General features: G+C 37.4%; 1 protein-coding gene across 4 annotated transcripts; it reads right to left on the bottom strand.

Moving 5' to 3' along the window:
- Nucleotides 1-23,996: 23,996 nt before the first annotated feature.
- On the bottom strand, nt 23,997-119,666 carry STRN (striatin). 4 transcript variants are annotated; one of them, XM_045447152.1, is made up of 19 exons: nt 119,141-119,569; nt 87,694-87,797; nt 79,578-79,651; nt 71,105-71,183; nt 68,113-68,280; nt 66,102-66,237; nt 60,850-60,985; nt 57,970-58,080; nt 55,826-55,912; nt 55,218-55,361; nt 50,572-50,708; nt 45,005-45,180; nt 42,850-42,897; nt 41,929-42,071; nt 38,682-38,849; nt 36,352-36,492; nt 31,624-31,728; nt 29,911-29,997; nt 23,997-29,794 (listed from the first exon to the last, which is right to left on the bottom strand). In XM_045447152.1, the coding sequence occupies exons 1-19, from the start codon at nt 119,372-119,374 to the stop codon at nt 29,625-29,627; spliced, it is 2,448 nt and encodes an 815-aa protein (XP_045303108.1). In that variant the 5' UTR covers nt 119,375-119,569; the 3' UTR covers nt 23,997-29,624. The 4 variants fall into 4 exon arrangements, with proteins under 4 accessions (XP_045303108.1, XP_045303109.1, XP_045303110.1 ...); XM_045447153.1 differs by having other exon boundaries at nt 41,929-42,050; nt 119,141-119,490; XM_045447154.1 differs by lacking the exon at nt 55,826-55,912 and having other exon boundaries at nt 119,141-119,666.
- Between the last annotated feature and the right edge of the window lie 5,157 nt (nt 119,667-124,823).

The following is a 124,823-nucleotide window of genomic DNA, read 5'->3' as shown; positions in this document are numbered from 1 at the left end:
TTTAAATTTTTTGTCTTTTTAAAAAGAATGTTTATTTTTGAGAGAGAGCGCGCGTGTGCAAGAGAGCATGAGTGGGGGAGGGGCAGAGAGCGAGGAAGACAGAGGATCTGAAGCGGCCTCTGTGCTGAGAGCAGAGAGCCTGATGCAGGGCTGGAACTCACGAACCGTGAGATCATGACCCAAGCCGAAGTCAGACGCTTAACCAACTGAGCCACCCAGGCACCCAGTTATTTTTTTAATTTTTGAAGAAAAACTTACTTTGGGAAAATAGTTTTTGAATATAATTATTTCATAGGGGCCTTAATATAAAAGCCAATTTGTCATCAATACGTAAATATTTGCAAAAATAATATAATCTAAATCACTTTGGTGTCCTCTTTCATTCACAATACTGTCCCAGTTTGGAAAATAAATGATATGATCACTCTAGTCTAGGTATCATAGTTTTCAAGATAAATGAAACTTCTCCAAGTGGGCCCATTGTCTACATGTTGCCAACAAATATTTGAGTGTATGTGTGTGGAGGAAGGGAGCATCAGAGGTGAGGTCGTCGAGGAACCTGGAGACTATGGAGTTGCCAGAATCATCTGAGTGGATGTTCAAATCGCCAAATTTGGTGGCGTGAGTCAGGATGGAGAGACCAGTAGTGAGCCAAGCTTCACCATCTTCGGCGAATGAGAGGTGATCCAGTTGGGAGAAGACAGCAGTGATGAGGGTGGAGGGCTGAGGTCAGATCTCCAAGGGAGCTGGAGACATTGCAGAAGGAAGGAGGGAGACTGGAAGGGCAAAGGAGGTGAGGAGCAGGCCTCTCCCCACCCTAGGCGTGAAGATCAAGGGATGAGAGAGCACGAAGAGCCTCCCCTTAGGGTGCAGATGAGCAGGGGCAAGAAAGCCCTGAGGCTTCTGGGAGCTTGCTGGCAACAGAGAGGAGTGGCCCCATGATGCAGTGGGCAGGCTGGCGTGGGAGTGGGCTGGGTCAGGTCAGGGTTGCACAGAGCAGTTTGGAGGTAAGGGTCCTGGTGGTGATGGATGATGTGGGAAGCTCGGAAGTAAATGCTACCTTGCTCTACCCAGACTGTGCCCAACACTGCTGGGGCCAAGCCAGAATCTGAACACTGGGAACAGAACCTTACAGACAATTCACGTCAAACCCTCCAATGGCAAAAGAGAAAAACCAGTCTCGAGGAAGGTCTTGCAGATACAAAGGGAATTCAGATCTCTGTCTTCCAACTGACTTATTTGACTGCCTTCCTGAGTGGGGGAGGGTTAGAAGTTAGAACCCCCACCCTCACCTCCATCTATCTTTCTCTCTCGCTCTGTCTCTCTCTCTCTCTCTCTCTCTCTCTCTCTCTCACACACACACACACACACACACACACACACACAATCCGGGTCTGCCCTCTGGGCTATGGTCCAGGCTTTGCAGAGCTCCTGGGTCCTGCAGACTCAGAGCCAATCTCCTAAGGCAACTTTAACTTTCATTCCATGGTCTCGGCAGAAAAGCTTCTCTGTGCCCTTTCTCCTCCAAGGCAATCAAAACAAGCCAAGAAGGAGCATCAGGCCAGTTTCTCTGGGTGCATGTGATGTCTAAACTCCACTTAATTTTCCCACCTTTCAGGAGTTAGGGCCCTTTGAAAGAAGTTTCTTTGCTAAAAGTTTTATAACAAGGCTCTGCTAAAAATGTCCAGCCAAATGGACAAGGTTCAGGGTTCAGATATTTCTTATTTCTCTGGGCTCCTTAAACCCTTTTGAATAGGACAAAACCTCCATGAAGCAAGTTTTCCAGCAACAATCTCAAGGGGCTGGCCTGGGTTTATAAAGAAGACAATGCTTCTGTGTGCAAAGATTTTCCCGCCTCGCAAAGGAGTTTCCAACTAAGAATGTTATTTCCCCCTCACAATCCTAAGGAAAGTTCTCCCCTTAGATTACCAACACATAAATGTAGTAAGTAGGAAATATGCTTGAAAGCATGAATTCAATTACTTTGGAAAGAGACATTTATTCAGCTAATGCCTTTGAGGAATTCACAGTCCAGCGGGAAACACCACCAAATGAACAACTAAAACCATGTAATTACTATCATGGGATCATGCACTAAGTGCACGGTTGGTGATTGCAAACAACCTTATGAGAAATGAAATCATACTAGTGCCCGACAGTTTGTGAGTGTTTGCTGCGCACTGGGCACTATTCTGCGGGCTTCTCATGTATTAACTCACTCATCTTACCCCTATGACTTGCTGAGAGAGGTACTATTATGCTCGATTTACAGACCATGCAACCAAGGCATGGAGGCGTCAAATAACTTGCCCAAGGTCACAGAGCTGGTAGAGGCAGATCTGGGAATTAAAGCCAGACGATCTGACTCCAGGGTCTATATACTTAACCACTTTGCTTCTTGTTAATGGTGGCTGCATAGAAGGTTCTCTACCAAGCTTGACAGTTTAAAGTATATGTATAATTCTGCAAAGTGTGCTCCCAGGGTCTATTAAATGTACGAAGTGAAGAGTCTGTTAAATGTCCAAGGTACACTGCACTTCTCCCCATTCCTACACCTGATTCTCTGGCCGGCCACCTTGCCCTCACTTAAGATGAGTGATTTTTTTTTTTTTTTTTTTTTTGAGAGAGAGAGAGAGAGAGAGAGAGAGAGAGAGAGAGAGACAGGGGCGGGGGAGGGGCAGAGAGAGAGAGAGAGAGAGAGAGAGAGAGAGAGAGAGAATCTTAAGCAGTCTCCATGCTCAGCAAAAGCCCGACACAGGGCTCCATCCCACAACCCTGGGATTATGACCCGAGCAGAAAATCGAAAGTCAGATGTTCAACCAACTGAGCCACCCAGGAGACCTGAGATGAGTGATTTTAACCTATTATCCGCAGTCCCTGTAGCTCCCTGAACACACTGGGCTCGCCATCCTCTTGTTAAACTCCTCATTATGCCTCAAGTCTCAGGCCAAATGCCACCTCTTCTTTGGAGCCCTCTCCGATTTGCTCAGATAGATTTAGACTCTCTGGATACAAAATCCTGACCCACCCATTTTCCAGCAACCTCCTGAGTCCCTCTCTTTAGGGGTCACAATTCACACATGTCACTAGGGACATGGAACACTGGAAATGAGAACTTTGAATGTAAATCACCCAAACAGTGTCAACCCCTAATACAATGGCGCTGGTAGAATGGGAGGCAGAGATATTTCAGGAAGAGAGAAGCATGATACGATGGCAAGAGAAAAAGAGCATCTAATTCCGTCCAGTCTGCACCACTGTTTAGAACGCCCTTCCGACGTCTACTACTGTATGTTACAATCGCTCTTTTTCTAGGGCTAGGGCCAAAATCCTCTCCAGGGACCCACCCACAGGGTAACTCTTCTCCTCACCTTCTGTTCTCACTTCTGCAGAAACGGAAACCCTTTTTTTAGTTTACCCTCTTGAATCTCTTTCAACAAACATGTTTTCTTCCAACAAACACCTATCATGCACCAGGCATGGTAATAGACACCAGGGTACAGAGATGATGAATAAGATCTGGTCTCTGCCCAAGGAGCTTAGAGGCCAGTGTGGGAGACACAAAGATAAACAGCTAACATCTGACTGATAGGATAGTTGACAGGCACGCATGGGGAGGCTTCCCGAGCTGGGTTTGTCTGTTTTAGCCAGACAAAGATGGAAAAGATATCCCAGCAGAGGGAATGACAGGAGCAAAGGCAAGGAGGCAGGAAGCAGCAATGCACAGAGAGAGTGACAGCATGAAATGTGAGGTGTCCAGGAACAGAGCTGGGGAGCAAGGCAGGGGCCAGGCCACAGAAGGCTGCATTGGTTAACACTCTCTCAGTTGCAAGTAACAGGAACTCAATTCACAGTAGCTCAAGCAAAGGGGCAGTTTTTGGAAGGAAACTGGAGTAACTCATGAAGTCCAGGGTTAGGGAGGCAGCAGTCACAGAAAGGGGAGCAAGGTCAGGGGCAGAATAGGAGAACCAGGCAGCCCTCTCCCTCTGCTCTCCTCCAGAAAGAACTTCATCTGGAAAGTGTTGGGCAACCCTGCAGAGAGGGAACAGAGTGAAGCTTCCTGCCCATTAAGGATTGACCCCCTGCAGCAACCTTCTTCAGCAAGGCCACTCAGGAAACCACACCGATGTGGCTGGTTGGGGACAAGCATCCCCACTGTTCTATCTGATCACCTTACAGGTAGTAACCTCTTGAAGTTCCTTCATCAAGTTGTTTGGAATGCTAGTGACTGTGTGTCCACAAGTTCCTGCATTGGGAAAGAACCAACGACAGGCTGAATAAAAGCCTTCCAGCAGTGCAGTCTCCCTCTGTCTTGTTTAGAAGTTTTACCCCAGAGGGGTGCCTGGGTGGCTCAGTTGGCTAAGCATCTGATTTCAGCTCAGGTCGTGATCTCACGGTTCCTGGGGTTAAGCCCCACGTCAGGCTCTGTGCTGACAGCTCAGAGCCTGGAGCCTGCTTCAGATTCTGTGTCTCCCTCTCTCTCTCTCTCTCCCCATCCCTTGCTCATGCTCTGCCTCTCTGTCTCTCTCTCTCTCAAAAATGAATAAACACTAAAAAAAATAAAAAATAAAAAAAAAAGAAGTTTCACCCCAGAAAACCAATGACTGTCTTGCTAAGACTTTCACTTCCTTCTGCCTGGATGGCTACACTTACATTACTTGTTTACAGGCTGCAGCCTTCGAAGACTGCTAAGACTGTCAGAGAGGCACAGCACAGCTTCCGGGATCCACTTCTATTTTCAGTAGGAAGGCCTGACCAAGGAGAAATGTGCTGTTTAAATAACCATCTACATGGAAAACAAATCGGATTGAAAGACCACAGTTTCAGTGCAAGCTTTTCTTCCTTCTTTCCCTCTTTCTTCTTTCTTTCTTTTTTCTTTCTCTTTCTCCTTTCCTTCTTTCCTTCCTTCCCCCCTCTCTCCTTTCTTTTTTTTTCTTTTCTTTTCTTTTCTTTTCTTTTCTTTTCTTTTCTTTTCTTTTCTTTTCTTTTCTTTCTCCTGTAATTGAGAAATACTGAGCTTAGCTTTATTCCTGCCATCCCTTTTACACAAACGGGGCCTGCAGGCTAGAGGCTGCCCAAGTAAGCAAATCCTAAACTCGGCTTGGCAGCTGAGGCTTTCTCATAAAAAGTACAATCCCAGCTGAATGGCTTCTTTCTGTGCCTCCTCTACTTTCACACTCAGTTGAGGTGAGCAGGGTGTATTCAGGTTAATGGCAAATTTGAATCTGGGTTCTCAACAAAGAGCCTTTACATGGCTGCCCAGGGCACAGAAACAGGGAAGGTCTGGAAGCCATGGAAACTGCAAACACCAAAACCAGACCCCAAATCAATTTAATTGTTGTTAGCCTGACATCCCCAAGGCATCTGTAAACCTGTATCCTGATATTACAATATCGATTTTTTTTTTCAATTACCCTAATAGTCTGCAAGTTTCTCCTTGAAACCCCAGTGAAAGGGAGTTTCTTTCCAACCTCAATAGGCAGGGGTGTGTGTGGCATTTGAAAGCCAAAGAGGGAACAGGGGCAAGTCGAAGGCTACAAACCACTGTGGTAATAACTGTCTAAGATATGCACCAAGCAAAATAAATGAGCAGACAGAAATTTCTAAAGGGCAAAGTGGCAGTACAGTTTGGTTCTCTCCTAAGAGAATACCCTCATTGAACCAGGAGACAACCAGAGTGTGGAAACCACAGGGGACCCTTCCAGCTCCTATGACCTACATGCAAGGCCTGGAACACCCACAGGCCTGTTTCTCTCTGCAGAGAGGGGGCATTCTCCTGAAGTGAAAAATCAACCTTTTCATCTGGGAGCTGCTCCCATCCTGGACATCAAATGCTGGTGGAGCTGTGGCAGCCTCAGGGGGGAGGGAGGGATGCCCACAGGGGCAGCGGCCAAGAGTGTCCTGGCTGGACCACAGGCTTGCTCATGAGAAGATCTGAGACAACCCTCAAGACCCCAGAAATGCTTGGTCCTGCAGTATGCCCATGAGGATAAGCCAGTACTACGGAGCAGTTATGTTCCTATGATTGCCTTCATACCCACAGGCTGAGGAGGCCTAGGGATATTCCGGTGACAGAAGGAAAACCAACCATTAGACATCAATGACAAAGTCCCAACGTGCCACCAATTGTGCTAGCAGATTTATATTCACCACATCATGCCTAGGACTTACTTTCCAGCTGGGCCCTCCCTAGGGTTGAGCCATAGCTTATAAAGAGAATCCACTGCCCTCTGGTATTGGTGTCCTGCCATGCACGTTGATGTCCCGTGGGACAAGAGAGCCTATGTAGTAGGCTGTCTTAAGCCACTTGGGCCATTTGTGTCCTTACCTGCCAAACCTGTTGCAGTGTGGCAAGCCCACCTGGCCCTGGCAGTAATTTCAGCTGCCTGGGGCCTGCTGGCCACTTGACAGCTGCTGTTTTTTTCAAGTTGCCCTAGGAAGCCCTTCCTACCGCAGTATCACCCTCAAAGAGGTTTCTAGATGCCCCAGATCTTGCACACCCACAACAATGCCAAGGTCTACCCCAGTCACCTGTCCCAGTTGCAAATGCTCTGCCAGGGGTTGGGGAACTTTTTCTTCCTAAGAGCAAAGTACAGAACAAAGAGTTCTCTTTTCAGATATACACGTTTGCAACCACACCACCTTCACCACACTGGTTGATACCCTGAAAGCTTTGGGCTGGGATGGTACATAGGTTTCGTCTGGGTGTCTGGTAGGAGTGACTGCCTAACGGAGCATATGAAGAGAGATTCTGAGGCCAAAGGGCCCTTAAAGAAAGAGACACTAAAATCAATTCGTGGTATCTGTCACGGCAGTGGGATGGGGGAGTTGGGATCTATCCATCTCCATAGTTTAAAGAGCAAAGCTGCATCTTGAAAAGCACACTTGGGGAATTAAAAGGGAGCTGTTTTAGATTTTTGCTCCTAAATGTGGCATTGCCTATAAATTCTTTTGAATAAATCTCATCATTTTCTGGGGAAAATTAGGAATGGAGAAAATTAGTTTTATTTTAGTGTGACTCCTTTCCTAAGAAGGTTTCTAAATAAATCACCTGGAAAGATTCAGGTTACGAATGTTTTTAAACCAAGAGGTCTTTGTAATGTGTTGCTTTTGGTTACCAGGTCCAGAATTCTCCACAGCAAAGCTTCTTGCAGCAGGCTGGACACTGTGAGCAGCTACCCTAGGTTTGCTGGGGTGGGAATAGGAAAGAGCTGAGAATCTGGCCCTCCTGAGGGGCTTTCAGATGCCTGCTACTATCTTTGCAGGACTTAAGTGGGATAAGAGATGTGAAGCCACCATTTCTTAGACGGAAAAATAGACTCTCAGAGAATCTCTTGTCTGGGCCCACATATTGGATAAATGGCTGGTTTAAACACAAATCTGCCTCAAGAAAAAAAAAAATCATTTAAGTAAATACAACATACTTTAAGTAAATGCAATAAAATTATGCACCAATATTTTGGGGGGAAACAATTATTTAAGGTCTGCTACCTATAGAAGAAAACAGAAAGCCAATAAGCTAAAAAGCCATGGAACAAAATAAAGTGAAGATACGAAGAAAGCTCCAAGTTATAAATTCTGAATAAGAGGGAGGATGAGAGAAAGATGTCTAACATGAAGTCGGAAATACAGAATTATTTGAAGAAATATTGTTTTCAAACTTTCAGGCATATATAGAAACTTCTCAAATGACTAGATAAGAACAAGTTTCCTGGATGAAAAAAGAAATCCTGTGTTTTTCCCTCACTGAAGAACACAGATCTTACTTGATTTTAGAAGATCAGCCACCTGCAGAGATGGTAGTGGGTATTTCTCATTACCCAGAGACCTTTTTTGTCATCTTTCTTGGGTGTGAGAAGGCATTGCAAGTCCCTGCCTCCACCTATTCAGGTAGGAGCTCCCTGGAGAACCTGCCAGAATAACCATTTTATTCATCTTCTCAAAAATACAGCTTATGTTTTCATTGACTTTCTCTTCTGTTTTTCTGTTTTACATGTTACTGATTTCTGCTTTTATTTCCGTCATTCCCTTTGTTCAACTAACTTTGGGTTTATTTTACTCCTCTGTGTCTAGTGTCTTAATGTGAAAGCTGAGGTCATTTAATTGAAAGCTTTCTTCTTTTCTCATATAGGAGTTCAGTGCTATAAATTTCCCTCTGAGTACTCTTTATTTTGTATCTCACAAATGTTGTTGCATTTTCATTTTCATTCAGATCAAAATATTTGTTCACAATATTTTTTTTAATTTTTTTTTTTTAACGTTTATTCATTTTTGAGACAGAGAGAGACACAGCATGAACGGGGGAGGGGCAGAGAGAGAGGGAGACACAGAATCGGAAGCAGGCTCCAGGCTCTGAGCCATCAGCCCAGAGCCCGACGCGGGGCTCGAACTCACGGACCGCGAGATCGTGACCTGAGCTGAAGTCGGCCGCTTAACCGACTGAGCCACCCAGGCGCCCCATGTTCACAATATTTTTAATAGACTTTATTTTTTTTTAGAGCAGTTTTAGGCTCACAATAAAATTGAGCAGAAAGTATAGAAATTTCTTATATACTCCCTGCCCCCCACCCTCCACAGCCTCCCCCACTATCAAGATCTCATAGCCAGGTGGTACATTTATCAAAATAGATGAGCCTACTCTGACACATCGTTATTACCCAAAGCTCACAGTTTACCTCAGAGTTCACACATGTATAATGACATATATCCACCATTATAGTATCATACAAATAGTTTCACTGTCCTAAAATTTTTCTGGGCTGTCTATTCATCTCTCCCTCTCCCAAGTCCCTGAAAAACACTGATATTTTTACTATCTCTATAGTTTCCAGATTATCATATAATTGGAATCATATAGTAGGTAGCCTTTTCAGGTTCATTCTTTCACTTAGTAATATGCATTTAAGTTTCCACCATGTCTTTTCATGGCTTGACAATTCATTTCTTTTTTTAAATAAATTTTTAATGTTTATTTTTTTATTTTCTGATAGAAAGAAAGAGAGAGCAAGCCAGGGAGGGGCAGACAGAGAGGGAGAGAGGGAGAGAGATAATCCCAAGCAGGCTCCTCACTGTCAGTACTGAGCCCAATGCGGGCCTCAAACTCACAAACCATGAGATCATGACTTGAGCTGAAACCAAGAGCTGGACGCTTAACTGATTGAGCCACTCAGGCACCCCAACAATTCATTTCTTTTTAGTGCTGAATAATATTCCATTTTCTGGATGTACCACTATTTATTTATCCATTCACTTACCAAAGGACATCTTTTTTTTTTTTTTCAACGTTTATTTATTTTTGGGACAGAGAGAGACAGAGCATGAACGGGGGAGAGGCAGAGAGAGAGGGAGACACAGAATCGGAAACAGGCTCCAGGCTCTGAGCCGTCAGCCCAGAGCCCGACGCAGGGCTCGAACTCGCGGACCACGAGATCGTGACCTGGCTGAAGTCGGACGCTTAACCAACTGCGCCACCCAGGCGCCCCCCAAAGGACATCTTGATTGCTTCTAAGTTTTGGCAATTATGAGTAAAGCTTCTATAATATCCTTATTCAGGCTTTTGTGTGATTATAACCTGTCCACTCATTTGGGTAAACACCAAGGAGCATGACTGCTGAATTGTATACTAAGAGTAGGTCTAGTTTTATAAGAAACTGCCAAACTGTCTCCCAAAGTAGTGGTACCATTTGCATTCCCATCATCAGTGAATGAGATTTCTTGTTCCACATCCTCACCAGGCAAAATACTTTTTAATTTTCCTTTGACCCTTTGGTTATTTAGAAGTGTGTTATTTGGTTTCCAAATATTTGGAGATTTCCCAGACACCTTTCTTTTATTGGCTTCTAATTTAATTTTACTGTGGTCAGTGAACATACTTTGTATGATTTGGATCCTCTTCAATTTATCAAGACTTGTCTTATGGCTCCGAATATGGTCTATCTTAGTAAATGTTCTTGGCACTTGGGGAAAAAAAAAAAGGTGTTTTCTGCTGTTGTCGGGTAGAATGTTCCATAAAATGTTAATTAAGTTGGTACTGTTACCCAAGTCTTCCATATCCTGATTGCTTTTCTGTCTACTTGTTCTTAGTTATTGCAAGAAGACGTTTGAAATCCCCAACTATAATTGTAGATTTGTCTATTTCTCCCTTCATTCTATTAGCTTTTGCTCCACTTATTTTGAAGCTCTGCCATTAAGGGCATACACTTGCAGGACTGTTATGTTCTCTTGATGAATTAACCTCTTAATCATTATGAAATAAACCTCTTTATCCCTGGAAATATTCTTTTCTCTGAAATCTATGTTGTCTGATGTTAATATAGTCACTAAGCTTTCTTTTGGTATGGCATATCTTTTTCTATCCTTTTACTTGTAACCTATTTGAATCTTTATATTTAAAGTGGATTTCTTGTATGCAGCATTTCATGTAGGCAAGGTCTCATATTTGTATATAATCTGTCAGTTGTGCCTTTTAATTATGGTGTTTACACCATTTACATTTAATGTTACGTATGTGGTTGGGTGTAAATCTACCATCTTGATATTTGTTTTCTATTTGTCATATTTGTTCTTTGTTCCTCTTTTCCTTTTCCTGTCTTCTTTTGGATTAATTGAATTATTCTGTTATTCTATTTTGTCTCCTTTATTGGCTTTTTTAAAATGGTTGCCTTAGATTCAATGGTATACATCTATAATTTATATTATACTACTTCAGAAATAGTATAAGAACCTTGCAGTCTATTTCTATTACCCTCTTCTAGCCTTTGTGTTATTATTCTCATGTTTCCTTCTACATTTGTTTTATAACCCTCTGTATATTATTTTTTGCTTTACTTTTTAAAATATATATATAGAGAGAGGGGGCAAGTGAGCAAGGGCCAGAGAGAGAGAGAGAGAGAGGGAGGGAGAGAGAGAAAGAGAGAGAATCCCATGAGGGACAGAGAGAGAGAGAGAGAAGTGGGGCTCACCCAAAGCAGGACTCAAACTCACAAGCCATGAGATTATGACCTGAGCCTATGTCAGATGCTTAACGACTGAGCCACCCAGGCGCCTTCTTATTTTTTGCTTTAAACTGTCAATTGTCATTTAGCAATTTAAGAAGTAGAAAGAGTAATTTTTTCTGTTATTATCTTGCATCAATTACATTTGCTATCAATTTCCTCCTGCCTGAAGGACTTGCTTTAGTATATCTGCTAGTCATGAATACTTTTGGCACTTATGTGTCTTTGCCTTTGTTTTTCAAAGATATTCTTATTGGGTATAGAATTGAAAGTTTACAGAGTTTTTTCTTTTCAGTGTTTTAAAGATTCTTCTCTGTCTTCTAGCATATCAACATAGTTATAAAAACAATTAAATGCTATTGTTTACTAATTCTGTATGTGTTCATTCTGGGTTATTTTTAATTTATTACATTCCCTCCTCATTTGGGGTTGTGTTTTCCTGCTTCTTTGCATTCCAGATAATTGGATTCCAAACATTCTGAATTTTACCTTTTGGGGAACTAGATATTCAGGGTGTGTGTGTGTGTTTGAGCTTTCCAGATCTTACTTTTAAGCTTTAAGACAGAGTCAAAGCAACCTTAAGCCGAGGGCTGAGTTTTTCCACAGTGATAAGGCAATAATATCCTTCTGAGCCCTCTACCTAATGCCTCACATTTTATATTATTCCACTGTGCCTGGTGGAAACAAACTATTCCCAACCCTGTGTAACACCAGAGGATTGTTCTGCCTATATACTGGGTGACTCTTTCCTCAGCCTCTCATAGTTTCCTCACATGCTTGTACACACCAATAGTCAGCTGAAGAGTTGGAGAAGACCCAGTTCATATCTCCAGAGCGCTCCTGTAGTATTTTGTCCTGCAAACTCTAACTATCTTGGACTTGCCAAACTCCCAACTCTGTCTCTTCAACTCAGAGATCTCTAAGCTCTGCCTGGGTTGCCCCTCCTTGCACTGATCATGGACACTCTCTCTAGGCAAGAAGCCAGGTCAACAATTTGTTTTCCTCTCTCAGGGATTATTGCCTTGTGCTGGCTGTTGTTCAATGTCTGAAAACTACTGGGGTTTTTTTCCCCTCTATTGCTTAAAGGGGGACGGTAAATCTGATCTCTGTTACTTCACTTAGCCAGAAGCATAATTTGGTCTTCAATTTTAAAGAGCAAAGGACGGGTACACTTTTTATATCAGAAGGTTGAAATTTAGGGGTTTTTTTGGTACTGGTTGGCCCAAGAATTTATGTGTAAGGGTGTTTATTTTTTATGACATTTCTTAAGGGTTTGTTTGTTTTTTATAGCATCTTTAGGAAAACAAACCGACTTCTTCTAAGATGTAAAAGGTAATCCTCTTAAGCAGAAAGAATTCAAGAAGAGTTATGTATCAACTGATATGAAACTTAACCTTAGAGACAAACTCCAGGCTATATCTAAGACAACAGAGTTCTTCAGGATTTGTGTGAAAGGAAGCCTACTTATCAGGGTTTGTTTGATGGTTCTTCAGAGAGTGAATGAATTCAAAACAGGGAATGAACAAACAAGATTAGAATGACTGTAATATCCCATGGAGAAAGCAAATGTCTCATTTGGAAGGTGATTTGAGGCACTGTTCTCAAGAATTGGAAAATTAGGACTCAGCATCCATAAACCACATATATTTCTTTTCATAATCAGGGTGAGAGAGGAGAAATGAGGGCAAATGCAAAATAGAAATGAGTGATTAAAGAGGTTCCTGGCTAATGGGGTAGTTGTGAGAGGGAACATTTGTTGTCTAACCCAAAAGCCATTTGAAATTGACTTCTCACTGCCATCTCCTACTACAGAAGCTGAACAGTGAGATACTCACTTTCTCAACATCCATTAAAGGTAGAGAGGCAATGTTGTGGCCAGTGAGATACATGGAGAAATCTGCTGGAGGGCCACTGGGCAGATTTCCTTTGCTGTCAAAAAAAGAAAAGTCCTAATTAGTTCTGCCCTTCCCCTTTTTACCTTCTTCTTGCCTTGAACTTGGATAATATGACTGGTATTGTGGGCGCCATCTTGAGACCAAACAATAGATGAAAATCCAATACTCTCAGAAGGGGCAAAGAGAAATAAAAAGAGCCTGGGTCCTTCTTGACATTTTGAACAGTTGGACTAATGCCAACAACTCCCTTACACTGGGCTTCTTATAGGAGAGAAACAAACCCTATTTTTTAGGCCATTATTTGTTGGGTTTTCTCAAACTTAAAAGCTAATTCCATTTCTTGCTGATACAGAAGCAAAAGGCAAATTGGCAGGGCTGTACTTTGTACATTGACGGCAAATAGGCCCCAGTAACAATGACCAAACACAAAGGGAATAAGATAGGAAAGGTGGCTAATATCCATAGCTGATTCCTAATTATTCCTTGCCATTTGTTTCACATGTTCGTACCTAGAAAGACTGTTTACGTTAGTGGAAACAGACCACTGACTATAATATCAGAAGCCACACTACTCTTCCAACTGACACACAAAAAAGAGATGTTTGAGTAAAGCAATAGACTTGGGGAGAGGGGAAAAAAGAATTGGTGTCCTGTTTTTCCAGGAAAGGTAAGGGACATGGAGAAGCTCAGTAACACACCTCCTCTGATCCAGGAATCTTCAGATGGGATTCTGAGCAAATTCTTGATCCACCTTGATTGTTTCCTCCTCACCCTTCAACTTGCCGAGAGGAACTGAATGTGAAAAATTAGTACTGCTTTTCCTGAACTCCTTGAAAATTAAGAAACACAGATAGATAATCCTTGGATAAAAAGAATAAAAACCATAATACCACACACTGAAGAAATTACAAGAAACATAAAAACACAGATCTATAGAAAATGTGAAAACCTACAAAAAAATGAAGTATTTCCTACAAAATATAAATTATCAGAATTCAAGAAGTGAATATTTTGAACCAAAGGTATTAGAAAAGCAATGAAAAATCCTACCTCTAAACAAGAAGGCCTCAGGACCAAAAGTCTCTCAGCCAAGTTTCATCTAATCTTTAACATATAATTTCAAAGACCTCTTAAACAATTCTAAACTGTAGAAAAAGGTGAAATCTCCCCAATTCATTCTATGAAACAAGTATTGCTTTCTAAAAACATTTTATTCAAGTATAAAATACATACAGAAAAGTGTACATGTAAGTGTAAAGTAGATGAGTTTCCATGACCTAAACAATCGAACATAAACAGGCACCTAGACAAAGACACAAAATGTTACCAGCACTGCAGAATCCCCCTCAAACTCTTTCAGACACTACCTCCCCCTCTACTTATCTCTCACTGAAGATAACCACGTTCCTGTCTTCTAACAGTTAACAGATTAGTTTTGACTGTTTTTGCACTTATAAAAAGGCAAGCACACAGTATTCTTTTTATATCTGCCTTTTAAGGCTCGACATAACGTTTCTGAGATTCATCCATATATTGCATGTGCTTATAAACTGTTCATTCTTGGTGCTGTATAATATTCCACTGTATGAACACAAAAATATATTTATCCATGCTATAGTAGATGGACTTTTAGGTAGTTCCTGATTTGAAGCTATTGCTAATAATGTTGCTATAAACATTCTAGAACATGTCTTTTGGTAAACATATGTATGCATTTTATTGGGTGTTTGCCCAGAAGCAGAATTACTAGATTTTATATTTTCACGTCAGTAGATTCAGCCAAGTGGTTTTCTAACACATTTGAATAAATTTGCATTCTCACCCACAGTGGGTGAGCCTTCTGATTAGTCCCACATTTTGTCAACCTGCATAACTTTTTATACCTAATAAAAACAGACCACTAAAGAAACCTATAGACTAATCTCATGTATGAATATGCATGCTGAAATTCTAAATAAAATATTAGCAACTGGAATACTGATTTATAAAAAAAAAAAAAAAAAAAAAGAATAACACATTATGACCAAGTAGGTTTTATTCCAAGGAGACAAGAGTGGCTTAATATCAGCAGCTCCAATGTAATCTAAGTAGTCAACAGATTAAAGAAGACTAACACAAAACCACATCAAAAAAGGCTGAAAAGGCATTTGACAAAATTCAGCAGCATTTTCTGATAAAATGTCTTGGTAAAACAAGAATTTGTTTAGATAAGATTATTTACCAAATAGCAACATGAATATTCGAAACAGCTCAATAAACTACTTCAATTAAAATCTGTGACATAGATGCTGGCTATCACCATTACCATTCAACACTATAATAGAGTTTCTAGACAATAAAGATTCTAGAGAGGAAAAGAATATTTCAAATATTAAAAAAAATGAGTTACTTTTGTGATTTCGTGTATCATAATATTTGTATCATCATTATATTTCTAAAAGTCCCAAGAGACTAGTGAAAACTTCATGAGAAAATTTAGTAAGTATATATAATAAATTTGCTACATATAAGGTTTAAGCACACAGAAAAAAAAAATAGGCTTTTTATTTGTAATAAGCCTTTAGAAATGAAAATGGGAAAAAAAAATCTGTTCTTAATAATGACCAAAAAACTAAGGAATAAGACTACATTTAGTAAAAAAAAAGACACAGGACTTAAGTGAAGAAAACTCTCAAATCTTAATCATACTAATGATATAGACAAGATCTGAGCAAACAGAAAATGATATAATTTTGTTAGTTCTTAGAAGACAATATCATATGGCGGGGAGCCTGGTTGGCTCAGTCGGCTGAGCGTCCGACTTTGGCTCAGGTCATGATCTCACAATTTGTGGGTTCTGGCCCCGCATCAGGCTCTGTGCTGACAGCTCGGAGCCTGGAGCCTGCTTTGCATTCTGTGTCTCCTTCTCTCTCTGCCCCTCCCCCACTTGTGCTCTGTCTCTATCAAAAATAAATTAAATTTAGGGGCGCCTGGGTGGCGCAGTCGGTTAAGCGTCCGACTTCAGCCAGGTCACGATCTCGCGGTCCGTGAGTTCGAGCCCCGCGTCAGGCTCTGGGCTGATGGCTCAGAGCCTGGAGCCTGTTTCCGATTCTGTGTCTCCCTCTCTCTCTGCCCCTCCCCCGTTCATGCTCTGTCTCTCTCTGTCCCAAAAATAAATAAACGTTGAAAAAAAAAATTAAAAAAAAAAAAATAAATTAAATTTAAAAATAAAAATAAAAACAGAAGACAATATCATATGTCAAATTTCCCCAAATTAATTTTTAAATTTAATGGAATTTCAACCCCTAATTGGATAAAATGATCACAAACTTGAAATGCCTGATAATAGCCAAGAAAGGTAGTAAAAAGAACAGTATGCAGGACAGTGGGGTGGGAAAAAGTTCTGCTTGACCATTTTATAAAGCCACTGTGTGACTATACATTAAGCCACTGTAATTAAATCAGTGTGATATTGCCACATATAAAGAGTACTATAAGTGAAACAGCACAGTATATTGAGAAATCTCATTATATATGAAAATCTAATATATGACAAAGTTGGTATTTCATTTCATTGTTAAAGGATAATTTAATAAAAAGTGCTGGAACGACTGGCAACCCACGTGGAAGAAAGGAGAGTTGGGTCCATAGCTGGCGTTCTATACAAAACCAAATTCCAAATGGAGTAAAAACAATGTGAAAAAACACTAACAACAAAAATGAAATGTAGAAGACATTCTAGGAGACTACACACGTCACCCAGAAGTGAAGGCCTTAATCAATACAGAATACTTTGAAATTTTTATATATTTACAAGTGTTCACATTTCGTAAATTAATATACTTGAGTATATACTAATATAAAGTTAATGGGAAAATGTATTATAAATATGGTAAATGACGACAGATTTAGAGAAAATTTGCAAATAATATGATGAAGCATTTACATATGATTGAAAGAGTGCTTAAAATTTTTTTAAAAGAGTGCACATATGGGCAAAATGTTAATAAAAAATCGAGTAAATGAAAAAATGAGTAAAAATTTTAAATGTGAATTAAAAAATACAAATATGCAATTCACCTTAAGAGGGAAATCCAAATGGCTAAGTGTTCTATGGAAAAAGTACTTAATAATATTAGTGGTCAATAGACAACTTATAAATCAGTTGGTAAAACTATTTGCAACCAAGAGTAGGAAGGCTTAATATATGTAATATATAAAAACCTCCTACAAACTAAATAAAAAGGCAAACACAATAGAAACATGGACACAAATATAAAGATATACATAAAAATATGAAGATTTGTGGTAGGGCAGAATTCTAAGATGGCCCCCATAATCTTTCACCCTGATGTTCCTCCCATGATAATGCTACATTTACAGAGCAAAGGGAGTCTGTAGACTTAATTAAGGTTACTAGCCAGTAGACCTTAACATACAGAAATTATCTGGGTGGGTTCACCCTAGGCACATAAGTCCTTTAAAAGCAGAGTTTTCTCTGGCCTGCAGCAGAAGAAAAAACAGAGAAAGTCAAGCATGAGAAGGATCTTGATGAATCCTTGCTAACTTGGAAGATGGGAGGGGTCATGTACAAGGACTGGAGAGTAACGTCTAAAAGCTGAGATCAACCTCTGGCTGACAGCCTGCAAGAAAACAGAGCCCTCCATCTACAACCGTCCTACAGTTTTAAGGATTCAGATCTGCCAACAACATGAATGAGCTTGGAAGTGAATTTTTCCCCAGATCCTTCAGTTAAGAGCCCAGACTGGCACCCACCTTCATTTCAGCCTTATCAGACAGTAAACAAAGAGCCCAGTCAAGCCTGCTTGAAGTTCTAACCCATATAACTGTGAGATAATAAACGGGTATCACTTGAAGCTGCTAAATTGGTGCTAATCGGTTATACAGCAATAGAAAATACAAAAGGTAATTTAATTATGAGTGAAACCCAAATAACCAAAGAACATATGAAAAGTTATGCAGATTTACAATAATTAGGTAAAATGCAAATAAAGTAATACTGAGAAATCATTATACACACCACCAGTCTTTTTTTTTCTTCTATTTTTTAAAAATGATACAACATCCCTAGTGGGGATGAAGGGCATGGGTAATTTTTATACTGTACATTTACTGATGAAGATATAAATTGCTCCAGCCTTTTTGGGAAATAATCTGTCAATAGTTATTAAAAAAATTTAAATCTATGTAGCTGTCAACCAGCAATCCTACTGCAGGCAATCTACTCCACAGAAGTGACACCATCATGGTCATGAGTATGTGCACAGGCATAGTTACCATAATAGTGAAAATCCGGTAGCAAAGTAAATGTCCATTAATTAGAGAAGAAGTTTAAGTCATCATCAGAGTATTATACAGCATTCAGAAGAATGAAATAACAGCTATGAGACAGACTTGGAGGGATTTCCATCACACATTTTTGGATGAGAAAAGATGCAGAGGGTATGTGTTATCCCACTTATTTACAGCAAACAGACGCACCAAAAAAATCTCATTTCATTTACACGAGAGTGTGTATGTGTAGATTAAGGAATTTAAAAGAAGTCTATGTATGGACTTGAAGGTGCTCAAAATACACATTAAATTTTAAAAGCAAGTTGCAGAGAACATGTAGAGTAAGACAAAACCCTGTGTAGTATTTGTGTACACCTATCTGGATGAACAAAAATAGGGATACATAGATCGGGCTGTTACAAGATGGGGTGGGAGTGGAATGGTATGGTAGGATATGAGTTCTGCCATTATGTCTCTTCATTACTTCACTTGTTGCTTTTTTTTTTTTTTAATTAAGTAATCTCTACAGCCAACATGGGGCTCGAACTCATGGCCTCGAGATCAAGAGTCGCATTCTCTTCCAACTGAGCCAGCCACGTGCCCCTTGTGTTTCTCTTTTAGTTAATTGCAGTAATTTAAATTGTACCCCTATTTACATCTGTGAAACACCCATCTCCTTTCCTTTAGCACTTATCACCAATATTCGATATTTTTTACTGATATTATTTGTTCCTCCCAACTGGAACGTAAGCTGTATCAGGTAAAGGACTTTGTCTCCTGCTGAATGTCAGCACCTCGAACTGACTGACACACAGCAGGCACTCAAATATTGAGGAAGGTAATATTTTAGGAGTAACTTCCTCTTTAGGGCTACTCTTGACGTTCATTTTAACCTCATTTCTCCTAAAACTCTGATATTCTAGAAGTTACCAGGAGTGTGACAGAATTACATGGACAAGAAGTCTGAACTCAGGGTGTGAATAATTATTTGTTGGATGCTTATTAAGACTGCCCAACATTTTATCAGGTGTTTTTATCTCTTTTCTCAAACCAATCTATCAGGCAGATGTATAATCCCCTTTTCATAGATGAGAAACCAATTCATAAGAGTTAGTCTCACTAAAGTTTCACCGACAATGTCCTGTGTCCAGATCAAAATCCTGTTCTTTCCTTTGTCCTGGATTGATCTTAAAATAATCCTCTTTTAATAATTTGAAGAGCTAATAGTTCTTACATAATATATAGGTTTAACATTATTTTGAGATTTAATTGAACATTTCACACTCAATTTTATTTATAATAAGCCTTTAGAAATGGAAATGTGAAAAATTCAATTCACTACTCTTCTGATGATTCTCTTAATGATTTAAAAGTCATTTGTTAAAATATAGTCTGTCTCTAACTTGTTGACTATTTTGCTCCTGAAGCAATTCAGCTTTTCAGCTCAAGGCTGCAAGCCACTTGGGCCTTGGTGGAATGGTAGCTGCAAAGCAAGACAACACAGAGCTCGGTCCCAGGAGAGTTAATAAACGTTTAGATAATTACCATCAAATCTTCTAGGCAAAAAGCAGCCCTGAAAACATCCCGAGGGATTTGTCCTAGATTCTTCAAATCCAAGGCAAGTTCCCCCAGAGGAATGCCTTTCTTGACAATCTTCTACTGGGAGGTACTTCCTACTTCTTTGGGGAAAAAAACAGCCAGTTAGGAATAGCTGGACCGTCTGAGGGTTGCAAGGAAAGGGTGGTGGATCTGGCCTGGGCCCAAGACAGTCCCGGCAGGTTTAAGTTCCAGACTGGAGGAGCTGCCCCATAAGAGATCAAAGGCCAGTGGGTTGGTGCTAGAGAGGTTAGGGAAAGAAGATGCACCATTAACAGTGTTCAGACACATGTCCTTGTCCCCCACATGCTCTGCTTAATTCCCACGTAGGCAGGACTGGAAGTGTGCAGGAGGGTGGTGTCTTGGCCATTCTGCTGCCACCTTCCAGGTGAGATCCAAATTCCTCCTCAGTTAGGGTACAGACCTCAATCTTAGGATCAGCCTCACAGATCTAAACATATCTGCGATCGGCTAGGAACCTGCAGGGATGATTTTTTTGTCTTTGAAGATCTGGATAGATTTAGAGTTTTGAAAATGTGCTTTCTAATTTCTCACCCCACAGATAGTATTTGAGTACTTTTTATATGGGAAGGCACCAGGAGAGGTGCTAAGCAGAATATAAGAAAAACAAATGAGCTTATAAAGACTGAAGCAATCATATACCTGTTTTAGTTAGGTGACACTGAGCAATACATAATATGTAAAATGTGAGTTGAGGATGGGGTAGAAACAAGGCATTCATAATAAAATTCATTACTACATGCTTCCCATGCAACACAAAAAATCTAAGATTTTGAAAGACAGTATATAAAATAAACTTATCACATCTTCCTTGCTGATTTTTGTACTTCCAAAATAACTTTTAAAAATCATACAAAATAAAGTTTGTGTTTTTCTGCAGAGGCAAGCTGTACATAACTTGCATATATCAAGGAGACAAAACTGCATGGATCTCTCACCTTCATTTTCTGAAGTAAAATAATTTCTCCTTCAGAAAGCAATGATGTTCCTAAAGACGGGGACGGGGGGTGGGGGGAAGCCTGCTTGCAGGGTTTATTTTTTCTTAATTGGAATCATTAGATGTGTATTCCCAAGTATAGTAGGATATGAGAAATAGGAGTTTATTGTCTTGCTTATTTAAAAGGCTGACCAAAATGAATAAAAGAAAGCCTGAATGTTTTAGAGTTGGGAGAAAGCCTGATTTCTTCTGACCCTGAGATCTACAAGGAAACTGACTGAAAAATAAAGTTTCCATTTAAATGAATTAAGTGGTATTTTAGCTCAATGTGCATACTTTCAAAACTCCTGAATGGCAATTGGCAGAATCTAACCTTAATGTTGTTAGCTGAGGGGACACTGCTAATTAACATTATTTACATGATATTCACAATCATTTTGACATGTATCAAATATACAAGGCTCCATGTTTATTTATTTATTTTTTTTAAAAAAAGGCTCCATGTTTATCTGCAAACTATACAACATGCTGTTTTTCCAGGCAGCCAAAACATGGAGACATATGCTACTGGTCTACATACCAGTGAGTTCCAGCGGGGAGGGGAGGAAAAGGGGAGGGAGTGTCAGGAGTTTGATCATTAATAACTGTCAAAAGATGTGAGACCATTGAATTCTTTTTCTAAAATACACACTGAATAAAATTATTCCACCAACAGGATATTCTGAAATATATGGGCTCAAAAGTCTGTAGAGAAATATGCAAATATATTTTTAAATGGTTTTGAAAGCATAGTAAAATCACTCAAAACAACTCATCCTACAAAAATGACTTTCTGATCTTTTCATGGGATTATCACTTGGCCTCATGAGAACATTTTTACATTTCTGGTCGTCATTCTGACATACACAAGTGGCACAACATACTTGGGTCTATGTTAATATGGCTTCCTAAAATATAATAAAAGCTATGCTGACACTTTACCTGGGAGCTCTAGAATACTTTTTTTTTTTCTTAATTTTTTTCAACGTTTATTTATTTTTGGGACAGAGAGAGACAGAGCATGAACGGGGGAGGGGCAGAGAGAGAGGGAGACACAGAATCGGAAACAGGCTCCAGGCTCTGAGCCATCAGCCCAGAGCCTGACGCGGGGCTCGAACTCACGGACCGCGAGATCGTGACCTGGCTGAAGTCGGGCGCTTAACCGACTGCGCCACCCAGGCGCCCCTCTAGAATACTTTTGATGTACTTCCTAAAAATCTTTCATTTAGGTAACAGGGAGCAATGACAAGGCAGAATTGGAACCATTCACTTTTAGAGGTCAAAAGATCTCAGAGGTCATCGTTCCAAATCATTTAAAGAAAAAAGGGAGCCAATGGGTGGTGGGTCCAGATGGCAGGGCTAGTGGCTTTTCCTTCTTGGTACAGTAGTTTTTCCCCACACTCTCACCCAAGTTAGCCAGCACCCAAAGTAAACTTTCTAATGAGATTTCTTTTGCTCTAAGTAAGTTAACCTTACTTATGAAAAAGTACTGCCTTGGTCCATTTCACTCAGAAAATAGCTAGATGTCAGTGTACTTTAACATTTCAGCACATCTTACACAAGTCACAAACTCCTTGTTTTTACAACTCATACTAAACATAAAATTTTTGCATTCCATGCAGTGTTTAATTAAAGAAAGTTTTTCAGTTTGGGAAATTTCATTTGTAAATGATGGGTTTCCCTTACCATTACCCTTAACTTGGTGCTGCTATTATATGAGGTAATTCAAAAATATCTGTGGTTTCAGGTTAGAGATTGGGAACCTGGTATATATACCCAGTTTATGAGAGCACAGAAAACTTTGGCATATGAATTAGCCATACTCATTCCAGTGCTCCAAGTGCTATGTAACAGATGTTTTATGGTAGGTTCTCCTTTACATTACTGGATTAATTATATCTTTAAAGAGGCACACAGGGAAAGTCAATGCGGAGTTAGCATCTGGACCAGCCTGCAATGTAAGGTGAATGGCTAAATCATCGAGGACAAGGGAATTTTCTACAAAATAGGCCCTTCCTGTTAGCAGGATATTGCAGATTTTGTTCACTCAAATAGATCCTTCTTCAAGTCTGACTAAAACCACCATTACCCTTAATTAAACCACTAGGATGGAGAAAGGACTTGGGGTTGTAGGATCTAAGTGAAATGCAAAGTGAGTCATTTTGTGGTTGGTGAACTTTGAATTCTGTGGTTTTGAAAGTATACAAACTATACTAAGTTAGTGTTCCAGAAGACAGGGTTTCCAATTTTTAGAGGTGCATACCAGTGATTCCCCATAAAATCAGAGTATCCCGATCACTGTCAGCAACAGGTGTTAACTAATAAGGAACAAGTGGAGGGGCACCTCATAGCCACAGTGTTTGAGTTACATGGCGCTGCCAGATTCCTAGGTGTTCCTGGGGACTATCCTAAGTGCCAGAACATCTCTGGGGCCCCTCAAAACCTCGGTGATGGTCTTGGGGAACCCAATGCAGGTCAGAGGAACACTCTGGGGCACCCCAGAGGGCCCATTAATCCATGAAAAAACTTTTGGCATCTTCCTAGCCTTCTGTACTAGATTACTCAAAAATTACTCCAGCAATGTCTCAGTTCTCATTAAAAGGCACAAAAAGGGGTATTTCTGACACTGCTGAAGAATGTGTACGTGCTAAAGGATATAAACTCATCACTACAGCAGAATACAAAAACATCAGAGAACGGCAGATAGTTTCAAGGACACTTTCAGATTCCACATAGTATGGTGGCTTCAGATAGGAACAAAGAGACTGAGCTGTGGGCAGAGAGAGCTCTTGAAAACTAATGTTGATCTGAAAAGGCAAGGGGGAGGGGAGGGCTTATGTTTGTTAAGTAGCCAAACAAAAAATTAAAGAAAAATAAAAACACATTAAATTTATATATGTGTGTATAATTTTTTAAAAATATATAACTAAACACTTGAAAAATATATGTGTGTCCCTGAAAGTATCAATTATCCAATCGCATGGGGTATTTTAATTTTACTGGCTTTCCAAAGGTTCACACTCTATAATGATAAATTTCTCTATCTTCCTCACAATCAATAATTAAGACTGGCTTATTACTTTGGACTCACATCTACTTTGTCTAATACTCCTTCATTCCTCTGCATGCTTCTTCTGCCCCACCCCCACTGGAAAAAACAAAATCAAATTGTATTCAAGTATTTTATAATAAACTGCAAATCCACTAGATTCCAAAATATTTCAATTCATGAGACACCTATAGCACATTATCTATATTTGTACACTTTATTTAAAAACAAATAATACACTTAGAGCCACCAAATAAAGATATCTTAATTAGCTTATCCATACCCTGAATTTACAAAAGAAACTTCTTGCACCACAAAAATTAGCATTTGGATTAATTTACATTAATTGATATTATAACTAAATTTAAAAATACCTGAAGATCAAACAATCTGGTCCAGGGCCCACCAGTTGCGGGGAGGGGGTGGGGGGGGGAGTGGAGAAAAGAAGTTAGTAGGAATCTAAACTGATGATGCCCTGGAGTCAGCTCTAGTAAACTGAAGTTAAGAAGGACGTAAAGTAACCAGTAGATTTCAGGATTACAAAGAAGTGGTTCCTCCTAAAAACAGATATTAGATCATACAGTTGGAATGCATGTAGGGAATACCTCTTAATCTGGATTGAAAAAAGTGTGTGGAGAGGGGGGTCGAATTTGTTTCTCACAAGAGGCAAACTTCAGCCAAACAATGAGAAGAAAGTAGGGAGGGAGGTACATGGTAGACTGAAGGCTTTCTGACTGCTGATAATACCGAATTTAGCAGATCTGTACAAGTCAACTAAAATACCATTCTCTGAGACATTTTCAGAAAGGAGCTAACAACCAGGGAAAATCATTCTACATTAACAAGGCACTCACTGGTTCACAGCCTGTTAAAAATCCAGGCAGACATTAAAGTTAATCTAAATTAAAATGAACTTTCTAATTTGCATCACAGGGACGGCAACCATGTGGTCCCAGTTAAATCAAAGCTAAAGCTTAACTAGCAAAGATCCAGAAAATTCTGACCCCTAAGCACCACTTCAGGAATACTGCTAGAATAAATAAGTGGAATCTAGGGATCTCTGTTTGGCCTAGATTAGTTTTTTGGTTTTTGTTTTTTTGTGTTTTTTTTTTTCCGATCAAGAAAAAAAACGAAAACAGAAAAACAAAAACAAAACTGATGCAACCTGCTAAATACTTTGTCAATCTGGTGTCCCTTACACTGACATGGAGGTCCAGCTAGATGATGGATACGGCCAATTAAAAAGCTTCCAGTGCTGAAAGTAAAAATGATTCAAATCATTTACCAATGACCTGTCCTTTGTTTTTAAAGATGGACATGTTTTCTGGACCTTCCCCTAAAAGGAACTTCTGGAATTGATACATTTCACAAAAATATACATATAATTTTCGGTCAGCTACTACTTTTATACAACCTGAATCCCAGTGTCAAACACATAAAGTACTGCAATTATATAAATAACTAGACAAGTAACAGTAACAAAGGCAACTTCTGAGTACATAAAATTAATGATTATGTACTTAATAGCCTTGAAATAGCTTTCAAAGAATAAAGTAAGCTGAAGAAAACTGTACTTAGAGCTCTTTTTCCATGTAAATTCAGTAACAGTTTGGCTCTTGGTTGAAAATATCACAGACGTATACTAACCAGAGTTGAACTATATCCACTCACTATCAACACTGATGATAAATTTTAAGCAGTTCTTTCAAAAGAAAACCAAAACTCTGAGTCTTTCAATCTGATTTGTGACATCTTAGTTCAATATAACTTAAATGACAAAGCCTGAGAAAAGCACCAACAGAGAAATTGCATCCAGTCATTTCTGATGTCATAAAGATTTGCTTTCATTAAAATGGCAGCAATGACAACGAGGTAGATATGAAAGATGCCATTTAAACCCTATTCTTAGGTGGTATTTTAACTAGTTCAGGTGTTTAATCTAAAAATAATTTTTACTAGTTGGATCTTCATCACAGAAGAATTTCATGGCATGCTCTTGTGTAAGAGGGAAATATATGAAGTACTAAAAAAGTAAGCCTTTAAAAATTACATTTTTAAAAAATTACCTAGCCAACATTAGAAGATCCCACAATTTTGGTGGATCAATAATTTCTCCTTTTACCTGAACTTAACTATCATGAAAGAATAGTTATTTTCCTGTCTACTGAAATTTCTAGGAATTCACATTCAAAATCCTTGGAAAGTACACGTGGTGCTCAGAAGAGCACGAAGACAGTGCATGAAATGTCCCTTGAAATCCTAGAAGTTGAGCAGATACACTGAAAAGACATTGATGGTCACAAATCAGGATCTTCACAGACTGGCAAACACACACGCACACGCGCGCACACACATTCACTCTCTCTCTGTCTCTCAATCTCTCTCTGCCATAGCCCCCCCCCCCCCCCCCCCAGCTCAATCCTCATCCTCACTGTAAGGCTGCATTTGTATTTTATTTTAAAGGCACCTCTCATTCTCTAGCTATTGCCTTCTTGATGATATCTGTTTTGTTAAAAAAATCCTGAATGTTCAATGGAAATAGTTCAGTACTGAGAATGGAATATTTTTCAATTCACATTTGAATAGCCAGGTTTTCTTACATTCAGATTTTAATAAACTAGAATGACAGTCTTTAAAACAAGCATGCTAGCCTATAATGAATATAGTATATACAGTAATTGAAACATTTAGAACTATATATTATACTGCAAAAGCAAACAGCACAACACTCATCATACTCATCATTACCTGTGGTGTACACGACCTCTAAGAATGAAAATACAAAACAGTAAAATGCACCTATGGTTTATATATATATATATATATATAATATATATATAATATATATAGTCTATATATATTATATATATTCCTACAATATATATAATATATATTTATAAAATATACATACATTTTAGACATTTTCAAATAAATCTTTATCATTATCTCCAAAAGAAATTTATAGCAAGAATACTGAAGGAATGAAAGTCAGATAAACAAAAATTTTTCACAAAGTTCATTATCAGTGATGCAGCATAATTTCCCCCCTTTTAGTCATAACTAAAATGATTATAAAAGCTAAATACTTTGCATAACTAATTATCTGTTTAATGGCAAAAATCGCTAAACTTGTTCAATAGAAAAATACTGAAGGTCATTATATCACTTATGTTAAATACCTGTCTAGGGTTCGAGTAGCAAATGAGCTCCACATGACATCTGGGTTTTGAGAAGGGTGCTGCAAGTCCCAGAGATGTATTCGTAGCATATGAAAATAAGGCAGGGACCATGTCTCCTGCTGATTTTCATATTCTCCCAATACATTTCACCCAAAATATTTACAAACCAAGCACTATGAAAGCATTTCAATGACTGTGTGAATCTTGAATTTGTTTAATTGGGGGATTAAATTTCTGATAGGCTGGCGGGGAAAGCAGATACATGTCTATGCTTCTCTCTGGCTGGAAGACAGCTTTGGCTCATTTCTAGGCTGTGATCACACAGTGCTAGTGGAGAGGAATCTGTTTCTGTCTAGGGTCTCCAATGGCCCGGCACTGGCTGGCTAAAGAACTTCCAAAGCTCCATCATCTGCACCACAGTTTACCTATCTCATGGTCATTTTCCACTCACGAAGAGAGAAATTTCAACCAGGAGGTATAAAACGTAAGGGAAGAGACTTTCTTGGTTTTGAGAATTTCAGTGATGTAAGTAAAGCAGGCACTGGAGACCTTGCGAGGTAATTTAAGCAGTAAGTGGTAAAACAATAGCTTAGTCCATCATAAACATGCCAAGTAAGGGCACCCGACTGGATTTTCCAGTATACTTATATAAATGTTAGGTTAGCAACACCATTTTTTTTTACTCACTGAAGAACCAAAAAGAGGAATGAACCAAACACAATGTGGACTTCTATATCTGCATGGGAATATAAACATTCACCTGGGAGTTCAAGTCCAGGTCAATTCATTCGAGTATAGAAAGGAGTCCCTTGAGCCCACTGTGAACCAAAGCACAGATGAAATGACAAGGTAGCTGTGTCAAAATATTAAAGTATATCTGTCTATCAACCAGGCAAATCTAGCTTGTATGCTGCAAAACTCTAGAGGCAGAAAAGCAGAAATTTTAAAGAAAAATTGTCAATTACTATCCATATCACCACCAGAATACTTTTTCAGAGTAAATATACATATCATCAGAAGTGTCATTGTTATGACAATGGAATATGTTGGGAGAGGAATGTAGGAATTATATTAAAAGATTAAAACATTTATGGATATGGATTTTAAATATGAAAACTACTATATATACATTTTGCTGAAAAGTTGGGCATTAATAATTTATTCCTAATTTCTACACTGGTCTCTGACATTTGGGGCAAACAAAAGAATGTGAAGACACTAGGTCCAAAGAGTGGGGTCATGGGAATCTTAAGAGCTGGTCACATGTGGGTCACAGGCTAGGTGAGCTAGGAACCTAGGTGAGCTCAAGGAACCCTGGTCCTTTATGACAGTTTTCCACAGAAACAATACTGACACACTGCCCATTAAAACACGCTGTGTACTCCAATTAAAGAATGGAGGGGTAGGGGAAGGGAAAGAGAAAACTCTCTAACCAAGGGATGCACTGAACTCTTCCATCCAGATTTCCAGCAGGCTCTTCTTGGATAGATTAATGGAAGACTTCTGGGGCACAAACCAGGTGCTTTATTTAGTACTGCAAAAGCAGCTGCCTGACATTAACCATACCCTTTGGGCTGTCAAAACATAATTATAAACTGTTTTTGGTAGGTGTCAGATAATTTGAATATGAGAGACAAAGAAAAAGCAAGAGGTCATCCGAAGCATGGTTAATGTGGATTTTGAAAAACAAGTACTCACAGATAACTTCCGTCTTTTCAACCACTAAAAGGTAAGATTTCATCAATATGAGATAACCACTCTGGTACTAGAAATATCACATGAATAAAGTGAATTTTAAAATTAATAGAAATTATCAAGATATGCCCTGCTTGCCCTTAAAAATAAACAGAATCTTGAACCTGAATAAGTTAAATTCTTTAGTAAAAGCAGACTCTACTGACTATTGATAATGGTGACTGTTTTTGACAGCTTAACTTTACAATGGTACCAAATCTATTTTCAAAAAGGTAATACAATATAGAAATCTGCTTACAAACTAAATATTTGTTTAGCATTTTTGAATAATAATATATTTAACATATTATTGCATTTCTTTTTTTCCCCTAATGGTAAAATGCTTTGCCAGGTGCTTTTATGTGCACAGATGAAAGGAGAGCTAAATTAAAAACTCATTTGAACACTGCCTGCTCATTATGCACATCGGGGTTAGTACAGCAGATATGGTAAAGATTACTGTTTTGACTACCTAATGTGGTTAACAAGATTTCTCAGGGGAGAACTGGGTCTAAATTTCTGTTCTTCCTCTATCATTCCCAGTCATCAAGCTTTTTAATTATCCCTTATAGCATGCCCTATTTACTCAATAGGGACAGGCTAAACCTATGTTCGCTCAGGCCTGCCTAGCGAATTAGAACCACCTCAGAAATAATAACTCCTATTGGGGGAAATTTTGAAACAGTTTTCAGGCTCACAGATTCAGCTGAGCTTGCAGCAACCAGAACAAACCTTAGTTTTAGAAAACAGTATACGAATTGCAAAACTATACTTTAACAAATGTTCTCTGTGCTCCTTCGGCAGAACAAAAGGGCAGGACAGGTTGATTCTTGCCCTGGTCTTCTGTATCTCTTTTGTGCAGTTGATTATTTATAAAGAGCTAGAAGGTGAAGATGATGCATTGTGTCATACAAAGACTTTGGCCAGTGCATCAGCCCCAGCACTGGCTATATAGCATTTGGATGGGTGGAAAGCTACATCGTGAATTGATTCTTCAAACTTTTTCCGATGAGCTGTAAACTCTTGGATACACGTCTTACTTTCTAGGTTCCATAAACGTATTGAACAGTCATGACCTGTATCAAAAGAAAAGAAAAAAAAGAAGAAGAAAAGAAAAAGAAATTGAAAGGAAAAATTACATTAACATGAAAATAGTAAGGATAAATAAATAATCCATAGTTGATGTACTTACTCCCAGACATCAAGTACAGGCCATTGGGATCAACTGCTAAACTTGTAACAGCTTCTAGATGGGCTACCATGGAGTGGATGAGTTTGCCTTTGGGAAAACGAGATTGTTACTCTTTATTAACAGCTTTCCTCATCCTGAACATACGCCAGTTACCATGTTACCCATGTTACACTGATTTCTCCAGTCACCCCTCTCTGTGTACTTACTGCATCAATAGCTTTTTCCATCACAGCTAAAACAATGTGTCTCCCTCCTGCTCTAGCCATGGTAATGAGAAACAAAAGCTTAAATTTCAGATTATACTTCTGTCTTTCAAATAGCAATATAAAAGTCAGTCATTTATACCCAAATATTCCCTTAAGCCATATTCATTAAGACTAAGACATGAATCACCTACTTTGCATCCTTCAGCTACAGGCAAATTATATGGGTTGTGAGAACAGAAGAGACGGAAAGACAAAGGAACGGAGGGAAAACCTGGCCACAATATTGGTGGAAACAACATATAGAAAGGGATTAAAATATTAAATTACTCATTACTCACAGCTAAGCAAAGTCAGCAAAAGTTAATATATCTACAAAGCTAATAGCAGATATTCAGGTAAATATGGCTGCCAATATGGAGTGTTTTCCTCCGAACACAGCTCTTCAGGAAGGAATTTCCTTCTGACTAGTGAATGAAAGCTAATAAAAAATGGGAAAGTCCACATATCCTCCCCACCTTACATATAGTAATTCAAATCAATCAGGACCAGATAGTCAATATTATAATACAGAAAAGAGTAGTCTATGGAAAACTGAATCAAAAAAACAAATGACTTAGGGGTTTCTATCTCCAACACTAAGGCTCTCCAACATTGGACAATTTTAAAGTTTATTTATTTACAGAGAAACTGTGAGGTGGGGAGGGGCAGAGAGAAAGAGAGAGAGAGAGGGAGGGAGACAGTGAGGATCCCAAGCAGGCTCTGCAGTGTCAGTGTGGAGCCTGACACGGGGCTCAAACTCATGAACCGAGGCACAAACTCAAGAACTGTGAAATCATGACCAGAGCTGAAATCAAGAGTCAGATGCTTAACTGACTGAGCCACCCAGGTACCCCAAACTTGAACAATTTTAAACAAAATATAATGATCATATGCCTCTTACTTCTAACATGTTTCTACTTTTCCCCAACATATTCACAGCAAGAGATCAATTTTATTGGTATCTGAATGACCTTTTCAATTGTGTCCCTAGTGATAACCTTGGTGCTAGGGCCAAAACATAGTATCTACTTATTACTAAATAAACTAAGATGAGAGGCGCCTGGATGGCTCAGTTGGTTAAGCATCCAACTGTGGCTCAGGTCGTGAATCTCACTGTTCGTGGGTTCAAGCCCTACATCGGGCTCTGTGCTGACACTCAGAGCCTGGAGCCTTCTTTGGATTCTGTGTGTCCCTCTGTCTCTGCCCCTCCCCCGTTTGTACTCTGTCTCTCAAAAATAAATAAAACATTAAGTAAATGACTTAAATAACCTAAGATGATTTTATATGCTATCATGAAGACTAGTTCTTAGCAGATTTGGACAGAATGAACAGAAACTGAGCTGGAAGAGTATTTGTTTCCATGCTTATTCCTAGACTATATAGCCACTAACAGACACCCAAGTCAGCCTACTTACAGTGGGTTTTATTTATTTATTTTGACACTGATCACTCTGTAATAAACACTTACCTGTGTTGTTATCATAGAATTTGATGTGCCTGTCTTCATGAGCAGTGATGCTGATGGGAAGAGTAGGATGGCTGATGACTCTATTTATTTGACAGGAAGAGGTGGCTGCGAAAAAGAAAAAAAAAAGAGCAACGAAGTTAGTTAACGCTAGTATTTCTTCATATAAGAGGACTGAATGCTCACCTATGAGACTTTGTGACTTTAATATGTCTTTAGCTAATTTATTCTGTGACTGTATTCTCAATATCAATGTTAGGAAAGAAGAAGTGCCTGAACAATACCATACTGACAAATGTAGAGGTACTTTACAAATGAGAATTTTCTTTTCCACCACCTGCAATCAATGGGTGCCACCTAGCGCTGAGCGTGGGGCCACAGACATTTCTCATTCTCTGATGATCTATATTTCTGCAGCTTTAATAAAGTTCCATCATTGCTTACAAGTAGATGATAACCAAATTTAAATCTCCACTCTTTCTAGATATTCTTTATCACATGGTTATCATCTGAAGACAAATATGACAAAGAGAGCTTCTGAAATGTATAATCTTCTCTTTCTCATCATAATAGAAATGGTTATCATTTGACAGTCTACCGTGTTTGGAATCTTCAAATAGTCAGCATCCTAACAGTATTTTTTGTGCCCTACACAGTAACTTTCAAAGAATTTCAATTCTATGCACAATGAGAGAAGCAGGCCACATGTCATTAAGCCCGTATCACAGTACATGAACTGTTTCATGGTAGAAACTGATGAATCCGTGTGAAATGTAACTAGTTCTCGTACTATTTTTGAAACTCTGCATATTTAAAATTATTTCAAAAAGAGTTAAACTTTTCTGGGGCGCCTGGGTGGCGCAGTCGGTTAAGCGTCCAACTTCAGCCAGGTCACGATCTCGCGGTCGGTGAGTTCGAGCCCCACGTCAGGCTCTGGGCTGATGGCTCGGAGCCTGGAGCCTGTTTCGGATTCTCTGTCTCCCTCTCTCTCTGCCCCTCCCCCGTTCATGCTCTGTCTCTCTCTGTCCCAAAAATAAATAAACGTTGAAAAAAAAAAAAAAAAGAGTTAAACTTTTTTAAATCTTAGTAAAGTTATTATGAATTTACATTCACATAATAGAAAATATAGCTAAATATAGATAAAAATAATGGTAATATTAGGGTACTCTATTGGATTTTCTTGTGGTCCCTAAAAATATGACATCTTAAAAACTGAAGGTAATCTTTTTCCAGTACTAACAGCCTGTTATCTAAGAATAAAAGAAAAAGTCACTTGACCACGTGGAGTAAGCTCAGTCAGTTATACTCAATTTAAATGGTCCTTAACAAAGACTTTAGTTTCAAAGCTCAGCCTGTAGTTGTTTTTTTTTTTTTCTTTCCTCCAGAGATAACATACCACTGAGCATTATCCTCTGTAGGATCTAGCAGGAGAGTAACAAAAGAAAAGAAATACTTTAAGTAAAATATCCCATGTATTCTGAGAGAGAGGTTTCTGAGAATAGCTTCAATTATGCTGAGACCTAGAAAATAATTATGATAGAAATCAAATGATGGAAGGAAGCAAAAGAGTTTTTACTTAGTAATACTTTTAAGGAAGTTTCTCCACTTAATAGTAAATCAGACATGTAAGCAAAATGCAAAGAACACTAGGAATAAATTGAACAATGAATCTAAAAAACTCCTGCAAGTATTTGTATTCAGCTTGTAATGTAGAAATGGCTTACTTTTCACTGGACTGACAAGACCTCAATTACCTGCTTCAAATACCTTTGACTTTATCACAAATCACCACTGACATTAATAAACAGAAAGTGAGTCTATTCTGATTTTTAAAACAAAAACCTCCATCCTTTTTATTCTATAAGAAATTTACTTTTACCTTGAAACATGTTTTTGGTCTGAACTTTAATTTTTTAAAAATCTGCTAAATTACAGAAAAGAACAATGTAGTAAAAAAATAAATAAGCAGGGGTAGTCACAGTAGAAAAGAATAAAAGTACAGCTCTGAAGTAATAAAACTGATAATTTATACAACTCTAAAGTAATCAAACTGATAATTTAGGAAATGTCAGGACAGGGGCGCCTGGGGTGGCTCAGTCAGTTAAGCGTCCGACTTAGGCTCAGGTCATGATCTTGCGGTTCGTGGATTCGAGCCCCATGTCGGGATTTGTGCTGACAGCTCGGAGCCTGGAGCCTGCTTCGGATTCTGTGTGTGTCTCTCTCTCATTTCTCTCTGCCCCTCCCCTGCCTGTGTTCTCACACTCACTCACTCTCTCTCAAAAGTAAATAAACATTTAAAAAAAAAAAAGGATATATTTAAAAAAGAAAATGTCAGGACATATTATTATTATAACTCAAAGTAATTATCACTTATTCCAATAATGTTGCCTTTGTTCAAAACATTTTTGGCAGTTTTCTTCAGAAAATGTTTCTAGTATCAGGCAAAAAGTCATATGACTTTATTGTCACACACTTAAAGAGAAAATTGGGATTGCCGAGTTTAGTTCATCCATCTCATCCACCAGACTTGACATCTTATTAATTTGTAGCAGTCATTAAAGTCAGTATTTACCACTCAGGACATTCTAAGAATTGACTACAATTTCTGAAGGTAATTCCAAAAATGTTCACATCCTTCTTAGTTTCATATTGTTATCTGTATGTTACTACTGTAGCTTTATGTCATATATTTAAATTGATTTTAAATTTATTGAGAGTCTAAAACCTATTATTTCTTGACAAAAAAAAAGTTTCTCCTTTTCTTATTCCATAATATCAGTTTTTATTTTTTCACCCCTCTCTTTTACATCCAAATAGTTCAAAACTCTATTCGTGTGTATTTCCCCAAACAATTCTCCTAAGACCTCAGAAAAAAACAAAGGCCAACAGATCGGGAAGAGAAAATGAAGAAAGCCAAAATGGAATGAGGGAAATTTTTGCAAGGAAAAGAGTGGGGGGAGGGAGGGAGGGAGAGGGAGAGACAGACACACACACACACACACACACAAACACACCACGGTAATTATTTTTAAAGCTAGTTCTCAGATTAAAACAACAATATATATGTACACAGCTTCCTTTGCCAACTGCAACCTAAAATGTAATTGTCTGGATTAAGCCTAAAGACAGAAAGCAGTGGTTAAAAAGCCAAAAATCAAAAAGATTCTATAGTATCTTTTTCACAATCTGAGAAATTATTTCCTGACTTTCTGTATCCAATGAGAAGCTTCATATTTGAGATTTTAAGAGACACAACTTGATTTACAGTCTAATCAGTAGTGAGCTGTGTCAAATAATATTATTAATACAAAACTAAATTGATTTAAAAAATGAAATTATGAGAAATGAAAAACAGATTTATTTTATATTCAGAATAAATATTACTTTCTTCAAACAGAATTGAAAACTAATCATTTGGTATAAACCTTGACTCCTCTTTGTTTTTTTATCCCCATATTATTTTTTAATATGAAATTTATTATCCAATTGGTTACCATACAACACCCAGTGCTCATCCCTCCCTGCCTTCCCACCCCCCATCAACCCTCAGTTTATTCTCAGTTTTTAAGAGTCTCTTATGTTTTGGCTCTCTCCCTCTCTAACCTTTTTTTTTTTTCTTCCTCCCCCCCCCCACCCTTTGGTCTTCTGTTAAGTTTCTCAGGATCCACATAAGTGTGAAAACATATGGTATCTGTCTTTCTCTGTATGACTTATTTCACTTAGCATAAAACTCTCCAGTTCCATCCACGTTGCTACAAAAGGCCATATTTCATTCTTTCTCATTGCCACGTAGTATTCCATTGTGTATATAAACCACAACTTCTTTATCCATTCATCAGTTGATGGACAGTGAGGCTCTTTCCATAATTTGGCTATTGTTGAGAGTGCTGCTATAAACATTGGAGTACAAGTGCCCCTATGCATCAGTACTCCTGTATCCCTTGGGTAAATTCCTAGCAGTGCTATTGCCGGGTCATAGGGTAGATCTATTTTTAATATTTTGAGGAACCTCCACACTGTTTTCCAGAGCGGCTGCACTAGTTTGCATTCCCACCAACAGTGCAAGAGGGTTTTCATTTCTCCACATCCTCACCAGCATCTATACATAGTCTCCTGATTTGTTCATTTTAGCCACTCTGACTGGAGTGAGGTGATATCTGAGTGTGCTTTTGATTTGTATTTCCCTGATGAGCATCTTTTCATGTGCCTGTTGGCCATCTGGATGTCTTCTTTAGAGAAGTGTCTATTCATGTTTTCTGCCCATTTCTTCACTGGATTATTTGTTTTTCAGGTGTGGAGTTTGGTGAGTTCTTTATAGATTTTGGATACTAGCCCTTTGTCCGATATGTCATTTGCAAATATCTTTTGCCATTCTGTCGGTTGCCTTTTAGTTTTGTTGATTGTTTCCTTTGCAGTGCAGAAGCTTTTTATCTTCATGAGGTCCCAACAGTTCATTTTTGCTTTTAATTCCTTTGCCTTTGGGGATGTGACTTGACTCCTCTTTGGAATAGCTCAAATGCTATTCCAAATAGTATTGTTATAAATGTGCATAAATTTAAAGTCTTAAAATCAATTGTAAATCATTTTATCCAAGTAACTGTGTTCTGTGATTTAAAAGGCAGAACTCTTTATAATAACAAGTATTTTTTGTAGTTGACTCTACTAATTATAATTTTGAGAAAGTTTAAAAATTTGACCCAAACAAAGAATACTTAAAATTGGTATACATACTTGTATCTAGGTTGGATTCTAAAGTGAGAATGCGCTGTTGCGTTTCCATGTTAAAGATGCTTGTATATCCTTTGCTGAACGATGCTACCATATGGCTCGGGTCACTGCTCACTAGATCCACAGACGCAGGGATTCCCAATTCTAAGAGAGTCAGAACATATTCAGAGAATGGCGATCAGAGGGTCTAGTTGAAAATGTCCTTATTATATAGCAAAACAAATAGTCACAAGATTTCCTTAAGAAGTAAAGAAGGCTCGGGGCGCCTGGGTGGTGCAGTCGGTTAAGCGTCCGACTTCAGCCAGGTCACGATCTCGCGGTCCGCGAGTTCGAGCCCCGCGTCAGGCTCTGTGCTGATGGCTCAGAGCCTGGAGCCTGTTTCCGATTCTGTGTCTCCCTCTCTCTGACCCTCCCCCATTCATGCTCTGTCTCTCTCTGTCCCAAAAATAAATAAACGTTGAAAAAAAAAAAAATCATTTAAAAAAAAAAGAAGTTTATAAAGAAGGCTCAACATTAGAATAACAATTAGCTCATTAGCCATTCAATAGAGATTATTTCTTTTTTTACTGTTAGCCCTAGCCTATTTTATTATCTTTACCTGTTCAGCAAGTCTTCTACCTGTTACTCAGCTAATATATTCACAGAATGCAGGCCTTTACTCAGAAATAAATGGAAAACATTTCTGGACTACAAGTTTTGTTGGTTCCACTTTTACCTGAGGCTTAGACTGGCATTGTGGGAATTCTTTAAGAGACCATCTCTTATGAGGAATTCTAACTCATCGAAAATACAGAATTAAAAAAATAAAATTTCAAATTATTATTTACTGGTAGAGTCATGCAAATATCAAATGCAGGCAACTCATCAAAACCCAGACACAAGTTAAAACAGCTCAAGAATAAAGAAGGTACTTTATTTATCATCTAGAATAGGATAAAACTTGGTTAAACTTACAGTGTACTTACAAACATAAAAGAACAGAATGATATGTATACATATCATATATACATATACATGAATATAATCTGATTTTTTTATATGGTTGAAAATCTAAAGCAAGCAAGCAGTTAAAAAATCTGTATATTATAGGGGCGCCTGGGTGGCGCAGTCGGTTGAGCGTCCGACTTCAGCCGGGTCACGATCTCGCGGTCCGTGAGTTCGAGCCCCGCGTCGGGCTCTGGGCTGATGGCTCAGAGCCTGGAACCTGTTTCCGATTCTATGTCTCCCTCTCTCTGCCCCTCCCCCGTTCATGCTCTGTCTCTCTCTGTCCCAAAAATAAACGTTGAAAAAAAAAAAATTAAAAAAAAAATCTGTATATTATAGAAGAAGATACATTAATAGCTAATAAGCACACACACACGAAAGTGCTCACAATAATTAGCCACCAAAGCGATGCAAATTAAAACCACAATGAAACACTGCTACACACCCGCCAGACTGGCTAAAACTAAATGAACTGATAACACCAAATGCTAATTAATTAAGAATGAAGCACAGCTGGAATTCTCATACATGCTGTCAGTGGTATAACATGGCACAACCACTCTGGATAAGTTTGGCAATTTCACATAAAGTTGAATACACAAAACCACTTCTAACTCCCAGCAATTCTACTTCTAGCTCTTTACTAGCTCAATAAATAAATAAATAAATAAATAAATAAATAAATAAATAAAAAATGAACGTTCATAGTAGTTTTGTTCATAATACTCAAAAACTGGAAACAACCCACATGTCCATCAAAAGGTAAATAAATAAACACACTGGTTTAATGAAATACTGTTAAACATAAAAATAAATAAGTTGATATGTAGAACATGGATGAATCACAAAAACATTAGAGAGTAAAAAGCCAGATACAAAAAGAGTACATATTATATGATTTCACTTCTATGAAATTTTAGAACAGATAAAACTTATTTGTAATGAAAGAAATCACATTTCGCTGGTTGGAAATGGGAAGAGGGGCTGGGAAGGACCCAAAGACACTTTGAAGAGGTGAAGGAAAGGTTCTAGATCTTGAGAGGTATAAGAGTTATATATTTGTCAAACCCAGTAAGACATGTCTTCAATATCCATTTTTACTGTAGATGTTATATTTTGATTTAAAAAACATTTTTTAATGTGTGTTCTTTCACTGAATACTATGCTTTTAAAAATCATAAGTTGGAAATTCAAACAAATATGCTTTCATTACTTAAAAAAAAAACCCTTTAAATTAAATTTAAACTCTAAGAGTTTATAGAATCGTTTACTTATTTATTTGCTTGTTGTTAGAATTAGACACTTTATAAAAGATTCAGTTGAATGATAAAAAAAAAAAAAGCATATACCTTGATTATCATTAAATACACTTAGGGCTGGAGCAGCCTCGGCTGTATTCCATAATCGGAGAGTGCCATCTGCTGAACAGGACAACAGGCGCTGATGGGCAGCACTGTAAGCCAAGCCCCAGACAGCATCGGTGTGGCCCAGCAGAGGGCCCCTTAAAACAGAAGGATCTACACAAAATAGCAAGAATGCAAAATCAGGAGAAAAAAACAAATCATAAAGGTAACTCAGATTCCAGAGAAAGAAAATACAAATAAAAGCGTCTAATAACAGCACAAAATATGCTTCCTAGTTTCTATTATTCTTCTGAAATGTTGCAGTAACTAAAAACAGGCTTGGAAATACGCACATGCAGAGTCTAGGACTTATAAATTAAAATTTTAAAGTACATATTTCTCTCCTTAAAAAAACCAGGTATTTCCTTCTCCTTCCCTTCTTTCCATTTGTCTAGATTTTTTAAAAAGCACATTAACACACATCATTTGAATTTAATCTGCGTTCAGAGAAGTCACAACTATTCCTCGAGGAAATGAACAGAGATCCTTTCCTCGTTGAGCTCTGTCAACACTTTGGACACGCTTCTTCAGACCAGCCTCCTGTACCTCCGCACTACGAATGGCAGTTATTCCTGGGAGCAACAGGTCCCTGGAATTCACGGTGGACACGAACTGAGACATACAGGTATTCCCCTCTAACAGCACTAACCGACATGTGAATGATGTGCATGAAGGGAAGGAGGCTCACTTAGCACGGTTTCGTGACAAAAGTCAAACTGGAAACTGTAATTATCAATCCTCACAGTGACTCTATGAAGCAGTACTTTCAAGATGGCTCACACATGTTAAGTTTAAAATGTCAATGTTATCTGTCCTCTACTCTCTGTCATATCATAAAATATTTATTGAAGACACGGTGTGTTAGGCACTATGCTAGATGCTGGGGCCACACAGATAACTAAGACACAGTGCTATCCTGATCTCAAAAGATGTTGTGATAAGTATAATAACAGTGACTGACATCGTATCCATGGAGAGTAACAGGGTTGAGTGAAAGCTTCCTGGAGAGAATGACACCTAGAGTATACGGGGGCTGGCCAGTCAAAACTAGAGGGAAGCCACTGCTGGCAAAGGAGGCGGCACCTGCAAAATCACAAAGGAAGGAAAGCATGACATGTGAGGAAATTTACAAGCAATTCAGCACCACTGAAGTGTGAAGTTGGAGACAGAAAGATGAGAGGAGAGTGGCTACTTTAAGGTAGGATTTCTACAGCATATCAAGGTAGTTGGGAGTTATTCTGAAAGCAAAATGAACCACTACGGGGTTTTCCAGGAGCAGTAGGATGAAGTACGGATTTAATAAGGTAGCCTTCACTGTAGTGCAGAAGACAGACTGGACAGAATCCAGATGACGGCAAGGGAACTGTTCCAGCAGTCTGGGGGGGGGGTGATGATGAACACCTAGGGGAGGGCATTGGGAAAGGGGGCAAAGCAGAAGGGCTATATTCAAGGAATATTTAGGTAATTAATATTAGGTAAATATTAATTACTAGGAAATTAATAAGGTGCAGATAGCAAACAGAACAAGGCAACAAGGATAACTGTTAGGTTTCTAGCTTGGGTAACTGTGGTGGTGCCACCATCTCATAAAGAATATATGGGAGAAGAAACACAGCACTTGCGGGGATTTATGGACAATGAGATGGTGACTTTGAAATGTTCTGTAGGCAGTCTGAGGCTTACAGAAGATATTTATGAGTCAACAGCATATAAAACCGTAGAGGTGGATTCAGTCTACCAAAGAATATGCATACAAAGGAAGGAATGAATAGGGTGTGGGCCTTGATAAATGCCAGTATCTAAGGTGAGAAAAATAAAAGTTTATGAAGGATAGGAAACAAATTGTCACAGAAGCCAATAGTGGACAAATTTCAACAAGGATGGAATGTTCTACAGTTTCAGATAGCCAATACGTCTAGAAAAACAAGGACTGGAAAATACCCCTTGGATCAGCCAATCAGGTAGTCACTGATAATCTTGGTATATTTAAGGGGAATGACCACAAGACAGACTGCAGAGGGATGATGCCTGGGGAAAGGACATGAAATTAGTAACTCCAAATTGTGTATTCTAGTCACAACCACCAAAGAGACACACACACAGATGATGAGGGAAACAGAGACTAAACAGAAGCCAGGGAGGGAAATGAAGTCAAGAAAAGGCTTCCCCTTGCCCAGGAGAGAAGCTACCTGGATTTACTTATATGTGGAGGGGGTGGAAAGAGAGAAAAGAGGGCAAGGCTTAAGATGAGAGCAAGAGAGACAGCAAGAACGAATCAAGTGCAGTCTCAAAAGAAACAAGAGAGAATGAGGTCAAGAGCCAAAGGAGAAGGGCTGGTTGCCTTGGGACAGAACAACTGATCCTCTCATAGAGAGATAAAGGAAGTAAGGAAAAATATGGAACAGATCAATTTGTAAGAGACCCGGGGAGAGAGAGGGGGTTTACCTTTCACAAAATACATGTTAAATGTTTATTAAATATATGTTGGGAAAATTTTTTGTTTATCGAATTTATCTTTACTTAGGTTTGGTGGTAAAATTAATCTAAAGTGAAGAGGAAAATATGGTTTTAGGACAAATATGACACTTCATACCATTCTAAAATCTGAGAATATAAGAGGAAACCAAAAGAGTCAATTCCTAAACAGTTTTTGCAAAAGAATTTATGGTAAAATCTAGTGATAGATTATCATGTGGATTTATGTTTCACAGTACTGTTCCCAAGACTAAAGGCACTTCTTAATTTTTAAGGCCTTTCAAGTATTTTGGTGTCATGGAGCTTAAAAATCATTACCCTCTACACACTCCAGTAACTGATCAAGAAGATGATGCCAACATTAATTTTCCTTAGGCTGTTTGTCAACAACAGTAATGAAATGTGTAATAATGTCTCAAATAATGTACAGATACCCAAAATGAAGAAAACGATGGTCAGTCATAGCCACCATTTCCAATCAACAAAACTCTGGGAGGGTGGGAACTGTTTTTTGCAGGAATAACCCATTTTGTTTCTTTTTTCTTTTAACATCATATATCAAATTGATTCCTAAATACAAGAGTCCTTTTCAACCATATAAAGACCTTGTTGTCTTTTACCAATTTATTAACATATCTCATTTTATCCTTATATATGCTATGTAAAATGTGTAAAAGGAAGACAAGTTATTCTTGCATATCCTGGGGGAAACACCTACCGTAGGAGTCATAGGGATCGACGTTGGGGTTGGTGGTATTCCAGCCTTGGATCAGTCCGTCGGCACCCCCACTGTAGCACTGCTCGCCGCTGCTGCTCAGCACCACACAGAGCACTGGTCCTCTGGGAGATAAAAAGCAATTTCTATTCCCCCAAATCAATCTGATAATAGGACTTGTTAGAAATAAGAGTGCTTAATTGCTTAATTATTCATATGGTTTCTATGTTTCAGCTTTTTACGATGAATAAAAATACTATGGAAGCATCGCACATCTCTCTTCTGCTGCTAAACCAGAGGTTGGCAAACTATGGCCTGTGGGCCAAATCCAGCCAGTGGTCTGTTTTTGTACAGTCCTCAAGCTAAAAATGGTTTTTACATTTTTTTTTAAAGGGTTGTAAAACAAACTGAACTAAAAACAAAAATATACAACAGAAAATATATGGCCTACAAAGCTGAAAAAGTATTTACTATCCGACCCTTTCTATAAAAAATGCCAATCTCTGTGTTAAATCAAGTGAATAAGTGTAACCCTTAAGCTTATGTGGAAATATGAGCAGCATGCAATATGTGTTCATAATTTTAAAATTCTTGGGTTTTTTTTAATCTATATTATCTTTAAGGAAAACAAAGGTCAGGATTTATAATATTTAACCCTTACTGCATCAACTTATTTTAAGCAAGAGAGATACCATATTTAAACATTATCCAAATAAAATCTAATTTTAGCAAGGATCTCTGGTAGTGATAAACTTGTTTTTAACACTGTATTATCTGCCAGTTTCTTTTACATTTACAAAAGAAAAAAGCTACTAAATACAAAAAATATATAACACAAATATTTAAGGGAAAGAAAATAAAATACTCTAATCAGGCTGATGTACAGTGATGCTGACTTAAAACAAAGAAAAAGCACATACTTACTTATGAGCCCTGAATGTATAGATAGGCTCCACATCAAGAGATGTACTCCTAAATCCAAGAGAGAGAGGACTTTTACCACTCTAAGTTTCAGTAGTAAACAGTAGCCCTGAATATATGCCACAAAATTGCCTTTAGAAATACCAACACTGTGGTAATATACCATTCTCAACCTAGGACACCTAAGACAGCTTATCTGATATCAATCACATATTTTTGTGCCCTCAAGAAACACTTGTTTAGTAGGAGTTTAGTAATAATACCTGATTGTAGTGTTCTCAGCATTATCATAGTCTATTTGACTAAAGGAAGAGAGAGTCACACTCAAAGAGCATCATAGGCTTTGAGGAGATAAATTTCTGGATTCAATTAGCTGGCTAACTTCAGGCAAATTATTTATTCTTTTGGAACTTCAGATTCCTCTACATATTTAAAACAAAACTGAAAAATCAGGATAATACCAAATACTCACAGGATTAAATAAAAGTCTACATGTAAAACAGACTAGGCTAGAAACAGGCATTAGCAGGATTTCAGCACATGGCACTTTAATTTCTTTGCATTTCCATAAAGGTTAAGATATCTGTCCTCGATACTTGTAAAAGTTGTCCAAGTCATCAGTTTATTCATTAATCAGAACACTGAATGTATAGATACTCTACACTAATACTGGCCATGACTGTTAATGGAAACTGGATGTAAAGTCAATTACTTACCATTTCTTATACTGTATTACAGTTTTTTATGATTCTCTCCTCAAGCATTTCCAAAATTTTATGCTCAAAGATAAACAGGTCACTGTTATTTACATGTGGAGATATTGTTCCTAAGCTATCACCAGCTAAGAAACTTGTTTCAATATTTTTCTAAGTTTTAGTCAAGAATATATGAGACATTGACATTCTTTGGTCGAATGAGACGCCCATTGTGGCCAGAGAACTAAAAAGACAAAAGGCATGATTTATAACAAAGAAATAATTACTCTCTGCCGAAGATACCTGATCCTTATGAGAAGTCACTTGGTTTTAGCAAGATCTGGTTGAACTGGTTGATGAAGACTGATAAATCAAGTATTTTATCAAGTTTATGTAGGACTCATAGCAGGAATGTTCACTGATCTCGTTTAAACTTGGCAATAGATATCCTCTATCAGTAGTAAAACTTCTATAATCTTTGCCAGTTCACGTTTATTTCTCCTTCCAATAACAGAAGTGCCTGACACCAGAGAAGGGCCATTACTGGCACATGCTAGGTTTGGACCATCTGATTCAAGGACACAGGAGAGCGACCTCCAGTAAGTACCCTACCAAGTGGGACCCGGACTAGCTTGGTCACTGATAAAAGAGATTATAACAACTCATGTCTGTTCATGCTTAAGAGAGGAACCGAGGGGCTGAGGGAAGAAATAGCAGTTAAGTGACAGGAATAACAGTGCCTTTCAGTCTATACATGCTGGTAGGTATGGAAAGTACCTAAAAGGTCAAGGCCAAAAGACAATACCAAAGAACAGTCCTTCACCCCTCAATCAGCCTCCCTTCCACATCATTAAGTCCAAACCTAATAAATAATATGGCAAGGTTGTGCTGGGGAATGATGCCTACACCTCTTTACAACAACAGTAGAAACCTTCAATATAGACAAGGGAATCCACAAATATGACAACCATTTAAAATACTGTGTAAGGATTGTAAACAGCATTCACAAGCTCTGGGAAACTATCAGATAATACTATTTCTCCCTCAGTGTCAGTTTTCCAACCTGATATCAGCTTGTGAGTAAGAAGGGAAAAATTCTAATTATGTGACATGGTAAAGAAGAAAAAGCTGGAAGGTATACTTGAGAAATTTAATAGCAAATAATTAAGTACTTTTCTGCTGAAAACTGATAATTAAAATACTCATAAACAGGGCGTCTGGGTGGCTCAGCTGGTTGAGCATCTGACTCTTGATTTCGGCTCAGATCATGATCTCACCTTTTGTGGGTTCGAGCCCTGTGTTGGGCTCTGTGCTGACAGTGTGGAGCCTACTAGGGATTCTCTCTCTCCCTCTCTCTCTCTCTGCCCCTCCCATGAACGCTCTCTCTCTCTCTCTCAAAATAAATAAATAAACTGAAAAAAAAAAAAAAACCCTCAAATACAGTTAAAGTAGAATATTCTCACTTTTTGGCTGGGGCTGTTTTCTGCAAATTCCACATTTTTAATGTGTGATCCTCTGATGCTGTTATCAAAACGGGCTCAGTGGGGTGGAAAGCAAGGGCTCGAATGCCATCGAAGTGACTTCGTAATGTAAACTTAGGGTTCCATGTCTTCCTCAATGCATCTTTATTGTTTGCTATCTATTAAGAAAACAAAAGAAAGATACCCGGACATCTGGTTCAGGACATGAAAAAAATTATATTTCAACATTAATTCTTGCTGATTTGTCATTAAATCATCACAATGTGCAATTGTTAAAACAATCTAATTTCTAAATGCAAATAATCAAATCAAAAGGCAAAATTAACAGTACGTCAACAGTGGTTTTCTTTGAAGAAATATGAATGAATACACAACAAAAAAACAAGTAACATAATTCAAAATTGAAAGAAGACTAAATAACAAGAATGGGTCTTTACTAGGATGACTTAAAAAAACAACAGACAAGTAATTTCAACCTAAATTATAGTATAGAAACTAATTTGGGATAAAACCTGAAAACTAAGTTACCTTTAATAACCTATTAACATTATAGAATATGATCCTACTTCTAGATTTTCAGTACTTTCTATGAAAAGCTAAATTTTCTTTGTCAAATTGGTAACAACGTTTATAAACTGGAAACATAAAATGTTAACCCTGGAAGAGACAATCAGATGTTACAAAACAATAAATTCCATTTGCAAAACACAACATTATCTTGCTTTTCTCCACACAGACTCCATCTCAACTTAAAAAATGCAGTTTTTCATTCCAAGAATATTCCAACTTTTTTTTTCATTTCCAACTAACAGCAAAGCCAAAGAGGTTCATGTTTAACTTTACACTAGCACCACATATCCTATCACATATTACTTTACGCTCCATGACTAATAAGCATTCTAGATTTAAGCACGAGTAGGGCACGTATTGGTTAACACACTGAAGAAATACTGCCATACTTACAATGACAAAAAAAACCAATACTAATAATAACTGCTATTTTGAGCATTATTCATTACTTTATACATTTTTCAAAAACTTAACACGCATTAACTCACTTAAGTGTCACAACAGCTCTATGAAGGAATCAACATTATCCCCACTTTAAGGACCAGACATGTAAAGAAAAGAGAAGCTGAATGAGTTCCCTCTAGTAAGTGGAAGACTCAGGATTCAAAACCAAATAGCCTGACTTAAGAGGCTACACTCGTAATACAAACTGTAACTTAGGACCCAGAAGTTTAAAAGTCTGCAGAAAAATTTGGATAGAGCGGGTCACAATTGGAGCAGTAAGAAGACAGAACACACGATGCAAGGAACTACTATAAGATCTGGGGCTGGTTATCTTTGCATGGGGGCTGGGGGTGCGTGGAGCAGGGGGAGAAGCAGAACAACTAAGTTGACTCTTGTCTGCTCTTATTGAAGAGCTGAAAGATTTTCATATACAAAAGCAATTAGATTCCTTCTGAATGTCTTAATGTGGTAGACAGCCACTAAGATGGTTCCTGATCAGCCCTACGTCCTCATATTTACACCTTGTGAAGTCCCCTGCCACAATACAGGGTTGCTCTGTGTGACCAATAACATATAGCAAAAGTGGTGGCAAATTACTTCCAAAATCAGGTCATAAAACCGTGCATCTTGGGTGTTCTTGCTCACTCTCTTTTCAAGTACACCCACACTGGGAGAAGCCAGCTGCTCCACCGAGAACGCCACACAGAGGCTCCTGGGTAAGAAACTAGTCCCCAGCCAATAGCCAGCAAGGAACCAAGGCTTTTGAACAACTGCATGAGTGAGCCTGGAAGGAGATCTTCCCAAGTCTTCATTTAAGACTGCAACCCCTGCTACATGCTTACTATAACCACATGACAGACCAGAACCACACAGCTATGCTGCCCCAGATTGCTGGCCTCCAAAAACTATAACAAATGTTGTTTTAAGCTGTGTCGTGTGCAATTTGTTACACAGCGGTAGGTTACTAATATATTTATTAGAACTAGAGACTTCTTTTAGAAACACAGACATAACACTAAGTTTTTAACAACTAACAGCTAAAAAAAAAAAAAAAAAAGAATGACATTTGTCTAGAGACATGACTGAATTCTGTAACATATGGGACAAAATCTTTGTGAGGTACGTATAGAGAGGACAAAAGTATCTCATGGGAACTTCTGCTTTTAGCCATGATGTAGACTAGACCATTAGGATCAAGTCTGTACTGAGGACAAGTAGAAAAGCAGAGCTAATAATTTTTAAATGGAGAACCAGAAAAATAGTGAAGAAAAAGGAGGCCAGGATTTAGGGGAAGACAAATCTAAAAAGGTGAGCCTGATATTTGGAGTTGTTTCTCCCCAGAGGGTATTTACTGATTCCAGAGGGGATGGTTGAGAGGTCAGGCTGTGCTTTTGACGCTTGGGCAGTGCAAGGAGATACAGACTGGTGTCCAGGGCCTGCCAAGAAGGTGGGGCTTGGTGAACCACTGTGCTTTGGGTTTTAAGTCCAAAGGGTTGCATCCTAGACAGAAGCGTGAACTAGAACAAAAGCCCTTGCAGAGACTGCAGATCAGCTTTAAATCATCTGAAAAACTGAAACTGAAATGAGGTGATCCAGATTTCTACTGGCTACAGACATCTGAGAGAAGCAAATTAAAATATACTCCCTGGGGGAAGGTATCATCCTAGGCCTAAAGTTATTTCTATAGACATTTTTTCAAGTATGGTTATTTGGACACAATAAAAAATAGCTATGCCCACACAAGATTATACAGCTTAATGAAAACAACTGGGAACATAATCATGCTTACTGTGTTCAAGAAGATAAAAGACAACACTGTAAATTTTGGAATAAATCTATAGAAAAAGAATTCTAGAAGCAAACAATGTAAGACCTAAGTAGATAGGTTTAATTACACATTACACATAACTGAAGAAAGAATTAGTTAACCAGAAGATGGGTCATAAAAACATCTAGAGTGAAGTATAGAGACAAAAGATGGAAAATACATAACAAAGGGAGCAGGAGACAGAGGATGTAGAGAGTTCTAACAATATAACTAGAGTTCCAGAAGGAGAAGAAAGAGAGACGTGTAAAAGCAGTATTTGAAGATAAATAGCTGAGAACTTTATATAAAACTGAGAAAAACATACTAAGCCAAGAAAGTCTAAGAACTTCATGAAGGTTAAATAAAAAGAAAACTAAACCTTGGCTAACAGTCAAGACATAGGAAGATTATGAGTCATAGAAGAAAAAAAAAATCAGACTAACGTTGAACGACCAATAAAAGAAATGACAGCTGACTTTAGCAGAAAACGAAGGAAGAAAATGAAATAATATATTTAGAATGTTTAAAGTGAAACTAAATACAAAACAAAACAAAACAAAACAAAACAAAACAAAACAAAAACCTTGCCAACTGGAACTCAATACCAGAGATAAAAGTTAACCCACTCAGGTGAAATAAACAATTTAATAAAACCAGAAACTGAGGGAATTGGATACCAGTAGACCTTCACCAAAGAGAAATATTAACTGTTCTTAGAGTAAAAGAAAAGTGTTCCAGATGGACAGTCAGATGCGCAGGGGAGAACAGAATAAAGCAAAATGAATCATGTAAAATGGATAACCCTAACTGAATGTTGAGTGTATAAAACATTATCTTGTAGGAGATAAATGTCGAGACAAAATATATAGTAATAGTAACATATATGTACAGTAGGAATTTTTTAAGTATAGTTAAAAGTGTTCTAAAGGTCTGTGCATTAAAATTTTGATAAGGATATGTGTGGTAATCTCTAGGGTAACAATAGAAAGAGTAATGAAAGACTGCATAATCTCCAAATAATGGAGTGGGGGTGACTTATAAAAAAGAATCCCAATATAGCTAAAAATAGGAGAAAAAAGAACACAGAACAGGTAGCACAAATAAACAGGGGGTTTAAATCCAAATATATCAGTAATTACTTTAAAAAGAAATGGACACGGGGCGCCTGGGTGGCGCAGTCGGTTAAGCGTCCGACTTCAGCCAGGTCACGATCTCGCGGTCCGTGAGTTCGAGCCCCGCGTCAGGCTCTGGGCTAATGGCTCAGAGCCTGGAGCCTGTTTCCGATTCTGTGTCTCCCTCTCTCTCTGCCCCCCACCCCCCGTTCATGCTCTGTCTCTCTCTGTCCCAAAAATAAATAAACGTTGAAAAAAAAAAATTAAAAAAAAAAAAAAAAAAAGAAATGGACTCAATGCTCCAATTAAAAATGTTGTCAGGGGCACCTGGGTGGCTCAGCTGGTTAAGCATCCAAAGTCTGCTCAGATCATGATCTTGTGATTCAGGAGTTCCAGCCCCTTATGGGGCGAGCGTGAGCCCCGCTTCTCTCTCTCTCTCTCTCTCTCTCTCTCTCGCTCTCTCTCCCTCGCTCTCTGCCCCTCATGGGATTCTGTCTCTCTCTCTGCCCCTCGCTCATTTGCGCCCTCTCAAAAATAAGTACATACATACATAAAAATTAAATAAAATTTAAAAAATAAAAAGGTTGTCAAATATTAGATGAAAAAACAAAAGTCAACTAAATTGTGTTTTTATACACAACAGATGTAGAATATAAGGATACAAAACTACTGGAAACAAATATTTTTTAAAAACCTGTATCATATATGCAGAGAATGGGGAACCAAGAGCCCATTTAGATGAGGTTATTGTAGTAGTTGCAGGTGAAGAAAACAATGGAGTAGGATGAAAAGTAAAAAACAGCTAACGATTTTAGGTATTTTTGGAGGAAGAACCCAAAAGACTTACTAATGGACTTAGCAAAGAGTGAGAATTTTGATTTGTAGGAAGAGGAGTGAGTGGTAAGGTTCCTCTTTGGAGCATATCCTTCTCATATCCATGGTTTGCTTAAGCATCCATCTTTATAGCCCCCATGTGGTAGGAGCTATACTGTGTTCTCCAACAAAGATAATGAGGTATCAAAGTGAGACCATTTTCATCAAGACAAGACAGGTTGTAAATACTTTATAAAACAAGCAACTGTTTTTCTGACAATTTAAATGTAGTTATAAAACAACTGTGTTTGGGATTAAGTAAACGCATGCATGTGTAAAGGTATGACGATTTCAGTTTTGGTCTCAATCACTGATGGGTCGGCCTTAACATCTGCAAGACACCCTGTAGACATCCCTGCCTAACAATAACTAAAATCTCCTGTAGACCAAGTATTCACTGATAATGTACTGGAGAAGAAACTCAAATGTTGCCATTAGGGAGGCATGAATTTCAAGTGATCTCTGGTGCCTTAAAACATAAAATCCAAACTTGGTAACAGAAAGGGAATTCTTTCCCTTAATCTAAAACCAATAAACAAGATATAAAAACTTACGGATTTAGGCAAAGACCATAATTTTAATCTCTACACAATGTGAAAAATACTGTATTTTCAAAGTTTGCAATTAAAACAGAACCAAATTCTATACCTGTAAAGAAATTTTACCACTGTTATCTTTTTCTATTAGGTTAACTTTTTAATTTTAAGAAATGAAAAAACAACAAAAATAAAACCATGACTCACATCATAAGTTAGTGAATCTGCTTCATTGGCCACTGTAAGTCCAGCCAATTCTCCAAGTCCCAGTTCACTTTCAAGGGCTTCATCTGCTCCCATGATGAAGGACTTCCCAGAAGAAGGAGGAAAGGTCAATGCTTCCACTGAAGGGGGAAGACAGAAGACACATAAAAAAACTTCTAAAGTGTAAACAGTCTCTTAAGGGCATGTCTATATTTGATTATTTTTAAATGCATTCAAACACAGTAAAATTCAGTGAGCAGAAAATCCTCAAGAACTGGTTGCTTTTTCCGTATCTTAACCATAGGCAAAGGTATCTAATTTGAAAGTACAACACAAGGGGTCTGTGGGTGGCTCAGTCGGTTAAGCATCTGACTTTGGTTCAGATCATGATCTTGCTGTTTGTGGGTTCGAGCCCCGCATTGGGCTCTCCGTAGCCCCTGCAGATCCCACATTGGATCCTCTGGCTCCCTCTCTCCTCTCTCTCAAAAATAAACAAACATTAAAAAAAGAAAGAGAAAAAAGAAAAGTACAACAGGAAACAAATCCAATAGACCACTGTCCCTTCTTTTTCACTATACAAAAAAATAATACGACTAAAGCAAAGTAGGCTTTCCTCGTTTGCTATTTCATGTTAATTACTCAAATTACTTCTATCAAATATTAAACATAAGTAACAAGTGATCTGAACACTCCTGGTCTTATTCAAAATAAAATTGCTTAATTCTATAACTCGGAAGAATACAGAAAATTTCAAACGAAAATGGTTATTACAACTGGGGTGCATGGGTGGCTCAGTTAAGCGTCTGACTCTTGATTTCAGCTAAGGTCATGATCTCACAGTTCGTGAATTTGAGCCCCACATTAGGCTCCATGCTGACAGCACAGAGTCTGCTTGGGATTCTCTCTCTCCTTTTCTCTCTGACTCTCCCCTGCTCATGGTGCATTCTCTCTCTCTCTCTCTCTCTCTCTCAAAATAAATCAACATTAAAAAAAAAAAAGAAAGAAGTAAAATAGTTACAACTATAAAATATGCCTATATAAGGCAAACTTAATGTTGGTGTTAGAACTCAGGACTGTGTCTGGAGAGAAGGGGAGAAGCAGTAACTTGAAGCCCAAGCAGCCCTTCAAGACCCTGGTAATGTTCGGATTCTGACCGAGGGAGTGGTAACACAGCTGGGTTCACTTTGTGATAATTCACTGACCTGCTCCCTTACCAATTCTACAGTTTTCCACAGGTATAGTTCAGTTAAAAATGTCTGTTTCAAAGACATTTTCTTTTCACTATAAGTGGATTTTTATTTCAAAGACGTTTTTTTAACGAAGTGTCCGTTTGAACGGTTTCATTAGCCGCGAGCTGACGCCATATCTTCTTTGTAATAGATGACACTGAACATACCAATCCAATTCCTCCAATCACCATCATAGAAGAATCAGTTAAAAGCAAAATGCCAAAGTAAAACAGGAGTTTTACCTAATTTGGTCAATAGTAAATTGTTGATTTTTATAAATGCAATTATGCTGGCAAACTGTCAAAGACAGTCTTTGAGTAGTTTTCTAGAGGTGGTTACTTTACTAATAACAAACATTTATAAGTTGATAAGACGAATTTAACAGTTTAAACTCCGGCTGCTAAAAAATGTTTTCTTTCCTTAAAAGAAACAAGTCAATATATGAATTAGCATATGTAGAAAACTGGATTTAAAGGTGTTTTTCAGCTTTAAATTATGTAAGTTTAGATTCAATCATAAGTATTTGTTGAAGAAATGAAAGAATAGTTATGTCTTAAAAATAGTAGACATAAGAGTTATGTCTTAAAACCCTTATAAGAACAAAGGAGAACATAAATTAAGACCTTATGCAATTAAAACCACCATGCAATAAAGCAGCAATAATAAAAATGGGTTTTACCCAAACATACCACATATCCTCTGAGGGGTTTGAGCAGCTCTCACATTAACTACTGCAGGGTGGAGACTGTTTAGGTTAGAATAGCAATTTTCATGCCAAATTTCAATCAAATGACTCACAGGAGACTATGAGACTGGGTCTTCAGCCAGGTGTTTTGTTTTCATTTCTACTGTATCCAGACAACTTTGTTCAGGTGTGAAATAAAAAGGACTCTTAAAAACAAGACTAAGATTCATGGGATTTGAGCATACACTCTGTTTGGGCTAATTTAAACAATGCTCTAAAAATGACCATGTTGAAACAAAGGCAGAGCTCCTTCCAGCACACTCCCTGGCTAAGCCAGCAGACCCGAGGGCCAGAGGGAGCAACCATGGGCAGAACTCTAAGACTCCTTACAACTTGAGACGATAGGCCACATTTCTTCAGCTTTTACAAAATTATTCTGTGCCTCTTTACTATTTACAGTTAAATAATTAAAACAAAACCATTAAAACAAAAATAAAGTGATAAACATTTATAGCACACACAGGCTATGGATATGGACACTTTTTCTGAAACTAAACTGGAGACCAAGAGGCATCATTCATGGGCAATTAAATACACCGTGTATTTCTTACACACTTTTTATATTTTTGAAAACCTTTCACTGAGGAAGAAAGCTTATAGGACCCATGTTAGAGACAGTAAGTTAGATATTCAACGCTTCAGTTTTAAGGTTCTTCAATATTTTTTCCCCATGAAGGGCACTTTCTGTGGCTTATGTAATGCTTCTATACGTTTGTCATTTAGTATATAGTACTTATTCTGCCTCTGTTATTAGAATTCTGCAAGATGAAATCTCTGATAAAACTCTTTAGGAGTTACTAGAACAAAAGAAAAATGAATTTCTTATCTAGACGTGATCTTAGAATAACAAACTGATTAAAATTCTCACATGGATAGTGTCAAGTGAATGTATCTCCTAGAGGACAACAAACACACCTAATGAGGCCCATGACTTCACATCTTTAATTCAAAAGACGTCTCTATATCAAAGAAATTGTGTATTTAGAGTATAAAGATGTAATGTACAAGTCTTCGTTACTTAATGTATGAGTAATAAATTCCAGGTATACTATGTATAAAATTAACTCTAATAAATAACTAACCATGTGATGGTCAAAAGTTTCATTTAAAAAGTACTCCGACCATGAAAATCTGTCCATCAAGGTTCTATCAGTTTATGTCTCTCTAAAATGTAACTGAATTTAAAACCCAAGAAAGAAAAACACTTATGATTTTTCTGTGGCTTTTTCCCAGTCTGTTTTATTCAATAAATAGTAATTTGAAGAAGCATATTCACTGCAAACAATTACGGTATTTAAATTCAAGGCAATTTTAAAAAATAAATATTGAAAAATATTTATTAATCATTAAGGTTCCTTTTACATCATACTGGATTTTCAGCTAATGTAAATACATACTTTTTTTTTTTTTTTTTTTTCCAACGTTTATTTATTTTTGGGACAGAGAGAGACAGAGCATGAACGGGGGAGGGGCAGAGAGAGAGGGAGACACAGAAGCGGAAACAGGCTCCAGGCTCCGAGCCATCAGCCAAGAGCCCGACGCGGGGCTCGAACTCACGGACCGCGAGATCGTGACCTGGCTGAAGTCGGACGCTCAACCGACTGCACCACTCAGGCGCCCCGTAAATACATACTTTAAAATCAATTTCTAGGGGTGCCTGGGTGGCTCAGTCAGTTAAGCATCTGACTCTTGATTTCGGGTCAGGTCATGATCTCATGGTTCGTGGGTTCAAGCCCCCACATCATGCTTTGTGTTGACAGCATGCAGAGCCTGCTTGGAATTCTCTCTGCCCCTCCCCCCACTTGCACATACACTTTCTCTCTCTCTCTTTCTCTCTCTCTCTCAAAATAAATAAACATTAAAAAAAAGTTTAGATCAATTTCTACATATAAGCATTCTATCTATTTATAAATAGATAAGTCAGAACTTATGTCTAGAAAACAGGCAGAATTGTATTTAAATATCTTAAGACGGTACTGTAAAAAACTGGGAACCTAAATATCCAAAAGGGATATGGTGAAGTATCAAGTCTAAAATATAATGTGTAATCTCAAAATTATAATTATGAAAGTTGTTTTGGGACTTTATGTTACATAAATAAAACAAGATAGAATTACTCTATGTGGTGACTGTAACTTTGTAAAAAAATACACACAGTTAGACAAGGACTGAAAGGGAACAAAGAAACACAGTTGCACGTGTGAGTAGACTTTCAGGTGTCCTTTCCCCCCCCCCCCCGCCCCGTTTTCACTTATCAATGACAGACTTTAAAGAAAACATCCGAAAATATTTATGTGAATCTCGAAGTAAACATTTACTACCTATCATATGGACTTAATTTTCTTCTTGTTGCAGTAGGGTGAATAAAACAGCCTGTACATACCAAATACACGGCTTCTAGGGAGGTGGACTAGAATCTGGAGTTGGACTTGCTGTTTATGCACCCTTTTCAAGTCTAACAGATTGAAGGGGGAATCAAACCCCTTGAATGTAAGAAAGCCTACATTTGGGGAACACCATGTTGATCAAACATACATAAAGTTATTTTCTTAGGAAAGTCCTTTCTAATAACTGAATTTAGATATGCATTTCCCAGTAGTGTGTGTGTGTGTGTGTGTGTGTGTGTGTGTGTGTGTGTGTGCGCGCGCGCGCGCTCAGGAGTGTCATATACTTACCTTCGTCTGCCCTATTTATTTCGTGTTCTGGAAGCCTGGAGCTGGTGGGTCTGGAAGGTGAACCCACAGATGGCTGTAACGAGGGAAGTTCATCAACATCTCTCAAGTTAGCAAGCATATCTTGTAGTTTTGACCTATTGGGCCCTAGCCCAGAAACAGAGAGGAAGAGAACAAAAAAGAATGGAATTATCCAACTGCATCAAAATGGTGCCATAAACCTTATTCACATTTGCTTACATTCACCTTTAAAACTACCCTACCATATTAAAAAGTAATTACTTTCCAAGTTTTCAAATTATTTTAAAAGTTTATTTCTTGAGAAGAATTATGTTTTACATATATTTTAAAAATTAAGCTAATGGAATAATATCGTTATTTCAATAAAAAATCATGTTCATATGCAATTTGGACCATTAAAAATAATAGCATTCTTTTAATCCTTTTATATTGCTCTAAATGACGACAGATACCAGGGATTGTGAAGCTACTGTGTACTGAGTTAAACGGCAACATTCCTTTTTGTCCATTTATGTGAAGTTGCATTCACTGCCTTACATCCTGAAGCTATGGTACCCGAGGTGAAGTCTCATGCCCTACTGATTACTTACCTGAACTTTGATTCTTCATTCTCCCACATCCCTGTTTTGACTGTTTTATATAGGATAGAGGCTGAAACAGATCTTCGGTAGTTTTTCCTGTTACAAGTTTAATTAAGAATGGGAAAATCTTACCCATAGTCCATTATGGTTTTTTTTTCCTATACCAGCAAAGAACACAACTATTTTTAAGCAATTTTAACTACTACCTAGAAATATATTTCAAGACCGTATGATTGAAGTACACGATTTGACTGGAAATATTTCTACTGGGCCATATCAATAGGAATCAAATTTTTCCAACAGTAAACGTTCAATTAAAAAAATATTTGTGGGGGTTTGTAAATTTCTGCTTCATACCAGGTCAAAGTTTTGCTTCAGTTCTGTTTTTACCATGTCTTCACTTGTTCCCAGATCACCATTTTATGAAAACAGTGTGAACTGATGATAAACAAAATGTGTGGAGCCTCACCCTGCAGTCCCTCTACCCTAAGATATTAAAATTTCTCCCCCTGTAGTCATTTTTCTTTGTTATACAAAAAAAACTATGTGCTATATACCTGCATGCTGATCATAATCTCCAGATTCAGGAAAGCCAACAGCTTCCATTAGTAGGAATACGGTTCCAGTCAAATGGTGCCATTTTAGATCGTAAGTGCTAAATGCCAACTATAGCAATGCCTTGATATTTGACAAGAACTGAATAACCAGTATAATAGTAGGTGGATTCTACGTAAATCCTGGATACCCTTCCAAATGAGAGATTTTTTACATTTCAAAACATTATTGTAGCATAATGACTTAAAGAAATATGAACTTATGTCAACCTGAAAATTAAAATACTCTCCTTTCTCATTTATGACATTTGCATTAAAATTTCAGTGTAACTGGTTTTGCCATGGCTCTGAAAAGCCCTAGTAAATCATGTCTCATTACTGTTTAAGATCACATTTATTATCCATACATTTGGATAAAAAGTACAAAATGCTCTTAATGTTTTAATATTAATATTTCTCATTATAATTTAATTTATATTGAGAAGGCATCAAATAATAGTTCTTAGTTATGTAATCGTTACAAGTATAACATCAAAAATAGCCACTGACTTTTTAATCCATTCAAGTTAAATACTTGTAACTCCTAGCATATTTTAAATAAAGATTTGAATTGTTTATCAATAACAACTACGCTTTTTCCAACTTTTAAATACATGTTTCACTAAACTGGATTTTAATCCCACTTTACACTACTTTAATATCCCAAAGGATGCAATTCCTTTTGCCATAAAAGGGAGACCCATGTGCATATGGTCAACGGGAGTGGAAGCACAGGAAGTAGTTTAGCTTTGCTGTCCTAAAAAGGTGTTTTAGATGGTTTTCAGGGATGCTTGAAAGCTTCTTCAAGGTTTCTACTTTACATACTTAATTAGATCTACTGCTAAACCTAATAATTTGCATAATTATATATATATATATATATATATATGGTTATATATGGTTCACAGGGCTAGCAATTTCATTTTAGCTTCCAGTTTTTATATGGCAGACATCTTACTAAAAAGAAAAAGCTAATTGGCAATATTATTATAAATGAAATTGGCCAAAATTCTTAAATTAGAAAATAAATACTTTTAAAAGTTGTGTATTTGACTCTCTGCCCTGTATAGCATATAGTAGTGAGAGCAAATGAACTGTGTGTTATGAACACACAGAATATTCAGGGGTAGAAATTAACTTTCTGTCTCCAAGGTCTAAAATTATATGCAGTAATTTTGGTGGATTGCCAGAGGGTCAAACTAGATGAGATTTAAAACTGTCAACAGTGAAAAATCATTGTGGTAATTAAGCACATATACTTTAAAAATGAAATTATCACTATGTTTTGAATATATAGTTCCATATTCTCACAAGGCTCTAGATTTATTATTGGGATATATTATGATTCCATAATCAGAAGCATGGTTGTTTTTATTTTTTTAAGGTCACAATCAAATAACTAACCACTTAATTTCAACCCCTGAGAGCAGATGAAAACGAAAGAGACCAGGAGCAGAAAAGAAAAAGAGTAAGTGGTTTTAGGAAAACATTGGGGAAAAAAATTGGGGGATATAAAAAAGGAAAGATTTATGGTTTACAGATACAATGTTTTCCACTTACTCTTCACCCCCTTTTTCCCCTTTCTCTCCTTTTTGTATTGTTCCTTGAGTTTGGTAATTACTCCCTGGTCCACATTCCAGGCTTCAGGCATGAGACACTGGTCTTCCTTTTCTAAATAGAGTGAAACAAATGAAATAGCCTTTTTAAATTAAATATTGAACACTATAAGTCAATTCACTGTTGTGTCACTGAATGACAACAACCATTTTCTTCAATGTAACACTAATTTTAAAGTTATTGCTTATAAGTCATACAAAATGTAATATCTAAGAAACGACAATTCAATTTCCTAGGTAATAATATTAAATTTCTCTTGAAAGAAACAGAAAAAAACACTAGAAGATTTGAGTGACTTTTATTAAATTAAGCCCCCAACTCTATAATGAGAAGCCCTCATTTTCATTCCATTTTCTGAATTCAGTTATGACTGACTCACAAAAAAAACACTTATTAATTTATGTAATGAGAGAAGATTATTATTAAGAGATTATACAAAACAGTCTTCAATGATCTTTTCATTTCAAAAATTTTATATTTTTGGCATGTGTTCATCAACTAATCATTTTTTTTACAGGCCTTATAAACAGCACTTTGTAAACTTATCAATCAACCTTCATTCAAAATTTAAAGCAATTTAAGTGATTTGTTAGCCTATAAGTTCTTAAACAGGAAACTGAGCTTCTAGCAGATAAGAAATTCAATCATTAATTTTCACTATTTCAAGAGAAGAAAATTTAAGGAGTAAATATGTTACATATTTTATACTTAGTATAAATTTATATACTATATAACATTATGTGTTAGCTCAGAACTCTTGCTTGAACTCAAGACTCATATCCAACTGCCCACTCTACATTTCCATGAGAAATTCTAAAAGATATCTCCAACTAAACATATAAAATCAAATTCCCCCCTTTTCCAAATCCAATGTTTCATCCTGCCATTTGCTCAGACCAAAAAACTCCCTTTCTTTCACATCTCACATCAAATATTTCAGGAAATACTGTTTTTTCTACCTTCCAAACACATCTAGAATCTGACTACTTAGCACATACACTACTTTTCTAATCACTCTGTCTCTTGCTAGAATTACTACAATAATTGCCCCCTTTCCCCTAACATCAAGATTATTACCAACAATGGCTACTATAGGTAGTCTTTCTCAATACAGCAGCCAGAATGATGCTTTAAAAGTCAGACCATGTCACCCTTCTGCTCAAATTCCCCTGTGGTTCCCCATCTCACCAGTGGTCTATGGCCCTACACGATTTGATCATTTGTTACCATATTCCCCTTAGAATCACTCTGCTTCAGCCATTCTGGTGTCCCAGAATTCCTCAAGCATATGAGGGCTACTGCTATCCTGGGGCATTTGATGTAGCTTTTTTTTTTTTCCTGAATATTCCTCCCCTAGATACCTTACTGTCAACCCATCAATCCACTTCAAGTCTTTTGTCCAGATGTTACCCCTCAATGGGGCCTACCCCATTACAATTTTAAATTGTAATCTGTCTCCTCCAGGCCACCCTGAGCCCAGCACTCCCTATCTCCTTTACTCTGTTCTACTTTTTCTATTTCCCACAACATTTATCACCTTCTGACATGCTCTATCCTTTATGTTTATTGCTTACTGGCTATATTCCCTTAGCAGACTATATGGACCACAAGGGTAAGGATCTTCACCAAATGACTTGGCACATAGAAGGCACTTTATCAATATTTGTTGGATGACTGGAATAAATCTAAATGAATCAGAACAAACAGGAATCTATTTTTAAGAAGTTTAAATTTCAATCTACAGTTTTAAAAACTTTATTGGGCCTCTGAATATACTAAACACAATAAATTTTAAAACTCGCAACATTTTTATAGCTCTAACTATAATCTATCAATAATAAAAATACTCTATTTTTCCAGAAAGATCTAACAATTTAAAATGTTAATATTTCGGGGCGCCTGGGTGGCTCAGTCGGTTGGGCATCCGACTTCGGCTCAGGTCATGATCTCACGGTTCGTGGGCTTGAGCCCCGCATCAGGCTCTGTGCTGACAACTCAGAGCCTGGAGCCTGTTTCAGATTCTGTGTCTCCCTCTCTATCTGCCCCTCCCCCACTCCAGCTCTGTCTCCCTCTGTCTCAAAAAAAACATTAAAAAAAGTTAATATTTCATCAATCAGCTCTTAGTAATAAATTAAACTGGGTAGCTTTTGGATCCTAAAGTGTCTTCCATTTTTTTTTTAATTAAAAGTTAAACCTTATTGTTATCTTCACTAGACTCACAACAATAGTAATGGAAGGTCACAGAAGATGTATGGTGAAATCTATTACTTGCCAGAAACTAACAAGATTCTTTTTTTTTTTTTAATATATGAAATTTATTGTCAAATTGGTTTACAATTGGTTTCTATGCCTTGTACAAACTGATGAAATCTGCCTAGAATGAGTAACTACAATTTTTTAAATCTGTACTTCTTTTTGCACAGAAGATGCCAGAGATGAGTCTCTAAAACCCTCTATTACATTCTCATACTCAATTTCTACAAAATCTAGATTTACAAGTTCTACTACCTAGGCAGAAAACACAGAACAGTCTGTATACGGATTCAAATTATTTTCATGGATATTGCTTATATTTATAAAAAAATAAGATAAGCAATACAACTTTCTTTAAACAGACACACACATGCGCACACACACACACACACACACACACACACACAGATATATACACCGGATAAAAGGTGACAATAGTAAAAAGTTCATAGGATGTTCAACATTTCAACATTATGAGAAATTTACAGTGTTCTTCAAGATGTTGCCCTGCTGGTAAAATACTGGTTTCTTTTACTTAACGTCTCTGGTGGGATCCATATGCTTCCTTACCCCATTCTGTTCCATCGCCTGCACTTCTAGACTCACTGTCTCCTTCCTCTGACGTAACCAAGAAGTCAAACTCCTTTAGGGCTTCTTTTGTATCTCGATCTTCACTGCTATCAGGCAGTGCTTTTTTCCTAACGATCTAACAAAAAAACATGCTAAATTAAAATTTTAGGATATATTATGGAATTTCTTTATTTTTTTTAACGTTTATTTATTTTTGAGACAGAGAGAAACAGAGCATGAACAGGGGAGGGTCAGAGAGAGGGAGACACAGAATCTGAAACAGGCTCCAGGCTCTGAGCTGGCAGCACAGAGCCCGACGCGGGGTTTGAACTCACTGAGCGCGACATCATGACCTGAGCCGAAGTCAGCCGCTTAACCGACTGAGCCACCGAGGTGCCCCTGGAATTAATTTAAATAAAGAAAAACAGTATCCCTTTCTCATCGAATGAGAAAACCCAACTATTGGTTTCTTCAGAAAGTAGATCTTTGTTATGTTAAATAGCTGTAATACCTAACCAAATCAATGGAAAACAGGGGTCATTTTGAAAAGATACACATTACACATTTTAAAGTAACCATTGAAACTTTGTTCAATGATGGCTTGTTTTAAATAAACGAATGAAATCAGATATTGAAAACATTGTTATAGTTGATGAAAAATGTCCCTGACATACTACAGTACTAGGAGAACCACAACCATCTCTTACATTTCTTGGATGCAGCCTGTATAACGTGTAGACATTCTATTCTAACCAAAATGAGAAACATTTCACACAACAGTGCAAAGGTTTTACAGAATATAACCATGATAAAGGTTAGCTCTACTACATCATTCCCTTAAAAATCTAAAATCCCAAAATGCATGCCTTAAGGCTTAGAAAGTATTCGGTTAGAGGGGGAAAAAAAGGTTCCCATTACTATTTGTACTGTTCCAACCTGGCATCAGTTTTCTCCAATAACTCTCTACATATTTAAACTTTTTCTAAAACCTTGATCTTTCAGAGTGTGACTTAACTTAGATTTACTAGAAAACCTGGCAAGGGCTGTTATGTCTCATTCTATTCAGGAATGTCGCTGGAATCACAAATCCAGTTGAAGGATTAAAATTTAGGCTTAAGGCATGCAGCAGTAATTTTTGAGATCTATATGCCAATACTCGTTATGAATCATCTTCTTTTTAGTCACCTGCACCACTAAGAGCCCAAAGAAATTAGGATGACTGGTTTGCAGTTTCTTTTGCTACAATGGACTCGGTATCTCAACTTCTCCAGACCTCAGCTTCCTCATTTCATGCAAAATGGAAATAGCATGAGCTGATCAAACTGTATCAGTGGGTTATTGTGAGTGGTTTAAAATTTTAAGGGTTCAACAGACTCATCAATAGGACAGACTAGAGTCTAGAAACAGACTCTAAGAGATAACAAATACCTGACTTGTATTACCCTGTTCTCCTGCTCATTCCTGGTATCACTTACCAATCATAGTGCTTTTCATCTAAGATCAGATACAGTCTCAAAAATCCTTCTCAGTGCAGCACTCCAGGAAGCCACTATCAGAAGAAGAAAGCTGATGCAATGAATGAAACCTTATCTGCCTTAACTGTCCTGGTGTGTGTGTGTGTGTGTGTGTGTGTGTGTGTGTGTGTGTGTAAACTGAATAGGAGAAATCAAGGATTCTTTAATGCTGCTAGAATAACTGGTTTAACTATTCAGAATATTTCCCTAAAATCAAGACATACTTTTATGTTTACAGCATATTCCAATCTCCCATCTATGAATCTATTAAACAAAAAAAGCAAGACCAGTTTGACACACTGTGGTACAGAAAACCCATGCTGAAGGTGAATTCTTTTGTAACCACATGCCAATAATTTGTTCTAATTTTCCCTGGGCAGCCAGACCAAGGTCAAAAAGTATCTCTCAAGAGTTATGCCAAGAGAAGATGCTAACCTTCATTGCTCCACAAACACACTGCCTAATCCCTCTTCTTTTACCCTAGAGGCTTGATCCCTCTCTTTCCTTGACCCTGACGGGACACCAGATATAAATTAGATAGGCCATCACCAACATCTTGTAGATAGAGAATTCTTGTTCTCGATGCTTGACAAAAAGGGCAGAGAAAATACAGACTTACATTGAAAGTCTGAATGTATTTTCAACATTCTTATTACTAAATATGGTATTAAGTCACAGAATTAACTCCCAATCTGTTCTAGGTTTCATCTCCTCCACATAACCTTATGAATGAAAATATGGCAACCTGCAGATCACTGTCTATCAAGTCTCCCCAACCTAAATAAATTAAAACTCCTGTCGGTTTTTTTTTGTTGTTGTTGTTCTTACTTTTTTTTTAATGTTTATTTATTTTTGAGAGGGAGAGAAACAGAGTGTGAGCGGGGGAGGGGCAGAGAGAGAGGGAGACACAGAATCGGAAGCAGGCTTCAGGCTCTGCACTGTCAACACAGAGCCCGACGAGGGGCTCGAACTCACGAACTGCGGGATCATGACCTGAGCCAAAGTCGGATGCTCAACCAAATGAGCCACCCAGGCACCCCAAAACTCCTGTGTTTTTAATGGCTAGGTATAGAAGAAAAGTATGGTTACCAACAAAGAGTAAGATTAGTAAATGGGAAGGGGTGGGGTTTGTTGTAATAAGCACGTATTACTTTTCCTTACATCTAAGGTTCCACTCCACTCTTACCTTCAGTGAGTTTACAAATCAGCTTAAGAAATTAAGGCAGATACAAAAAGTTAGGAGTTGTACAGGGTGCCACAAAGATTAGAAAAAGGAATAGAAGGTCCCTTTTCAAATCATTAGAAGAAATATAACATAAATAGGGACAAGACTGTGACTAACACAACAGTTAATGATTCTTAATCCCATTACTTTTCTTCCTAAGTATCTGAATGTGGAGACTAAATCTTGCTGGTGAAGTTACCCTTCAAAATTTTAAAGATAATCACTTTATATATACATGTATAATTTCAAGATCATTATTACACATAACTAATGGTACTATGATAAGAATGAAGACCATGATGGTAAAGAAAAATAAGATGAAGAGGTTGATCATGAGGAAGAAGAAGGAAAGAGGAGGAAATGATCCAGAATGTAACTCAAAGAACAATCAAACTGTAATAGAGGGTAAAGAGCAAGATAAGAGAACACAGCAGTTTTTTGAAGATACCACAATACTATTTTATAGCCTACACACAAATAAAAGTTACTAATGGCTTTGTTCCTATATTTTCGTAGTTGAATCTATTAAACAATTTTGATTAAAGAAATAACAGTTTAAAAACCTGTTTGTTCACGAAACATTTTAACAGAATAATTTTCAGCCATTCTCTATATAGCTTCATGATACATTTTCTAAGTCATGCTTATTCATTGCTACATAGAGTTAGACTTTGAAAGTCCTTTTGGTATGTGGCTATTAACCTGCAACCATGAAAATGAGTGTACAGTATCCTAAAAATTAGCAAAGCTTTACAAAGAAATTATTTGTTTAGAGATATTTTTTTCCTGAAAAGCTAAAAGGATTTTTGAATCCAGTGCTTAAGTGGGGTTAAGTATTTTATATTAGCTGTGCCTTCACTGCTTGGTCACAGAATTGCTACAATCTGCACTAACTGGAATATAGGAGATCTTTATGAATTTGATTACTTAAAATTTCTTGAAACCAGTTTACGGTTAGGAATTTCTAGGAAGACCATACTTAATACTTAGAATAATCAACTTACAGATTTTCTTAATATTTAAATCAATATAATGGCTAACAAATAATGTAAAGCATCATAATCAGCGATCATTTACCACTGAGTTACGAATAAAGTATTTTGATGGGAAAATATGATCTCAATGCAATCAGCCCATAAAAATCACAAGGCAGTAGAAAATTTCCAAATGATTAGGACAGAGAAAAGGGATCATACAAGTTTAGGCATTTTCTTTTCATATAGGAAATTAAAACACATGCTATTACTACGTATTTGCATACGAAAAATTGGGGGTGACTACTTGAAGTTCAAATAATGCCCATGACAAGCCTGTACCAGCAGAATGCTACTGAACAGTGGCTCAGGGAAATAAGAATCTGGAAGTAATAATTTGAGAGTCTCTGATGGAAGCAAACGGCATCAAGAACAGAGGAGTTACACCCAGAAAGCGTATACATCATTTTCATATACAACATCTCATTTATTCCTCACAAAATCCTCTGAGGATACGATGGGTATTATGACCTCTGTTTTACAAAGTATAAAACTAAGCCTGAAGGATAAGAAGCACAGGTAACTAGTAACAGAAATGGAACTTAACCCCAAGGCTTTCAACTCTAGGTCCAGTCAGCTTCCCTACCTTGCTTTCTACCTTACTCTTCTTAAATACACATGGAAGAGGAAATGTAAACATTTTTCTAAACAAAGCATGACCTCATCTATTACTTAAAAGAGGAGAAGGATGGGAAGAAGAAGAGAGAGAAGAGAGGAGGAGGAGGGAAAAGAAGGGAGGAAAAAAGAAGAGAGGGAAAATAACAAGAGGGGCTGAAGGTGACAGAACAGAGAAGGGAAGAGAAGGAAGAAGAAGCAAGAGACACTTCTTATTCCAGGAAACTACCATGGGAAAGTCAATAAATTTATGAAGATCTAAACAAAACTGCAGAATAACTTTAAATCTGTTTGAAGAAATCTAATGGAAGAGTTCTGAGAGTCTATAACATTTGTCTACCAAAGCAACCCAGGCAAAAGTCACAAAAACCTCATCAATTAGAGGTGATGCCAGTCGCCATCAGGCACCATAATGGGTCTGTCAGTTCTATTGTCTTATAGCACCAATAACGCTGCACTGGTATAACACACACATTTTTACCACATTCACCAGCTCTGCAGAAATACTGAAATGTTTAATGAGCTAACAAGTCAAAGAGTAAGGACCTTTCAAGATTTTTTTTTTTTGTATTTTAAGTAATCTCTCCACCCAACATGGGGCTCAAACTCACAACCCTGAGATCAAGAGTCACATGTACTACTAACTGAGTCAGCCAGGTTCCCCAAAGAGTGAGGACCTTTAAGAGAAAGCTGCCATCCTAAAAATATTCTTGAATTTTAACTCAATACTAAAACCTCTTAGATTAAATGTCCCCAAATTCACACACACAAAAAAAGTTAAGAGTTTAGGTTGAAGAACACAGATTATTTTTAAAGTACACATAATGATCCCTAAAAATATTAATATCTGAGTAACCAACTCACCGTTGAAGTATCAATGATGCTTTTTTCTCTTCCATCAATGTCATCATCTTCATCTTCATCACTGAAATCTGCAGCTGCACTTTCAAGGAATTTGAAATTATCCAGCACGGAGGCAGAATCTGTTAACTCGGATTTTCTGGTTTAAAACATGTACGTCTTGCTCAGTTCATTTTTTACACTTAACATAAGAATTAATCCATGACATGCTGCATTAACTTGTCTATATTATAACTATGACCCCTCAAATCATGTTATGAATGACACTGATTCTTATCCATTACATTTCCATGGATTTTAATTGGAAAAGCACTATAGGAAGTGGTTACTCTTAAAGTACTTTACAATCATAACTATTCAGACTAATGGCCCTTCCTGATTCAGTATTCTTTTGATCCTTAAGTCAAACTTAATGTATTTCTTTTTAAAAATATTTTTCTTTTTAAACATTTAAAAATATTTTCTATTTTTCTCTATTCTTTTACTCTCTGCAACTCTTCCTCCAACAATATAAATTTCTATAACTAAAAAAATAACTAGTAGGTCAATTTTCTCTGATGCAATCTTACATTTCTGCTGAACAGCTAAGGAGCTGAAAAAAGTAAATGTGCACATGAAATAACTTATCAGTCAAACTAATATTACTATAAAACTTGATCGTGTTAATGAATAAACCATTCATTTTCAAAATGACTGGCTTTTCAAACATATACAATTTTAATTTAGTTCCTCAAAATAAATCTAGTAAATAATTTCCTAATAGCCAGAATAGAATGATTTCTCTCCAGTTCATTAGGAAATGTTTTAGATAAAAGGCATTTTCTTAAAAAAAAAAAAAAAAAAATTAACCACAACTATGGACAAAATTTTCAAAACAGATACATCTCAAATTTCAAATCTGTTGAGAGCTATGTTTTTGGTTTTTTTCCACCTATTCTCTATCCCTACATAAATCAGACAGATTCAGAATAATACCCTTTTCAGTTTCAAAACACAGGTCAAGGACAAAACACAAGACAATTAGAGTGGTCTTTTCTGAATATCTTTACAATGACTTACAATAACCCTTTAGGTAAAACTATAATCAGGAATAAGGCCTGCATTGTTTGTATCTACACAAAGAAACAATCTAATCTTACATTTATAAAAACAAGTTAATGTAGTCTTAGTTATTACTGAATACATTTAAGAAGGCTCCAATGACATTTGTTTAGAGAACTTATAAGTCCTATTTTGAGCCTTTACCCATATCCCATAATTTTAACGTTCCAACTAACAGAAACGATGTTCCTACTAGAAAATGTATAGAGTTCAATTTAAACCATTCTTATGGCTTTAACATGCATTAAAATGAAGTAACATAATATTTAGACTTTCATAGAATCTTTGGCTTTTTATTTAAGAATCATGCCAACATTTTTTTCAATAAGAATCTCCTTATTTAACTGTTCATGTTCATTTTAAACAAAATTACATGTAATTGTATGACATATGATCCAAAATGCAAAACAAAATATTTCAAATAGCTATTGAATTTCTCACACTGATTCTATCAGTTAAAAACATAAACTTAAAATAGATAATCTTCAAAAGAAAGAGGGGTTACAGTATTATTAAATACACAAACATGGTTAAGAAAAGTTTTACTTCTAAAAAATTTGAGGAATTTATAGGAGTTCTAGGTCACCAGGAATGAAATTTCATTTTTACAGATTTGAACTGAACTTTGAAAGATGATCTTTTGTGAAGTTCTAACAGTAAGTGACTGAGCTTCAAGATATTAAAATCTGTATTAAATCTATAAATTTCAAGCAAATAAAAATATCTTAAACAAAAAATATTATAATAATCACAAATAACTCTAATCCCTATAGGTTATCTTCTACCAAATGAAATTTCCATTTTTTAATTAAACTTTATAAAAAATTATTCCTGTAACAGTATCTAAAATTGCAAGTATCACAAGTGTCACCCATAAACCAAAATTATTTAGTAACCCAGACAAAATACTTACCCAATCATTGCTGTCTCTTTAACTTCAGCCTCTGTGCCATTTATAACTGAGTCCTGATTTCTGTCATCTTCCCTGTCCGTGACGTCACTTGAAAAGCCCAAGAGAGCTCGTACTCGTTTAGATTTCACATCTAGAATAGTATCCGTGTAACCCACCTCCTGTAGATACCTGTGTGCGAAGAGGATCCTTACAATCCAGTCATTTTGGAATCAGTATTCTATACCTTAACATGTAAATAAAAGTATTTCTTTAAATCCATTGCCTGCAGAAGACTTAACAGTACAGCACTATGCTGGTAAGACTGGCTAATAAATAATCTTCCAGCTGCCAGATGGAGATGTCTCTTGCAGTACCAGCCTCTACGGTCACTGAAAAAAATCAAAGAACTATACAATACACTATTCATTACATCTATCATAAGAAGAAGCTGTTCCTTAATATACCTAATAGCACATTCTTTCTTCTAGGCAGGATTGGAGCAAACTCACTCTCAGATCCTTAATAAATTACTATTTTATAACAGTAATTATTATAACCAGTACTCTTTTTACATTTCTGCTATAAAGTGTTTTTGGATCAACTGTCTGAGAGCTAGAGAGAATATTTCTAGCATATCTGCTTTCCTCCAAGACATACAAGAAGAGTACATTCCAAAGAGTCATTTCTACAGAAAGGAAGCTTTTATCCTAAGCCAACTCTAAAGTAAAAATAGCCCACAATTCAATTGTGGATGTGGGATGCGTGTGTGCACGTGGGTGTGTGTGATACTGAGAGCCAGCGGCACAGAAAAAATAGGTTTGTACTGAGAGCTAGACCTGGTTCTAAAGCCCATTTCTGCCACTTTCTTCCTGTGTAACTTTAATTCTCCTGAACTTCAGCTTTCTTCCCTCCTAAGAGTGACACATCTAATACATTGGGTGGCATACAGAAGGCATTCGTTATCCTTTAACAGCAAAGATCGATCAAAAAAGACCAAAAACGGTAGCAGCAAAAACATGAAAAAGGCAAACGTCATGCCAAAATACTGTCATTAACAAATGTGACAGACAAATATTAGGCATGAACCTATAAGTAAGCATCAAGTCTATGAAATGGAAGAGAAAACAAAGGTGGACAAGATAATTAGTTTCAGGTCAGTTTATTTCAAGATCAGGTATTAACAGATTACAGCTCAAAGAGATATTTCACAAAGATGTGTGACTGAAATGGAGTAAGTGTATCTTACCAAATCAAGACACTCATTTTTCAATACTATCCAATATTTATAGAAAGGTTTTGATGAGGGGCACTCAGGTGGCTCAGTAGGTTAAGCGTCTGACTCTCGGTGTCAGTTCAGGCAATGATCTCACGGTTAGTGAGATCAAGCCCCGCATCAGGCTCCATGTTGGCGGCACAGAGCCTGCTTGGGATTCTGTCTCTCCCTCCCTTTCTGCTCTTTTCCTGTATGTGCACATGCACACTCTTGCTCTCTCTTTTAAAATAAAATAAACTTAAAAAAAAAGGTTTTGATTAAAATCTGAATAATTGTTTAACTTTCCTGAATTTAATTAGTTGTTCTTACATACCAATACAAAGGTGTTATATTTTTCTGTTTTTAACATTTGATACATACCTATCTTTGTCAACAAAATCACATTACAAGTAACTGTTTTAAAAACTGCTCTTTCCATAGGTAAGTTGGCTTTACTAAAGAAAACCTCCTTATTCATTGATAGAATGTCACCTTTTCTTTGAGGGGGCAGATTGTGAATCTTTTAAAAGTTTTTGAAAATTCTCTCTCAGATTGCTCACTATGATAACCACTTCTCATTTAAAAAATCATCACTTTAAGAACACTCATTTATAAAAAGAAAAATTCATAATCATATTTAAGACCAAAGTGAGGGCACCAGTGAAAACCACTTATTAAATATTAGTGAATTCTCATTTTCTTTAACTTTGAATAGATAACAAATACATAAAAGGACACATTTTAATATTCTCTCTGCCATTAGTCAAAAGGAATGGCCGGCACAAATCCACTCTGGAAACCATAGATGTAGACTATTCACAGGAAACCCCAAAATCCAAAACAGGTAGTAAATTTCATTTTACTGAAGCACAAATTAGAATACCAATTTCAAATGTGATATGCAAGAGCCAGGCAGTGAGATGGTAAAGTGGGTTATAGCCTACCACCTGACATCTGAACCTCATTCCAGCTTTGTTTCCTCTTTATAGTCTCAAAACACATTTTATAGGAGAAAGTACATGTTAGTGCAATATCTGCAAATTGGGAACATTAAAGAAGTTCTTCAATTTATTTAAAATAGAAAGTTTAAAAAACATAACCCAAAATTTTACATCTTAATATTGATTAGACTTCTATTAGGACACACGTATATTCATGTACAAAAGATGCAAAAATAACTTTAGGAATACAGAATTCTTTAAAACGTAAACATAAGCATATATTAAAATTTAGAAGCTTAAAATTAATCTCTGAGGGATGCCTGGGTGGCTCACTCGGTTAAGCATCCAACTCGATTTTGGCTCAGGTCATGATCTCACGGTTTGTGGAATTGAGCCCCAGATCAGGCTCTGCTCCCAGTGTGGAGCCTGCTTGGGATTCTCCCTCTCTCTCTGCCCCTCCCCAGCCCCCCTCAAAATAAATAAACACTTATTATATATACTCTTTGATAAAGCTAAAATTATAAAATAAAAGAATTATTCTTGGTAATTCTTGGTAATATTTAATAAAAAATGAATTCTACCACAGGGGGGAAAATGTGTAATATGAAAAAGGAACAGTAATTCAATTAAGTTTTTTCATACCAGCAGTCTAACAATAAAAGAGATAATATTATTGTACTGAGTTGCAAATGCAAAAAAAAAATATATGTATATACCTATAGATATATCTATACATAGATATATCTATACATATATAGATATATATATATATGTACCCTGATGAAATATACTTCTCTTTGTTTAACCACAGGATACTTACTGTCTGAGTAGTTGTCGACCTTGTTTCCACATTAACTGGCTGTTTTGTTGTGGCTGTACCTCTGTTTCATTACCTTCATCTGGAAAACATTAAATCATAATAAAAATGCCTTGCTTTGTACATTAGAGAGTATCTCAATTCATAAAATATGTCCAATAAAAATTTATTAGATCACAATATGCAAAACTACACTGTAAGGTATGTTTTAGGACAATGTAAATTCTGTTTCTTAAATCTAATTTCCATAACAAAATATAAATTCATTATAGCTACTAGATTCCCCTGAGAGTAGCAGAACTAAAATAACGACATTTTCCCAATCTCTAGTAGCCTAAGAATTTTCCTCCAGGACAAAGACTGACTCAAATCAAGTCATACAATAGGAGTCCAATGAAAGTATTATGGAGCACCACATCAGAACTAGAACAAAGTACTCAGGAATGATGACAGAAAAGCCAGTCTGGTAAAGAGCAGATATAGGTAAGAAATAATTTCAATCCACATCTATTTCCTTCACTAGTTATTAAGTAAAAACCTCAAGTATTCTTTTGAAGACGTACCTTGAATGAAAACCACCTAAGCCCTGTAAAGCTTTAATTCATCATTTGGTAGACGCTGAACCCTTTTAAGATAGTAAAATGAAAAGAGCCCTCTCTGTGATAAATCTGGACTACAGAATTTCCAAACTATACTCTAACTCAACTTTAAAAATACAAAAAAAAAAAAAAAAAAAAAACCCAAAAAGTTCACACTTTTCATCAGCCCTTGATCAAACTGCAAGAAACTGTGATCTCTTACAGGGTTTTATTCAAGTGGAGATATAAGAGAGATTGGGAAAATTTGTTTTATGATTTTGATGTTAAGCATTTACTATGTTCCAGATGCTATGTTAAAAACACATATGTTATCTTTTTTAATCTTTACAACCCCAAATCCCCATTTTAAAGATGAGCAAGATGAGTTTTACAAGTTAACTGTAAGATTCCCAAGTTAGAAACACAGTTGTAAGGTGCTGAAATCACATGTGACTCCAGAGTTCTGTTTCCCTCTACATGCTCTCACTACAGTGAGAAGAAATTAAAGAAATAAGTAAATGAGAATTTGGTCTTCCATTTTTGTTTTTCTCCTAAAATAGTTAGGCCAAGCCCTGTGATATACCAAAGAAATAGCAGTGCAGTGGGGGGTGGGAGGGATTAAGATACCTTAAAAAGATAAGAGTACTTTGGGATAGGATGACTTCAGAGGGTATACTTTAAAAAAAAAAAAAAAAGAGGGCAAAATGATGTCCCAATATTAAGGAAAAACAACACATCTGCTTCTATTGACCCACAAATTCAGGAACTATGTTTCACAAATGGTTCCACAAATTCAGGAATACACTATGGGATGTTCTAAATATATCCCCTTTTTAAGTGAAGTAAGTAACCTATACCTGCCAGGTGAGAACATGTGCATTGGCATTTCAAAAGACTAAAAATTTCAGATGTGAAAGAACTTTTGAGATCATTTAATTTCCCATCAGTAATGGCCCGAATTCTTTCTATACTATCCTCAGATATACTCAACTGTCTTTGCCTACTTTGGCAGCTCATGATGTTATTACCAAAGTGTGACACATGCACTCAATGGAATACTACTCAACAAGGAATGAACACACCAACACGAATGAATCTCAAATGCATTGTGCTAAGTGAGAAAAGCTAGAATCAAAAGGCTATATTTATTCTGTATGATCCTGGAATTCATATGAGTTTCTGGAAAAGGCAAAACTACAGGAACATAAAACAGATTAGCGGCTGCTCAGGGATTAGAGTGGGGAAGAAGGGTAGTAGGAACAAGACCATATATGTTTGTGAAAACACTAAAAAAGGTAAATTTTGCTTATGTAAATTATATCTTAATAAAAAATAAATTAAGCCAAATCAAATTAAGAATGCATCTTCACCCTCTTTAAAAAAAAAGTATATTGGGGCGCCTGGGTGGCGCAGTCGGTTAAGTGTCCGACTTCAGCCAGGTCACGATCTCGCGGTCCGTGAGTTCGAGCCCCGCGTCGGGCTCTGGGCTGATGGCTCAGAGCCTGGAGCCTGTTTCCGATTCTGTGTCTCCCTCTCTCTCTGCCCCTCCCCCATTCATGCTCTGTCTTTCTCTGTCCCAAAAATAGAAATAAACGTTGAAAAAAAAAAAAATTAAAAAAAAATAAATAAATAAAATAAAAAAATAAAAAAAAAGTATATTTGTATACTGATATAAAATTTGACTCCCTGGGTAACGTATTTTTTTTTTAAGTCTTGGATTAAAATAAAACTTCTGTACATGTGAACCTAATTTTTCCCACCGTTCTTTATCCAAGTTAAAACTCACAGTTCTCTCAATCAACTATCAGATTCACTCTTACCTTACCAAGTTTAAAAAAAATGACATCAAAAAAAGTGAGGATTTTATCTAAAGTGGTAAGAGTTGAACTGCTTGGTAATATTAAAAGTACTTGAGTCGTACTTCCAGTGCAGTTGGAGAAGAGGGACCCAATTTACCCTCCTGCTTGTAACAAGTACAAAACAAGATAGATGAAATGATGGTTAAGACACTGGACATCAGGCAACAGAGGAAGATGATCCCTGAGAGAAGAGAAGCACGATGAGCCCTGTGATTATTCCCGCTCACTGCCTGGACAGCGTTTCTAGATCACAGCATAGGGAGGGAGAACAAAAAACAGTATCTGAAGAAATGATGGCTGAAAAGTTCCAAGTTTCATGCAAACTACAAACCCACAGATCCAAGAGACTCCACAAATCCCAAGCACAAGAAATATAATCGGGGAGGGGGGGGGGGAGGAGAGGGGAGAGTACCTGGGAATTATACCATAGCACATCATAATGAAATTGCTTAAAACCAATGATCAAATGAAAACTCTTCAAAGCAGCCAGAGAAAAAGGTCACATTCTACATACAGAGAAATAAAGATAAGTTTGATAGAAGGTATCTCATCAGAAACAACGCAAGAAAGCAAAATAAAGATGTTTCAGACACAGAAAGGCTGAAAGAAGTCATCGTCAACAGCCCACACTACAGGATACATAAAAGCCCTTGAGGCAGATGGAATATGATGCCAGAAAATATGGATGCCAAAAAGGAATGAGGAGCACTGGAAATGTATACTTTTTGTATTATTTAAATCCCTTTAAAAGAGAATTGACTGTTTCAACAAATAATGAATGTAGTGTGTGACTTATGATATAATACAAGAAAATATGTGAGAACAACTACCAAAGAGAGAAATGGAAATACGTGGGTTCTCATGCTACAACAGAAGTGGTATACTGTCACTCAAAGATAGATGGCGGTTTAAAAAAAAAAAAAGAAGTATACTATTAACCCTAAAGCAACCACCAAACCAGCAAAGAGTTATAGCTAATAAGTCAGCAAGAGAGCAAATAGAACCGTAAAAAACAAAACAAAACAAAACAAAAACTAGATGAATCCAAAAGAAATCTAAAAGGAAAAGGGAGCAAAGAACAGACTGAACAAACAAAACAAACAGCCAAGGTGGGAACTTTAAATCTAACCATATCGATAGTCACGTGAAATGTAAATGGTCTTAAACATCGTGATGAAAAGGCAGAATCTGTCACTCTGGATAAAAATATTCTATTTTTAATAAGTACCTGCCTTCTAATATTAAATAGAAGAAACTGAACTATGGAAAGATAAACAAGATTAACATAATCTGGGGTAATATTCTCCTAAAACAGAAATGTAAAGGTTTGGAAATAGAACAAAACAGGAAAAAAAAAAAAAAAGGCAAAAAGGAAACGAATTTTACAGTGAAAAATGTTTCAGAAAATGTCTGGATTATCAGTTTAAACAAAAGTAGTATAAATGGATAAAAGATCAAGCACTAGGAAAATTCCTGCTTCTTTAAAGTTTACCCTGTGGTGAACACACCACCTTCGACCCTCTCCTTGTCACTGTCCTCATCACTGTCACCTACGAATCCCTCGATAACGCTCAGAACCAGGCTTACATGCTTCCTCTGCAACCAAACGTTTACATCATCTTGAGCAGTTAACATTCGTGTGGGTGATCCACCTTAGCCTCCCCACAACCACCACCCTCTCTAGCTGTCAGACCTCAGATCCTGTCATTATGAAGAACAGACACAGATGCAAACTCACTCTCTGAGCATATCCTTCAGGCTCATACTCCCACCTCACTAGTTCTTTCATTTAGCTGGGACCTCAGATCAGGGGCCAGCAAATTACAGCCTGCAGGTCAAACGTGGCCCGCTGCACTCATTCATTTCTGTGTTGTGGCTACTTTCATGTTAGGATGTCAGAGCTCAGTAGCTGCAACAGGTAACATATGGCCTAAAAAGCCCAAACATTACTACTTGGCCCTTTACGGGACACCAGTGTGCTGGCCTGCTCCAGACAACAGCCCATCCCCTTACTTTTACCCATTAGCCTCCTTTTTGTCTTCACTTCCTTCCCTCCCTAGTTTTAGTTCACGGTCTATCACTGCAACTGTTCTTTAACCAATATCCTCAAGTTACTCCTTCCTTTTGTCTCTCCATAAATTCAATGAATTCCATTATTAACTATTTTCATCCTACTTAACTTCCACCCAAGCTGTCAAGGGTGTAAACCAATGCTTCTATATAAACTCATGATCACACACCTTGACTGCACACTTAGCTTTTCTCAATCCTACTATTTGTCATCAGTTTGTCCTCCTGCTCATTATTATGTTAAACCTTCTCTACTTTTCTTAAACCTGTCATACACTCTTAGCAGATAATCCAGTCTTACACATAAAGCTATCATATTAAATACCCACCACCAAACTGAAACCCAAACTCACAAACCCAACACCTAACTTCTACATTCGTTCTTGGGAACAATAAAAGACATACTCCTCCCAGCATTGTCCAGCTAATTCAGAATCCAGTCCCTATCACTTCTTCAGATACCTTCCTATTTTAAATACCTCTTCTCTTTCCTTTTTATTTGCTCCTCTTCTAAGAAACACTTGCACTCATGTACACACACACACACACACACACACACACACACACACACACTTTCCTTGACCCCATGGATCCTTTCAGCTGTCCCTGTTCTTCACCTTCACAATCTAAACTTCCTGAAAGATGACTACACGGAGTCTTCATTTTCCATTCATGTCTTTGTTTCTGCCCTCACCCTTCTCCTAAAACTGCCCAAAATAATGACCCATGTATCACTAATCTTAAGACTACTCTTCAAAACCTCTGGCCATTACTCACAGTGCTGTAGAGTCCTTTCCTGTGAAATCCCTCCCTTCTCCTGGTTTCCTTCCCACCATTAAGATAATTCTTATCAGTTTCCTTTCCAGCTTTCTACTCTTCTACCAGTTTTGTATTAGAGATCTTGGTCTTCCTCTTACTGTGCATTAAGTCCCTGGGTGAGTTCTTCCTCTCCAGTGACCTGAGTGCCCTCAGTACTGCACGCTGAGGCCTCTCAAATCTACATATCCAACCCAGACCTCTGGTTGGAGCTTCAGACCCACACAGCCAGCTGTCTACCAGCCAGCTTCACTTGACTGCCTGACAAATAAATCCAAGAGTGAACCCATCATTTTCCAAATCTACATCTGAACTAGTTTGCAAAACTGGCAGTGTGGGGGCCATCTTTGAGTTTTGAGTGTCCCTGTTTTTCATCCCTTACGTAGAAACAAGAACGAATTCCTGCAGATTTTACTTCCTAAGTACTTCCTGAACACCCCCACCCTCTTCATCTCCACTGTCAGTGCCCTGCGAAGGCAGCTTTCCACACTCAGCCAGGTGTGTCCCATCACCCATCCAGATCCTCTCTCATATGCCTGCTACACCTGCCGCCCGTGGGGTATAAGAGCAAATCTGATCACGAGAGTTAAGATCCTTCAAATGCCTTCTCAAAACTCTTAGGATAAAATGAGAATCCTTAACATATTTTACGAGACACGTGTAACATACTTTACCATCTGCCCCTCTGGTTAACTCTCTAGCTGCATCTAGAAACACTCCTTCCCCGGCCTTCCTCTACTAGCCGGTTATTTTATTTCTCAAATGTGCCATATATCTTCCCTCTGTCTTTCTCCTACCTCTCATTCAACAATAATTTAGTAAGTTCACTTTCCCTGGCCAGTTCTTACTTGTCCTTCAGACGCTAACTGTTCATTTCTTGCAAAAAAGCCTTTCTTGACTGCTTAAGCCTAGACTTGGTTCCCCTGCTATTGTGCTTCTTAACACCTATTACCTTCCCCATTATACAGGTCATTTTATTGCAATCACTTTTTTCTTATCTCCCCTGTAAAAATCCAGTAAGGCACTGTTATCTCATTCACTGAATCTGGTGCTAGGTCTGACAAGCACTACATATTTAATATTTGTAAATAAATAGTTTGAAAGATCAGTAGATGAAATCACCCTTGGTACTATGTGTTGTATACTAAGAAAATAAACCTGAAAGTTAGGAATTATTTCCTCTATTTTTCCCAGTTTCAGATAAGGAACAGAACAATCTCAGAAAGATTAATACCACAGGTATTTAAAGTGTCAGGGCAGAGTTAAGAACTTACACCCATAAAAGTCAAACTTCTTCTAGAGCCACTTGTTTACTTACAAACATGTTGTATATATTGCAACTAGACCTTTACTAGGTGCAAGTTTACTCCTAAATTAATATTGAAAACATTAACTAAATTAAAAGTTTACTCCTAAATTAGTATTGAAAACTTAGGAAATAAACTACTTTATATAAAAGTACTGATTGTATCCCTTCCGTGAATCAGACAAGGTAACTTTTAGGACAGCCTTTAACAAATAGCCTACATTTAAAAAAAGAAAACAAAATTAATTTAAGTGTATCTCAAGTCAAAAGAAGAGACACCAGAGTAAGACAGAACAATTTAAAAAAACAAAGCAAAAAAACCGAGCCAATGATCAACTGGTACCACTCTAAATCTCAAGGACACAATATTCAGCTGTGGAAATGCGTACACTGAATTCAATTATAAAATCAGTGGCACGTTCAGAACTTACTTTGTAAATTTTTTTTCATACATTGTCAAATATACAAGCAGTGTGGTTGGAGCGCCTGGGTGGCTCAGTGGTTAAGCATCAGACTCTTGATTTCGACTCAAGTCGTGATCAAACGGTTCGTGAGTTCAAGCCCCACATCAGCCTCCGCGCTGACAGTGCAGAGCCTGCTTGGGATTCTCTCTCTCTTTGTCCCTCCCCTGCTCATGCTCTCTCTCTCTCTCTCTCTCTCTCTCTCAAAATAAATAAATAAACAAACAAAAAAAAGCAGTGTGGTAAAATAGGACTAATATGAATTTTGGATTCTATACATATGGGGCACCTGGCTGTCTCAGCAGAAAAAACATGCAACTCCTGATCTTGGGGTCATGAGTTCAAGCCCCATGCTGGGTATAGAGATTACATACGTTAAATAAATAAACTTAAAAAATATATATGTGAATTTTCGAGTCAACAGACCAGGGCTCAGATCCATATTCCCACTACTTAATAGTTGTGTGACCTTGTACGAGTTTCTCCACTTCTCGGGGTTCAAATTTCACTTAGGTAAAATTAGAGCAATGTCATCTTTATGAGTAACTATTTTATGAGTAACTATTTGAAGCTAATATACACAATGCACCTAGCCCAAGGCATGTATTTCAGCAAATGATATAAACAATAATTGAGATCTTCAGATATTTGATCTTGAAATTTAATCTGAAATTATGTCAAAACATTCTCATTTGAAACATGGTAACTTTTGAACAACTTTTCTTACTATCCCTTATACCTACTAATGTGTCATTTACATCTATATTCCTTAATATCTGATTGTTTACAAAGTGCTATTTTTGTAGGGATGAAAAGACAGGAAAAGAAAAAAGAAGAAATAACACAAAAAGATAATAAAAGTTTTAGCTGTTAAAAGATGGTCTGGCTGCAGAAAACTCCCATGGGTAAGAGAGTCCAAAAACAATCTTGCACCTGCAGCTGAGGGATGAGGTTGAGGAGATTAGGAATTCTCTGTATTTGAGAAGTCTCTGAACTCCATCATCCCTTCTCTTTCTCTCAAGATTTCAAGGGCATGATGTACTTTAAAAAGCACATCTCAAAGTTCCCATTAACATCGGGGAAACCCAACAAGACGCAGTTATGTCAGTGCATTACTCCATGAATTCTGGTCCTTCCAGTAAGTGGAGAACAAAGGAGAAAATGGGAGGACGAGGAGGAAGAAAGGGGAAGAGGGAAAAGGAAGGAAGGTGTTAGAAAATAATCTAAATGACACTAAATGTTTGGTGCCAAAAATGAGGAGGTCAGAAAAAATAACTAATATGCAAATAATTAGAAATTAACTTGCCATCATAAGTATTATTGCTACAAAAAAACTAGGTATCAACTTCTTTTTAATCACTTAAACTTCCTTTAAAATTAGCTTACCAGAATCATAGCTTGGAGGCTTCATATCTCCCTGATTCAATTCTGTCCCATATTTCAACTTGTGGTATTTGGCTCTAACAAAGAAATAAGAAAATACAAACCATCTTAAAATATATTTAAATTAACTTTAGGATATGTAATAGGAGTAGTCATCATAGCCTTCCATGGTGTCAAAGTAGTAATAAAAAGTGCTTGTCATTATTATTATTTTATTGTTGTCATACCATCAAGTGCCATCATAACAAACAGAATAACACTGAGAACCACAAATCTTTGTATAATTACAAATGAACGATATAACATTCTAATTTCTATAGTATTCAAGTTTTCTTGATGATCGCCAAAGTACAATTCTACTATAAAAGCAGTAGATAAGTTTGGATTGTGAAATAAGCCTATAAGACTAACCTTTCTCAAAATTTACATATTTAAAAAGAAAAGTCATCTAGTGGTATGTATATACAATGGAATATTATGCGGCCATAAAAAAAGGATGGGATATTGCCATTTGCAACAACATGGATGGACCCTAGAGGGTATTATGCTAAGTGAAATAAATCAGACTGAGAAAGACAAATATGGTTTCACTCCTATGTGAAATTTAAAAAACAAATGAGTAAACAACAAAAAGCAGACTCAGACCTATAAATACAGAGAACAAATTGAGGATTATCAGAGGAAAGGGGGCTGGAGGCATGGGCAAAATGAGTGATAGTCAATGATATTGTAACACCATTGTATGGTGACACATGGTAGCTACAAATGTAGTGAACATAGCATAACATATAGAGATGGTGAATTACTATATTGTACACCTGAAACTAATGTACCATTGTGTATCAACTATACCCAAAAAGTGTTTTAAATCATCTGTAATACCCCTTGCCTTGTCAGGCAATTATGATTTGCCAAGTATGCATTATAGTAAACAATCCAAAGGAGGGAGGGGGAACCAGCCCAAATCACTCATGTTGAATAAGCTATTTCAGTAGGAATGAATAAATTTTTTTTTAATAGTCAAGATATCCTTTGCCTTTTCAGGAAGCAATCAGGAAGAATTATAAACAGAAATTCTTATCTATTCCCCTTTAAAAGCTAGCTAAATGTAATTATTTATGGCTAACCTGATTTCACTATCTCAGATTTAATCATCTGAGATCAGAAAAATAATGCAGATAAGGTAAAAATTGTAAAGGTCAACAAAAATGTCCATACTTACTTCGTGTACTTCTATATTTTGATTGGTTTGCTTCCCCAAAATATTGAGGCCATTTGTAATATTCAATGTAAAAAGGTTACACAATAATTTGAAAAACCAAAGTAATGAAGAAGGAATGAAGGGATAATATAGCCAAATTGAAAGTTAACTTTTTTATAAAACTAATTGAGTACTTAACATAAAGAAGTTTAAATATTTTAATATTTAAATTTAAAGTTTCAATATTTCAATATTTAATATTTAAAGTTTCAATATTTCAGTATCATTTCAAAAAATGATATAAAGGAAAATTATTTGCTCAAACGTGCAAAGTACTGGATTCATATTCATTTGCAGTTACAACAGAAAAATCAAAGTTTATATAGAGGGGAATCTTAAGAAAACATGAAAATTACAACAGCTGATGTTCTATATAAGGTAGGTGGTGGGTATATGAATAGATTTTATAATAGTCTTTATATGTTTTACATATGTATAAAATGTTTTGTGATAATATATACCCATTAGAAATAAAAAAAGGATATTTGCTTTATATATGTATGTTATATGTATTTAATATGCATAGAAGAGTTCTGGAAGGATACATAATACATAAGCCATTAGTTACTAAGATTTCCTTTTGGAAAGGAAATCAATGAACTGATACATAAAGGAGACCAAATTGTATTATTTGCTTAATTAACAATATGCATATATTTCTTTTTTTTAATTTTAGTAAATATTTTTGTTCCAAATTAACTAGAGTACGTTTTTCTCTATTCCTAATGCTTCTGTGAGTCACAAAGATTTCATCACCAGATTAAACATTTCCTAGTCTATTTCAATGTATTTGTAATAATGTTGATTATTAGACAGTGATATTTAAAGCCACTTTACTTACAGTTACCAGAAAGTAAATAAGCTTCTTAATGTAACTGTCAAGTTTCAGATTTTTCATCTACAATGAAACAAAAAAACAATACCTCCTAGAAGCCAAATAGCAATTGAAAGTATCTGGTCTGAGGGCAGAATAAAAGCATCAACAAAATATTACGGAGTACATTTATATACATATATAGAAAAACATTTCAAACGCAAAATACTACACTATAGTGCATTCTAGTGGTCTTAGGAAAAACTGCAACAGAGTTTATGTAAAAAAGGGAATAGAAAATATTCTTTACAATATACATAACAAAAACAACATATTATAAACTGACATTTCATAAAAAATTAGACAAAATAAATAAAGAACTGTTGTGTTTACCACAGGCTGTGTTCCCTTAAAGCAGGGTCTCTCTACTGAACTGTTAAATTCACTGAAAAATAATTTACTCCCAGAACTCTTCTCAACTTAGTAACATTCCTTTTGAAGCCAACATGCTAAATTCACTCATATTGTTTCCTACAGTTTTAATACTTGATCTGTGTTACCTACCAATCCTCTTGTTCCCTAATCTTTTTGTCTAAATCAGATTGTAAATAAATAGCAGATCTCCTATCTAAGAACTCTACGTACGATACGTGGCTAGGCCTTCCAACTGGCCTTTATTGGGTTAAAAAAGCATAAAAATTGTATAATAATTAAAGAAGTCCCATTATACTTTTGTTTCAAAGTCTATTATAATGTGCTAGGAATATGACATAGCATCCAAATCACATTTTAAATGTTCATGCTCAGAATAACTTGATTAAATCAACGGACAGGTTCTGAATTCTCGCGACAGGTCCGGTGCTGTGCTGGCTGATGGGAAAGACCTGCAGTTTACAGTCAGTTTAGGGCGGAGCAAGGAGATGCCTAAGAGACAGAGATTAAAATAACTACAGCACATTGTGTTAAGAGTTATGAGTCATATCAGGGGCGCCTGGGTGGCTCAGGCGGTTAATCGTCTGACTTCGGCTCACGTCATGATCTCATGCTTAGTGAGTTCAAGCCCCGCATGGGGCTCTGTGCTGACAGCTCAGAGCCTGGGGCCTGCTTCAGATTCTGTATTTCCCTCGCTTTCTGCCCTCCCCCACTTGCGCTCTCTCTCTCTCAAAACTAAATAAACATTTTTTTAAAAAGAGTTATGCGTTACATCAAATGTTATAGGAATTCAGAAAAGGGATTATCTAATTCTGTCAAAGGTGGTGTCAAGGAGAGCTACCAAAAAGAAGGTAACATAAGAGATTTTAGCTAAACCTTAAAAAACCAGTGGTTTTTAGTCAGACAAATAAATTGATGAAGAGTATTTCTGTCAGAAGAAAAAGTGGGGGAAAAATACACAATGGGTCAAAAAAAAATCTGTGTGTGTGTGTGTGTGTGTGTGTGTACAGGACTAGAAAGGGGCCTGGCTGTAAAAGGTTCTACTAAGAACTTGGGAAGGAAAAAACAAAATTCAATCTGGAACTTGAAGTCCCAAATAAAAAAAATAAAAACATAAAAAAAAAAAAGAACTTGGAAATTAGCTAGATATTTTAAAGCAGGGATAGAACAATCTGTATTTCAAAAAGTGAATCCTGTGAACGTGGAAGATGAATTAGAATATGGAATTATTACAGGCAAAGAGGACATATGGGTTTTTACAGTAGTGCAGATGTAAGAGAGAAACAGGGAAAAATGGAATGTTTCAGAATTGTATTTTATATAGTATTTAAGGTTTTTCAGTATAGAAGTTCCTGAGTAAATCTTGAATTACACACTGTGTACTCTTGAAAAATTAGATATACATTTGCTCATTTTGCATATTCTATTATACTTTAGGGAATGCCTTAAATAAATTCATTGCTAGGTGAGTAATCTTTCTGTAATGTTAAAGATTCAGTTTCACTTAATTTTGGATCTTTTTAAATGGGACTACTTAGAAAATCAATAACACAGCAATTCTAAATTATGATCCTTACACTTAGGTGTGTCAGGTTAAATGACAACGTGTCAGGTTAAAAGACGTCTAGAATTTGCTGTTCTAAAATAGATCAGGATGAAGCAAGACTGACAGGAACATTAACTGCTAAGGCTTGGAGGTGTATATAGAAGATATTACTCTCTTTACATTTGTGTTTCAAATTTTCCTCAAAAAAAAAACTTCTTAAAAATTCTTTGCTTAAAGCATTAGAAAAATAATTTCAGAATCAAAAGAACTGAAATGTTCTACAACTCCAAAATCTGTAAAACTTCCTTGTGTTAGGGCATTAGAAAAATAATTTCAGAGTTAAAGAACTGAAATGTTTAAGACTCTAATCCACAAAGAAATGCTCTGTTACTCCTTAATTTATTACACTTAAATAGTGCCATAGTATCAGGAATAATCTCAAATTATTCCATAAATCTCAGAAGATACAAAATCTTTTCCAGGAGAACTCCATTAGTTGAAAGAAAACAAAATGTCTTCCCTAGACCCAGCCAGTTCTTTATCTCTTCTGTTCTTCAAAGTCAAACTACTTGAAAAAATAAGCGACTATATCTGTCTCCACTTTATCTGACCTTCTCACCCCTCAAACCCCTGTGATCTGGTTTGTGTTCCTGCTACCTCCCTGAAGCTCTTCTGGCAAGCCATTTACAAGCTCTGACCTGGCAAATCTGGATGACTACTTTCAGGTTACAGCTTACTTAGAGTCGTTGTGGCATCTACAATTGTCAAACTCCCACTTTCTTTAGCTTGCTTGCAATATACTGCTCTCTCCTTCCTTCTCCAACTGTTCCTTTGCTGGTTCTTCTTCCTCTCCCTTTTCCTCAAACTTTTCCATTTCCTGTGGCTCTGGCTGATTCTTCTCTTCCCACAACACTTGTTTCAACTACTTGTTGAACTTGTTCAACTGCTTGTTTCAACTACTCCTGCAACTTTATCCACAGTATTAATGAGCCCCAAGTATACATCTCTAGTCATGAGCCTTACTCTCATATCTGCTTTTCAACCCTTCTTTTTTCTTTTTTTTAATGTTTATTTATTTTTGAGAGAGAAAGAAAGAGACAGAGCACAAGCAGGGGAGGGGCAGAGAGGGAGGTACAGAATCCAAAGCAGGCTCCAGGCTCTGAGCTGTCAGCACAGAGCCTGATGCGGGGCTCGAACCCACAAACTGTGAGATCACGACCTGAGCCGAAGTCAGATGCTCAACCGACTGAGCCACCCAGGCGCCCCTCAACCCTCATTTCTTAATCTTTAATTCATTTGATAATTTAACAAAACTTTCACTCAAGCCAGGAACCTGGGAATCATTCTTGAATCATCTTTCTTCCTCATCCCCTATATCCAGTCATCTCCAATTTTTATGGATTCTACTTAAAATGTTTCATAGCTGGTGCCTCTTCTATTCTAGCAGCTACTATGTTATAATCTCTCATCCTAGACTATTAGAATCTTCCTGGTTCTACTAACAGATCTTTCCAGTCCATCCCCATATTGAGGTCAGGGTGATCTTTCTAAAATCTACTTCACACTATTCCATGCTCCTTTCAACTGCACAACAACTAAATGCAACATGCATTCCTAGACCAGGAAAAAAAAATACTATAAAAATCATTACTGGGGTATTTGGTGGAAAAAAAATGCTATAAAGATCATCACCAGAACATATGAATATGGGCTATATTAAACAACAGAACTATATCAACACTAAGTTTCCTTAATTTGGATAATGAGTTGTAATTATATAAGGGAATGTCCCTGTCCCTGTTCGCAGAAGATATATACGGAGGTATTTAGAGGCATAAGGGGTATAATGTCTTCATCTAAGTAGCAAATGATCCAGGAAAAAAGCAGTATGTCTACAGAATGAGCATACCAGTAAATATAGCAAAATGTCAACTGGTGAATCTGGGTACAGGGCATGTAGTTCTTGAAACTTCTATAAGCTTGAGAAATTTTATAATAAAAGGTTTTGAAAAACCTTCAATGTTTCCTATTATATGTAAGATAAAATTTTGAACTCCTTAGGCTCTCCATGATCTGGTTCTTGCCCACATCTATCATTATCACTTATCAAATCACAACTAACATCTTACCCTCCTCCATACACCGTGACTGTAAATTTCTGAACGCACCAAACTGCTTTGTTCCCTGCCAAACATACACTCTCTACTTCCTGAGCCTTGCTTATCCGGCAAACACCTGCTGTCCAAGTCTCACCTCCTCTTGTTACCTCCTCACTTCTACTTACTTCTACCTTCCAGATCCAAACAACCACTCCCTTCTTTGTGACCCCACTGTACCCAGTACAGACATCTTCCATAGCACTCATGATACTGCACTGCACTTTTGTGGTTTACAAGTCTGTTTCCTGCTACTCTGAGCCCTTAAGGACAAGGACAATGACCTTGTTTATACTCAGCTCCAGCACAGTGCTTAAGTTGGATGGATAGAGCAATGACTATATTTAATGAGGAGGGCCTCTCTCTCTCTCTCTCTCTCTCTCTCTCTCACACACACACACACACACACGCCGCGCACATGCAATATCCTTGGTTACTTGAGTACCTGTATATTTTAATTCTACTGTATTATGATAGATGGTAAAGAGTACAGACTTCAGAATCAGACAGACCTGCAGGATCTGAATCACAGCTGTACTACAACTTTGCAACTCTACTTACTCAAGTTACTTAGTTTTTTTTTTTGTTTTTTTTGTTTTTTTCAACGTTTATTTATTTTTGGGACAGAGAGAGACAAAGCATGAATGGGGGAAGGGCAGAGAGAGAGGGAGACACAGAATCGAAAACAGGCTCCAGGCTCTGAGCCATCAGCCCAGAGCCCGACACGGGGCTCGAACTCACGGACAGCGAGATCGTGACCTGGCTGAAGTCAGACGCTTAACTGACTGCGCCACCCAGGCGCCCCTCAAGTTACTTAGTTTTTAAACCTCAGGGCCTGGTGCACAGTACTTAATAAAGTTGCCATTAATGTTATTATTCTTTCTCTTTGATGACACCTGTAATTTAAATTGCTTAAAATCTCAAATATTCCCAAATTGCACACTTTTAAAAGTACTTCCTCACCCACACCATCTCTCCAATACAGCTTTCAATCAACCTCCGAAGGAATAAAAAAGAATCATCTCTTTTTTACCAAGAGGTCAACGTGTTTTCAATTTCTAGTGCCATTTAAAGATCTCACGTAAAGGTGAAAATGAGTTCTAATAAAGTTTAATCTATTTCTTGATATCCATAAATATTATCTGTTAAATGCTATTTTATGACAGTTTTGCAAACAGCCCATTTATCAACTTAAAAAAAAGTGAGAAAAGCATGTGATCAAAACAAGCAAAATAGAGAATTTCAGTATCGCCTATCAAGTACTCAATTACCTAAAACAAAAAAACTGTCTCATGTTGCTGACAAAAAATTCCAAAGACCACCTGTTAAAACATATACACTTTTAATTCATACAAAAATTTCCTAAACTCTCATCTATGACCTATTGTCCTTTCCCTGTGAACCGAGGTTAAACACTAGCAACATCGATAGAGAAGATTCACTTCTGGAGAGATATGAATAGCTCATAGCAAAGGAACAAAATACCAAAAAAGTCTAGAAAAAGTTCTCAATCCAGTCTGCTTTTTCCCCAAAGAAAATACACCGAACTGAATACCAGATGATGAGGAAAAGGCATTAGAGAAATTTCCTTTACAACTCAAAAACGAGTTCAATCCCATAAAGAAATGGATCATGACAGCTCAGGAAGCACATAAATTTCCTTAGAAAGGACAGGGCAGGGGGAAAATGTTGCTAAACTTTTAAAAAAATCATACAAATCGGTTTATTGTTCATGACCATTAAACAGTCACGATAACATTCAATATTACAACCATTTGTAAATGTGCATTACAGGTACTATTTTTGCAATTCAAAAGTATAAAGTATTAACATTTGGATTTGTTTTAGGAATAACAGAAAAATCAGTCCAGTCTTTAAAGAGAACACAGCCTTCCATCCCACTGAATTACCTTTCCTGTTTAAGAGCATACTCCAGCATTTTGATCCTCCTCACAAGATCCTTCTTCAAATTTTCTTGACCTTTTCTTTCCCCCTGAAGGAAGGCAATCTGGGCCTGAGTAGAGAAAAAAGAAGAAGAAGACAAAACTCAGTTTGGACCAAACAAAAAAAGTTTTTAACTCAGCTGAAGAAAGAACCCTTGGATGATAGGGCACTTAGAGGCAAATATGCTTCCTTTACATATATGTCACAAAATATGTAAGCATATAGAAAGGCACTGATTGCAAGGGGGAAAAAATCTTTTTTTTAAATACACATTTTACTTCAGACTAGGGATGTTAAAACAGGTAATGTATATCCTCTAAGAGTCTATAATCTAAAACAATCAATATAAATGCAGACATATGCAAAGAATACAGCATATATAGTTTGCTCAAATGTTTGTGGCATTAAGGGGATTTCTCTTTTATAAAAAATGAAGATGGGGAAAGGGGGAAAATAAAATCATGAGTTCTTATAATATCATCGCAAAGTAACAGTTCTCAGAGCTTCACTACATATTTAAATCTTATGATGGATTTGAGATTGTCTTGAAAGACTATTCTGGACCTCCCCTACAAACGAAAAGTAGCTGCCTTTTCTCAATCCCTACCTTCCACCCCACCTCCTTTTAAGAGATTTAATATGCAGGGAAAAAAGTGAAAGTTCAAAAAAGGAAAATCAGAGACAATGGCCCTCCAGAGGTTCCTAGCCCCTCCAAGGAATAAAGACAAAAATAAAAACAAAAACAAACCCTACAGTTTAATATGTAAACAAACTGTAAAACTCATGTCTTCAGAAACACAGCTTGGGCAAAGTGGCTCTCCAGAATATCTATAAAGACATGTAGAATTGAAATAGTAACTTCCACTTAAGGAACTGAAACTGTGTTGCAAACACTAATTAGTTAAAGTAATACATAGGGCATTTAAGGGCCCTCAAGGATTGCTATATCAATTTCACTGTTCTCATGTTTTCCCCTCCCATTTCTATCACATTACCCCAGATGACAATGTTATTTATATTTCCACAGTGCTTTAACAAGCAATAACTTGTATTTAATGATGACCTTACCACATCCCTAAGAAATTGTGGATTGTCCAAGCAAGGTTTAGTGAGTGAGCCACTAAACTTACTTCTACTCCATTTGAATAACATTCCTTTCTGTTTTTTCAATGCCATAATGAACATAAAATCCAATTCACCAAGCATCTTATAACTTTCAAAATGAAGGTAGTGCTGTTTTTGTTCTTGTTTCAGTAAGCTCTTAAAAGTTACAGAGCCTAAATGTCCATCAACTGATGAATGGATAAAGAAGATGTGGTTTATATATACCACAGAATACTACTTGGCAATGAGAAAGAATGAAATCCTGCCATTTGCAGTAACGTGGATGGAACTGGAGAGTATTATGCTAAGTGAAATAAGTCAGTCAGAGAAAGACACCATATGTTTTCACTCATATGTAGTACTTGAGAAACTTAACAGAAGACCATGTGGGAAGGGAAGTGGGGGGTGGGGGGAGGCGAGGAGTGACAAACAGAGAGGGAGGGAGGCAAGCCATAAGAGACTTAAATACAGAGAGCAAACTGAGGGTTGATGGGGGTGGGGAAGAGAAGAAAGTGGGTGATGGGCATTGAGGAGGACACTTGTTGGGATGAGCACTGGGTGTTGCATGAAAGCCAATTTAACAATAAATTATATTTTTTAAAAAGTTACATTGCAATTAAAAGGATTATTTCCATCTTATTGAATTAAAAATCGTCCAAAAACAATTGTATACACAAGGAAAAGGCATCAAATATCTACACTACCTTCACTTAATGATCATAAAACCTTTTGAAATTATGTACTCTACAAGGCAATCATTATTTTATGTAAGCATAATAATAATTTCATTTAAAGCTGACAAAAATGGAAGTCCTGACAAAAGGATATGATAGTCCAACTGGTTTGACCAAACAGTGCTTTGGCATAGAATTCTTTATACTCTTCAAAATGGCTTTAATAAAAATAATAATCTAATCAGCATAATTATGTAATCAAAGTAATAATAACATCAACGATCAATGTCTTCCACTATATATCCTTCGGCGAGTTTTATACTTCTGTCTCCATCGTGGTCCCTGGATGCTTCTCAAACTTCAGTCCATAATACTGGAAAAGTCTTTACTGTGACTCATTTCTGAACCCACCAACCACTCCTTGTGTTCCCAGTACACTTGCTTCTCCATCTTCCTGTCAATTCACATATTGGATTAAATATTTAATAAAAATAAAAGACCCAGAACTGTTAAAGAGAAAGATTGCAGAGAAGATAGAGTTACCTGGAAAGAAAAACAAAAAAGATTAACAGGAATATCTGTATTATTTCTTGGTGATCACAGAACACCTCTGTGGTATTTCTGCCGAAGATGCATAACCTGAAATGCATCATAAGGAAACATAGGCAAACTCAACTTGAGGGACATTTTACATTAGGTTTCTTGTAATGTTCAAAAGTGTCAGGTCATAAAAGTCAAGGAAAGACTGTTTTAGATTGAAGGAGACTAAAAAGGCATGAAAACCAAGTATAATGTATGATTCTAAACTGGATTTGGCTATAAAAGGACATTATTAGGACAAGTGATGAAACATGAATGGGGTCTGAGGATTAGATGGTAGTAATATATCCAGTGTTAACTTCCTGATTTTGATGGTTATATGTTGTTACATAAGATAGTACTTATTTATAGGAAATAAACACTTTTAAAGTATTTGGTGGGAAACAACAGGCTATCAGATTAGCTGACAACTTGTCCTCAAATGGTTTCTGTGGGGGCGTCTGGGTGGCTCAGTCGGTTAAGTGTCCGACTTCAGCTCAGGTCATGATCTCACAGTTTGTGAGTTCCAGCCCCACATCGGGCTCTGTGCTGACAACTCAGAGCCTGTGGCCTGCTTTGGATTCTGTGTCTCCCTCTCACTCTGCCCCTCTCCCGCTCACGCTCTTACTCTGTCTCTCAAAAATAAATAAATGTTAAAAAAAATTTTTTTTTTAATTCTGTGTATTACCCTTGCGACAGTTCTGTCAATACAAGATCTAAATTTTCTTAATTTTGAAACACTATGCCAACTTCCTTAATATGATAAGATACAAGTTCAATTCAAAGTTAGCATCATGCGGGGCGCCTGGGTGGCGCAGTCGGTTAGGCGTCCGACTTCAGCCAGGTCACGATCTCGCGGTCCGTGAGTTCGAGCCCCGCATCAGGCTCTGGGCTGATGGCTCAGAGCCTGGAGCCTGTTTCCGATTCTGTGTCTCCCTCTCTCTCTGCCCCTCCCCCGTTCATGCTCTGTCTCTCTCTGTCCCAAAAATGAATAAACGTTGAAAAAAAAAATTAAAAAAAAAACAAAGCATCATGCATAATGGAAAAACCCAAGAGGTACTGACAATCAGGAACAAAACAAGGATGTCCATTTTTCATCACAAATATTTAACCATATTCTGGAGGTGGTGGCCAATGCCATTAGTCAAGAAAGAAATGTTTAAAAACAGAAAAGAGAAAATAAAATCATCATTATTTGCAAATGATACAAGTGGATACATGGAAAATCCAAGGAAACTGACTACAAACGTATTTAAGAAAATAGAGGAATTTTAGTAAATTGGCTACGTATTAAAATAAATTAAAACCCACAAGGGGCACCTGGGTGGCTCGGTCGGTAAAGCATCCAACTCTTGCAGGTCATGATCTCACTGGTTCATGAGTTCGAGCCCTGCATTGGTTGGACTCTGCGCTCAGAGTACAGAACCTGCTTGGGATTCTGTCTCTCCCTCTCTCTAGCCCTCCCCTGCTTGTGCATGCATGCACATGCTCTCTCTCTCTCTCAAAATAAATAAATAAACTTTAAAAAAGTTTAAAAAAATTAAAACGAATGAGCTTCTATAAAAAGTTAACATAATTATAGAAAGCAATCCTATTTATAATAACAAAAATAAGCTGATTAGAATAAATCTTTCAATAAAAAAATAAAAGCCATGCAAAGAATACAGCACACAATGATTCTAAAGTATAAGTGGAAAACTAAATAAGCAAAATAAACAAATTATTTAAAATTCCTGAAATATTTTAAAACATATTTCTATAGTCACTTAAATGGTGATACTGATGCATGAACAGAGAGCTATGGTATGGGCAATCAAAAAAAAAAACAAAAACCTAATATATATAGGAATTTGGTATAAGCTAAAGGGGACACTGCAGATCACTGGGGGAAACATGGATTATTCAATAAATGTTGATGGGCAGCTATCTGGAAAATATTTCTCACATCAAAACAAATATTAAAAAATTTTCAAAGAACCCCGAAGTATTTGAAAAAAAGGTAGGGTTTGCTTTTGTTTTAATAATCTCAGGGTTAGGAATGCCTTTCTGAGGATAAGACAAAACCGAAAGCCATAAAAGACTAATAAATTTTATCTCAAAAAATATTTACACATATAGCAATTAAAACGTTACTGAAAAACTATTATGAGAAATAAGATAATTCTTTTTTTGACAAATGTCAAAACAAAATAGAAAATGTAGTCATATCACAAATCACGAGAGTTTGCTTTTCTTAATATAGTAAAAGCACCTACCAATAAGATAAAAATCAAGGACTCCAAGGACTCAACAGAAAAACATACAAAGGACATGTTGATAGAAAGGAAATACAAAAAGCTCAAACTTACTAAAAAGATGTTTAACGTCACATGTAAGAGAATACCAATTGAAATTATAATCAGATTTCCCCTTTTCTATCAGACTAAGTTCAATAATGTAATAAAACAATATGTCAGGGGGAAAAGGCATTTGTCAGTTTCACTACAGTGGACAATTTGGTAACATCCATCCACTCTGCAAATGCACACACTCTTTACTCAGCAATTCTAATTCTAGATCATTACCCTTCAAATATATTTGCACATGTGTGAAATGATATATTGAAAAATTACACCCAAAAATGTACGCATAATCCAAATGTCCATCTACAGGTAACTGGTTACATTAATTATGAATAAAACTAATAGAAAATCAGGTCCTCAACTAATATCTTTAAAAAAAAAAAAGAGGAAGAAAAAGCCAATGTCTTAAATTTTTTTCCCTCTGGAAAACTCTACTCAGAAAGTTAGAAACAAAAGATCTGAAAACACATGTTCTGACAGACTAATTTCTTCTATAAAAATCACCTGAGTCTAAAACATAATAACTGCATAAATTCTACCCTTTCAAAATAAAAGGTAAATCCCAGGTAAAGGTTTTTCTAATATGGTAAGATACTATTGTTTGAATTGGATTATTTAACTGAAAAAGGCAGGAGGAAGACGGAGACTGAAGGGAAGAAAAGACTGAAAGAAAGAACGGAAGGGAAGGAAGAAAGGAAAAAACAAAGAAAATAGGAAAAAAAGTGGGCTACATCTATATATAGGAAAGCTACGCATTTGTTACAAAGAAGACAATTCTTATTATATTGATATAGAATGAATTCCAAGATAGATTAAATGAAAATAAAAGCAAAACCAGAACAACGTATGTAGTTTGCAACCATTTGGTTTAAAAAAAAAAAAAAAAAAAAAGGTAAATATACTATTATGCTTCTCTGTATAAGTAATAACCCTGGAATGATTCACAAATATGTATCCATTCTGAATGTCCTCAAAGAAAACAACCGGGTGGCTGAGAGAAAGAAGAATAGAGTTAAAACTACCTTTAAATGTACATGTCCCTCCTTATGCCTTCTGAATGCTGTCCTATAGGCATGTTACTATGCATAAAAGTCCCTTAACTGAAAAACTTAAAACGATTACAGCCAAATTAATTCACTAGATCTGGCTCCACAAGCCACCAGTTTGTAGACTTGGTCTTGGATGTTTCAATCCAAATACATTATTTTTATAAAAGAGAAAAAAAAAAAAAAAAAAAAGAAGCACCAAGAGATTGAGTTTATGCCCCTAAAGAGCACAGCATTCTCACAAATGAACTAAGATGACAGTCCAAGACTATAAATGAATCACCACCTGGAAAACTCAAGGCACACATGCAACATAGTGGGAGTATTACAACAAGGATATGACAGACAATACATTGTCCAAAGGGCCCCTTAAAAGTTCTCCCTGCACACCACTATAGCAGAATTCCTTCTAAACTAAGAGAGACAGATTTCTAGGGAGCAAATATATTCCGATACTGTCCAGTAATATGGAAGTGATGCATTCAGTTATTGAATTTTTCATTGCATAGGTTCACTTCTCTCTGAACTACGTAAGCTACAACTTGCCTACTTTCTAAAACTCTCACTTCTGCCTTCACTAATGTCACCTCAACATTCTTGGAGTGAACTCTTCTGAACTTTCCAGAGTTCCAGAAACAAAAGATTATGACATGCAATTGAAATCTTAAGAAAAAAAGTAGAAAAATGAAGTAAATTCAATATGATCAAGTAGATAAAGTATGAAAATAGCTTTCAAGTATTACAGATAGAATATTTTTTAAATTGTAAATCATCATACATCCATTTATGTGTACAGGGAAACCTAATGGTAATGGCACATATTTTTGAAAAGAAAACTTTGGAATTACCTTCAAGGAAAATAAAAGTTAGAATGCATACAAGCCTTATTAAGATTTTACATTATTTACCTAAAATTAGGTCTTCATTTTCTAACCATTAGAAATAAAAAACATAAAAACAGCAATAACTGGATATTTTACAACTTAAGTCTACATGGTAAACAAAAATTAATTTCTGTATTACTTTCCAATTCCAATTTGTCAAGAGGACATATATAAGGAATATAAACCTGCTATATCTAAGGTTTATCTGCACACACAGGAATATCTAAAAACGAATTATTTTAAATGTACCATTTAATTTATTGAAACCATTTAAACTATCTTGTACTCTAAATCTTAAAAGGTTTCAAATTCAAAACTGAAATCACTGTAAAGCATATTCAAAAAAGAAAAATACGCAAAATATTAGCTTGGGTTGGACACTTTTCAGTTGTTTCTTGCTCATCTGCAATGGGCAGAGCACTCACTTTTGCAAAAATCTGAAGTATGAGAAAACTTGACCAATTTAAGCTTCCCACTTTCCATTTGAGCATAAACTCACAAATAACAAGAGAAATCCTTGAAAAATAAAAGTGAATAATACAGTTTACTTAAGCTAAGTAATAGCATACAATGAAGTTTCAATAATTTGCTTTATATCCTAACACCTTTATAAACTACACTTGTTCCCTCTGAAAAACTTTGGATTACATTGCTCTCTTAAATTCTGGCTGCAAGTTGGTTTTCTTTGGCACACAACTGTTGCCTCTAGCAGCCCTCTCTCCTAAAGACAGTGTGACCACTCAGAGACATCAAACTGTACTGTAAAGGAATCCAAGAGAGGATTTGCTATAACACACATTGCTCGGGCCAGGCTCCACCCTCGGTCTGGAATGGGCCTGAGAATTTGCATTTCTAGCAAGTACCCAGGTGATGCTAATGCTGCTATTCTGGGACAACACTTGGAGAACCACTGACCTACACCATCTGTGACATAGTTAGAAAGCCAAAAATAAAGCAAATAGGCCGTTAAAGAGCAAGAAACAGAGCTGTCCCAGAACCCCAGCTCTCTATGCCACAGAAGTACAAAGTGTTATATAGGCCCTCAAGCTGACAGACAAAGACACATTAGCTGTTTTCTCTGCCAAATTTCTTGTTTATGACTGTATTTTTGTAGTCTCGTGATAAAAAAAATAAAATTGATCATTTTTCATTCAGTTAAAATCACATCTTTAGAGAATACCTATTACCCACCACAGTCCAAATTATTGTAAAGAAAAAAGGAAAAACAAGTAAAACCAGGTTCCTACTCACAGTGCACTTCCAATCTAGTGATGGTGCAAGACCAGAACACGTATGTATAGAAAAAAGCTAAGGGGCACCTGGGTGGCTCAGTCAGTTGGGCATCCGACTTTGGTTCAGGTCATGATCTCACAGTTTGTGAGTTTAAGACCTGCATCAGGCTCTGTGCTGACAGCTCAGAGCCTGGAGCTTGCTTCGGATGCTGTGTCTCCCTCTCTCTCTGCCCCTCCCCTGCTTGTGCCCTCTCTATCTCAAAAGTAAATAAACATTTAAAAAAATTTTTTAAAGAAAAAAGCTAAGACCAGAAAATGAGTTCTCCTAGTAACTGAGGATTTGAGTAGTAAATTTAGTAAAATATTCACATTTATTCATTTAACAATATTAACTGAGCACCTATCTTGCACCAGGCACAGTTATTGACACTAGGGCTATGATAGTAACAAAACAAAACAAAACAGTCTAGTAGAAGAACCATTGTATGCTGAATACAACACAGATGGACCAGTAGCATATGTTGTATGTAACTAGAGCCAGAAACACAATTATAGGCAAAGGCATTGAATATAAAAAATAAACACAAAATACAGTGGGATGCCTATTCAATTCTGGGGTCAAGTACAAAACTGATGTTCATCTCAGAAACTGTATTTTAATCTAGTATTAACTTTACAGCTAGCTTTATCTTTTAACAAATGAATGAGTTTCCTGAAATTTTCCTCATAAAAGCTCCATGCTATTATTTTTACTTATCTAGTATTCCTTTCCAGAAAAGATGAGGAATTATTTTTAAGTGACAGATTATGTCTGAAGTTCTACAAGAGACAGGGGTGTATTCTTTCACAGCAATCCCACCATCCCTAAATACATGATTACAAATATAAACTGTCCTACACAAGAAACTCTCCACTGGTCAAATTCACATTTAAAACACTAAATTAATTACATACACATTATCAGGTGATGGCAAAATATAAATAATCGTACATCAGATTTCTTGACTCCTTATAAAGGTTCCTCTATCCCTCAACCAATCAATTCTCACGGCATGTCCTCCTATATCTCAAATCTTTACAAATGTTTCTAATGTTTGCACAAAGAAATGGAAACTTCATATACATATATGTGTGTGTATATATACATATGTGTGTATATTACATGTGTAGACACACATACATGTATATGTAATATACAAGTGTAATAGATCAACATATTGTGCACTATAATTTGCACAATGTTATATGTCAATTATATCTCAATAAAGCTGGAAAAAGGAAAAAGAAAAATATGTACATATTCATATACATACACAGAGTGAAGTGAGAGAATAAGATATCAGTCAAGGGATAGATCTGTGAATGTGCAGTATAATAAACTTGACATTCAAAGATGTAATATTCACAGTTATCACTGTTTGAGAACCACCCAGAAAACATTCCATTAAGACGATGTGAGGCTAGAGGCCAGATCCAGAGTAAATGCTAGCCTAAACAAGCATTCACATCTCAAAGGTCGAAAGCAATAACTCTAAAATAATTTTTTAAAAACTAAGCTTATCAAAAACGTCTCCTCCCAACCCCAAAGAAAGCCAAACGGCTAGCAGTGGTGTTGGAAGTGAAGAAAAACATAAGTACTAAGAAAGTGACAGCTCTTAGTCAGAAAATGTCAAATTTGGTAACAGCTTGTAAGTATGAATGTGAACAAGTCCACCAACTGTTCTATACAAAAAAAAAAAAAAAAAAAAAAAATCATTAAACTGACTCAGCAAGTGTTCCAACCTGAGCAAAATCGATTCATCAAAAGAAATAAAACTTTCATTAACACTGAGAAGACTATTAACTTAACAGGAATTCATATATACATATGAAAAGTGACTCTCAAAAGAAATAAAATTCAGAGGAAGCAAGGATCCCACACAAAGAGGTCTGAATTTTAAAACCTGAGGATTCACAAAAAGTCTCAGAAAGTATTACTTGCATATGAAAAGTTTTCTACAATGTATCATTTTATGGTCAAAAAACTTCAAAGCAGTTCTGAACATGTTTTACACCAATCGAATTCCCTTTCGATTGATATATAATCTCTAAAGAAACAGTCTTCAAGAGGCAATACTTTTCATATTTAAAACATTCATTCATTATGTCTACATTGTGGACCTATAAATCTACAATGCTATGTAACTAAAGCCCAAAACCTTCCCAATGGAATTTAAGGCTATCTACAATCTGTTCCCACCTCACCTGTCCAGCTTTGTCTTCCACATTCCCTTCTCCTGAACACATCCTGTGTTCCAATCAAAGGGGACAGTAGTTTAGTCTTCAAATATGGCCTGAACTCTCCCAGTCCGACACTTTGGCTAATGTTCCTCTCTTCATCTCCACTACCTCCCCAAACGCTCTTTTGAAATTTCAAATTCTCCCAATGCCAAGTCTTGGCCTATTTAGCTCAAAGTAATCTCTCCCTTCTCTGAAGCCCAAGAGTACTTATTATTTTCTATTAAAGAAAAACTCCTCTGTATGTAAATACTGTTTTACTACTTTATGGCACTTAAATTAATGTTCAGTCAGGAGGCAAGAAAACAAGGGTTTTTGAGAACCAGGCATTCTGCTAAACACAGTATGTAACTAATCTAATTTTCTGTGTTATTACTGTTTTTATACCATCATTTTCATGGAGTTTATTACAGACCTTCAAGTTACCATACTTACTTAACCATTGCAACAGATCTTCTGGACTGGCTACTCAAAATACACATTTCCAACCCCTTTCTACCTTGTAACTTCCCACTACAGAGTCTAGAAAGCAAAAGTCATGCTTTCTTAGATTCTGTTGTGGCCAAACCTGGCTATGTAACCAATGAGATATATATGGATACCTGCTGGGCATGGGGATGGTACTTATGGGGAAGTTTATCATTCACTGATAAAGGAGACACAGCAAAAAACACCCAAGCAAACCTTTTTGCTACTTTTCACTTGATGTCTGTAACTATTGCAATTTTATAACCATAATGCAACAAAGAAGACAATAAGCCAACACACTGGGGGTGAAGGATGGCAGAAGAGAATAACAGAAAAAAGCCTAGTTTCTTTATGGCATCACTGAATAACTGCACCAGCTTATGTCAGAGAAAAAGACTACCCATCACCAGACTTGTGAGAAAAATACAACCTTTGTTAGGTCACTGTTAACAGGGTTCACTTCCTAATACTCATTTCACTATATGTGGACATTCAGACTGTAACTTTTCACTATTACAAAATAAATTGCTAATGATGTTCTTCATGCATATAGACTTTTTTTAAGCTTTTAATTTTAATTCCAGTGTAGTTAACATAGTGTTCTATTAGTTTCAGGTGTACAATATAGTGATTTAACAGTTCTACATAATACTCAGTGCTCACTATGATAAGTGTACTCTTTAATCCCTATCATCTATTCACCCATCCCCACATACCTCCCTCTGGTAACCATCAGTTTGTTCTCTTATAAAGAGTGTGTTTCTTGGTTTGTCTCTTTTTCTTTGCTTTGCTCATTTTGTTTCTTAAATTCCACATATAAGTGAAATCATATGGTATTTGTCTTTCTCCGACTTTTTTCACTTAACTTTATACTTTTTTCACTGAACTCCATCTATGTTGTTGCAGATTTCATTCTTTTTTATGGTTGAAAATATTCCACTGTGTTTACATATATATAAACACATCTTCTTTATCCATTCATCTACTGATGCACACTTGGGCTGCTTCCATAATTTGGCTATTGTAGACAATGCTACAATAAACATAGGAGTGCATGTATCCCTTTGAATTAGTTTTTGTATTTTGGGGGGTATATGCCTAGCAGTGAGATTAGTGGATCATACGATAGTTCTATTTTTAACTTTTTGGGAAATCTCCACACTGTTTTCCACAGTGGCTATACCGGTCTGCATTCCCACCAACAGTCCAAGAGGGTTCCTTTTTCTCCACATCCTTGCCAACATCTGTTGTTTCCTGTATTTTTGATTTTAGTCATTCTGACAGGTGTGAGGTGATATCTCATTGTGGTTTTGATTTGCACTTCCCTGATGATGAGTGATGTCAAGCATCTTTTCATGTGTCCATTGGCCATCTGTACATCTTCTTTGCAGAAACATCTGTTCATGTCTTGTGCCTATTTTTAATTAGATTATTTGTTTTTTGAATGTTTAATTGCATAAGTTCTTTATATATTCTGGACATTAACCCTTTATTAGATATGCCATTTGCAAATATCCTCTCCAATTCAGTAGGCTGCCTTTCATGCTTATAGACTTTTAAGGGAATTATTTATTTCTCTGGGATAGACCACAACCAACTGAATTACTAGGTCAAAGTATGTTTCCTAATAGATACTGACCAGATAGATACTGTTGATAATACCAACAACAATGTATGAAAGTAAAGTTTAACACATCTCCCCCGAGCATTGGGTGCTGTCACTGATTTTTAAAAATTCATAGATAGAAAGAAGTATCTCATTGCTTTAATGAGTACTTCTTTGATGACAATTATTGACTATTTTGCCATATGTTGACTATTGTCCTATAACAGAACCATCCAAGTACTCATTAAGAGAGTAGTTCAATAAGCTATATTTTGATAGCTTTAAAAAAAAAAAATTCTTCTTCCTCATTAAAAATACCAAAACCTGGGGGAAAATATTCAAACTTTATATGAACATATAAAGGCAAAACCAGCAAATCCATCCCTTTACCCCCATTCCACTACCTAGAGATAATCAATGTGAACAGTTTGCTGAATTCTCTTCTGAACTTTCCTGTATGCAGAGATAGAAAGATAAGCAAATATGACATCTGTTTTGGTTACATAATTACTAAAAGTAAGCACAGGAACTACAACTATATATATATATATGTGTGTATATATATACACACATATATATATACACACATATATATACACACATATATATTTACACACATATATATGTACATACGTATACACATATATACATATATGTACGTATATATATACATATATTAATTTTATGTATTCATATATACATATGAATACATAAAATTTTATGTATTCATATATACCTATGAATACATAAAATTAACGAAAGCTATTTTTTATCGAGTTCTTCCTCTGTTATATTTTTCTGAGTGTTTTATTAACTCATTTCATTGTTACACAAACAAAAAAAAGACACCAAATAGTTATGTACAAACCAATCATTAAAAAGATTCTTCTTTTAATGTTCATTTATTTTTGAAAGAGAAAGACACAGTGTGAGCAGGGGAGCGGCAGAGAGAGAGGGAGACACAGAAGCCGAAGCAGACTCCAGGCTCTGAGCTATCAGCACAGAGCCTGATGTGGGGCTCAAACTTATAGACCATGAGATCATGACCTGAGCTGAAATTGGACACTTAACCGACTGAGCCACCCAGGTGCCCCCAAACCAATCATGTTTAAAACATAAATGTGTGGGGCGCCTGGGTGGCGCAGTCGGTTAAGCGTCCGACTTCAGCCAGGTCACGATCTCGTGGTCCGTGAGTTCGAGCCCCGCATCAGGCTCTGGGCTGATGGCTCAGAGCCTGGAGCCTGTTTCCGATTCTGTGTCTCCCTCTCTCTCTGCCCCTCCCCCGTTCATGCTCTGTCTCTCTCTGTCCCAAAAATAAATAAACGTTGAAAAAAAAAAAAAAATTAAAAAAAAAAAAAAAAAACATAAATGTGTACACTAACAGAGATCTGAAGAAAACACAGATGCTAGAGAGTTAAATTTAAAGACCTTGTAGTGAAGGAGGGTAAGACTGAAATGTAAATTTATATGCTGCTGATTTTATTATTAAGGTGGTCACGCCCTACAGGCAGTAGGCAAGGCAGGACTGCAGCTTTCGGACTAGAAATATATTTTGGTAATCTTGATTTTCATATACACAAACCTATGACATGTCCCAAATCAGCTAAAGTAGCTACAAGTATGTGTGTGTCTACAGATATATGTATGTAGATACCTCTATGAGTGTGTTTATATATATTCCTTCTTTAATTTGTAAGAGAATAAGATCCAGAAAACATGCCTTTTTAGAATTAAATCCATTACATAAGACAATGCCTATTATTTTAAGTAATATTCCTAATATAAATACAAATCCCAATGACTTTATCTTAACCTACTCTACAAGTATTAGATTTACTTAGCTTTAATAAATAGAACTACCATTCTGTTTCCTGCTAAAACTGTAACACTAACCTGAAAAATTACCAAAATTTATAGAAAAAGAAGAAAAACTAATCCTACTTTTAATATAGACAGAAGATGATCTCAAGAAATAGATATTCCATGCTCTCATAAAGGATATGAATAAGCAATTTAGAGAAAAGGAAACCCAAAAGGCTAACAAGCTCAGAAAGAGATGCCTGATCTTGGTGATAACCAGAAAAATGCAAGCTAATATAAATAGGAGATATAACTTTATATTTATGAGATTAGCAAAAAGTAGAATTCTAGATAATGCCAAGCTATATGTGATCATGCTCTGGTAGGTAATGTAGAAAGGGCAGTCATTCTCAAAAGCAATCGGCAACTTAGCCAAATTAGGTTTATGCATGCCCAACAAACCATTACTATGTTAAAGAAATTCTCAAACAGTTCAAAGTAACACAGTTAATATATACAAAATATCACAAATGGATATTCCTAAAAAGAGGAAAAAATGACAGAATTTGATTTTTGTAAATAAAAAGCACATGTACAGAAAAAATATTTTACAAAGATAAAGAAAAATGAAAGGAGAATATGAGAATGGAGATAAAAATAGATTAAACAAGAAAGGCAATAAATGATCATTGCCAAGTAAATGCAAGTTCAATGAAAAGGCCAAGTGTGTGTTTATGTGTGCATACACATAAAATTCTGTAGGGACACAAACTAAATTGTTAGTAGAATTTACCTCTAAAGAGTACATTTGTGACAAGGACTAGAACGAGGGAGATACCAGAGATATGGCTGAGTATCTTGTATTTCATATGTACACCTATTCTTATTTTAAAGAAATCATTTCTTGGGGCGCCTGGGTGGCTCAGTCGGTTAAGCGTCCGACTGTGGCTCAGGTCATGATCTCGCGGTCCGTGAGTTCGAGCCCCGCGTCGGGCTCTGGGCTGACGGCTCAGAGCCTGGAGCCTGTTTCAGATTCTGTGTCTCCCTCTCTCTGACCCTCCCCCGTTCATGCTCTGTCTCTCTGTCTCAAAAATAAATAAACGTTAAAAAAAAAAAAAATTAAAAAAAAAAAAATAAAGAAATCATTTCTTCTGACAAAGAGTCTCTCCTCAACCAAACTTCAGTCAGGCTCCTGTGAGCCCTCTGCTCCATGAGGCCAGATCTTTAGACTTCCACGTCCATTTTCACATCCCCCAATTTTTGCAACAATCTCACTGTAAGTCATTTTGGCAAGAATCCCTCACCTTCAGTATCTCCTCACCCTCAATATATCTGATCAAATTCCTCAACCCCCCCCCCCCCCAGTACCCCAGGTGACATTTGGTCACTCTGGCCTGGATTCAGCAACAACCCTGTCAGATTCTGTCAGTTTAGCCAGAATCCCCCTACCTCTGATGTTTACTCTTCATAATTTACATCCACTGACACCACCACCACCATCCTAGCCCTGGCTATAAATTCCCGATTTTCCTTGTTGTATTCAGAATTGGGCCCATTGAGATCTCTTTCCCCCTATTACAAAAGTCTCTGATTAAAATCTGCTTTTACCACCTTAACTACCGTCCAGCTCTCGATTTTTTTAGTATTGCCACATGTAAAATTTAGACAGTTTCTAAAAATAAAGTCTAAGTTTAACTCTGAATTCTAAATAAAGTTTAAAACTCTCTTTTTGGGGGGCACCTGGGTGGCTCAGTTGGTTAAAAGTGTCAAAGTCTTGATTTGGGCTCAGGTCATGATCTTACAGTTTGTGGGTTTGAGCTCAACGTCAGACTTTGCATTGATGGTGTGCAGCCTGCTTGGGATTCTCTCTCTGCCTCTTCCCTCCCACTCTCTCTTTCTCAAAATAAATAAACTTAAAAAAAAAAAACTTTCTTGGGGTGCCTGGGTGGCTCAGTCGGTTAAACATCTGACTTTTGCTCAAATCATGATCTCACAGTCGAGAATTCGAGACCCATGTCGGGCTCTGTGCTGTCAGCTCAGAGCCTGGAGCCTCCTTTGGATTCTATGTCTCCCTCGCTCTCTGCCCCTGCCCCACCCTCTCTCTCTCTCAAAAATAAATAAACATTAAAAAAATTAATAAAAATTAAAAACTTAAAACTTTTTTATAGAAAAATTGATGGTTTTTAGTCAGTGATTCATGCTCTAAATCTCTAATTCACAATATAGCAAACTTACAAAAACATTTAAAAAAAATCAGCATAGACTCCTTAACTAGGGAAGTCAAGTTTATTAAAAACAAGCTTTTGTTAACAACTACCTGATTTTCATAAAACACTCATTTCCTGATTTAAAAAATGCATATATAAAATAAGGTCAAAATATCGGTAACCGTTTTTATTCAACGTTTATTTATTTTTGGGACAGAGAGAGACAGAGCATGAACGGGGGAGGGGCAGAGAGAGAGGGAGACACAGAATCGGAAACAGGCTCCAGGCTCTGAGCCATCAGCCCAGAGCCCGACGCGGGGCTCGAACTCATGGACCGCGAGATCGTGGCCTGGCTGAAGTCGGACGCTTAACCGACTGCGCCACCCAGGCGCCCGGGTAACCGTTTTTATTCAAACAAGAAACCAAGAGAACACAAAGTAGGGAAAATAGTAAAGACTTACTAGACACACATAAAAAATACCTGAGATAAACTTAAGCTTTGATGTACACTGAATCTTAAAGATCAACAAATTCCTGCTTTTGTTTTGGGGAAAAAAAAAAAAAAGCCAGGGAACATAATTTTTCTTGGTAACTCAGGACCAGAACTACGCACATCAATTATTAAAATATACTATACAAAACTTCAATGTTCTTTGATATGGGAATTGGGAGATTCCTACTCCTGGTTCTCTCACTAATCTGTATGATCTTATTAAACTTTTCTGAGCCTTAGTTTCCTTAACTATACAAGGAAACAGTTTAACACTCGGTGATTATACGGAACTGAAGGTGATATGTGGAAAACAAAATGATATGTGAGTTAAGTCCTGATTCCAAGACAATGAGTATTTTTTTCTATTTCTGTTTGCATTCTGTTTATTTGTATGGGGGACTAATAATAGACAGTTGAATTATTATCTTCAAAGGCAATATTACTTTGGCTAATTTTTAAAAAAAAACTTATAATTGAATTCAAAGACAACAGCCACCTTCCAAAAGATATCCTCACTCTCCAGAAAAATTATCGATTTCTCTATAGTTATCAGTGGTTTTTGGTTGGCAGCAAGGCAGGGTTTTTTTCTGTTTTATTAGTTGGGCTCCGTTTTGCAAAACTGAACTCAACTGTAATATTATCACTATTAACACATAATGTTAATACATACTGCACTAGGTATTAGAAGTAAATTAAAAATATATATATGGTACAAAGGAAGCTGCTAAAGCTCCAAGAGGGCAGACACTGTGCAAGTGATTGCTATATTCGCAATGCCTACAACAATCACTTGCATGTGGAAGATGCCCAATAAACATTTGTTAAATTAATCGAACAGATTCATAAAAAGCAAGTAAACAGTAAAAGATAGCACATCCTAAGTGCCAAATGACAAAGCAAGTATTAAAAAAGGAACAATCAAAACCAAAACCAAAAACTCTTCATGTTGGAAATGAGATTAAGCTAAATCTGAATAAAGAAATATATAACTCTGAAAGAATAATACAAACTATGAGGTGGTGGAAGGACATTCCAGAATGATGAAACTTTTTGAGCAATGATTAAAAAAAAAAAAAAAAAGTAGACGTGGCTTATGTGCAAAGCAAGATTAAACTATGTTGGTTTAGGAACAGCACCCTAATAGGTAGGAAATATAAACAGTCTAATCATGGAAGAGATGTGAAACCTACTATAGGCAAAAAGAAAAAAGAGTATCTTTTTTTTTAATGTTTATTTATTTTGAGAGAGAGGGAGACACCGACTCCGAAGAAGGCTCTAGGCTCTGAGTTGTCAGCACAGAGCCCGATGCAGGGCTCAAACCCACAAACCACGAGATCATAACCTGAGCCAAAGTCAGATGCTTAACCAACTGAGCCAGCCACCTAGGCGCCCCTAGAGATATAATTTTATAAGACATCTATCTATATAAAAGCAATCAATTGGAGTGGGAAGATTCAAATCAAAGAGAAACAGCTGGGGCGGTGGGGTGGAGGACAAAAAACAAACAAACAAAAAAACAAACAGTATAATCTGGCAAACAAGTATCTGAACAGTGGCCTGAAAGCAAGATCATAAGAGACTGAGGAATAAATAACCCAAGAGAGAGAAAGAGAACAAAGAAACTGAGAGGGAGGAAAGTGAGGCTAGTAGAAAACCAAAGGTCCTAAATGTGGTCTGTACAGAGAAATTAACAGCGAAATGAAAGAGAACAAGATAGGATGTTGAGAACATCCTATAGAAATGAAAGAGAACAAGATAGTCTACTAATGGGTAAGACTGCTGACAAAGGGGTTTCTTTTATTATCCCTATCGGCTTGGTTGGTTTTTAAATGGGAAAAACTAAAATGGCCTTGCCACAGTGGATACTACCACTGGCATAATGGATTCAGGTCTATCTAAAGTTAAGAATCATCACTTGATGATAAGCTCTACGGGAGCTGGAACTATATCTGCTTGTTTTCCACTGTTAAACCACAACGTATTTTCTATGAAGCTTTGGCAACTTTGGTATTTCCATACTTCAGCTTTTTTGTGTTCATTCTCACTTGGCTAGCTATAAGGATCTGGAAAACCAAACGTTCATCTTTGATGAAAAGAAGCAGGCTTAGGGGTTTAAAAAAAAAAAAAAAAAAAAAAAAAGTCCGAATTTTAATTCTAAATTATGGATAACTGGGGCATTTCTATTTTATTAAAGTAGCAGAGTTCAAAAAAGTTTAAAATCACAGTATATTAATAATGCAATTATAAATACAATTGGAAAAGTAGAATACAAAGTAATGAAAACTACATATTTTATTTAAAGCAAGATTCATCTTCACAGAAAAAAAATAATTCGTTATCTATTTAGAAGGAATAAGGAACGTGTATAAAATTTGAACGCATGGATTTTAGAAAAGAAAAAAATGTTATGTGACCCTGCTGATTGTAAAGACTTTTCAGGACACCATGCCAAAGACACTTCCTAGCAGTCAGTGTTTAACACACAAAGGGAAAAGAAAACAAACCTACACTCACAACTACCAAAACCCAAGCACCATTTGCTGCAGCTAACATCAACCTGCAATTATGAAGCCAGTGGCATCCCTAAAAATGAGCTCTGTCAGAATGACTTGGCAGGGCCCAGGCAATGCTCTACACAACAGAATACAGACACTACTTGCTCTAAAAGGCCCTTTCCAAGGGAAGTCATAAGACAGAACTAGCTAGCAGAAAGAGGGACAGACCCTCTGCTCCCATATACGCCAGCATATATTGTACACTCACAAAATTGACAAATGCTGTAAATATCAAAGATGTCTGAGTCACAGGACCGCCCTTATGACAATTTAGCTGAGAGACATAATATACATATTTAAACACATATATTTAATACATATTCAGTAACAGTGTAGTCTAATATATGATTCGTTCATTCAAGAACCATTTAGTAAGCAGCTACTATGTGCCGGTAACTGCTAGACCTTAAAACACCCTTAAGTGACTCAAAACCTAGTGAGGAAACAAACACACAAAGCAGGAGACAGGTGGTATAACTGAGACACAGAAGTTCTCAACACTAATCCTCTCTTAACCAAACCTCTGGATTAACCAGTATTCTTCAGTCCCTTGGTAAAACACTGCCCAACGCCCAGGGCACATTAAGTATTCACAGCTAGAGTATGCTATTCTTTATAATTCACCCATACACTGCGTTTTCAGTCAAGTTGTATAAGCTCACCAAGAGTCAATCTGGTTTCCTCCCAAACCTGTTTATGCCAATTGCACTTGTTGCTTTGATTACATAATTCAATTAAACATTACATAAACCAATAAAACATACGTATGAAAAGAAAAACTAAGCTGAATGCTTTGGGAAGACAACACAGCAAAGGAGACCTACTAAGCAGGAGACCTGCTATCAAATTAAGTGTGGGTGACACAACTGTGAAAGACTAGGGAAAAGTCATAAAAATCGAGGATTCTGTACTGTATACTTTACTCAAGGAAAACCAAAACCAGAATCATAACCAATGTATTGTAATTGTAGCTTTTTCAAGAAAGACAACACACAACTCCAATCAGTGTTCTTAAAAAAAAAAAGTGAAGGGCAGGTGGGCTTGGTCTTACGGTGACAAATGACTATGCGTTTATATTATTTTTAACTTAAATGACTTGGTATCATTTCAACCAGATTAACTGCCCAACCACTGATCAGGATGGTGTTTCTGTTATTTATACAAGCTCTTAGGGGAGCATGAAACTTCACTGTGTCTGGAGGTTTCCCAAAGACAGTAAAATGAAACTTGGAAGAGGATTAGAAATTCACCAGGCAGACAAGGGAGTGAAAATATCCCAACCCTATACATTGACTCAAAAGCATGAGAACAAGAAAAGTGTCAAAATATTTTTCCTTCCATTTACCATGCCCAGTCCCACCACTCAAACTTTTCTTACGGCAAATTATTTATCTTTTCTATGAGTTAGGGAATAATTATTACCTACCACAAAGAGCTTTGTAAAGATTAAAATCGATCACACGTGTAAAGTGCTCTACACTGTACCTAGCACATGGTAAGGGATCAACAACAACAATAAAAACTGTTATTATTGTTGGAGGGGAAAGAAGAGGAAACAAAAGCTAAAGTACTAGGACCATGGTACCATCTTCCCCAAGTAAGGACTCTTTGAAGTTCAATAAGTGTGCTGACCCAGATCTCCAGGCTCCTCCTTGTTCCCTTTTAGCTTTACATGAATCCACATTCCTCAGGAGCAGGTTTTGGTTGTGCATATAATTTAGGCTTTGCTTACTGCTGAACCTTCTCATTTAGGAAATACAAACAAAAAAACTGAGAGCAAGTCCCAGACTGGGCTGTAATTTTCCATCAGGTGAAATTGGTATCACCCTTATGGAATCTGACATCTTACTTATTTCTCCTAACTAGATATGCTGGTATTGGATCCAATTTCTGTCATATGTAAATGAGTGCTAATGAAGCCTGTGTGTAACACTCCCCCGGCCCTTTCCTTGGATCTCTGTAGTGCAGTCATGCCAAGAACCTATTCACCACACCCAAAATACCTATTCCACCCAACCTTCTTCAACATTTCCCAGCGCTCCCCTTAATTCCAGGGCTTCTACTCCTTATTCTTCTCCTGTTCTTATCTAAAACAAAACAAAACAGGGGCGCCTGGGTGGCTCAGTCAGTTAAGCGTCCGACTTCAGCTCAGGTCACAATCTCACTGTCCGTGAGTTCGAGCTCCGCGTCGGGCTCTGTGCTGACTGCTCAGAACCTGGAGCCTGTTTCAGATTCTGTGTCTCCCTCTCTCTCTGACCCTCCCCCGTTCATGCTCTGTCTCTCCCTGTCTCAAAAATAAATAAAACGTTAAAAAAAAAAATAAAACAAAAGAGAACACTACTCATTTTTCCTTGAGCCATACTGCTTCTAAGCCAGTCTACAATAAAATTTCCTTCTTGCATATCAGTATTTTCTAATATTCCATCATCTTATTTAGATAAGGTACTTTTGTTATAAAAGTTAAATAGCACTGTCTGCCAAAGAAAGTGATTTTATTTCTTTAAATACCTTAATGCATAACAGCAAATACATGGTTGACATTATTATTCTGTTCAAACAGCATATGTAAAACAGATGGGCTGAGAATAACCTAATAACCAAAGCACTACACAAAAGGTGATATACGATCAATAAACACTAACTATATTAAAATATACATACATATATATGTATAAAATATGTATAAAATATACATGTATATATATTTTAATATAATATTTAGTATATATAGTATAGCATATGTAGTTGGTATATACATATATGTGCGTGTATATAGCACAGTTAGTATATTTATGTATGTATATATAGATATACACATACACACACACAGACACACACACACACAACATAACTAGGCTACCCTCAGAACAAGCTGGAAAAGATCCGAATTTGCAGACTTTTTTAAAGAAATAAACATTTTACATCAGTATTCTCTACACAAAAATAAAACGATTCGAAGAAACTAGAGTAACACATTGTTAAACACCTTTGAGGAACACAAATCGTTGAAAACTTTCCTGAGCCCCTTAAAATGCAATCATTTCACTAAGTTGTTCTGCTTGAAGTTTGAAATATATAAGAATTTACATTATGACAGCTACTCAAAGCATACTTAATCATCTAAATATTGTAACTCACTTGGCTACTTCAGATCAGAAGCAGCTACACAGGGTAAGGGACCAATAAAAGGAGATGATGTATGGAGAACAATGCCTGGGCTTGGGTAGTAGGACTCGAGGGTTCTAAAGTCAATACCCACCAATTCAGAGTGATCAAGGACCATTTACTTATTCTCTCTGTGGCCCTAACTGATACAACAAGAGATGAGATGGGAATGCAAGCTGGTGCAGCCACTCTGGAAAACAGTATGGAGGGTCCTCAAAAAACTAAAAATAGAACTACCCTACGACCCAGCAATTGCACTACTAGGCATTTATCCATGGGATACAGGTGTGCTGTTCCGAAGGGATACATGCATCCCCATGTTTATAGCAACACTATCAACAATAGCCAAAGTATGGAAAGAGCCCAAATGTCCATCGATGGATGAATGGATAAAGAAGATGTGGTATATATATTCAATGGAGTATCACTCGGCAATCAAAAAGAATGAAATCTTGCCATTTGCAACTACATGGATGGAACTGGAGGCTATTATGCTAAGTGAAATTAGTCCATCGGAGAAAGACAAAAATCATATGACTTCACTCATATGAGGACTTTAAGAGACAAAACAGATGAACCTAAGGGAAGGGAAACAAAAATAATATAAAAACAGGGAGGGGGACAAAACAGAAGAGACTCATAAATATGGAGAACAAACTGAGGGTTATGGGAGGGGTTGTGGGAGGGGGGATGGGCTAAATGGGTAAGGGGCACTAAGGAATCTACTCCTGAAATCATTGTTGCACTATATGCTAACTAATTTGGATGCAAATTTTAAAAAATAAATAAATAAAATTAAGTAGAAAAAAAAAATAAACAACACTTTTGTAAACCACACCAAAAAAAAAACAAAACAAGGGATGAGACTACGCAAGTTCTAAGGTCCTACAGGAGGTAAAATATTCTTAGTCTAATGAAGGGAATAGAAAATTGGGAGTCGAGCTATGCAGGGCAAAGAGAGGGGACGTGCGCACGCGCATCCCTGTCAGCCCTAGAATTCTACAGTTACATGTGCTAAGATGAAGACTACAGACAATACATACTCTAGGAATTAACAACAGGTTCATGTGTACAGTTTCCTCCTCCTTTCTCTGCTCTCCCCATCTCTCTTTCCTCTCTGTCTCTTTTCTTCTACCCCCTTCCTTAGCTTCTTCTCCTGCCTCAGGTTTCTCTCCTGAACTGCAAAGTTCCTCTGTTCCTATCTCCAGTCCTCAATGCTTTCCAGCTTTATCATCTACTACTACATCTCTAGCCTGCTCCTTACTTCCGATACTGTCAGTTTATTGTCAGTATTATTAAACTGTCACTTTTATTGTCACTATTAACAGTGGCATAAGTAGCTACTATGCCAAATGCATCACTTAAACTAGTTCTTGGCTCCTAAAGTTTAATTTAAATAAAGAATACCAAATAAGTAAATAAATAAATAAATAAACAGTTAAAAGCATTCTCTCCACAGAAATCTCAACCAGCAAAAGCAAACCATTTATTGGACATTTATTATAGGTCACAAACTTTGCATATTCTATCTTTTTAAAATTACAACTACTCTGTTTGGTGGCTATATTTACAAACAAAGATGGGGCCCAGAAAAATTATATACTGGAAATGATGGAACTAAGGCCCATACTTTCAACAGCCACACTGCAAGAGACAATGACAATAGACTGTTGTGTCAAATTGACCACTAAAGCAAGAAACTCCAAAGATCCCAAGGGCAAGTTTATTTCTAATGGCCCAGAATTGAAACCTGGAATCCATTAATAACATTCATAAATCAAAAAGTATGCTGGGGCACCTGGGTGGCTCAGTCGGTTAAGCATCCGACTTCGGCTGAGGTCATGATCTCATGGTTTGTGGGTTTGAGCCCCACGTTGGGCTTTGTGCTGACAGCTCAGAGCCTGGAGTCTGCCTCAAACTCTGTCTCCCTCTCTCTCTCTGCCCCTCTCCCACTCATGCTCTGTCTCTCTCTCTAAAAAAATAAACACTAAAAATTTTTGAAAAAATTTTTAAGTAAAAATAATTAAAATAAAACAAAATAAAATAAAATAAAATAAGCCTGACATCAAGTAGAGAGTAAGCTGACAAAGGGAAATCAGTCCAGATTATTTGGACTTTCAAACACCAATCAAGGACTGATTAATAAAGGGGTTGGTTTGTTTGTTTTAAATTCTGCTTTAATTTTACCAAGATTTTGGAGAGAAGTTGTAGTCTCCCCCCCCACCACTGGGACTCAAAGAAAAGTAAACTTAGATAGTAAATAAAGTTTAGGGTCAAATAAAGATATCTCTTAATAGAGAAAAAGTATCAATTATATTTCTCTACAGATAATTACCGGGCCATTCTTATTTGTCAATTTTTGAAAGTAAGATAATTCAGTTTTCAGTAATAGTGCCTCAAATTAACTCTTCTACTGAAAACAGTTAAATATTCTGGACAAAATATTTTTACATATTTAAAAGGCAAAGCTGATAAGAAGTAAGGAATTATTTGGCCAAAATTGAAAGGAAAATGGGAACCTAGTAAGGTAAGAGAACAAAAGCCACTTTTGCTCTAGAGGTACTAGCCAATCAGAACAAATCTGAACCTTAAGTTTGGACAGCCTTATAGGACCCAAAGAGCAAAAACTAAAGACCAGGACTATCCAGAGTAAAAAGTCTAACAGGCGATATGTCCCACATTTAGCTAAGACCCTGTAGCATATTCCTTCAAGGCAAAGGTGAAGGATGCTGGTCCTCAAACGTATTTGTGGCCAAAATTTACATCAGCTGGGTGGTCCAAAACCTCAAGCAATGAATTGGTTTTAAAATGGTTCTGGATTACTAATGCCTCCAAAAACCCATCAGAGCAAATGCAAAGACCTTCTAAAGAAGACACCTTTATTTGAGACCTCAGATTAGTCTTAACACCTTTCCAAGGACAGTGAGCAGCACACAAAAATAACTATGCATACAAAGAAATAAGTCACCATGAACAAGGACCGGCAAAAACAAGAGACCACAGAAAGAGATCTCCAAGACTTCATGCAGAGGAAGTACAGATATACCACCTATAAAACAACTATACTCACTCGGTTTAAAGAAAAAGAAACTTGAAGATATCTTCAGGGAACAGGAAATTATTAAGAAAAAATCCAGCAGATTTAAAATGCAACCAAACTGAACTTCAGTAATAATTAAAATTAGAAACTTATCAGATGGCTTTAAAAGATTAAGTTCAACTGAAGAGAAAATTAATGGACTGCAAATAAGTCAGAATAAACAGATAAAGAAGGTCTAAAATACATGTAATCAGAGACCTAAAGATTAAAGAAAAGAGAATGGGATAAAGCAGAAATATAAAGAGATAGTGACTGATGATTTTGCAGAAATCTAAAGAGATAATGATTGAGGATCATGTAGATTTTTCAAAGAGCCTAACAAAGTCACAAATAAAATAAAAAGAAATATATACCCTGAAACATCATAATGAAACTCAGAACACAAAGTCCAGAAAAAAATATTAAATGTAGACAATAAAATAAGCTAGAAAACAGTGGAACAGAGTAAAATCTCCAGGTCTGTTGTTTTAAATAAAAAGAAAAATGATAAGTAAGCATTAGTGTGACTGATTATCTCAGAAGGGTCTAAGGATCAAGCAAGATAATGAATTTAAGGGCTTGGAAAAAACTGTACAGGTGTCTGGAGACTTAAGTGACAGTCTGTACAAAAACCTGTTTCATTCTCGGTCATTCAACCTCTCTGTGGGCCTCACTTTACCTGCGGAAGAAGGTTGCAGCTGATTTTTTCCAAAGTTCATTCCAGCTCAGAAATTACTCTATCATTATCTCTTTCAGTCAGAGGGAGGTGAATCAAATTATAATATTCTACTGGCTAAAAATAAAATGCTAGCTATCATCAGAAAGAATAATAGAAACGTAACAAAAATTATATCCCAATTCTATAAAAAGCCATCCATATCTGGAATACTAACAGATGTGTCCAAACAATTCATGTAAAATCAGAAACAAACAACTAAAGCAGTGGTTCTCAATCCGTGCTCCCTTGAGGGAGCTCAAAAAAACACTAATACCAGGGGCACTAAATCCTAAAATTCTGATTAAACTGGTCTGGGGTAGAGCACAGGAAATGAAGATTTTTAAAAGTTCCCCCAGATTATTCTAAGGTTGAGCTAAAGCTAAGAAATACTGAACTAAAGTGACAAAAAATAATTTTGAGTCATACTTGACTCCTTTTTCCTCAAACGTCACATCCTATCCTTCAGCACATCTTGTTGGTTCTACCTTCAAAAATGCATTCAGAGGGGCGCCTGGGTGGCGCAGTCGGTTAAGCGTCCGACTTCAGCCTGGTCACGATCTCGCGGTCCGTGAGTTCGAGCCCCGCGTCGGGCTCTGGGCTGATGGCTCAGAGCCTGGAGCCTGTTTCCGATTCTGTGTCTCCCTCTCTCTCTGCCCCTCCCCTGTTCATGCTCTGTCTCTCTCTGTCCCAAAAATAAATAAACGTTGAAAAAAAAAAAATTAAAAAAAAAAAAAAAGAAAAAAATGCATTCAGAATCCATTAGATTTGGAATACGTATCAAAATAGACATTCACATATCTCATCACTACCAGCTTAGTTCACCTCCAGCCTGGATTATTAACTGGACTCCATGACTCTCTTACCATTGTCTTCCCTCCAAGTGCATTCTAAACCCTTGCGATGCTGTTCCTTTACTCAAAACATTTCAACTGTCACCCAACTGGCTGAGGTACAATCTAAAATCCTTACAATGGGCAAGACCCAGTATGGCATTTCTTCCATTCTTCTCCTCTACTCTAGCCACATGTGCCTCATTATTCCTCCAACATTCCAAGCATGCTCCTTTCCCCCCTACTGTTCTCTCTGCCCTCCCAGAACACCCCCTCCTTAATTTCACCTTTTCAGGTCTTGCTCAAATGGCATCTCATCAGGTAAGCCTTTCTTCCCCACTCCACCCCACCAAGCACTCCATATCCCCCTTATACCAACCACATGACTGTGGTGCTTACTACCACCTAACATTTTATGTATGTAAGTATTCATTATTGTCTGCCTGTAGGATCTATTTTAACCATCTTGTTTCTCCAGTGCCTAGAACAGGAGCTGGCATAAAATGGGTGAATAACATTTGTTGACTGAAAATATGAATCAATAATGCCAAAATCCAGATTAATAAATACTCCAGTCTCTATGCCACATGCCCTAAGCTACTCAATCATATCACCTTTTTCATACAATTCTAACATTTCCAGGTAAATAACAGCCTTCCCTACTACACACATCCCCCAAAATATAGGGCCAATAGTTTTTGTTTTGTATTTACATGCCTGCTTTCTATTAAGTCAGTAATTTTCAAATAGGTTCTCATTACTTCATTAAGTTCTTTCTTCTTGCTATTCTCCCCATTCACTGCTTAGCTCTCTTTTGTGCTATTCTAAGAAAATCTAAGCCCCCACAATGATAAACACTGATTTTTCTACATCTTTCTTGTCTATCACTCCAACTAGACTGCATACTTCTTGAAGGTCATCTAGCTCAATGTCTCACATAAAGAAATTTCCCTCGATTGTTATGATTAGTATTCCAACTCCAATTCCTTTCACAACTATAAAGCTCAGTAATAACCCTAACCATTCTTTTCCCATGAACTGCCTATTCTCATCTGAATGGTGGTAGTGAGGCAGGAGGGGGATTATCAAAAATAAAGAGAATTCTAGGGATACCTGGGTGGCTCGGTTGGTTGAGCATCTGACTTCGGCTCAGGTCATGATCTCATGGTCCATGGGTTCGAGCCCCACATCGGACACTGTGCTGACAGAGCCTGGGGAGCCTGCTTCAGATTCTGTGTCTCCCTCTCTCTCTGCCTCTCCCCTGCTCCCGTTCTGTCTCTCTCTCTCAAAAATAAACAAACATTAAAAAAATTTTTTTAAAAAGAGAGAGAGAATTCTACATTAACTCAGATGGGCAAGGAGGGGAAAATGACAAGTTTACAGCACAGTATAACTGGTTCCTTCCTCCCAAGACCTGAAGAAGGGAGGAAGTGGTAAAGGCAGACCAGGTAGGTGACAGCTTGGATTGCCTTGCACAACTCTGTCCTGACAATCTGAAAGAGCAAGACTAACAGGTTCCTGAAGGGACAAATTAGACTTAATCTTAAAGGTATTTTTGTTGACTTCGGTGTTAATGACTTGAGAAGAGATCTAAAAACCAAAGAGAGGACATCAATTAATCCAAATTTCATCACCACTCATTCTCTGACTTCCGATTTCTTCTAGAAAAATTTAAATAGCAAAAGAAAAATGAAGGGGTATGTTCACATTTAATGATGTTGATAAAAAGAAATTATTTTAAAAATATGTTTTCAGTTGTGAGATTCCCACAAACTCTCTTCCCAAAAAGTATGTTATTTGTTCTATTTGGAAAATATGACACATTTTTAAAGTTCCTCCCTGGATGCTTAATTTAGTGTAAGCACAAACGAAAAGATACTGTAAAAATGTAGTGCTTTCACTGTGAGGAGCACCAATTGGAAACCTACCTGAGCTTTAACATTTGCCATTAAAAATCCCAGAAATAGCATGTGTGCGCGTGTATGTGTAAAACTGAAGAGTGACTACAATTATAGGTAAATTGAAAAGTTGAAATGGAGGGGTGGAAGGGGAGAACTGGGAGACAGGACAAGGGTAAGATGAACTGCAAACTCCCGAACCTCCACAAGTAAAAAGGGAAGAGTTATTATCTTGTTTGTTTTTGACCAAATTAGTGTGACTCACCTTCCCTAAACTGGAAATTAAAATTTAAGCAGCCACAAAAAAAAATCATTCTCCACACCCGAACAACGTTAACGCTAAAGCCTGCCTTTAACACTTCCTTGAAGTCTGAAATCCACAATTTCATTTATGGAATGCACTGTTTAATAAAGTGAATTACTAATAAATTTAAATGAAGCATTCAAGTCTGCTTATCACTATACAAACATGGTCAGATTCATTTTGAGAAAAGTTACAAATACCAACAGACTAGATACTAAAGTACATAACGGCAGACATAAAAAAAAAAAAAGTTGCCAAAGAATACAAACATAGAACTGTGGAAATAAAGAATGAGAAGAAATTTTAGAAACTATAGGTCACTGCCTCGCTTCACTCAACTCCTCCCAGAGGCCTTCCTCACCCACCCCATCTAAAATAAAAAAGCCGCGGGGAGCCTGGGTGCTCAATCAGTTAAGCATCTGACTCTTGGCTTCAGCTCAGGTCATGATCTCACAGTCTGTGAGTTCGAACCCCAGATGGGGCTCAGTGCTGACTTGGGATTCTCACGATCTCAGTTTGTGAGTTCGAACCCCAGATCGGGCTCCGCGCTGACGGGATTCTCTCTCTCTCTCTCTCTGCCCCTCCCCTGCTCACTCGCTCTCTCAAAATAAGTAAACAACCTTAATAAAAAAAATAAACAAATAAAATAGCTGTCCCTATCACATTCTATTTCTGTACCTGATTTATTTTCCTCATCCAAGGTGCCATTATGGTTCGGTATATTATGTACTTACATTTGCTGCTTCTTTGCCTGCCGACTAAAACGTAAGCTCTATGAGGGCCGAAGCTCTGTCAGTTGTGTTCATCCCAGGCCCTCGAGGCACACAGCTGGCACTCAATAAAGTACTGAATAAATAAATGATGAACCTGAAGTTCACAGAGGTTAAAGGATTTCCTCAAGGTCACAGCCAGCAGTAAGCACAGCTGGTACTAAAACGCTGTCTACTCCCTCTTTCCATAGCCACTTCCACTAGGCCAAAGCACCCTGCTCCAGCACATGATTTTCTATGTAACAGATTCCTTCTTTTCTTTTTTTAAGTGCCAAAGAAAATACCCGTTACCAAAAAAAGTGACACGCTGGGTAGCATTTTAACTTCAAGTGTTTCACCAACCAAAACTATACTCAGATTTCAGAAGTGTACAAGATTAGCCAGTAAAACAGAAAGGCACAGCCACTCAGTTCTTCGAGTTCCTTGTGAAATTGGTGTGTGCCTTGGAAGTTTTAAGATCAGCTTCGGAAACACACTTAGCAATTCAGAATGGCCTGTAAGGTATCAGCCTCACTTTCTTCTAAGAGCCCACAACAGCTCCTTCCTGGATATGCTTTATCTTGCAGATTATGCAAGGAAATGTAACCAACTTTAAAGTCCCTTTTAGTTCCTTTCAAAGTACAAGGCAATCTCACAAAACACTGGGCATAAAATTAACCCTTGGGAAGTTTCAGATTCTGAGAATAGGAAACCATCTCCGAACCATCACCTGACGGTGATCATCTAGGTTCTTCATGATCTGAAATACCTAAAAGAAACGCGGAGGTGGGGGGGGGGGGGGGGGTAGGTGGAGGAAGAGCAAAAGAGAAGAAACATTTACATACATCAAAAAGGAGTTGATATCCCTCATAATACTTTAGCCCAACATCAGCTTCTTGCCTAAAGTCAAGGCCCCACGCACACAACTTCGGTTGTCTGCTTTGGTCACCTCCCTTTCAGAGAGACAGGAGCCAACTACCAATACCTTTCGCAGGGAACATCTCTAGACCTAGGATGGGACTCACTAGGGCAGAGGATGATTTGCTAGACGTCTCTCAAAACTACTGTCAGCCCAATTAGTTAACTGAAAGGGACGACCTAAAATGTGGGACGGCAAGAGAGTTGAAATGAGACTGAGTTAAGAGTGTGAAGGAGCAGACGAAAAGGAACGAGGAGGGTAAACAACGCATCAGGGGCTGGAGTGGGAACCTAGGTCAAGGCAGCGGGGTCAGGGAAAGGCAAAGGTGAAGGGGGGAAAGAGATGCGGTTTCTGAGTGGGATGGGCGGGAGCAAAGGGGGAGGGGACGAGGGGGGCCGAAGGGGGAGAGGGGGGAAGGGTCCTGGGCGGGGCGGAGGGGACCGAAGAGGCGGGATGAAGAGGGCCAGGCCGGGAGGGTCTTTACCTGCAGCTCCGCCCGCTCCACCTCCCACTGGGCTCTCTCCACCTCGAAGCGGGCCCACTCGTGCTGCAGGAAGTGCAGGATCCCAGGGAGGCTGTATTGGGCTCGCGCCGCCCCCGCCGCAGCCGCCCCGTCGCCGGCCGCGGCAGCCTCCGCCAGAGGCCCGAGACCCTTGGCACCGCCGGCGCCCGGGTGGTTGTTGCTGAAGAAGACGCCGGGACCCGCCTGCTCGTCCATGGCGGCCGCAGAAACCCCGGGAGCTGCCCAGGAGCCCAGCAGCGGAGGCAACGGCGGCGGCCAGCAGCGCCTCCTCCTGCCTCCGCCGCTCCCCGCCCACACCCCAGTCAGCAGGGAGCAGCCGCCTGGGCGCGGGGGCCGGCCGAGCCCGGGACGGGCCGGGAAATGGGTCAACTGCGGCGCGCGGGCGGCCCAGGGCTTGCTGGGAATTGTAGTCGCGGGGCGGGGCGGCGGCAAGCGCGGTCGCGGCGGCCTGTGGGGCTGCGAGAGACTCGGGCGCGGCCGCAGCTCCGCCCCCGGCCCGCCCCTGCCCGCCCCTGCCCGCGGCGGTGGGGGCCGACTGGGCCGGGAGCGCGGGTTTCCTCACCCGCCGGTCGGGCGCGAGCGGGCTGCGCGCCAGTGCCCCCCTCGCACGCGGAAGTTCTCGGGCGGCGCGCCCTGTTGCACATACACACACATACACACACACGGAAGTTATCGCGCCAAGATACCAGTCCGAGCAGCACATCTTTCAGGGCTTCCTGGTGGTTGTGCTAAGAAACATGCTCAAAGCGAGGTTCGGAGGTCCGGCTCCTGGACGGCTCCAGCTAGTTGAATCTAACCCTCTCCCTTTGGCTCCAACTTAAGTGTTTCTCTGGCCCCAGACACTCCTCAAGTTCTGGCAATCTGCTTATCACTATCGCTCCTCCCCCCCCCCCCCCTTTTTTTTTCTCCCTTACGGATTCAAACCTGTTGCCTGATCAGTTTTCACTTATAAGGAACTCTGATCACCTCTCTCTCCTGGACCAGCCCTTTTCAGCTTCTACATTCTGGATTGTTGGCACTTCATCTGAAACACTGCTCCGCTGATGTCCCTTTCTCCTGCAGTAAATCTTGCAGTAGTAAGTCCTGTAGACGTTTCAGATATCCAAGGGTGTTATTTCAGTGTCCTTTTTTTCTACCTTTTCCCGCGCAGTTTTTACTCAGTTCAACTCAACAAATATTTGATTGTCAGTTATTTCTGTCGCTGGGGACATAAAGATAAATGACACAGTTCCTGTCATCAAAGGGAGATTGGCAAGTATATAATCAATTCTCACAGTGCCTTAAATCAACACCACCTGAAGGAACAAAGTCCCTTTCTCTTCCCTAGAACTGTCTTAGGTATCCAGGCACTTCTCCCTTTTCACTTGTCCCGGTCCCAGTTTCTTCCACGGTTCACCTGCAAACCCGCAGCAATATTAGCCTTCAAAAGCACGTCAAAGTCCTCTCAAGTGTTCCTCCAAATCCTTTCCTCCGAAGTCCCTGAAAATATGTCACTATAAAGTCACACTACAACAATAATGAAAGGAAGGCGCCTGAAAAAACTTTAACAAATGAAAATGAAATGAAGCACTTATCTTGTCCCCATAACGAGTTATCTGTAATTCTTTTCTTTTGTGGGATGGATTTCCGGGATATCAGACTGATGGCCATGGAAAAAAAATGTAAAGATTTAAGCTGCCTGGTGACATGTCAGGGAAGGACATCCTGTTCCTGTCCTCCCCCAACCCTTCCCTTCCCATGGCTGCTTGTGGAAAAGACAGGAAACACACTGTATCTGCCCTGGTTGCAAATAAAGATGGCAAGCTCTCTTTTCTCATTTATTGAATGTTTCTGCTTCATGAATTCATTCTTTATTATAATAAAAGTGTGATCCAGGCTTGGCCAAATTCCCTGTGTCATAAATTAGTTTGGCTGTTAAGTGTCCTTTGAGACACTGCCCAATCCTCTCATTTTACAGCTCAAGAAACTTAAGTCCAAAGAAGTTGAAACTTGTCCACAATGAGGCTTTGAGTGAGTGGCACAGTCCAAATGAGAAACTAGAATTCCTGACTGCTAGTTCATTGATCTTTCCATTAACACGTTGCCTCCTCTCTTATCAGACCTACCAGAATGTGGAAGGGACAATAATGCCACTATGGCATATTTTCTCATCTGGAAGATTTAAGTACTCTTACAAGTTTAAAATGTTAGAAGGTTGTTTTTTTTCTCTAATAGAAGATATGGCTGACAATTCCCTGAAATAAATTCATAACACACTATAAACCAATTACATTTAATGGTAGCTGTTGAAGAACCCATAAGTCCTTTAGCTAGACTATCAAGAAAAAGGGAGAGGACTCAAATAAATAAAGTCAGAAATGAAAGAGGAGATATTACAACTGATACCATAGAAATACAAAGGGTCAGGGGTGCCTGGGTGGCTTGGTCGGTTAAGCGTCCGACTTCGGCTCGGGTCATGATCTCACGGTCCGTGAGTTCGAGCCCCGCGTAGGGTTCTGTGCTGACAGCTCGGAGCCTGGAATCTGGTTCAGATTCTGTGTCTCCCTCTCTCTCTGCCCCTCCCCTGTTCATGCTCTGTCTCTCTCTGTCTCAAAAATAAATAAACGTTAAAAAAAATTTAAAAAAAAAAGAAATACAAAGGGTCTTAGGAGACTGCTATAAACAATTCTATAACCTAGAAGAAATGAATAGATTCCTAGAAAACTACAACCTATCAAGACTGAATTGTGAAAAAAACAGAAAGTCTGAATAGACTGATTACAGTAAGGAGAAGCAGTAATCAAAAACATTCCAACAGGGGCGCCTAGGTGGCGCAGTCGGTTAAGCGTCCGACTTCAGCCAGGTCACGATCTCGCGGTCCGTGAGTTCGAGCCCCGCATCGGGCTCTGTGCTGACCGCTCAGAGCCTGGAGCCTTGTTTCCGATTCTGTGTCTCCCTCTCTCTCTGCCCCTCCCCTGTTCATGCTCTGTCTCTCTCTGTCCCAAAAATAAATAAACGTTGGAAAAAAAAAATTAAAAAAAACATTCCAACAAACAAAAGTCTAGGACCAGATGGCTGCACTGGTGATTTCTATCAAACATTCAAAGAAAGATTAATACCAATCTTCAAACTCTTCCAAAAAAAAAATAAATAAATAAAGGGGGGGAGAATTTTCCCAAACTCATTTTATGGGGCCAGCGTTACCCTGATACCAAAACCAGACAAGCATGCCACCAAAAAAAGAGAAAATTATAGGGGCACTTGGGTGGCTCAGTCAGTTAAGTGCCTGACTGCCGCTCAGGTCATGATCTCGTAGTTTGTGGGTTCGAGCCCCATGTAAGGCTCTGTGCTGACAGCTTGGAGCCTCAAGCCTGCTTCAGATTCTGTCTCTCCCTCTCTCTATGCCCCTCCTCTGCTCACGCTCTGCCTGTCTCTCTCTCTCTCTCAAGAATAAATAAGCATTAAAACAATTCTTAATAAAAGAAATTATAGGCCAATATCCCTGATGAGCATAGATGCAAAAATCATTGACAAAATATTAGCAAACCAAATTTAACAAGACATTAAAAGGATCATACACCATGGTCAAATGACATTTATGCTAGGGATGCAAGGATAGTTCAACATCTGCAAATCAATAAGTGTGATACATCATGTTAACACTCAACAAGGCAGGTATAGAGGGAGTGTACCTCAACATAATAAAGGTTACCTATGACAAACCCACAGCTAACATCATATACTCAACGATGAAAAGATGAAAGCTTTGGGGCACTTAGGTGGCTCAGTCGGTTGAGCGTCCGGCTTCAGCTCAGGTCATGATCTCATGGTTTGTGAATTCGAGCCCTGCATCCGGCTCTGTGCTGATAGCTTGGAGCCTGGAGCCTGCTTCGGTTCTGTGTCTCCCTCTCTCTCTGCTCCTCCCCCGCTCATGCTCTGTCTCTCTTGCTTTCAAAAATAAATAAACACTTAAAAGGTTTTTTTAAAAAATGAAAGATTTTCCTCTAGGATCGGGAACAGACAAGGATGTCTACTCTCAACACCTGTATTCAACCCAGCACTGGAAGCCCTAAACAGAGCAATTAGGCAAGAAAGAGAAATAAAAGTCATCCAAATTGGAAAGGAAGAGGTAAAACTGTCACTATATACATGACATTATATGTAGAAAACCCTAGGGGCGCCTGGGTGGCGCAGTCGGTTAAGCGTCCACTTCAGCCAGGTCACGATCTCGCGGTCCGTGAGTTCGAGCCCCGCGTCGGGCTCTGGGCTGATGGCTCAGAGCCTGGAGCCTGTTTCCGATTCTGTGTCTCCCTCTCTCTCTGCCCCTCCCCCGTTCATGCTCTGCCTCTCTCTGTCCCAAAAAAAATAAATAAACGTTGAAAAAAAAAATTAAAAAAAAAAAAAAGAAAAAGAAAACCCTAAATACTCCATCAAAAAACTATTAGAATAATGAATCCAGTAAAGTTGCAGAATACAGTCAATACACTAAGACATGTCACATTTCTACACACTAACAATGAACTATCAGAAAGAGAAATTATGAAAAAGATCTCATTTATAAGTGCATCCAAAAAAATAAAATACCTAGGAATAAACTTGACCAATGAGGTGAAAAACCTGTATGCTGAAAACTACCAGATATTAGGAAGTTGAAGAAGACATAAAAAAATGGGAAGATATTCCATGCTTATGGATTGGAAGAATTAATATTTGTTAAATCTCCATACTACTCAAAGCAATCTACAGATTCAATGCAATCCTTATCAAAATTCTAAAGGCACTCTTCCCAGAAATAGAACAATGAATCCTAAAATTTGTATGGAACAATAAAAGACCCCAAATAGCCAAAGCAATCTTGAGAAAGAAGAACCTCAATTTTATTCCTAACTCTACAATTATCTAAATCTGGAAATCTTGGACAAATGGTTTAACTTTTTTGATTCACTATTCTGTCACTTTTAATATGAGAATAATATTCAGCTTTTAAGTTACCACAAAGATTAGACAAGAGAAAAAATGTAAAGCCCCTAGCATAGTGCTTGACCAATAGCATATACCAAATAATGATAGCTATTATTATAACAGAGTTCACAAGACTGAGTAACTTATAAAGACAATAAATACTGGGGGGAAAATAATTGTTCTTTTTTCTTTCTAATCCCCTATGTAGAAATTCAATTCAGCAGAGTTAAAATAATCTTTAAAAAATATTAATGTCTATGCCTTACCCTTAAGCCTCAGACCTTAAGGTGGTACTGATTTCCTGATCATTTCATTTTATAATTGATAAAACCTATGACACAAAAAATAAAGTTTCATTTCCAAGCACAGAGAGAGCTGTCAAAATGTTGTTTCATGTATCAGTATAACCAGTATAAAGTGAAAAATCGTGAAATGCTAAATGTTTATTTAGATAATTAGAGTGTTGGCTTTTTTTATTTCAATGTGTATGTTATATGGGATGGGGATTATAGGAACACAAAACAACAAATAAGTCATCTGCTCTTTTTTTTTAATTTTTCATTAAAATGAGTGGGTATTTTTAAAAAACTGTGCAGGAGACTGACCGGCTCCGTGGTAGAACATGTGACTCTTGATCTCAGGGGCTGTGAGTTTGAGTCCCATGTTGAGTGTAGAGTTTACTCAAAAAAATTTTTTAAATAAA

This window comes from Leopardus geoffroyi, chromosome A3 (genome assembly GCF_018350155.1).
Source record: "Leopardus geoffroyi isolate Oge1 chromosome A3, O.geoffroyi_Oge1_pat1.0, whole genome shotgun sequence".
Taxonomy (NCBI): domain Eukaryota; kingdom Metazoa; phylum Chordata; class Mammalia; order Carnivora; family Felidae; genus Leopardus; species Leopardus geoffroyi.
Note: the sequence above shows the minus strand (reverse complement) of the source record. Positions and strands in the feature narration are given on the sequence as shown.

Excerpts from the sequence above, each read along its gene's own strand:
- STRN (XM_045447152.1), bottom strand. The coding sequence starts at position 119,374 with ATGGACGAGCAGGCGGGTCCCGGCGTCTTCTTCAGCAACAACCACCCG. Across the intron at positions 71,184-79,577 it reads GCCTCCAAGCTATGATTCTG|ATGAAGGTAATGAAACAGAG; the intron begins GTAAGCTAATTT and ends AATGTTTTCCAG. Across the intron at positions 42,072-42,849 it reads TATACATTCAGGGCTCATAA|AAATTGCTTTTTATCTCCCA; the intron begins GTAAGTATGTGC and ends TTGGGGGAATAG.